Source organism: Drosophila grimshawi, unplaced genomic scaffold, assembly GCF_018153295.1.
Source record: "Drosophila grimshawi isolate 15287-2541.00 unplaced genomic scaffold, ASM1815329v1 contig_311, whole genome shotgun sequence".
Taxonomy (NCBI): domain Eukaryota; kingdom Metazoa; phylum Arthropoda; class Insecta; order Diptera; family Drosophilidae; genus Drosophila; species Drosophila grimshawi.
Window position 1 is genome coordinate 782742 of NW_025063098.1, and position 126586 is coordinate 909327.

General features: G+C 37.4%; 12 protein-coding genes and 7 non-coding genes across 19 annotated transcripts; 12 read left to right on the top strand and 7 right to left on the bottom strand.

Annotated features, from left to right (window-relative positions):
• Positions 1-43542: 43542 nt before the first annotated feature.
• LOC6563382 (5-hydroxytryptamine receptor 2B) lies at positions 43543-69097 on the top strand. Its single transcript, XM_032737188.2, has 8 exons — positions 43543-44184; positions 53844-55024; positions 59971-60195; positions 60270-60468; positions 61483-61941; positions 66321-66737; positions 66847-67143; positions 68114-69097. The coding sequence occupies exons 2-8, from the start codon at positions 53992-53994 to the stop codon at positions 68298-68300; spliced, it is 2817 nt and encodes a 938-aa protein (XP_032593079.1). The 5' UTR covers positions 43543-44184; positions 53844-53991; the 3' UTR covers positions 68301-69097.
• A 5769-nt stretch (positions 69098-74866) lies between these two features.
• Positions 74867-79044, bottom strand: LOC6563380 (serine/arginine repetitive matrix protein 2). Its single transcript, XM_032737223.2, has 6 exons — positions 78800-79044; positions 77891-78239; positions 77190-77326; positions 76368-77009; positions 75365-75669; positions 74867-75212 (listed from the first exon to the last, which is right to left on the bottom strand). The coding sequence occupies exons 2-6, from the start codon at positions 78113-78115 to the stop codon at positions 75112-75114; spliced, it is 1410 nt and encodes a 469-aa protein (XP_032593114.1). The 5' UTR covers positions 78116-78239; positions 78800-79044; the 3' UTR covers positions 74867-75111.
• Positions 79045-79403: 359 nt separating this feature from the next.
• LOC6563379 (adenosine 3'-phospho 5'-phosphosulfate transporter 1) lies at positions 79404-81938 on the top strand. The gene is made up of 4 exons (XM_001990698.3): positions 79404-79895; positions 79985-81047; positions 81251-81376; positions 81441-81938. The coding sequence occupies exons 1-4, from the start codon at positions 79849-79851 to the stop codon at positions 81609-81611; spliced, it is 1407 nt and encodes a 468-aa protein (XP_001990734.2). The 5' UTR covers positions 79404-79848; the 3' UTR covers positions 81612-81938.
• An 847-nt stretch (positions 81939-82785) lies between these two features.
• LOC6563378 lies at positions 82786-84105 on the top strand. The gene is made up of 2 exons (XM_001990697.2): positions 82786-83732; positions 83831-84105. The coding sequence occupies exons 1-2, from the start codon at positions 82950-82952 to the stop codon at positions 83969-83971; spliced, it is 924 nt and encodes a 307-aa protein (XP_001990733.1). The 5' UTR covers positions 82786-82949; the 3' UTR covers positions 83972-84105.
• Positions 84106-87924: 3819 nt separating this feature from the next.
• Positions 87925-88350, top strand: LOC6563617 (keratin-associated protein 6-2). The gene is made up of 2 exons (XM_001990695.1): positions 87925-87930; positions 87997-88350. Exons 1-2 carry the CDS (start codon positions 87925-87927, stop codon positions 88348-88350), a joined length of 360 nt encoding a protein of 119 aa, XP_001990731.1.
• Positions 88351-89564: 1214 nt separating this feature from the next.
• On the top strand, positions 89565-90499 carry LOC6563616 (keratin, type I cytoskeletal 9). Its single transcript, XM_001990694.2, has 2 exons — positions 89565-89776; positions 90007-90499. Exons 1-2 carry the CDS (start codon positions 89765-89767, stop codon positions 90400-90402), a joined length of 408 nt encoding a protein of 135 aa, XP_001990730.1. The 5' UTR covers positions 89565-89764; the 3' UTR covers positions 90403-90499.
• Positions 90500-90773: 274 nt separating this feature from the next.
• Positions 90774-90846, top strand: Trnav-cac. Its single transcript has one exon. It is a non-coding gene; the product is annotated as a tRNA-Val (tRNA).
• A 236-nt stretch (positions 90847-91082) lies between these two features.
• LOC6563614 (ctenidin-1) lies at positions 91083-91697 on the bottom strand. The gene is made up of 2 exons (XM_043215122.1): positions 91680-91697; positions 91083-91622 (listed from the first exon to the last, which is right to left on the bottom strand). Exons 1-2 carry the CDS (start codon positions 91695-91697, stop codon positions 91083-91085), a joined length of 558 nt encoding a protein of 185 aa, XP_043071057.1.
• Positions 91698-92101: 404 nt separating this feature from the next.
• Positions 92102-92591, top strand: LOC6563613 (glycine-rich protein 3). Its single transcript, XM_032737023.1, has 3 exons — positions 92102-92125; positions 92184-92343; positions 92464-92591. The coding sequence occupies exons 1-3, from the start codon at positions 92102-92104 to the stop codon at positions 92589-92591; spliced, it is 312 nt and encodes a 103-aa protein (XP_032592914.1).
• Positions 92592-92751: 160 nt separating this feature from the next.
• On the top strand, positions 92752-92824 carry Trnaa-agc. The gene has a single exon. It is a non-coding gene; the product is annotated as a tRNA-Ala (tRNA).
• A 145-nt stretch (positions 92825-92969) lies between these two features.
• Positions 92970-93041, bottom strand: Trnap-ugg. Its single transcript has one exon. It is a non-coding gene; the product is annotated as a tRNA-Pro (tRNA).
• Positions 93042-93411: 370 nt separating this feature from the next.
• Positions 93412-93484, bottom strand: Trnaa-agc. Its single transcript has one exon. It is a non-coding gene; the product is annotated as a tRNA-Ala (tRNA).
• A 1553-nt stretch (positions 93485-95037) lies between these two features.
• Positions 95038-95709, bottom strand: LOC122322521 (splicing factor, proline- and glutamine-rich). Its single transcript, XM_043215124.1, has 2 exons — positions 95698-95709; positions 95038-95643 (listed from the first exon to the last, which is right to left on the bottom strand). Exons 1-2 carry the CDS (start codon positions 95707-95709, stop codon positions 95038-95040), a joined length of 618 nt encoding a protein of 205 aa, XP_043071059.1.
• Positions 95710-100243: 4534 nt separating this feature from the next.
• Trnat-agu lies at positions 100244-100317 on the bottom strand. The gene has a single exon. It is a non-coding gene; the product is annotated as a tRNA-Thr (tRNA).
• Positions 100318-100511: 194 nt separating this feature from the next.
• Trnat-agu lies at positions 100512-100585 on the bottom strand. The gene has a single exon. It is a non-coding gene; the product is annotated as a tRNA-Thr (tRNA).
• A 767-nt stretch (positions 100586-101352) lies between these two features.
• Positions 101353-102066, top strand: LOC6563580 (attacin-A). The gene is made up of 2 exons (XM_001990690.3): positions 101353-101546; positions 101612-102066. Exons 1-2 carry the CDS (start codon positions 101386-101388, stop codon positions 101994-101996), a joined length of 546 nt encoding a protein of 181 aa, XP_001990726.1. The 5' UTR covers positions 101353-101385; the 3' UTR covers positions 101997-102066.
• Positions 102067-103991: 1925 nt separating this feature from the next.
• LOC116805441 lies at positions 103992-104996 on the top strand. The gene is made up of 3 exons (XM_032737365.2): positions 103992-104101; positions 104161-104609; positions 104699-104996. Exons 1-3 carry the CDS (start codon positions 104030-104032, stop codon positions 104973-104975), a joined length of 798 nt encoding a protein of 265 aa, XP_032593256.1. The 5' UTR covers positions 103992-104029; the 3' UTR covers positions 104976-104996.
• Positions 104997-105276: 280 nt separating this feature from the next.
• Positions 105277-107801, top strand: LOC6563579 (dynein regulatory complex subunit 5). Its single transcript, XM_001990689.2, has 6 exons — positions 105277-105511; positions 105573-105926; positions 106734-106911; positions 106973-107169; positions 107233-107483; positions 107535-107801. The coding sequence occupies exons 1-6, from the start codon at positions 105304-105306 to the stop codon at positions 107727-107729; spliced, it is 1383 nt and encodes a 460-aa protein (XP_001990725.1). The 5' UTR covers positions 105277-105303; the 3' UTR covers positions 107730-107801.
• Positions 107802-110566: 2765 nt separating this feature from the next.
• Positions 110567-110638, top strand: Trnap-ugg. The gene has a single exon. It is a non-coding gene; the product is annotated as a tRNA-Pro (tRNA).
• Positions 110639-126586: the final 15948 nt, after the last annotated feature.

Below are 126586 nucleotides of genomic sequence, written 5' to 3' on the forward strand. Positions count from 1 at the left end.
GGACCATTATCCATTTAAATTGCTCCAGAAATCTTTAAATTATTTCTTAGTTTTTAATTTATATATATAATCTTAAATTTTATTTAATTCATTTTTTACTTTTTGTGTCGGATGAGTTTAGTTGACATTAAATAAATAAATAAATAAATAAAATAAAAATAAATTTTTCAGAACTTATTCTAAGTGTATGGATGGACTTGCATTTCTACTTCGTAGAAGAATTTTTTATTATTAAAAAATAAACTTCCGAAAAATGGACAAAAGGCTTGAAAATTTTAAGAAAATTGTTTTATTAATTAATTAATTAAGAAATGATTTGTATAAACAAGAAATGCCTTCTTTAATTAATCTTGAGGCGATTTTCAAAAATTCAAAGTGATTTTTTTTCAGAGTGTAAGTATATATATTTAAGCCTGTTTATGAATTTCGCTTTGCTGCTTAATGTAGGATCCCACACATTTTAATGAAAAACACTTGCGGGCACAGAAACTTGCAGATGCTTAAAGCCCTCATACATAAAGATATATATGTATATGTGGATGTGTATGTATTTTGTACAGTTTCACCTGCCTTAAGCTCGGTGTCGGGCATAAATTTTATGTGAAGCAAAAATCAGAGCTAAAAGCAATTTGCATATTCGCGCATACGAAAACTTCGAGCGCTTCCCACTTAACATTTTTATTCGCAATTTATTTGATTTGCGTTAAGCTCAAAGCCTTCTCTGCCAGTGTTCTCAGCCCTGTATCCTACCTTCCGTCCCCCCGGTCCACCATTGTCATTGGCTACTTAGCGAAGTTTGGGGGCTCGCCAAGACACTCGTCACTTGAGTCGTATAAAGGTAATAAAAGAAAAAAGAGAAATCACAGAAAACTCGTTTGCCAAGTGCCACATTGGCTTTCTTCACAGAAGATCGATATGAGCTAATATAAATATATATATATATATATATATATATATACATATATATATATATGTATACCTTAGAGTGAGGTGATAAATGATTTATGACTATTTGTGCATAGTGTCAGCCAATTAAATTAATTGTGTTATGTCTTTCGGCTGCCAACGTTGAAGTGTAGGCTATAAATATTAATTAAATGTGGCCCGAAGTCAGGGATTCAGCTGCACGTGTCTAATTTCTGACAGAAGACGTTTAATTTGTGCGCTTGACAGATCAAATCTAGTAATTTAGTGACTTGCTGACTTGCTGACTTGGTGACATGAATATGATGCGGTCAAAGCCAAAACTTTTTTTGTACAAAATTCTAGGTACAATTTCGAAAATCTACTCGATTTTGTATTATTCTACTTATTTTTGCTCTTGTGCAGCATACAAGAAAGGAGACAATCAAAATTAATTATCTTGCGTAGTAGAATTTACAAGTCAAATTATTATAAAAGCTGAGTGCGAATCTATGTTTAATTTATGCCATTATTATTTAATTGACGGGATGGCAATAATATGCCAGACATGTTTTACCATGAATTTACAAGAAAATTATATATATCCCGTACTGATATTATTGTTGACAATTGTGGAACTCATTTCGGAAGCCAAAGCAACCTCTTTCATAATGTATAATTTATTGACTTGTGTCCTAGCAGAATTCCTAGAATGCTGTTGTGTTTTTCCTGATGTTGCCTTGGTAGAAGAAATCACTTTGCTGCTGATTGCAGTTGTAGGACATCTATCAACCATGTTTTGCATATTTGAAATTGAGTTCTGATTTTCTGCCTGGCATTTATTCTCCATTCTCTTTAAATGATTGCTCTATAAAAGAGTCAAAGCTCGAACAACAAAAAAAAGAGCTACTCCAGTTAATAGTTTGGCAAAACCCAGTTACCAAATTACTTAAGAATGCCTACAAAAATGTCGCAAGTAAAGATTTTCCATTTGTCCTCTTTGACATCTTAACTGACTCGAATGTGCTGACAACCCACAAACACAAACACACACGCACACACACACACTCATATATGTAAATGCACACACACTAAGTTGCCAGAAACTATACAGAATGAGCCCGGCTAACAAAATTTATGCAGACAAATTTGTAGAGCAAAGTCTGCGCATAAATTTGACCAGTCGTTGCTGCTGTGGTTGCCTTCTTATACACTTGCACTGAGTCTTCTAATTTTATCCTGAAGCTTGTAATACATTGAAGGAGTCGTCTGAAGTATATATATTTTTGATCAACAATATTAGATAAATTGGTAAAGGACTGCTCGTCTCTCTGTCTGCTACGAAGAAACCCAGTCGCTTAGTTTCAAAGCTATCTTAGTAAAATCTAAGTAAAATCTTCATCAGACAGTTTTCTGAGGAACCATTGGTTGGATTTTCTTTGATAGTGAAAGTAAGATTGTGGCAGGTTGACTGAGGTCGAAAAGGATATGAAATATTCGGTATGCCCAAGAAAATCGTTCTTTCTTGTTTTTCTTTTCCATTTTTTTTTTTTATTTTTGTTGGCCTGTGGCGACCATAAACATTTTCAATTACATTGCCATGGCTGCCAAACAGATCTACAAATAGTCTCGCATTTAAGTTGCCATTCTAGCGCATATTTCACACACTTACACACACACACACACACACACATACACACAAAAATTTAATTATGCACAGCAAGTTATTTTTGCCACTTTTTCGCCGTTTCTTTTTATGCTGCGATTTTTTATTGCATTTCAGGCATTTGTTATGCCCAGTTCTCGTGACTTTCAATGGGTCATGACAACCCTTTTCCTTTTTTTTTTTGTTGGGGTATTTAGGGTGTAGCCTATCTTAAGCCTTTTTAATGTTCTTTGACCTTGCGCTGTGTTGTCGCTTCCTTCACAGCGTTTTCATTATATTGAAGAGCATATTTTTGGGGGAACTGTTAAGGCCACCGAGTAGATTGGGCAGTTCGAGTTGTTGTTCGAGTCCGCCAATTGGGTTAATTGAATTTCCAGTTGAGCTACAGCTTCTGCTTCTTGCTTTAGCTTCAACTTCAGCTTCAGTTAAGGCACTTCACCAACTCTTGGCCTCTTGGCCCGATTGGGGACAATCTGGTTGTCAACTTATTTTATTTTGGACCTTAGTGCGCCCCATATTGTTGGCATGTGCCAATTTTTGGCACAAGTCGGATTATGTGATGAAGCATACGACCCGTGGGACGGTCTGATTATTTAGGGTTTTGTTTTGCAACTCAGCGAGTTGAAACGGTTACACAATATTCTTGCATAAAGCCCTCAAAGCGCATAAAATGAAATAAAAATTCTTTGAAATATGAAAGAAAATAAACAAATACTCAAAGCAAACAAACGTAAACAAGTATTTATTATATAAACGAAAATGTTTTATGCTTACAACTGATACGCTTTCATTTTAATGTTTGAGATTTGAAAACCATTTTAGCGTAATATGATGCTGATGTGTACTTTAAAAGAGATTGAAGACTTAGAGACTTCATGATTCATAATAATGTGAATAACACTGGGCTTATCTCATGTGATAAATAATCATATGCTTTTCATATATAACTATTCACTCTTGAACTCCAATAACTATTGTTCACTATTAATCATAGATTATATATTAAATTTATTTATTTATTTATTCGTATTTGCATACTGTCAAATATATTTTGATCACCATTGCCATACATGAACTATCCACAGTTATTCACATAATACGTAATTTTCCTTTGAGACTGCCTCAAATTCAAATTCAAATTCAAATTCAGTTGGCTCTGATGATAATTGAAATGCAATCCAACTGTGCGAAAAACTTGTTCAACAAGTTTTGTACTATAAAATAAAACAGACTTCGTTGCGTCAAATGCATGGCAAACTGTTTGCTAGGAGATAAACGCATCTGCACATATGCACACACTCACACACAGTCGCTCACACACACTCACACACAGTCACACACATACACACACACTTACACACACTTACACACACACATATATTTGAGGGGTAAATTGTGCAACCACATTTAATGCTGCCTGGAAAGTTTTTAAAGTCGTCGCCTCATCAGGTTTTATGTCTTACTGTTGAGTCTTTTGGCGGATTTAAAGTTCTCCATTTAATTATTACAAATTTATTACGTTAACAAACATTATTGTGTCCAAATAAATGGAAGTTAACAACAAGTAAAAAATATTAAAGTCAATCAAAAATAGTTTGTCATATTATGCAATTCAAAGATCATTTTTACTGTAACAAAAATTGTTCGTTTTTTCTCTCTAAACTATATTTCGATGTGCATTGTTAATGTTGTCGAAGTATGTTTTGGCCACACGATTTACGAGATTTACACCTGTCCGCATAGTTAGCTCATTTGCATTCAAATTAAAATGGATTATGCAGCGTGAATCCTTTCTGCCCCTTGGCCATTTGCCAGTCATCATGAGAACTTTGTGCGAAAAGTTTTAATTTGCGTGGCAAATGAACAGCAGGCCACATAACAGGACGCGGATGGCATCCTGGCCAGAAGGCAACCAGCTGCTTAGTTACTGCTAATGAGCAACATCCAATGAATGCCCTGTGAATTAATTCGAGTCGCGTGAGCATTGACGAATTGCACCAGGTGCTAGTTAGTGAGAATATAAAATTAAAAGTTGTCCAAGTACTGGAAACTGAATCCTTAAGTATAGCTAGGCCTGAATCCTTAAGTATTTGCGGCTGCCTTGCCCATCCAAGCAGAGTCAACCTTTTGCCAGAATCTTGGCAATTTCAAGCATTTGACTGCCCTAACGAAATATATATATATATATATATATATATATCTTCTTTTTCTTTTTGCAAAATTCCGCACGCAACGTGATGGCAGCTGACTAAAAGGAGAGTAGAGGCAGATTGGTGGGAACGTTTGCATAGCATTTGTAGATTACAAAGTGTGTGACAAGTTTATGACTTTTTGACGGCACTTTGGCCGAGTCCCTATGCGGAGAAGGCTTTCTCGCCGTCGTCTGTCATAAGCTGTCACCCATTAAAATTCAGCGCTCTGTGTAGTGTTCAAGTTGTGTGGCTTACCGAGCGTTATAATGAGTTCACTGAACTTGCATGATAACATTATCAATGAATAGCATGCTGGCTTAAGCTCTTTTCCGATTTAATGTTGGCAAACCAACGATCGAATAATCTTGGCTGAGGTGCGTTAATTAAAGCTGTAAGTGTTGCTGCATGAGACTCAAGATATTAGCAACATAGATGAGCAACAAGAAAATGAACTTGATCCGATGCCTTGAACAAATTTAAAGTCAAGTGATTGAATGTGAAGGCTGGAGTCACCTTAAGCGTTGACATTTTCGATTTGTGTATTTTCAATCCACTAATGGATTTGCGTTTCTTTCGTATTCGTATTCGAACAAGTTGATCGCTCTTCACACGCCCAATGCTTAACACTTCAGTTGGTAAACTCATTTAACTGCCAAATCCCTTAGTTGAACCAAATGTCACAGCAGTTCAGCATATTCATTCACAACCAAAAGAACAAAGAGAACAAAAAATCACCCACTTAACCCCTTTTGTTTTCTAAGGCACACTGTTTGTACTTTTCGGGCAATCTTTGAGCTTCCCCTTGTTATCCTGGCTGGCAGTACACAAATCTCCCAAGCTCAAGAAATTTCTTTTTACACAAAAATCAATTCATGGAAGTGAGTAGGAGTGCGATTAGGGTACTTGACTAGCAAATACCCTCTTTACAAATGTTGACTACTATTTAAATATTGATAATTTTTACATTTTACATTTTGTTTCTTTTCTTTTTTGGGTACTTTAAGATCAGAGAGTAATTAGAAACAAGTCACCTTGATGAAAGATACAGGTGAGTCTATTTTATTTTGTACATACATTTGCGCAGTTGTCTGATACCTTCGAATATTTTTTATTACATTTATTTCGACTACTGGGTATAGAAGGAGTGAAAGGCAACGCAGATTGCTCTGTCATATTTACCGACTTCCCCGAATCCTTCCGTTTCTTGGTTGCTCCGCCATTTACGTATTTCATTCATTGTGTATTCTGGGTGAAGGGTTTTTGGTGCTGTCCTGTTGTTTCCTTGCCGGTTTGTTTATTGCGTAATTGTTGGAAAATGGCGTCCCGACTTAGGCAGTCTTGATTTTAACTATTTTTGGTACCTTCTCTCTCTCTCTCTCCCTCTCTCTCTCTCTCTCCATCGCTTTGTCTATCTTTTGGTTTTGGCCTCAAGTTTGCCAGGGGCTTAGCTTTGCTTACAGTTACACGAAATTATATTGTCTTTACCATTCTAGCCAGAAATTTGTTGGTCTTGTTCTGTGCTCTGTTTGAGCAATTGCTTAACATTGCAGTTTCAATATGGCCAAGTTGGGCTCCGCTTTTATTATTTTTAATTAAAAGCACCTATTTGAGCAGCTTTAGCTTCCTGTTGTCTGAACGAAAATAAGCAGGTTACATTTCCTAACTTGGCCCAATTAGGAGCAGCTCTAATGAGATGCCCGTCGCGTCGGCCTTCGCGACCACAAAGGCAACCACAGCAGCAACACCATCCAGCGGCATTATGATGGCACTATTAAGGACTCACCAGCTGACGATGCCAGCTTTAATGCACGCTGGTCCAACACGTGACGCCCAACACCTGGTTGGTCCCCACCCACGCTTCAGACACCATAAATCACAGCAATGGCTTCACTGGCGCTGGCCAGCGACTTGGACACATTAATTTGTGCCTTGGTCGTGCTTAATTTCTCTGAATGCTTATAATTGCTGCGCCTCCCTGGTATTCCAGAGTTTTTCACTTCAGCAGATCGCTGATAGAAATAATTTTGCCAGTCGACAATTTGCGTTCATTATCCATACTCATTATATCAAATTGAGTTGTTCACTGAACTGTTATATTATTGCCCACAGGCAATCCAAAGTATTTAAAAAGTATACTTGATTTTTCATTTAATATTCACGTGCAACTTTTGGGTTCTTTTGTAATCTTGTCATTATATGAAGCTATATCATTCTGAGCTGTTAATTTGTTTTGTGGCAAACTCTTTCCACCGCTCCAAAACCCAAAATCAACTCTAATTTGAGTATACAACTTTTTCCATTTACAAATAAGCAATTAAATCGCAAATCTTTTTAATCTCCCTCATTTGCCAAACACAGTCAGCTTATTTGTCAGTGCCAATTGTCGAGTATGTTCCGGATATGCCACTGGCAGCTCAGCCTATTTTTGCCATTCATGCATCAAACTACCTGTTTCCGGCAAGCATTAAAATGTTGCTCTATATTTATTTGTATATATTTTCTGTTTTATTTGCATTTTTGATCGCTTTTAATTAGTTTGCCAGCTACGCTAATTCGGGTATACATTAATGAGAAACCACTTTTTGTATAATTTGTCACAAATAAACAAATTAATTATGGCAGTGGATATTAAGTGAAAATTGAGCATTATTTTGCAATCTGGATTTTGCCATAACAAAAATAATTTTCCAAAAAAACAAAAGCAAAAAATAGCTGCACCTTTTTATACATTCGATATTTAATAAACAATAAACAAGTAATCATATAAAAGTATTATAAGTCATATTTCCACTCCATAAAAAGATATGAGCAAAAGTAAAAGTTTCCGTATTTTATTTTTGATTGACGACAATTCATGACAAACACAAAGTAAATGCATAGTAATATTTGGAGAAAAAATAATCAAATTAGATCATAATCAAAATCAATTTACTGCATTTGTTGTATGCGAAAGGGAACCAGAAGTGTACATATATATAATTCAATATACAATTGGAAAGTGCTTTTCAAGTGAAACAAATTGCATCGTTTATCACTTAGCAGAACAAATTCGCTTTAAATTGCAAAATTTGCTGGGGTCCTGTCTCATTGGGGGCGGTATAAATAATGATGTTGTGGCTGCTGTTGCTTGTGTTGCAGTTTTCCTTCTGATAATTTGTTGCCATAAGGAAGTGCATCGAAAGTAGCTGCCGCTGTGACTCCATAAATATGCAGCCAGACAATCGGACAGTTTGTGGAGGAGAGTGCTGTGTGTGGGGGCAGCATGGCGGGGCAGAGCGGGGCAGAGTGAAAGAAGGAGGCATTGTGCAAACGGGTGTGGCATTTGTATTAAATCATACATGACAAGATAAATTAGCACACAGTAAGCAAATGCGGGCAAGCAGTAAAAGCCCGTAACTGGCAAATGCATAAAGACATAAATACCCCGCATAGAAATTCTCACACCACACACCATACACACATAGACACACGTAGATACACAGACACACACACACACACACACACACACACACACACACACACACACACACACACACACATTCTCCTCATTTTGCGCTCGCTCAAGCAGAGCGCTACTCAAAATACTTCGCAACAATTTTGTTTTATTTTGTTTTGTTTATAGCCTGAACCCATTGAAAATGGTTAAAAAGGGTATAATGAGTTGTGCAGATGTGCACCAGCAGACAGAAGGAGGCATGCTTGAGCTTATAAGGTATATTTATCAATATAAGAATAAAATACGCAGACATAGTTTAGTTACTTTTATCGATTCCTACACCGATAGAAATCGATTTCCGATAGCAATAAAAGACACAGCTGTTAAGATATTGCCTTCCAATCGAAATTGATTACTGGACTTTTCAAAGCTGTATACAGGGTATCTCCTAGTCGAGTTCGCTTGACGTAAGCTGGCTTGTTTTTATTTTGCTTTGTTCGCTGTCAGCTGCTGCTTTCGGCTCTGCCCTGACGTTTGTCTTGATGTTTTTCTTTTGTCTGTTTACAGCGCCATTTTATTTTTAAAATTTTGTTGTGCTTCCGTTCGGCAGACTCATTCCAACCCCTTGTCAATGTCCGCCGCTTACTCTTAACGCATTCGCTATAGCTGGTATTCATATAGGTTGTGTGCGTGTGCGTGTGTGGTTGTTGGTGTGGGTGGTGTGATTGTGTGTGCCTTTTTTCGTATTCGATTCCATTCAGTTGCCTTAAAATGGCATTAAAGCAGATTGCGAGCGATGAATTATATGTGTGTGTATGTGTGAGTGTGTGTGTATATATATGTGTGTATGACTATGTGTGACACTACAGTCCAATCCATTTAATTAGTATCATTTGAATTTTATACATTTAAGATAATCTTAATAAGCTTGGCAAATTTAAAATAAATTCTACTGCGACAATTGAATTGAAAATACATTTCAAGACTTGTTGAAATATAACTATTTGAAGAGACTTTAACCTACTCAACATAAAGTTGCCTATTCATTTGATTCTTTTAAATTATTTTATTGTTTAATTATTTCTGAGCCAATCTTGTATTTACAGAAGAATGCATTTTGATGGTGCTCTCGATATTTGTTAATTTTGAAGGTTATTGATTATTGTGGAAAACAGAAAACGCAGCGCGCTTAATTTAGAATATATTGTCAAAAACAAAAGGAATAAAGAGCACTTATAATTGAATTACATAAGAAATATATGATTCGAATTTTATTTTCAAAAATATATGAGTAATTCAGATATTTGGCTTGTGAATTGTTTCCTATATTTTCTGCTTTTATTGCATCTCAATTAAAACCAATAGATTGTGGAAAAGTCACTAATGAATTGATAAAAGCGTCCATAACAATTTTTTAATCTCTTTTGCGTACACTTTTTAGACAGGACGTGACCAAAAATTCATGCAATATAAAATCCCAAAAAAATCTGTATCTGCATATATGCTCTATTTAGTTGGTGCAATAGTAATAAATAAATGTTTTAAGCGCAAACTGTGAAACGTTAAAAAATGCAAACGGTGTTTATTTACAACCGAAAAAAATAAATAAATAAATGTAATGAACGCTCCACAATTGGAAAAAGGTTAAAGCTCAAAAGGATGAATGTAAAAATACATAATGAAGCTGAGCTGAACAGCAAGAGAAAGAAAAAAGTGAAAATATTTTGTAAAGCCGCTTATTCCAAATAAATATATAGGTATCAGGTATTTTTTTTGCCTTTTGTTTACATAACATAATAGGATTTATATCAGTACTTGTGTAACGGCTTTAAGATGACTAAAGTGGAATATAATTGAAAAACATAATTCAATAAAGTCGATGCCAATGCAGTTTAGAACAATGGTCGCTTGAATAACATATTGTTCCCTATTTGTATGGTTTTTCCTTTCTCGATGACTGATTTGATTAACATTTTAACACACTTGTGCACTGTTGTGCAAGAGTAAATGAGAAAGCAGAATACACTTCATCGGCAGACAAAAGAAATCCCATCGAAATTGTGCAGGGCACAATGGCATTGAGTTTGGCATTTGTCTGACATCTATATGTATATGGTATTCAAGTCTTCGAATGATTACTAACCATGACGCTGATCCAAAGCAGCAACTGCGACTACTGACAGTCACAACTAACTTCATTTGCCACAGACCAACTGAAATTAAAGCATATGTGAGAGAGAATGCGTCCCTCTGTGGTATATATTTTTATTGTGCGCCTGCCGGTTAAAGCTTGAAATTCTCGAAGTGTAGCATACTTTTGGGCTGAGCCTATGCAAAATGGCCGTTGAGGCCATTTAAAGCCAAGGCGGAAGTTGTAAACGGCAGCGAAAACAAATGTTTCACTTGAACCATTCGGAGCATCCCTCGTAAAAGGCACAGGGCCCCTTTCCCCTCTCCCCCTGCGGACTGCAAATAAAAATAAAATAGTACCAAAGTTTGTAGCTGCCGCATGCTGATAGCCGCTAGTAGCTAGCAGCTAGTGTGCGTTTGTGTGTGTGTGTGTGTGTGTGCATGATTTATGCTCTCTGTATGTGACAAGTTGAAAAGTCTGAACTAAGATATATATAAATATATATAAATATATATATATATATAGTATGCGAATACAGCAAAACTTCAGCAGAGAAGTTGAAACATAGTTGTGCTCTAAAAATAAAGAAACTTCGAGTGGAAAAATGGAGCGAAAACAATGTGTAGCGATTTATTCTGATAAACTTCATAGATAGCTCTTGGAAATAAAATGAATATGTGCATATATACTAAAACTAAATTATAGTAATTTTTAAATTCAGTTGAAGTCTTAGTTTATTATTAGTTATTAGTTGCAATACCTTTCTCGCTCTGATCATTTATTTTCTGATATTCACTTTCACATTTAATTTGAAACCAATACTGTGCCGCTTTATTTTCTGTGTCTGAATACATTATCCTTATTTATTCCTAAGCAATCTGCAAATGCGAGGTCAATCACTACTTTGTGTGCTGACACACCCCCTTTTTGGCCGGTTTTCTCATTAATTTCTTGCAAGTCTTCACACATGAGCTAATTAAAATTTTGCGCCACCTTCAAATGTCTGTCCGTCAGTCAGTTCTAATATAAAGTGCCAAATGGCATGCAAATCGCATACAGTCTTAAAGCTCTTTTAGTTTGGAGTATGTGTATTGTTTGTTTTATCTATTTGACTTTTGTTTTTGCTTTTTTTCGTGCAACTTAATCAGCACTTTACTTTATGGAAGAAACCTCTTCAGCATTTTGTCTTCGTGTCCAATCTTCTAGTTGGCGTAGCACATTTGTTATTTGTTCACAAATTTGTCAGCACGACTTTTGTGTGACTTTGTCGCGTCTTTTTCACTTTGTTCAGCTGTGAGTTTTATTTTGTTCGTCAAGTGGATTTGGTAGCTGCTTTTTGGCTAACAATCAGAGCAGCAGCATCAGCAGCATCAGCAGCGCCCAGGTTACGTCAGAGTTCTTGCAATTTATGTGTTTCGACACCCATGCCCGTATGAGTTATTTGAGTTGCGAATGTTTTGGGTGTTGCTCTCCATAATTTAAGCGCACTGCATTATTCAGACACTTTCAGTGTCTGGTGAAAGACAAACAAACTTTGATAAAGATGTACACATAAATAAATGAATACAAAGTGCGTACATATTAGTTTTAGCCGATGCTACACAATATTTTCTCCATATTGCATTACCTTGCACACTGACAATAACAGATGATCGTTATTGTCTGTATTGAATTACTTTCACCTAAAATAACAACAAAATTACGAAACCTTTGAAGAAAGGAAGGATGAGCTTCCCTTTTGTGAATTGTAATAAGCCAGTTTGTATGAGAGAAATTCATTTTCAAACTTCGACGCAAAAGATAAATCCAAGCCACTAGGAAAACTTAAATACTTATGCAGAGAACTATATAAAATATAATAATCCAGCTCAAGTCAGACATAAATATTGCAGGGCTATATTTATTATATTTCACTGTGTTGCAGAGAAGATAATAATTTGATTTAAAATGTATGTAAATCAAACTAGTTTTAAAGATATAAATCTTAGTTGCCAGACGAACGGAAAATAAACGTAAATGAAACAATTATGTAATTATGATTGAGTTAATGTTTTGAACAATGTTTAACTGCAAACCATTTGGCACTGATCGCTCCATGGCGTATACGTAATTTGGGCACACTTACCAACAGTATGTGGCCGACCAGGACGTACTTGATGCACTTGCCGAATGCGTCGAGGCCAGTTACCTATTAGGGTATGTTATGTGTGCTAGTGTGCCTTGTATTGTAAGCTGCTTTTGTGGTTAAATCGGTTAAATCGGTTGTTTAGTCTAGCCCTGATTCTGACAGTGAGCTTCGTCTGTGTGTGAGTGTTTGTGTCTGCGACACACGCACACCACACTTCAACGGCTTACATACACACACACGCACACACAGGCACTCAGCGGATACGCCGTAAATCCTTTTAGCCAGACGCAATTAAAACGTTGACTGTGGTCTTTTGACCGTTTGACTTCAACTCAACTGCCTTTTTGGAATCAGCTTTGATAGGCACTCACACACATACACACACACAAATACAGACACACGTGTTTGGCCTAAGAGGAGTTTGAACGCGTACACGGTTCTCTTGTTTTTTTTGTTATTTGGATCGGCTTTCAACCCCAAGTTGCGTGTCAGGGCGCAAGCAGTAAACTGTAAAAGAGGCCTGTAAAAAATTTAAGCGTCTTTCCGCCAACGCAAAAATTTCGGCAATTAAGATGCGCGCCTAACATCGGCACACGGCGCGTATACGCAATGTCGGAAACGAAATTCCTTAATGTAAGCAGGCGTCAGTTGGCTGGCGTGTGTCGTACTTAATGGCAGCAACTATGGCGACAACAGCGCTCTCAGCAAACCCCCAAAGCCTCAACAACACCAGTGCCAGAGTTATCTCGATGCCATTCGAGTTCCTGCGATTGAGTGCTGTTCACATGATCAAATAACATTCATCTAAGATGTCAGCCGGAGATTATGCTTGGCTGTGTGTTAGCCTGTCATAAGCTTTGACTTTGACCCTCCCCACCTGTCCCTGCCCTGCCTGTAATTTATACCACGTTTTTATTATCAAAAGCAAAATTTGGACAGCCCATTGTCGCGACAACAATCACTCAGTGCTGGAGTAATGAACGTGATACTCAATGAAGTCGTTGTTGCCTTTTGTAGAACTTTTTACAAGCTCAAAGTGTTTTTCATTTACCAGTTTGGTCACGTTTTCAGAGTTTAAATCTAGTCGGGTAGTCCAGTCTGAACTGTTTATTTCAAATTTAATATGCAATTTATTGGCACTTTTACTGCACTTAAATCTTTTGAATAATGGCGGCGAGTTAAGTTAATCTGCGTATAATTTGTTTGATATATATTATCAATAAATTGCATATTTCACAATATATTATGCATTCAAAATTGCTATTTATAACATTATCAGATTAACGCCTAATATATACGGTATTTATGCTTGCTCATTTGGCATAATTACATTACACAATGAGAGAAATTTGTACGACAAACGCACGAAATTCGACTATGAATTTAGTCAACCCATAAATTGCTGAGGCAGAGGTAATTGGATTATGTTCCTAAAATAGACTAGCAAAGCCACATTGCTTTAAGCAAGTAGATATAGTTGCATCTGCTGAGCGAATTATTAAAAATTGTATCAGAAAGCTTGTTCAAAAATTAAAAAAGTTAAAAGTTTATGTTCTTTCTGCAACCTATTCCAAATTTTGAATGTAAAAGAATTAAACTCAAGCGAGAGGATAATCGTGTAAATTAATTTAATAGCGTAAAGATAAAGTTCTGTTTTTTTGAATTCACATTAAATATTACAAAGCATTTTTAAAGTGACTTCTTAACTCCATTTGGATTGCACATAAAAAAAATTGCACAGTTAAGAATGCAAATCGAAAATTGACTACAAAGCCACACCGATAACTGTTAAATCGCCGACATTTGAAGAAGCAACATCTTAGCATGTAAGCCTTAACTTGAGAAGACCAGAGTAGGGTTGTTATAGGTTTTACCGACAAGCATGCCGTAAACATTGTTTGCATAACATAGTCGACAGTCTAAGGATTCTTTGGTCGCGCTGTTAGCTCATTAAGACAAACACCAGCTGATACCAATGCTGATGCTGATGATGGCAACGATGCCTATATATATATATCGAATCGGGCAATGGGAATGCTATTGATATGCCAGGCACGCGATGCCTTTGAGAGACCACATCCCACAATTGCCATAGGCGAGGCAACTCAGAGGCAGTTGCTGCCTTGAATTCATTCATAAAAATCTTACGCTCACTGGCTGCTGACTGCTAACTGGTTGGCTGGTTGGGCAATGTTAAAGTCCACACTAACAAGTACAGACACACACACACACAGACTTACACTCATACACAGACACAAACACGAATTTTAAGTTGCGGCTGTGAATACCACTTGACATCGAGCTGTTGACTTGGGGGCCGTTTCTTGCACAACTCACGTTGCCTGCTTATCTGGGCCGCATCAGAGAACAACACCAACTTCAAAACTGTTGGAAATCCGCACACGACTTGCGCGTCTTGTAGCCTAATTCCACGGAATGGCACACAGAACTGTTCGCTTTGAGTTTAGCACGGCAACTGAACTGGAAATTGAAACGGAATTGCCTTACCAGCAGAAGCAGAAGCAGCAGCAGCAGCCGCCAATCGTCGTCCTTGTCCCATTCCTCGTGCTCTTTGTCGGCAAAAGGCTCGCAACGAAAGTGAAAAGTAACGCATACGCAGCGTTGACCCGATTGCTTTGTGTATTGCGGCAGCTTTTGAAGTAGCATCGATGAGCTTTCGGAGAGCGAAAAACAGCTGATTTTTGTTATTAAGGAATTTGCCGGGCGGCTTTCAGCTGAGTCATTTTGTTGTTGTCATTGTCTTACTTTGAAATTTTTACTTCCGGATGATAACGTTGTTATTATTGCTATTATTGAAAATTGTGTTTCAAATACAATGGAATCAAACACTTCAAAATTTATTTCAGAATTGGGTCGAAGCATATAATATATTAAAATGTCCTTGAATTAGTTAAATAGCAACTAGATAGATTATCTAAATGTATGAGCTTCATTAAACAAACGTGAAAAAATTGACAAATTTTTGGAAATTTTTGAGAAATAAAATTATATTATAAATAAAATATTAAGTAAAATAAAGCTGTACAATTGTCTAAGACAACTCCGACCCTGTTCAGTATATAAATCCAGGGGCTAAAAAATGTGTTCGTTCAACCGACTTCAGCTTTATTTAAAAATGTGTACTTAAGTGTGCTTAGTCTATGGTAAGCTTTAAGAAAACAATTCGTCATCAGATTTATTATAGTATTGCACTAGGATATCCTTGACGCTTTTGTATTAAAGCTTAAAAGTCTCATTAAGCTTTTATCCATTACTCCTACCATTTGAATCTTTTCAGGGTGCTCTAAGTACTGTAATGTTTTTTTGTTTTTATTTAATTCCTGAACCATAATTTATAGCTGACCTTAAGCTTTTATATCTGAAATTTATAGCATCTTAATTAATAAAGAAAAATATTTACCCTAAAGGCGGTTACTTAATTCACAGAGCTAAGTCATAATGTTTATGAATGTACTTAATTTACTTAGCAAGAATTAGGATACACATAAATGTACCTGCAAATTCTACCTAATTGGAATTTAATGGTAATTTTTTCATCTAATATGGAAACTTTTTCTGTTAAAACTAACAGTTGTAAAATGTAAAGGATTTTCCATTAGCTTAAACAATTAATTTGCATTCCCCTGCCATAGGTCTCGTAAAAATATTCATTGGTCGAAAAGCTTTGTCCTCGTAAACCTTTATTTTGGTTTTTGTTTTTAGAATTTAGGTTTGAGTAGTGAAAATTTTATTGCTTAACTTTTTGACACGAATCCTTTTAGCAGCTGGCTGACCTTTTGGGCAGCCCAGGAATGCCGAAAAAAGTTTACACAGGTCAAAGAAAATATTTGGCCAAAACATATATGACAACTTCTTTAGTGGGGCGTGGCTAATGCCACCCACATTGTGTGCATGCCAAGCGAAAAACCAGAGAAACTGAATCTAAACAAAAAGCCACCCGACAAAACGACAAGTCCTTTGATAAATCGAGTGCTGTTGTTAAAGGGATTAAGGTTAACCACATGCCTCTGAGTTTGTAACTTACTCAGCTTCGATAAAAACGCATGAAAATCTACTTAATTTTGCAGCATTGATTGACCAAAGGTCTTAACCAAAGCGTTTCACACCAGATACTATCGAAATGTGTGTACTGAAAAATGCGCAACCATCTGCTTGATTAAATTTCATTTCCATTCAATTTATCTGGTGCTTTCGATTGGCTCTCGATTGCCACTCACTTCTTACTTCTGATGGTTTACAGGTGTGCCAAAGATTTCGCTTAAATAAATTGAAAAATTGCTTAACGCTTTTGTTTTGGCAGCTGCCAGAAATTCGAATCTAATTAAATTATCTGCGCTTTTAATTTGCTGGCGTTGGCCAAAAAAAAAAGAGCAAAGAAACTTGGACTCGCTAAGTTGGCTAAGTTTGCAAACACCTGTGAGTTTAACATGCTTATACTTCCTTGGCCAGAAGCTCTTACATCCGGTTCCTGTTGAAACTTTTGGTCAGCCAACTTTTAGCCATCTCAGCATTCGCATTTTTGCATGCCAGGCACATAACTCATTTCGAATATCCCAAGCTATGAGCTGAAAACGGAAAGCGCCAAATTTTACTTATATAAACAAAGTTTCAATGTTCCTCTTTTGTTCTGCCACAAATCTCTTCTAGAGTGTATTGTGCTTAATAACAAAAAATCAGGTCTTTCACGATTGTCTTGAGCAGCTGTTCACTGCTAAAACATTGTTTTTTTTTTTTTTAACTCCCGAACCAAACTTGACAAACCATTGCAATGAAACTCCTGAAAAATAATGTAAATGATTAATTTGTGGACTTAATTTGTATTGTACATGAAAATGCTTCTGGATAAAAATAAACATGTCAAGTTCAAATTAAATTAAATTTGCACCGACAATAGTAATTTAATCCATTTGCAAAAATTTATATAAAATGGCTTTATTAAATAAAGTTTATTTTCATTTGGCATTGGTCACGCAAAAATTTAATTACATTAATAAACTTGTTGGCTGTTAAGTGTATTAAATAAAAATAAAAAAAACCCTTTAGTTAGATTGGGTTATCAAAAGAATATCTTCAAACGGATTCCAATTCATCAGTGGATATAGTAAATATATATCTTAAGTCTGTACTAAGTACTAAGTTAGATATAGGTTTAAGTCTGCCTCTTGAGACATGTCTGACAGCATGTGTTTGAGGGTTTTGACAGGATTTTCTATTGTGTAACTTTTGCATAGTGCATTCATTTATTTTTATGACCACCATTAAGACCATATTAAAATCAACATTGTGGAATTTTTATGTGCACCCGAAAAAGTTGACGTTGGTCGCTTATTATTAGGCCGGAAAATGAATGTGAAGTGACCGTTGGCGATAACATGGTTCATATACCATTTACGCTCTTGACTAGACACTGGACACCACTATGTGCGCGCAAACATGTCGTATGCGTAATTGCACATACGCCATGCTGTCCATGGCCATTGAAAGGGGTGAGCGTGTAGAGAATGTTTGGCCGAATTCATGCACGGCTCACACGCCACAATAATTTACTACCTCTAACAAGCCATAAAAATGGCAAATTATGGCCATAAGCAAAGACTACAAATTTAAAAGCACAAAAAATATCTTTAAGGTTGCCTACTTCAATACAGCTGCTGAAAGTTTACAATAACTTCTGTTCCTGGCCCAATAACAATGTTAACCATACCCTTGCTGATATACGAACGTCTGCGTTGGCAGGAGGATTTTAATAAACATAAGTACATATGAAATTCAAAAGCGAAATCGCAAGCTGAGTTTGTTTTTGTATTTAGAAACTATACTATAGAGATTTCAGCTGTCGTATAATTTGGCCGCATTTTTATTTCGTCTCCGTCGAAAACTTGCTTGACAGGATATATTACATTGTCATTTGGGGATTTAATGAAAACGTGGAATGCCAGAAAGGTAATTTATTATTCGATATTCGCAAGTCAACTGTTCTTACTTGTTTTTATTACATACTAAAACAAAAATAAAGAAAAAAGGGTATAAGGAAGGGCAGAGTGAATGAGGTATCAAAACATGGCCATAACGTAAATATTATTGATCATATCTTTAAGCTGTGCTTACACAGAATTAATATATTTAATAATCAGATTCAGGGTATATCCTAGCCGAGCTCTCTCGACTAGAGTATTCTTGCTTGTTTATATAAACAGATGAAACTTTTTGGTTGTTCACGCCTGGCTGACACTGAAGTTAACATTTGTATTCGGCTGGTTTAGGTGGGGAGCTTATGCGAATCATTGCCTGAAATACTTGAAATTTTTGTTCTCTTGTTGACATTAAAAAACTGTCTAATAACAGCAGCCTTATTAGGAAGGCAGCCGGAAAACTCATCACTTGTTGCCTCACTAATTAAAGTTGGAAAATCACGTAGCAACAAAGTTGACATTTGCTATATTTGTTTTGTGTGGGTTTTTTTTGCACTGGCTTAAAAGAGAGATCTGGCTCTAATTGAAAAAAATGTCTGGTTTCTTTTAATAAAAAACATAAAGTTCCTCGAAAAAGAAAAGTTGCTTGCCTTCATTCATAAAACTGAACAGTACTTTAAGCCAACCGTCGCTGGAGGTTAAGATGAAATTTCCCTTTGAGAGACATTGAAACCAGTATTTAAGAGAGATGAGCTTTGGCAAGTTAGCTGAGCTAAGAGCAGAAATGTGCTCTTCGAAACATTGCAAATTTATTTACTGAGAGCGGGAAGGATTAGATTGCATTCGACCCATGAGCCGGACACTCGAACCATGACAATCAGATATTATTTTTATATGAAGTTAATAATGAAATTAAATAAATAAAATGACAGATTTTATTTAATAAAACTGGTCACTTCTATCAATAAATTTCACATTAAAAAGTGCTCTTGCCAATAATGCTTGACTATGAAATTTCTTGTTACATAAACAGGAGATTCCGAAATGCACAAACTTACTGAATAAATATATAATGACTATATCCACATCATATTCCAGCGTATGCCACTTGCATAATGATTCCATATTTGTTATTTTATCTTTCCTTACGCATATTAAAACCTTTTGAGTCTAATCAAATTAGAATTGAATATACTTATTGTTTAGTTTAATTTAGGCCATGCGAAAGACAAACCATAACCCCAAAAACTCCCACAAGTAATTATTTGGAATGTGTTCGTAACAAACAACAGTAAAAAAGCTGAGATCAGGCCATCCTCATATGAGTTGCGTCAGCATAAAAAAAGCTGGCTTTTTTTGGGTAATCATAACAATAACTACTCCCGATACACGCTATCCAATTAGCCGACAATCAGCACATTCTTCATAACAATCATTTGTGTCAATTGCGAAAATGAACGCAGCACAATCAACAAACTGAATCAGCCTGACGAAGGCAACACATATTATTTGATGGGTTATCCCTATTCTGGCGGCGCAGCTCACATCTATGGGGTCAATCAGTCGGGGGCTGTGCCCACGGTGAGAGTTCAATGGCCACAAGGGAACCTATGATACAGCAACAACAATGGCGGCAACAGTAAATAAATATTATATAGACCATAGACCATAGCTAAAGCGAAACTCAATTGATATACTTGTCAAAGTGGCAGACAGTTATAATTTGCCATGTGTATAGAGAATCAAGCTAAGAAATGTCTAACAACAAGGTCAAGCCAAAGTTTTCTATGCGACGCACAAGGCCTTCTTTTGTGCTTATCAGTTTGTCCATCATTCTATCGTTGATACTTCGTGCACTCTGTATTAATTTCGTGGATAAAATAGGGTATGCAATCTTGCATATTTGGAATGACCCTTTTTAACAAAGGCGATTCAAACATTCAATTCTCAAGCTAAGAGTGCATTTTCCTTGCCTGATTGTGTGCGCCTGTAAATAGATGTTCTTCACATTTATCAGATTCAAAACACAGACTTGATTCAAAAAGCGAATGCCAAACTATAGATCTTGATAGAGGGTATGTGGATTTCCAGCACTGTCAACCAAGACATTGTCACTTCTTGCTTTTGCAGTTCAGGCTATTGATAAGCTAAGCTCGTTGCCAAGACTTTGAGTGTATCTGTAATGACATCGTAACAGCTCAGCATAAGTGAAAATGCTTTTTGTCGGGAGTGTCGTGCAGCGTCCTTGACACTGATGGCATCTTGGACGCCAGTTGGACTGGCAAATATTTATAATTGCTTCCTGTGTGGAGGAGTCGCCTTTGATTTCATTTATTGCAGACCATTTTGAGTTGGATAAAACTCTTTCTTTGATATGTCAATGCTATATTCTTACGCTATTTATTCAATCTACTTAAACTTATCATGATACTTTGTATTTGCGGCATGGCCATTTTTAGATTTTGTGCACAATTTAACTTTAATTGTGTTACTACCATCTAATCAACGTCCGAATCGCTGACATGTTAGGAAACCCATCATTATGCTTAGAGACCTTAGCATTAAGTAACTCATGCATAAACAGTATTAATGATATTCTACGAAAACACGTGGATTAGGCACTTCCTAGTCAGTGGCAACTCTGAACCTATTTGAATTCCAATTTCAATAGGAGACCCTGTTGGTTGATAGACCAACTGTTTATCTTTTTGGTATTCAGGATCTAGGTTAATTTAAGATCTAAGTTTTGAAGTTCAGAGTAGTCGAGTTCATGCAAATATTAATAAATAGTGACATCAATAACTTTGCATTCATTCATATCGCTAGCCAAATAAACACACATTGTGTCAGTTGAACAGCCAAGGTCTCAACTGACATTTTACCTTCGTAAAAGTGGATATTGTCAAGGTTGCACAGCAGCGTGTATTTTGCTTCCGCCTGCCATGTAAATAAGAATGCAACAATTTTAACCGCAATATTCCCATTTGTGTAGTCATCGCATATTTTATGACTTTTTTTAAGCTGCTCAGCACTGAAGCGCTTGCTGCACAGTATTGATGCACATATTATTTCTACATATATATATATATATATATATATATATATATAGATATGCATATATGCATGTTCTGAATAACTTTTGCCATGGCAACTCCCATTTAGCAATGAACTTTTCACAGTCATTTCGCTGATTGCATTCGACACACTTATGTTTTTTTATTTTGCTATTAAAATACTTGGCTTATATCCAATTTCAGAAAGCATTTTATATTTTTACTTTTCGCTGGAGGCCACGCGGGATTTCATTATGCCAGTTTTCAGGACAAATCTTGTAAGAACTTTGTTGACAATTTTACATTTGTCTTCTGTTTGATGTGCACCAATAGAATTGCTTTTAGCGCAAGTAGGGGCTTGTCGAAGATAATACGAAGATGAAATCTTATCATAGATAATGAAGCGCTGTTGACCAACCAACAAAAGATAGTTAGTATTCATTACTTACTTTGGCAACGTCACAAAGCTTTGTTATGCCCGGAGCTGACCCGTGTCCCAATAATTCCAAGCATAATTATTGACATTCATTTATTTTTCCTGATTAGATTTGTCGCCATTTGTTTTATTGATTCATCCATGATGCATGCAGCTCCTGCCAGCTCACATATTTAGACACGACCGCTAACAAGCTCTTGGCCATCATTACATTCATCTACATTTATAGTTTGCACACCAGCTTGTCTGTTCAATATTTGTTAGTTGAGCAGATGATGGATTTTTATACAGAATTCCATTACCGCAATGTGTCAAACTTTGATGCGACTCAAATAACCTGCAAATTTTTCACTGCGCTCTTCTTTGTTCCCATAATGGCTATATTTTTTTTATATGACTCCAACACGGCGTATGCGCAACGTTTAATTAAGTTGTGCATAGACATTCTGTGGCGAAAGTGAGTCGCTTACATTGTGAACTTTTTAATTGCATTATATATATGTATGTATATGTATGTATGTAATTGCACTCAGCGCAAACTAACAAAAGTTAAAGCAGCACATTCAGGCAACTCTTTTCATAATTTGATTAAAAACCATTTCAGTTTGCTCGAAAAGCATTCTACGATATTACAAATATTAACTATTATTTACTATAACTAGAGACATTGAATTTTTAAGTTTGAAGCTGCTAGTCTTTGTTGGTGCGTAACCAGTTTCTCATTCAGTATTCTATATATTCTACATATATTATTATTGAAAACTGTTCGACAGAGCAATTCGAATCGGTTAAGAAAAATACTCCAATCACGAGCAGTGTGTTAAAATTCTCATTAACTGCATTGCTTAATAATTCCTGCATTTATAAGGTTCTAAGAAATGCACGAAATTCGCATAATGGAATATTGACAATTATTCAGCCACATTTGTGTTGCAGCACAGTAATAAATGCAACAGTTCAACTGGCACACAATGCCCCAGAAAGCCTTGATACGCACGCTGCTTTAATATGAAGCAGCCGAGGGGCAAAAGCAGTAATATCAATTGAGCGATGGGGTGGCAACTGACAAATGCCGCTTTGCCAACAATCTAATTGGCTGATACGTTATGTTTGTGTGTGTTATTTCGCTGATGCAACTGGATGGGCCTGTTCACATTCCGATAATGGCGTGTTAATTAAGTGTTCGCACGCACAGTTGAATAGAGTTGAATATAGTTGGAACTGTTGAGCCTGCGGGTCCACAAATGTGCTCCATAAATTTGCCCCAGACTTCACGCAAGCTGCTGCTGCTGTTCTATGTACAGATTTATGGTACAGCCAAACAGTAGCTAAAAGTGTTTTCTGCATGCGAGCCTGGAGGACACCGGCCAGAACAGCCACTTCTCACCTGTATACACACACACATAAGTGTGTGTGTGTGTGTGTGTGTGTGTGTGTGGATAGTGACAGGTAATTTGTGCATAGGAGCGAAAGGCTTTTATATGAGGTTTCGCGTGGCATCAGCGAATACATACATTATTCATTTCACAGCTAGCTTTTTTCTGACATATTGTCTCTCTTGGCTGACAGTTTCAACGTGCTGGGAAAATATTACGGTCAATGCGTTTTTTGGTTTTTGCACTTTTCAGCACATATTCTGATGACAGACAAAGCAGCTTGAAATGGCTTCACCCATTTGGCAGTTCGACTAGCAACCGAGCGAGTCAGTCAGGGCAGGCTTAATGGCTAATTGGCTGTCTAGCAAACGAACTGGATTTGACCAATTACGGACTTAATGTAAAATCGAAAACAGTTTTGACTCTAAGTTAGAAAAACTGTGCTATCTTGTGTCAATTTCAAGCTGATTTACTTCCAGTAGTTTCTTTTTAAATAAGTCTGCAAAATGGAATTTAAGATATTAAACTCATATTTATTTGACCCAGCACATTTAAATGACACAAGAGAGGCCCATTTTGAGTAATTAGTCAACATTGAGTTTCCCAAGGAGAAGCAACCTGAGTTCTGCACTTAATTAAATTCTGAATCAACATTGAATTTTGTGTGGACAAAAGTCAATCACAAGTTGACTGCAAATTTCATTAAGTCAGTCAATTTCGAATGCAGGCTGTCGTCTCTCATTTAAAGATTACATCTGCATTGCAAATGCACAATGTTCATATGCATTTAACCTATTTAATTACAACCTCAAATATTGCCAGAACGAAAGTGGATTCCCTATAAATTATAAAACACAATTGGTTGCCTCGAGTCCGTATATATGCAAATCCTATATATTTTTACACTCACTTAACCACACACACACACACACAATGTAGCAGAATGTGTTGTGCCTGCGGGCGTTTCTTTGGCTTCAGTAAGCCAACATCTATGCAAATGATTTGCAGTTTACTTGGCATGTGTACGCATCGGCTTATAGCAAAAATAACTCAAATTGTAAAAATAATTTTATGACTTAAATTCTGTTCAAGCACGTTGATTTTATCGAAAGCTATGTAGAAAGTCCGAAAAGAGAACATGGATTTTCTAATGTGATATCAATGTTTTTATTAAAATGTAGTTATATAATTTGGGTTCAATACTACTCTTATTATGAGCGGAACTGTAAATGGTTTGTCCCTCGATAATCAAATTGGATTTTCACATTTTCTCATGGACATTTTGCTAGTCTTGTATTATGAGTCGGGGAGATACTCTGTACCAGAGCAAATGCGATTCAGAATGGTTTATTTTTGGAAGGTGCAAGGCTAACTCTTAAAATGCTCATATTTTTAGGTGTATTTCAGCTTATAACTCGGCTTATTTTTGATGGTTGACAAGAGACAGATCCAAAGACATGTGTACAAATATGTACAGAGTTAATCCTAGTCGATCAGCCTCAACTAATAACTTGATGATGTTCATGGCTTCCGCCGGTTTCCGTTACATAAATTTAATCAAAATTAAAAATTGCGGATGCTTTTTGAATTGGCCGTATTTGCAGAGGGGTCAACTTTGAGCACAGCACAACATTTAAAAAGGGCATGCAACAAAAGGGAAAAGTTGAGGTATAACTTTCCATTCCACGGTTTAAAAATAAGTTTAATTACACTCAAGAGTTGCCCTTAACACCAGAGACCATTTACGTTATGCAAACCTTTGCAAACGCGACAATTTTCCGCTTTTCACTTAATGTTTTATGACTTAAAGCCCAACTTTTACATGCTGCTTAACAGACAACCAACATTCAGTTTGCGTGTGTTGTGTGTGTGTGTTGTGTGTGTGTGCGTGCATGTCTGTTGTGGCACGTGTATGCAGATGTGTGTTGAAGTAAACAAACTGCTTTTGACAGCCACTCGCAGGTGCGTGTCTCGTTTGCCAAATCCTTCTGGCCACAAATAAATGTGTATATGTATATGTTAACAGCCAAGGCTGTGGCTTTATAGGCAATAGCGCAAGTGGCAATCAGCAATGGGCAATCGACAGCTGTATTTTGTAATTTGTGGCTATTTGTGAGCCGCCACTAAATTGCATTTCCACATGCATAACATTAAATATATTGCAATTGGCAGTCGTAAACTGTTCACTGCATGTGATTTTCTGGTCACCTTCAGCGTTGGCATTTCATTGGGCAAATGCAGATTACCCGCATGACATAAAAAGAACACATTTTTGTTTTTCATTGCTCAATACGTGTTTAAGTGTATTGCCAACAATAAAGTTCCACAAATATACAAACTCATAATTAATCGTATTCATTTATATTTTTCTCTTTTACAAAGTTACTTAATTATATTGTTAAGTTTGATCTGGAGCCAGGAAAAACCAAGTTTCAACAAAGTTGACTAACTAAGAGACCATAGGATATATTAATGTGTTAACACTCGTATAACCTCCATGGGGAGAATTGTAAAATATATATACGTATTTCAAACCGAACTTGCCATGGAGTCGCATCTGAATATTAGAATATTATGTGTTATCTCTCTCTTCCAAATCGATCGATTTTACGCATTATTCTCAATCGCCCTTTCTCTGGTATTCGTGAGTGTGTTGTGAATAAACTAACTTTGACCGTATGGTGCCACTTTGTGTCGTGTTCTGAATACTTATATAGATGTAATGAACGACAGATAACTAATTTAATTAATGTTGGGCACAAGTATCTTTTAATTGGTTTTATTATTAGCAGCTAGCACCGAGTGAATTGTGAGTGATGTGCTGTAAATATCTGCATTAAATAAATAAATACATTATATTATTTGCTCTGCACTGCAATTGGTTCTCCAACAATAACTTATCAGCTGGCTAAGAGCTTAAAGTAGAAAATCTGTTTCCATCACATAAATTTGAACTCATATCCATTATCACCAAATAAGTTACAGCTTCTTATTGATTTACGCACGCAGTTGCCAAGAATCTGGGAAAATGCATACCAAGGTTTGTTGTGGTTAGTGCTTAAGCAGGACCAACTTAAGTGCGTCTGAACTTTAATAACTTCGGTTGGCCGTGCAGCAATTGTTGAACGAGCTCTTAGCAGTGGAGCTTAAGTGGCCTTAGTTAAAACTTTGAAAGTTGCTAAATTTACTGATAGCTTAAAGTAGCAAGAAAACAGTGCATTAATCTTGTGGAACATTGCGGATAAACTATTTGAGACCGATGAATAGACACAGAACTGAAAGTTGCATGATAATTCAAAGAAATAAAAATATAGTAAGTGTGCTTAAATATTTATCCTATGTTGTAGACGAGACGTTTACCTCTCTCCAAAAACAATTAATCTGTTGACCGATTCTCTCAACCGGCATTGAGTTAAATTTGAGGTGTAAGGAGGCGAAGCCTTCTCTACACTCTTGACCAAATCCGAATCAAAACAATTCTCTTGAGTACATAGTTTGAGTGTAAAATAGATCCCAGGTTATGCAAATGCAGTTAACATGTTCTGCTGTGAGTTGTGGTAACCCACATGGCTCACTTCAATAACAAATTGCAGACCGCACACAATGTAAGGAAATGTTGGCAATTGAATGTCGGGATGCACAATGTCCTTTGTGCTCACCATTGGCAGTGGTGAGCACAATTCGGGTATTTACCTGAGCCAAAACGTGTTTCGCAAAACAACAGATAACGGCGAACAATGGGATCCATGTAAAAGTCCATGTTCGAGTTTGGGCCAACTCTTTTGCAGTTGCTTGACTGCTGTGGGTGTGGCTTTTGTTGAAAGTTGCCAGTCGGTTGTTCATTGTTGTTTATCTTTGGTCAACAGTTGCTGGCTGCCGAGTTTCCCTTTTATTGTAATTTCAACTAAAATATAAACCGAAATTGTTGTCTGTTGTCCTTTTTAGCCAAGACAGCACTTTTGTGTCACACTCACATTTAGCACTTCTCATTTACTTTAAGTTGTTTTTCGGGTCTTATTTGCACTGGACACTAAATGTGGCTAGTGCTACGAGCCATTAGCTCTTGACATGTAAATTGTAGCTGAAAATTGTTGCAACTATCTGTGGGTGTGTGTGTGTGTATCACATATGCCAGCAATTAACGCAAATATAATTTTGTAACTACGTAATTTTACCATCCAGGCTTAATTAAATGTAAACGCAGTTCACACGCAAAAACTTTCGATGCCCAAAAGCAACAAGCACGTGCAAATTGCGCACACAACACAATAAATATTTACATACTCATTAAAGTTTTCACATTAAAATAATAGAGGCCAGGCACATAACTAAACAATCATCCACACCCAAATCAGAGCCAACTGCGAACAAAAAGCCAAGCTTAAAACTTTTTCGATCTCCGTCACAAAGTTGACCCAAAAAACAATAAGTATTCTCCAGTCGAACTTATTCGACAAAGCGATGCTCTGCAACCAGAATAACTAAAGGATTCTTCTAAATAACTTCAAAATCCACTGGCTAACAAATGTATATATACATCGATATATCTTTCCTGTCAAGGGCTTAATCTTGGTTGTCGAATCGAATATTAAAAATCGCTGCTTACAGTCTCTACTCAATAGTTTATCGTGGTAAATATAAATTTATGTTTATTTTATATGTGTATTTATTTTTCAATTAGACTTTTAATAACTTTACTCAGATCAATAATTTGATGTTATTTTGTTATTATTTTTTCTTCAAATGAGTCTTAAATTATACATTCTCAAATTCGTTTTTTGAATGCCCATAAAAATAGTTTTCAGTTTGTAACATATTTTTTATGTTATAGTTATTACTCTCATTTTTTTTTTTTGCACCAATAGACGTATGCAAACATATGTACACAATAACACACCCACACACAAACACCCCATCCAATTTATGATACCCCATCTAGTCTCTTCTTATAACGGATTTAGGGTATAAAAGCATCGTAAATGTGCTTTTTTGCTCGGATTATTTGCTTGAGGGCGAGACCCCTGACTGGGACGAGGCCCTTGCTCGGGTCACGTGCCACATCGACGGCTCACAAAGCGAATTATAAACGAGCTGAGCTGAAACTGCTGCACAGGACGAGTCGGTGGCAAAGGGTCGGGATTATGAGAGTGTGAAATATTTTGTGGTTGTCTGTGAAATAAATTGACAAACACCAAGAAGAACTCATTACTTTAATTGAGGCTGAAGTGGCTCTGCGAAAAACTATTATTCGTTTTTCTACACAGTCATGCAGTTGATAGATAGATCAGCCAAGTGCTGGCTTCTTGCCATTGGAAATGAGGCAAAGGATTTCGACTTGCACACTTATTAAGTGCAGTTGAGCTGCAGCTCAAATGGTCCAACCTCTGGCTTTCAAATGCAGTCTTTGTCGAAACTAGCTGCACTGGCATTTGCCAGATTATTGTGCTGGCATTGTCCATACTCATGCTTATGCCGACATTCTGTGGACACTCATTAATCATAATTTAGTTCGTGTCATGCTGTTGCGTGTTCGCTGTCAAAATGGCTGCCACAGCAACAGCAGCGAAACACGTAGCTACTTGCAGCAATACTTGCTTGCTGCTCGGTATGCGTACAGCTTGACGTATGAGTGATTTATGTAAATGAAATTTGTTCTCACCTACCTGCAACGCACTTGCTTCATTTGAGCGCATTAACCATTTTTTTTTTGTTTTTTGTTTCTTTTTAAGTTTACACTTGAATTCACGCTAAAAAAAAAAGAAAGAAGAAAATGGAAAGTGAGTTGGCAACAATTTTCCATCAATTTTAATGGAAATGTTTGTGACACTGCCGAGCGATTGGGCGAACAACTTCATTAATTGAAAATGACCTAGTCGAGCCAAAAATGTATTGCCCACTTGACCATGCCGCATACATATTTAAATGTTTAATTTGCAATTTTAACACGCCCCCAGTGGAAACGGTTGGCAGTGGGGTTTTAGGGGCAGAGTCAGTCGACGGTCGACGGTCGACGGTCGCCGGTTATCTTTGTGGGTGCTAAACAACGCAATGAAACATTTACTGGCCCTCGTGTGTGTCCTTGTGGGACTGGGTTTGTGTGCGTGTATGCGTGTGAGTGTGTGTGTGTGTGTGTGTGTGTCTGTTGTTGGTGGATGTGTAGGGATACACAGAGTAAGCCTTCATCAAGTGCCAGCCGCCAGCACGTTGATGGCCGGGCACAATTAAGTGTTTTTATGCACGCTGCATTGTTACCAGCAATTGTTCAAGTATGCTAATGACGACTGTCTCTCCGTCCAGCTGTCTCTCCGTCTATCTCTTTGTGTGAGCAGCTCTGCTTGAAGCTGTTTTTAAAGAGCTAAAGGCTACCATAAGCGGATACACACACACATACGATCTGACATCGCTGGCTACTTGACCTTAATCGTGTCGCATGAGCAAACCGAATGTGATAATAAAAGTTGTCCAACAGCAAAGAAACAGGCATCGAGACAGATGTTGTAAATGTTTTGCTCCACATTTGTACGCTTTAAACTTTTGACAAAATAATTTACACAAAACTGGATTTGCTCCTTCGTACACAATGCTGCTGGTTCGGTGACCCTGGGGCAACCCACGCATGTCACGCTCGATTCATGCCACAGATGCGTCTTGCTTCTGTCTCGCAACTTTCAATTGTGTTCTTCGATTGTTCGCTCGCCTCATTGGCAACTGGAATAGCTCCTTTCAATGTTACAGACACACACATAAATATGTATATACATATATATATATATATATAAATTCCATTCCTTTGGCATGGTGAATGAATAGAAAAAGCTTTTTACTTAATTGTTGGGCACAAATTTAAGGCATGCTTTTTATGTGGTCAATGTAAATAAACATTTTGATTGCTGTTCCGTCGCTTTGTAATAATTAACAAAAGCAATGTTCGCTCAAATGTATTTTGTAATTTGATTTCAAAGGACGGATAAACTATTAAAAAATACAATGAGGTATATATTTACCTTAAAGGACATAACTAATGAGTTTCTGTGTAGATATTTATATACTAACATGTAATCTGATGACATTATTCATTAATATTAAATAATGTAGCCAATGGCATTTTATACAACATAAATTGTATCAATTCGATTTTCACAAAATCATTAGATTCATATCAATAATGTTTAGTTTTATATATATTTCTGTAAATCACAGTTGAATCGAAAACAAATTATTTCCATAATTGTTAATTGTGAAATCAGATTGGTATTTTACTGTATTGCTTTATTATATCAAAAAGTAATTCAATTTCAGGTCATTAATTTTAAAAGACAGGTTATGCGAACATATTTGTGGGAAGAGTTGTATTTATTGGAATTTGCCTCATTAAATATTAATTATATAAACTTGTCACAGATTTGATAAATACCTTTTGATTGCTTCTCAAAAACATTTGAGCAGCAAAACTTAATTGATATAATTGTTACATTTGTCCTTACAGACGAAGAAGAATAACTTCATTATAAATTAAGATTATCGATTTTATTTAAAGTAACAATAATGATATACAGCTACAAAGCTGTTCCTTTTATATACGTAAGTATGTTTTATACTTCATACAAGCCAACATTTTGAGTCAAAGTATTTGCCAACGACTCTCAAGGGCCAATCGAATCCCAGAGCTATTATAATTCTGGTGCACTTAAGCTAAATTCTGCTCAAATATGAAACACACATCATTTTCATAAAATAACACACAGATATCGTATATATGTATATGTGTAGCACATTTTACAATCTGCTAGCAAACAACTTCCAATCAATAATCTTTACCGAGCAGCAGCAGTATTCCATCTCTTTCTCTCTGTCGTTCTCTATCTCTTTCTCTGTCTCCCAATTGCTGGTCCCTCCGGTGCATCCTTTACTGTAACCATCTGTTTTTTTTTCCAATTTAAATTACATTTTTCTCTTCGGTCAGGCAGAGACAAGTTATCGCTGCAGGCCGGGGCACATTCATATTCAATGCCTGCCTCGAAGGCGTTCTTGATGCTTAAAGATACTTGTGGTTTGTCATCGCCGTAGTCGTCGTTGGTATATTTGCATAAATGGAAGAATTTGTGATTTGATTTGGCCATGTGTCTCGCAAACTGCACTGCCACATGTGGCAGCCTTCGCCGGCATGCAAAATTATGAAAATGACAACGTAAACAAAAATAACATACAAACACACTCAGAGAAAATAAATAACCTTAAATGGATTTAAAGTGAAATTCAAAATATATTCTCAGATTCTCTTAAATCCAACTTGTTTCCTTCTTACTTAAATTTTCCAAAATTCATTCCTGATTTTTTATTGCAGATCTTAAATAGAGTTTGAAATTAAAAATTTCAGTTTTTAATTCCAGAATGAATACTTTTTCTAGAATGCATCCATTTTTTAATATAACATACAAATGCTTAATAGCGACTTGCTTATAGCTTTTGACAAGAACGCGTGTCTTGATTTTGTTAGTGCAATAAAATATGCCAGACAATAGCCGACTGCAGAACAATGCTGCCAGCTTGTCAATCATGCAACAAAGCGCCAAGTTGAGGCATCCCTTCAACTTTGGCTGTGTGGCATCTCCTGAAGGTCACCTTAAAGCCGGCATCAAATTTAATTACTCCCTTGTAAAGGCGACGGCGTCATATGATACACAGCGCATTAGGCATTAGGACTTAGGCAGCTGCTGCTTTTCCAAGAATTTACTCACTAGAATTTTCTAAGCATTTAAAACAATAACAGCCCAAGGTAATCATCCAGTGTCGCGCTAGATGCAACTTGAGATACCCAGCAGCAAAACGGTTGATTTTCAGAATAAACAACAAAATGAATTAACCATTAAATTTTAGTCGGCCAAGTGAGTGTTCAATTTTTGTTTCAATTAAAAGACAAGATACAAGCTCTTATACTCTTTGAATATATTTTGCCAATATTAGTGGCTCTTTAAATCTCGTAATAAAACATTCAATTCGTATTTAGAGTATTTTTTTTAATATTTTTTAATTGCTATCCTTTTATATATGTCTTAGTCATTTTTATAGCTTATATGTAAATGTATTTGTTTGATTTTAAAACTCAAGTTCCACTTGAAGACAATAAGCCAAAGGTGAATTTATTAAATGATAGTTTGTCATTTAATGTAAGTGTTGCAAGCTGTATATATATTTATATTAATTATTCAAAAAACGTATAATTTCATTTTATCCGGCGAAGATTCGTATATAGAGTTTATTTTATTTATTTTTTTTTTAAATTATATTTATTAAACAAACATATATTTATTATCATCTCCAAATATATTAATATTAAATATTTGTTTGATTAAGAAATATAATTAAAAAATTAATAAATAAAATATGTAGAGTTTTTTTTATTTATTTATTTTTTTAATTCTATTTATTAAATAAACATATATTTAGTTTGTGAATTGATGAATTTCTGTTGAAGGTATTTTAACCATACCTGCAGTTCTTGCATTTCATTTCGCAACTTCCACTTCGAGATATCCCCTGGCTGCGTTGGATATAGAGTATATAGTATAGAGAAGAGAAAGAGGGAATAGAAAGCAGCAAGCCACGAGCAACGTGCCTCAGGCTATTAGCGTTCGCTTCAACTCACGCCTGGCAATAAATCTCAGACTGTCAGCTGGGTGGCTTCAACAGTGCCGACAGCAACAAAATTGAAGAGGCTGTCTTCGTTGGCTTTGGTTGGTTTGGGCTGAAAATTACCTGCCGCTGTACGGAAGACACGTTAATTGGGCGTTGCGGGGTAGAGTTTAGGCGGATGCTAAGTAATCAGAATAATTTATTCATGGCTTGCAAGCTTGGGCATTGAACTTATTGGATTTGCCAAAGCAAACACAAAGTGTTAAGAGAATTCACGAATCCAGAATAAATCACGCAAATCACGCAAAATGAAATTCAGAAGCGATGCCCCAAGACATAATGAGAGCTAAAAAGTATGCTATTATTCTATACAAACTAGTTTCACATTTTTCACAATTATTCACAAAACTTATTTCTAGTGATAACTTAAAGCTGTGTTGATGCATTCTGATTTATCAGTTTGCCCACATGAAATCAATAACTTATTTATAAACAACATTGTTTGAGGTTGATTCTTGTATCTGACCTTTATTTCCCCAACCAGCCGCAAGTAGCCACAATCATGTTAGATGTGCCTCGTACTCATGTTTATTTATAAGGCCATGCAACCAGTGCTCAATAAACATCAGCATAAATGTAACCGATAGGAAAATAACCTCATACCTGTACAGGTACAGGTACAGGTACAGGTATACTTGTGTTGGTATATGCCACATGCAAATATTTGAGATGTGTCTCAGCATTTATCGACATGCAAGTGCCACTTTGAACTTGAGCCCCTATGGGTTATACAGCAAGTAATGGGCGAGAGCCCGTGGGAATGTAAACACACAGACACTAGGCCAACTAGGACAATGCAAAGCGGCTGTGTTGGCATATCAAGTGGCAGGCGGCAATCAAAAGCAGGATCGGGTCTCCTTTGGCTCCTTCCACAGCCGCTTCAGCTTCACTTCCTGCTAACCCAGGCATGCCACACATTGTTATGATACAATAATGTTGTCGCTATATGTATGTTGCGACTGTGTGAGTAGGTGTCTCGCTGCTCGTCCTTTGGAGTGCCAAAGGAAACCTCTGCAGGAGGTTGCTACGTTGGCGCATTTTCTGCCGCATATTGGCTTTTAATTTAAGGAGCAGTGTCAGCAGCTATAGCAACAAGAAACAACAACAACAAAGAACCACAACAACAGCAACAATAAGAAGAAATATAACCAGAGGGAGGGTTACTGCTGCTATCAGCTGAATTATTGTGGGAATCATGCATGCAAGAAAGACATTATGCATGCATTCAAAGCGTTTCTCTCTTTTTGCCTTGGTCCTTTAGTAAATGGGGATAAATAAATTTTTATGTTTTCTTATTAATGTTCTGTTGGCAGTCGCAATCGCGTTTTTTAACATTTGCATAAGGATAGCGGTGACAGCACGAGTTAACTGTAAATCTTTGTGCTGCCTGAACATGAAATGAGATCAGCAAAATCTCTAAAAATGTGAATTTGCATTAGCGTCCTGGCAACAAACAGGGATAATACAATACAATGGATGGTGCCCAAACTGTCGCTGCTTATTTAATGTGAGCAAACACCCACACTCCCCCCACACACACACACACCCACACACCCACACACACGCAGCCACATTCGTTAAGGTATTACAACTGAGAATAATGCCACGAATTTAATTTAATAATGCGACTTTTGCGCTGGGCAGCTTAAAAATTAACAATGATCATTTTTATGTGCGTCATATAAACTTATTAAAATCAGTTTCTCACTGCGTGTGCACACACGTGGGAGAAAGTAAGGGGGAGAGTATTATAGCTTTTAAGCACACTTCCGTTAATGAAAAACGGATGCAATGCTTGTGGCAGCCGCCGCACGATAAAAACCCTGCTTTTGTTTTGATTGCCATGCTCACTTTTAATTATGAAATTTAAATTGCTGCGACAATAACAGTAATAAACGAAGAAATCACATTAACATTAATTAGCTTAATATTATGTGCATATCATTAATTTTTTGCTCATATTAATAAATAAGCATGCAGTATATTAAAAAGCATTAATAACGCATCTATATCTGGCGAGAGTCAATTGAATTAAAGTGGTAGACATGAGAATTTAAAAGTATATACTATATACAATAAACTGTTTTTTTCCTGGCTGACTTTCGTGATATATTGACAGCAACAAAATTTGCATCAAAGCAGACCAATTTGTTGAACACAAATATGGCCAATAATCTTTTTGGAAGTGTCGAACTTGTTCAATTGAGCGGCATATATATATATAGATTTATTGCTATTAAAGAAAATGTTTTACTCAGACACCCAAGCTTTAATCCATGCAAAACGCATTAATATTTAATTTTTTAAATTTAATTATTTGAAAATTTTAGTTGCGAATACAATTTGAGTTGAGGAATACGTTTAAACATCTTGAAGATGGAGGGATGTGGCTCATTGAGAACCACTCTGCTCGAACCGGAAAATTCACGGATATGATTGGACGATTTGAGTGTTTAGAAGATCTGAATAGAAGCTGATCCACGAGAAATAAATTCTGCCTTTTGATACATTAATGGCCTCAAAAACCTTTAAGTGATGGCGTTAAACTTGGCTTCCTTAGACTTAATACAGCAATGACCAAAATAAAATTAGTATGCCAATTACTTGAAAGACAAATCAGCGCAGGAAAATACAAGCATACCTTTTGAATGACAACAGCACTTTTAAATTCTGCTTTTAAGTTATTTTGTTATTTCCATCAAATTTCCGTTGTCCCTAAGAGCAATATTATTATAATTAAGTCAGCATAGCCATTAAGCCTTGCCACCAAGTAGCCACTTGTAATGTGTACTCGACAAGGCAATTTGCCATGAAGCGAATGAGCTATTATTATTTATTGTCGTTGGGTCGGTTGACCAAAGGATTCTTCATACCCAACGGAAAATGCTTAAAGTGTTTTGCATGCTTTAGTAGCTTTGCTTCAATTATTGAACTTTTTTTTTTACTGAATTTAGAGCGCTTGTTACTATCATTGTCATTGTCAATATTTAGAAATGCTTTGGTTGTCTTTATTTTTTGGGGAGTATATCATCCCCTCAGCTGTTGCCCTGTTCTGGATATCTGTCAATCACAATTCGTCACAGCTGATTAATTGTCATTTATCTAAATTAAAATTAAAAAAGGACTGCTACGCAATGTGTTTTAAATTTTAATGTCAGCTATTTTATCACAATGGTTGTACGCATACAAAATAATCATGAATGAACGAAATTTGGAATCTAGCTTGGATTGCTTAACGAAATATTCGAATTTAAAATTTATAGCTCAGTTACATATATAGGCAGTATAGTTTAGTATCTCTCACATGACAAAAAAAAGCAGAAGCAGTAGACCGAATTACATATACTCGCATCAGCGAGCATCACAAATTGTCTAACAGAAACTGTGCAGTTTTTGGCCGGCAGGCACATATTGGCCTGAATATGTATTTAAGTTTTGGCTGTCTTTGGGCTCCCTTCAGCATTTTTTTGGCAGCTTGTAATTTGTGCTAAAGCCAGCTTGAAATATACTAACAGTTTAAGCTGTGCACAACCAAAATCCCATCTCGCCATTTATCACAGCTCAAGTTAGCTAGCACTCGTAAGGAACTTAGAATCGCCCTTAAATTACCGAGTTTATCCCATTAAAAGCTGACATTCATTAAACTTTTCACATTTTTCACCGCACACAAATCATAGCAAGTTTGTAACTTACTTTGAATGTGACTGGGGCTTATCTTGCAGCACACAAAGCATCCAACCTGCTAATTGGTGCCCGCAGCAACGTTCGCTTCTACATATTACAAATGTATAATGTAACCTTGGTGTTCATACTTTATATGTACATATATTTCATATTTGTGCCGCTTACTGCAAAAACTCCAACATGCATAGATACAACTGTTCTTATACTCACAAGGAATTCGTGTCAACCTTCATTTAATCAAACCACGAAAAAATTTACTTACAATATTTTTATTCTGCACATAAAAGACACACTAAAAGGACAAATAAAGCAGTATAGGGATTTTTTGTATATGTCTTGCTTGGCTTAGTATAACGCGAAGTTCATGTTGCGAGTTGCTTGTTTTGGGAAGCTGTTTCTTTATAGGCCCTTGCGAAATAACATTTCCCATTCAACAGTGCAAATTGCCAGCTGAAATACGTGTGGGGCGCTGCTGTTATGGCAACTACTCAATTTCAAGTGAATCCCTTTTAATTTAGAGGCAAAAAAGCCCTTTGGCAGGAACATATAAAAAAAACATTGGAGTTGACACAATTTATTTACACAATTGCTGTTAATATTGAATTTTTTCACTTTTCGTAAAAAAAAAGGTAAACATATGAATAAATGCGTGCTGAAAAAAAAAGTTATGGTAAAAATGGACTGTGAACTATTTTATTGATGAAATTTTCATTGAAAAATATAAAATGTTGTTTATATTTGAGAGATTAATTTGTGAGATTAATTGTTTAAATAATAATGGCAGCTGTCAGTAAATTTGAGCAAGTCCATTTAATAAATACAATTTTGTTACTTAATTATGAAACGCATTGCAATCGAATGAAAAATATATTTAAAGCATTTTTGAGATTATTGACTTAAATTTAATAATAACCGGCAGTAAATTTGAATTTGCATTAATATTTCATAGTACTCAATTATTGGTTTACATTTTTTTAAACTCAATTTAAGTCGATTCTGTCAACTGTCGCATGAATATTTTGTAATATTCGATTAGTCCCAAATGTAATCAACATTTTTGTTCCTATACGTTTGTCGCATCTGAATGCATTTTAGTTATCTGTTGCCGCATGAGCAATTTATGAATAGAAGAAACGTATTATTCAAATTCAACTATTCAATTTCTATCTATTAAATTTCGTTCTATAGTCATCGTTTTGTTGAAAGTCAGCACAGTGCACCTTCTTAAATTACAAATTCAATTCAATTGAATTCACTCGACGTTGTGAAACAAATTTCCTTGACTTAACAGCTTTTGTTTCGCTTTTGGTTACTTTACCCGTGGTTCGTCTGCTAAGAAAGCTGTATAAAACAATTTAATTTTAAACATATTCCATTAAGTCTCATTTTCAAAGGTCGCCCTGCCTCACTTTCTCTTTTACTTTCTCTTAACTGGGCCTGTTGCGCTCCTGGGGATTTGCCTGCTGCGCTTGGCTTACACTGCTCCTGACACATGAAACAATGTGCGTACTGAATGTGTGTGTGTTTGTGTGCTTGTCTGTGTGTGTGTGTGTGTGTGTGTGTGTGTCTGCCTCATGCAAATAAGGCAGGCACTGACAATATCGGCTGTCTATTGTTTCGGTAAGGTCTCTTGTTTTATTGTCTGGCTTTTATTGAAATTGAAAACATTTTGAAATCAATTTCCTCAGGCTTTGCTTTCGTTTTGTCTTATGCCAATGAAAACAATTATGAGCTTACATACATGTATTGTTTTTCTTTGACTCATAAGGCATCTTAACGAGTAAGCGATACTATTTTCTTGTTGCATTTCATCGTATTTAACAACAACTTTAACAGCATATTCAATCACAACACTTTTAAACATTTTGTCTTTTGAGTTTACCTCTTTATAAGTCGGGAAAGATGACAAAGGAAAACGCTGATAATTACCTTCAAACTAACATAATTTTGGCAATAATTAAGTTTCTATATAATTCACTGAACCTTATGTAGCCTTTTGGGTTTTTAAGCTGTATGCTTTGAATTTTCATTTAAACAAAGATCTTAAGTATAAAAAAATGCGTCTTACATGTATCTTGAACTCTCTCAATTAAATCTTATTTACCTGTTTCCATTTTCTTTTAATTGCTTTACTAATGTGATTTTGTGGAAGCAATCTGTTTATTTGCATTTCATTTCTTCTTTTTCATTAGCGTTACATTTTTTATTTACTCACAGCACTCACCACTCATTGGGAAGTAGGATTTGTTTCCCTAAGTCAACTTTACTCACACTTTAGCCTTAAATATGTAGTCAGAAGCTGCAACATAAATTTCCGCTCTATGACAAAAAATATGTATTGAATTACCAAAGTCAAAGTGAATAAATCATATGAATTGGGTAGACAGCCTTATGACCCAAAACAAATTGATTTATTATTGACTTATTTATTCTTATATCCTGAGGACCTGATGATAAATTTGTTTCAAAATGTGTAACGCATTGATTATGAATACCCATAATATGCCTTAGCGATTGCTCAAAATACAAGATATTATTAAAATGAATAAAACATATAATAGATAATTGAAAATGAGTACTGATTTCACATTGGAATAATGGTGAGTGATTTATTGAAAGGGTATTTAATCATGAGGGCCCCAAAAGTACTGAATACTTCTTATATAGTATCTAAATACCCAGAATAGTGAGTCAAGTTAGGAATTGTTGTGTGAAATGTTTAAGGAACATTTTTCTTTTAATCGTTGCCTGCTCATAAAATAATCATTAAGCTCTTAAGTGCTTGCATACATTATGCTAATGCGAAAATATTGTTTTAGTGATAATTTAGTTTGTCATTATAAAAAATCGTAACATATATGCAAATATTTATCTTTGCGCTAAATGCGAGCCTATTTCTGCAGGTTGGTCACACATTGAAGGCAATCTCGGAACGAGAAAAAGAAATTGCCGCCAGCGTTTTGGCAACAAACAACGCTGTAAATTTTGGTGAACAATGCGAGCAACTACAACAGCAACAACAAAAACAACAACAAAAAAGGAAGAACATGTTTGGCAGACAAACAATTGCTTTTAATGTCGATGATTAAACGCTTAAACTGAGCCACTTAAACACAGCTTGTGCGTTGCTTTGTTGTCTACTTTTAGGCCATTTAACCGACAAGCAGCTGAGCCAAGTTTTCTCGGTTCGAGCGTTGAAAAGAGTTTACGCAAAACACACAGATTGTTAAATGGGGCGTATGAGCAACGTGCGGCGCTTAGAATTGCCAAATTAATGCTCAAGTGGCCATTTCTTTTCCCTTCCCCCCAAGCTCTATTCGTCATTGGCTGGGCTCCAGAAACAACAACAACAGCAACAGCGAAACAAGAGAAAAAGTTTCACCAAGAAAAGTTGTGCTGCCGAAGCCACGAGGTATTTTATTCAGTATTTTAACTTTTTTTTATTATTAAATTTGCACAGCAAGTTGGCCAACTTTTGTTGCTACTTAATGCTGCTTTGTTTATTAAATAAATATTTGACACAACTTTTGGGTTTGCCGCCTTGATTGCCCACGCAAAATGGTAAAGGTCACAGCATGAGAAGTCCTAAGCGTAAATTTTTAAAAATTATATAATTTAATGACCGACATAAAAATGAAGTCATTATAAGATTTGTTAATGGAATGGCGGCCAAGTTTTATTTGCACTTCTCTCTTTTATTCAGTTAGCCCAATAATTTGTAAAGTTTTCTCATATCATATTCTGCTTGATCCACTTTAAAGCGATTGGAGAGTATGCTGGAAGCGAAGTTGCTTTAATGGCTAATAAACTATATATTATCAGCTTATTTATCTACAGCTATAATGGCAATCGTATCCCTTTTTAATTACATAATTCTACAAAATTCTTAACTCAGTAATAAATAATAAAGTTTTTGCATAGCCCCATTTATTTATAGACCAATTGGGAACAGCAGCTCTGACTGCCAGTAAAACACCGCACAGAAGTCTTTAGCATTATATGTTTTTTTTTGGCACAGCCAAAACAATTTGCCTGCCAGACTCGGCCCTCAAATGGGCTCAATTGTTTGGGTCAACAAGGGGCAAGATGATTTGAATTGGATGCCTCTCGAATTTCACTGTGATATTTTTTTAGCAGTAAACAGAACAAATATGCAACGCTCTGATGAAGCCTACAGCAACTAACTGAAGCGGACAACAACAATAAAATATAAGCTAGTTTGTGTATCTGCTTACAGTTGTTGAGTGTGAATGCTTTGTGCTTCTGTGTGAGCGATTCAAGCAAGACAAAACCCCATTAAACATACAACTGGCGCTCAACCTCAACATCAGATTGCTATTGTGGCTATTGTGCTGCTGGCACTGAGCTGTATCTTCGAGTGGCTTAAATAACCGACACCCCGTTCGGAATATATCTCATATAACGTATACGCCACGCCAAAGATCTCCGCCTTTGTTTAATGACCACTCAGGCGCCAGGCAACGAGCATCCTGAACAAATATGCAACAAAATGCATGTTGAAATAGCAATCCGCAGTTGGAAAGCAACAGTTTTACAAGCAAATACATATATATTTGGGGCACGTATGCCGAACGCACATGATGCAATAAGTTTCGTGAACTCATCTCTGCACTGAATTCAATTCGGGCCGTAATAAAACCTTGGCTCGAGTAAATACAACTTATGGACTATTTTTATATTGCAATGAAAGTAAATCCCTCACTCGCTGCCTGCCGATGTTTTTGGGCCAACTAAATACAGGAAACTTAACAAACAAAAAAACTCTGCCTATGAAATTCGAAGCACGTTCATAAAGCACACAGCACATATGTATATAAGTAAATATATGTATGTTTATATAATGTTCGTTGACACGCAAAAGTTTTTCAATATGAAGCATAACCAATGCACGTTTCATTCAATTATATCGAACCAGCAGGGTTTGTAAAATTCCCATAAAAGCGATTTCATACGGCACAATAGTGGTTGGAAACCCAACATTTTCAAATTACCAACAAAAAAAAAAAAAATATATAAAAGACGTGACGTATATTTTCGTGACATAAATATGTAAACACTTTTTAAATTCAAACAAAATGATAGCAATGCCATAAATAAAAAGAAAAACCGCTTATAATTCTTTTAAAACTGGCATAATAGTGCTTTTTTTGCATGGGCTGCATTACTTAGAATTTCGAATCATTTCAAAGTTTTGATTAAAGAAGCCTTCAGCCACACAATACCCCACAATAGCTCATGAACTGGCCGACTAATAACCAATGATTATTTCTCACATTCCGTGTATTATTCATTCATAAAATACGCAAGACGCGAGGGAGCAGCACTGGCACGTACAATGTTGACAGCGAAGTGGCGCGCACGTGGCGTCTACGGGCCGTAAGCTGACCACCCACTAACCAAGCAACCACCTCAAACCACCCCCAAACCACCACAGGCGCCAGGCAACTGCAGCCGAGTGTGTGTCAGCATCTGGAAAATTTCCCAAACAAAGCCAAACGAAATTTCCCACTGTTTGTCGGTGCGAAGAGAGCGCGTTGAGAGAACGGCAAGTAAGTGAAGAGCGAGGCTGGCGCTGGCGTCGACTGTGACTGCGGCAGCGACTGATTTTCACTGGCTTTTCAGACCCAATGGACCTGTTTGGAAAATTCGCACAGTCAGTTTGTTTTAAAATTTTGCCGCGTTGCGTTCGCCTGCGAAGCGTTCAAAGTTCGCACAAAATCGAATGAATAATAATTTTTCAAAATATTGCGCGCGTAAAAATTGTATAAAGTTAATTTTTAAAAAATAAGGAAGCTAGAACGAATAATTGCCAAAGTAATTTCACCAACTGCTCGTGCTCAGAATAATATAGAAATCCCTTGGAGAAGTTAAAACTTGCTGTTGAATAACTTATGCAATTTGCAACGCTTCATTTTGTGAGAATAAATTAATATAACTAAATAAATAATAATAATAAATAAATAAAAAAACACATAAAATTGTGCGCTATTTAGCGACACCAGATTTCGGTCACAGTTGTAAGTTAACAAAAAAAATATATACAATGGAAAAATAAATGGAAACAATAAAAAAATAATGAATGCAAATAATAATCAAGGCACACAACAATTAGAAAATTCTCGTGTATGCAAATTTGTCAAATAAAATCTATAAATAGTTTAACTGATGTTTCTTTAGAATTGGAAAATTATGGCTCGAATTTATTTGAGCAATTATGAATGAATAAGAATGTGAAATTCAAGCCAAATTTTTAATATTAATATATTATGTCTTATAATATCATGAAAATCTTAATTTCGGAAACTTTAAGCCCGCATTATATGTTTTTTCTTGTTTTTATTTTTGCATAATGTTGTGGCGGGACTCATAGTTTTCATCTGTTATATAATACAAGTTAAATCGAATTTTCGTATAGGGTACATATAGCTAAATTAGAGATCAGTTAATCATTTATCGAGCTTGGAGTAATGCTCCAAAGTTCATGTATTTAATTTGCCGAGATGTTAGTAAAGTTCAGTTTGATATTTATATATTTTACGCAAGAGTATGTAATATTCTGCATGCCAATAACATTGATATCTCACCAAGATATATAACCAACACAGTATAACACAAATGAAGCCAAAACAAATAGAGTTCATTAATCAGCCACTTTTCTAAGTTCATCGACTTTCAGCTTAAACAAAAGTTTAATTAATGCAAAAGATAAATGTAATGCGTATTTAGTACTTACATTTTATCTAATCTGCACTAAAGCATTTTCTCTTCATAACTTCTTTAAACATAGTTTTTTTGCTTAATAAATTTAATTTACTTCATGCCTCGGAGTCTTATTGGTATATTTTCATTTAATAGATAAAAACATTGGACTTAAGTATACGATGCAAGTACTAAGTAAACAGTGAAAACTTAATAAGTGGGAAGCTGATTACAGTTTACCACTTCAATAGATCCTCATTACAGAGAGCCGTTTTCATATTCAAATATTAATTAACAGTTGAAAAGTGTTCAGAACAAGCTGAAGCGAAACAATAAACAAACCAAACAACAGTCTAGAAAACTGGCAACAATTCCAAATGTAAATTAATTAAAATCTAAACTGAGCGTGTGTGCCCGTGTGTGTGTGTGTGTGTGTGTGTGTATGTGTAAACTGCCATAAAAAGCGAATGGTGAATAAAAAAACGAATCATGGTGATGTAAATAAGGTGTTCCGGAAGGAAGCCGGCGGAAATCAAAGCAACGCCTGCATAAAGTAAACTTTGTGGCATCCTTCCCACGACTCCTCTCCGACCCCGATCGTTGCTGATTACGTAATTACATGAATGTAAATTTTTTTGTGCTGGCTTTGTTTTGTTGTCAGTGTGTGTGAATAAGTTGTGAGCACACAGTTTTGCCGAGTCACGACCAATTAAGGAAAGGCAAATAGCGCACGCATTAAATGATGAAGGAAGTCATGTTTCAAATGCGACAGGAAATGAAATGAAAGCCCATCCAGCACCAGCAGAGTATAGCACTAAACGGTTGTGTGGCAGGTGCGTATTAAAGAAAAGTATGTGCAAATATGATATTCTACCACTGTCAAGATAGCATGTCTTAATTGTTTTCGAACCCAGAAATAAATTCCAAAATAAGTCAACTGTCCGGCCCGAACTCAACTTAACTCACACTGAAAAGACGAACATGTCACACAGAGATTTATTACCAAAAGGGCCAAAACCAAAATGCAAAGGCTTCCTTCCTTTTTAATGGTCTCTCACCTTATCCTTGGGCTTGAGGTTTTTCGTATTCCCATGCTGTTGCCCTTGGTATCTCGTAGGTTCTTTAAAGCTCTGTCAGGAAATTAAACTATTAAGCTTGCTTGATGTGCATAAACTTTTAATAGCACCTGAATGGTGTTGGGGAAATTATATTATGTGTGTCTGTGTGTCTGTGTGTGTGTGTGTCTGTTTTACCTTTACTGGTCCATCATTAAGGAAAAAGCAGATCAACTTGGCCACAGAGCAATTCCTGCGATAAGTGATGCCAGTAAAAGTTTAATGGCAAATCAACATAAAATTCTGTTGATTACTTCAAGTTTTTTTAGACCAACTGCTAAGCTGTTTAAGTGCTGTCAGCAACAGGCATCGAATTTAACACCGTTTGGGCCACAACTGTTGACAGCCGCAGCTGAAATCGATGGGTCGTTCGAGTTCCGTAAATAACCAACAGAACAATTTAGCTCCGTGTGCTCCCAATGACATTTTCCCGTGTGAAATTAGCCACAGCAATGAGTTGATAATTGTGGGTTGTTTAATTTATGGTTTAAAGAATATTTTCGTAATAAGTGTTAGAATCGAATTTGTTGTCTGACTTTGAACTATGAGCTGTGTTCTTAAAACACAATATTTTACATATGATTTTTAGATTTTCGTGTGCAGTTCATTCATACATTCAATATTTTACTTAAAAATTCAAACACTCTTAAAGCAATACATTTATTTTGGTTTATAGACGACCAGCCAATCATCGTTGTGCTAAGTGTAGCATAAAACAAGATAAAATTAATAGGCGCAAACATTTATCATGGGCATTATTCAATTATATTTGTTTATGGGCTACATGTGTGGATTTATGTATTCAGAGCTAGGCTACTGCTGCTGCTGCTGCTGTAGTAAATACTTACTACACTTTTGCACAGACTATACTTAAAAATAAAAAGCCAAAAAACAATTGAGTATTCGCCATTGCATTAAATTCAATTCATTCGTGGCGTCTACTCCCAAAAATAACGTCTGCCAGCGGGACGCATAATCGTTATCTGGTCAATGATAAAATTTAACGGCTTTGTATAAATTGAATGCTGACGACTATCAAGATTGAAGTCGAGCCAATCAAAAGTGACGCGCAAACAGCACTAACCGAAAATAAATACAAGCTGCCAACAGCAAATGAAAAAAATAAACCAAAGATAAACACACACAAAAGCAACTAAAAACAACAAACACACAAAAATGCTGAAATTGTTGAAAATGTTGAAAATGCTAAAATGTTAAAGTCCACAGACAGCAACAACTTGTTGGGCCTTTCAATACGCTTTCTGATTGTTGTAATAAATCATCGTGGCAATTGACTTTGAGCAATTGTGCGAATATTGTTGGCAGTTTCGTGTTGAGATCTCCGGCGATCTTCAACTTTGAAGCTATTTTGACTAATCTATGTCCTCTCATTTAATTGGCCATAAATATTATTTATTTACTTTGTAATTGTAATTAATGGTTTTATCACTTAATTGGCTGCCATGTAAATTGCTCATGAATATTGCAAATCCATAAATAATATTTACTATTTATGATTATAAACAGTGCTCAGCTAATTGAAGTCGCCTGTCGCTTGTCGCTTGTCGCTTGTTGTTTGTCGTGACTTCCGATGAGGAATTCCCATGACAATTTGACCACTCGACGCACAAATAAAAAATAATATTTTGGCTTGTCCACTTCTCGGCCAGTCGCTATATGCACATATCACTATAGAGTATATATATATATATATATATATATCAATATATGTTTATTTAAATTTATATTTCATTGCTCAATTACCATTGTTGCTTTTGTGTTTAGTTTAGTATGCGTAAGTTGGCCATCGCAACGGCCATCAAACATTTTGTTTTAATTTGTAGCCAGTGCAAATATGCAAAATGATTGACAGCACAATTTAGATACCTGAACACACAGGTAATGCAATATTTACACTAGATCGGGCAGACGAAGTACGATGAAGAGAGAGAGAGAGGCCACGTGTCAGCTATAACCTTATATGGCTGCAAATTTCTATAGCTGTGCAGATCATGTATCCCAACCGACTACTGGCTTATGTATATTAAAGCAATTTTGAATGCTCCACTCGAGATAGCTCGACTAGCAGACACCCTGGTAATAGTTTGTTTAATTTGAAATTACTTTATGTCTTGTCTTTCCTCCATTCTTTATGAACTTTCTACACGTGACCAATAAGATGTCTGAGTATTAATAATAATTGGAATGCTACAGTTTTGTCCTTTATTTAAATAGTTAAACGATTTGTGTCGATATTCGCGAAGCGGGGACAGTTATCGATATTATGATATAAGTGTGGATTATATGAGAACTCGGCTGTTGATGCTGATCAAGAATATATATATGTTATGGGTTCGTGCCTATTAAATACTTTGCTCAACTACTAAATATACATACTATATATATATATATATAGTATAGTATATATTTACATATATTAGGATGCAACAAGAAGAAAACATTTAGCATATGCAGTGGAGTGTATAAGCACAATAAAATACCTAAAGCTGTTTTTACATTACTAACAATGTCAACTGATATTTATTGTAATTCTCAAGTGTCGTTCGCTTTTTGCTCAAAGGATTTCATAGAATAAATAACAAAAGTTGCCAAAAAAGCAATTTGCATTATTACGAGAAATATCAATTTCGTGCATATCTTTTTCTGCTGAGAATTTGTAATCTATATTGAAACTTTTATTCATGTTGCATGAACGAAATAAATTGAATAGTTGCTGTGATTAATGGCCATCAAGAAGTTCAGTATTAGTCAGTTACAGCTTTTATCAATTTGTCATACGTTAAATCACAACTAAGTCATTCATTTAAAGTGTGTCATAACAAATGATTACACTATTTTCCTAATTGTGTTTTGATTGTTCCTAAACCTCTATAATATATACCAACAAACTTACGCTTAGTCATACATCAATTCAGCTTGCTTAATTTATTAGTTTAATTTGCTGTATACTTGTTAGTTTCAATACTAAAAATGAAAGGGCTGAATCTAGGCTATATGTTTTTCTGCCTGCTTGTTTTGCTGCCTTCCTTTGGTTCTGTTTGGCTGATTGCCAGCAAACAATATGAAAACAAATAAACAAGAAAAATAGCGTGAATGACAACACAGAAAAAACACGTGCCGCTTTGAGTTCTTTTTTGAGTTATACATGACGTATGAGTAATGTTACTGACTTACCAAAAACGCTAGTGGGAATATTAAAAATGTATTCCAATTTCTTTATTCAAATAAAATTTAAATATTAATTCAAAAATATAACTGAGATAAATTTTGAACACTGGAATGTTATATTAAAAAATGCACTTGAAAAAAGTGATTTGAATTACGATTGGTATAAATCTTAAAAATAGTTAAATTAAAAAAAAAAAAATAATAAATCGGAAATCAATGAGAATATTAAAGAACAGAATTCCATTTGTGGAAAGTGCAGTTTTAACCTTCATAATTCGCCAGGATATTTGTAAAAGTCGACACAGCACCAGCAGTTGCAGCACCACAAATGCGTACAAGTGGCAGTTGGTAGTAAATCAAGCCGTCACTTCTTGAGAGTATTCTGGTAGTACGTGCATTTTGCCAAGCATTTTCAGCCATAAATCTGTACAGAGCATGCACCACTGACAAATATGCTAAGATCTGGGCAAGCTACTGCGTTTGGCAGCTGTTAGACATTCATTTGTACATTGAACTCCAATTGACTCCAATTTGATTTGTGGCTATGAATAACGTAAGAAAAACTTGTTAGTAATTATGCAAAATCAAATGCATCAACTGCGCAAGTCAAATTATACTTGTCAGCCTTTAACAGTCAATTTAAAATTGTCAAAACCAGCTCCCCACGCCCCGCTAAACTGGTGTGGCTGAGTGCATTTGGCCATATGTATATACATATATATATATATATACGTGCATATATACATATACTTTCCGCCAATAACAAAATCAAGAAAATAAATGCAATTAAAAGCTTTGATTGAACCGTTTAATTGAAATATTTCTGTGTTTTGGTTTGACACCAATTATAAACAATTTGCCAAAATGATGATAATCGAAAAAGAGTATTCGCTTTGAATTTGTTTTTCTTACTCAATTGCATAAATTCCGAATATATATATGACCTGCATATGTCATAGAAATGGCAGTTTTTAGAAATATTTCAAATGTTAAATAAGCATAAACAAGAAAAAGGATGACACTTAGAAATTAAGTACTTTATGCCCGGGTCAAATGAATATTTGATATATTTAAAGTAAATAAATTGGAAATTGTTAAGCATTTTCCTGCGACAATATGCCTCTCATTGCTCCTTTATTGGTGCAGGGTATAAGAAGGATAACATATTTTTATGCTCCTCTCAGGCATCAGTTCAATGCACGTTGCACTCTTGAATAATTTGGTATCTGTGTGAAAATAAATGTTTTATATCATTGACAGTTGTTTGTGTTGTATTATATTTGTACTATGTTTTGTGTTTATTGTCATTTATTCTACACTTTTTTTGGCTGTTACTCGACAACGTGCCTGGAATATTTATTGTGCAAAAAGTTATCAAACGGACTGCAGTTTTGGCTGACAGTTGCGATTGGATCTGACTTGGGGTCAAAGTGGGCCCGTATACAAATAACCTCCAGTCAGATTAATAGCTGCGCATATTTCACTAAATATACACATCTACCCACATATATATATATATATATGTGTGTGTATAAATATATATCTTTCGCTTGGCATCGCTATTAAAGCATACGAATTATTAGGAAAATTCGTGCAAGGCAACCACCAACAATGGCAGCAACAATAGCAACAACAACAGCATGGAAGTACTGAATAAAAAACGAAAATTTATCGATGCTCACTTCCGCAAACAACCGCAAAGCAACAACACCAACCACAGGAAGTAATGGGCTTAAGTCATAGACAAGAACAACATTAAAAAAATGTGAAATTTACACTCGGCACCGAAGCGAAAATACCCTATAGGCCAACTCAGAGATGAGTTAAATGCTTAAACGAAGGATATGTTAGTATATATGTATATATATTTAGAATAGTAGAGATGGTAGAAACAAGCGTACTCAAACCCATCATGCCCAGTGTGTTTGGTTAACTCAAATCGTTGCTTAACTTATAACATAGTCAACATAGCAACCAGCAAGAACAACTTAAAGAGCAAACATTTATAAAACACTTTTGGCCATTTCTCTTCATTAACTGCATGCCTGATGGCCAGAAAGAGAGCAGGCCAAACAGCAAGGCAAAGTGTTTGCCAGTTCGCCGCCATATCACACTTTCCCACCATATACTCCCTCAGGCTCCTCACCAACCACTCCTGGATCTACTGCACCTTCCCCCTTCTTACTGTCTTACTGTGTGACTGTCTTACTGGCTGGCATCTTGTCGCTTTTCGGGGCGGTGCTTAATGAAGTTTTCACACAAATTTCTCGGCAATTTTACTTTCGGACATTGCATAATTGATGAGGCCTGGCGAAACGGCGACAGTTTTGACAAATCACAAACGCCTGAACAAGTTCCAATTAAGTCTTATAGCCATTGGGGGTGTCTGTCTGTCTGTTTTCGTTGCTCTTGTTGTTGTTGTTATATTGTCATATTTACTATGTCGCCGGCCGGAGACGTGTCTCTTATTAATAATTCGCAATAATTTGTTGGGGCAAGCAAAGTGTTAATGTTGATGAGTTAAGGTTTAACGTTACGTCCGCCAAATGAGCAGCAATTTATTTGTGTAATTGAAGCCGCCTGCCATTGCCAAGGCTGTTCCTTTGCGATGCTGAGTTGTCGTGGCAGTGATCGTGGGCGTGGTCGTCGTCGTGGTCGTGGTCGCGGGCGTGTTGGCAACATCTTGTAAGTTTGTGTAGCAAAGCTGGCAAAACATGACCATAAAATGTTTACAGCGCGCACTTAAAGCCGCTGTAATTCAAGCCAACCGCAAAAACTCAGATGCAGCGCACCGTTAATAATTAATTACATAATTAACCACAAATTAAGGCACACACGACTGCCCCCCAACTGCCGCAAACAGCACAATGTCAACACAGTTGCACAGTTGCACAGCTGGCCAGCAGTTCCTGTTGTCACCAGCAGCGCAATCAACAATTAATCTGCTTAGTCTCAGCTATAGCTATAAGTATATATATATATACACAGAACTTGTCATATCGGCAGCGTATCCAATTGATTAACAACAGCAATATATACATATATGTATATATATATCTATATTTAGCAGAGTCAAATAAAAAAAATGTATTTATATTTAACAGAAAGTACTGTCAACAAATCAACAAATGTATTGTGTTTCAAACAAATATTATTTTTCCTGCTTTCCACTGCTGTTATTATTGTCACGGGCTGCTGTTTGCTATATGGCATTTTACCCCATTCCCTCTTGGCCGCTTGCCACTCAGCCATGCAGCAAGTTTTGCAATTTGCATTTTTTTGTTGTGTGAAACCCTTACACATTCTAAGCACATGCCTTGCGGATATTAAGTATACGCATAGATAGAGCGCAAAATATGCTTTTCAAACTTTTCCCCTTATAATGTCTATTCTATTCTATTCTATTTCTAGGTGAATACTCATTTAAAAACGCTTAGAATATACTTTCCATCGCCTAGCTGCAATACACTCGATTAAAATATGATGTTTGCAGTCTACTAATGGTTGTTCAGCTGAACAAATTTCAACACCATTTTTTTTTTATAACTATTAGTTAATTAGTTGAGGGCTTCTATTTAAGCCAATGCACATGCAAAATAAGTGCTTGGTAATGCCACAACAAAGGCGCTAGCTTACATGGCTCACATGACATATGACATGCGAGGCACTCTGACGCTTCCAAAAATATAAATGCGTTTCTTTGGCTCTTTGTCCTCGAGCGCTTTGCGGCCTTTTTGCAACAATCAAACAAAGGCCAGCCTTTGCTGCCAGCTGGCGGTTAAAAAGCATACCTTGACAACTCATTAAAGCCCACATGCACCTGCCCTACGACCCACGTAATTATATAAAACAGCATAACCAGAGATATAGAGCAAAAAAAAAAACAGGACGGAGGCCATGACACGGCAAGTGGATGCTGAGTTGGTCTTTAAGTTGCAGTGACATCGTCAGGTGCATATTTATATATGTGTATATGTATGTAGTGCAAGTGCATGGTTGTAGCTGAATCTGAATAGGAATGTGGATGCCTCTCAAATTAAGCTCGGAGAGTGCTGACGAAACAGACACATTATGTATGCATATGAGGTGGATGCCAGCGACCCCGACATCTACTACTTGATGGTGTCAGTGGTTGAGTGGCTGTTTCAATTGGTAAGCGGACAGTTAATTGTCGTTCGATATGGGCGATTTCAACTAACCAAAAATCGCAATTAATTGTAAGGATGCGGTTTACAAAAATAACTGGGGATGGGAAGCACTGTCACACCGAAGCTTTTATACACTTGCCAACCTCTTCAATTGATTGCCACTAAAATGCGGAAACTAATAAGTTTGTATAATAATTCTTCAACATTTCTCCAAGCCTTAAAAGTGATGTGAATCGTTTTCAAAATTAAATTGTTATAATATATTTCACTATATTATTATGTATTTGGCATTATTATTTCACTTGATATTAATAGTAATAAGAATTATAATAAAAATAAGTATTTGAAAAGTAGAATATGAATTTTTGTTATACCTTTCAATGCATTTTAAAGTTGTTACAAGCGATTTGGCTTCCAGCTCGTTCTCTCATTGTTTACAAGGATTGAGAAAAAATGCAACTCATTTATTTTCATTTTTGGCAGCACAACAATTTTTCATTTCGCCCAACACAAAATTGCAAATGGCGGTTGGCTTGAATGTGTGCTTGTTGCCATTGTTGTGCCATGTAGCAATGGTTGTGCCCTGCCACACACCCATCACCCCCGGCACCCGAACGCCGTCTTTGTTGCGGTTGATTGGCCAAATCACTTGCATGCAGAATGCGCTTTTTGGCTGCAGTCCTGAGGGTGTTGATGCCACCCACACATCCACACATTTGAGCGTTTGTTGCAAGAGTTTACGCGCATATACATTTCATGATCATAAAAATTGGCAACAATATTTTTGCAAGTGTTGCGACAAAATTTCGTAGCAAACTTTAAGCATAAATTCAAATTATAAAAGCGCTGAGTAGAAAAAAGTTGCAAGGCTGCATGCAGCAGTAACTCGTGATGCATTTATAATTAACACTTTATGCGGCACGTCGCAACAGCGAGGTGTGAGCTCATTACTAACAAATGCAATGGGTAATGCAGCCCACAAAATTCCATACCCTCAACGCAGACAATAAACAAGCTTGCGTCGCGTGTGTGTTGCACATGCCAGTTGCATGCTGACGACCGTCTGCGACAGACAACTGGTGACAGTCGCAGCAAGCGGTACACAAAAGCTGCAGCAATGATGTTGCTGTCTACTGAATGTAGCAGTCAAACAGTTCTAATTAAAATTTAATAAATGCTGAAAGAGCTGTCAACGCTTTTATTGTAATTTTAAGTCTATGGCTTGTCTACCTTCCGAGCTGGATGGCTCTATCCCTGAACTAGTTGAAATTATGTATAAATAGTAATTAATTTAAATAGTAAAAATAAATTTTAACATTTAGAATATAGTTTATATATATAGATCATGATCATGATAATAAGTTTTTATTAACAAAATCAGTGCATCTTATCCGATCTTATCAAAATTCGTACAGCTCTTCAATAATATGGTTGGTTACATTATATATTTGCAAAAGGCAGTTATCGATAAATGGAAATCAACTTTATCTGTATACGAGAACTATAAATTTCAAACTTCTCTAGCTATTAAAGTCTCTGAGATAGACATGTTCACATAGACGGACAGTCAAACATGGGTGAACAGATTAGGCTTTTGCCGCAGATCAAGAATCTATATACCTTATGGGGTGTATGCTTCCTTCTGCTTGTTAGATACATATGCACAACTTCATTATATCACGCAAATCCTAAATCTACTTCTACAAATAATTAAATATATTTTAATAAGACAAAAATGTAGTCTTTGGCATACTTTCTATTTGGAGCAGTTTAAATAAGGTTTGGCAAAGAGTATAAGTTAGTTTAATTTAGCTAAGTTGACTATTAAACTTGAATTTTGATTTATATAAATATATATATGTATATATTTAAAATAAAGTAAATAAATATACTCATTTCATTATAAAACTTTACTTTAACAATAATCCTAATCTTGAAGTTCTATTGAAATAACTATTAAAAACAACTCCTCGGCTAATGATGGGATCTGTTCTGCTCAGCTTACTGAAGTGACTTACGTATATATTTTTATCTTTGCAGCGCTCCAGACAATTGGTGAGAACAATAGTTGACAGTAACAATAAGTGAGTTAAGAATATAAATAACAAACATAACAACAACAACAACAACGGCTGTACTATAACAAGTTGTTGTTGTTATCAAGCGAGCCACACAGCTTTAGAATGAAATGGAGATGCAAAGTGAGGCTGGTCATGGACCAACAACAGAAGCAGCAACTGCAACAACAGAAGCAACATCACACAGCACATATAGGCGGCTCGACTTCAATTGTCGGGTTGCACAAGTGGCACAACACGAACTCTGGCAGCCTTTCATTAGCTGCGAGGCGGCACAGAGACATGGAAGCAACAACAACGACAGCAACAAAATTAGCAGCAGCAACAGCAACAGCACAACAACATTCCAATGCACTTTGCAGGCATTCGATAGACGCGAGGAGAGAGCATTTTATGCGTGCAATTCAACAGTTGAGCAGGAGCAGGAGCAGGAGCAGGTTGCATCGGCGACCTATGCGCCCTGTGCCTTAGACACGCAATTATTGGGGTCGCCAGACGAGGCATTTACGCAATTCGAGCTGGCAATGAATGGGGGGCTTAGTGATAATGTGAGTGATACGCATAGTTTTAGTGACAGCTGCAATCGACAAAGGCTCCTATGCGAGCCCCAGGACGTGGAGGAATACCACCAAAAGCTAACATGCCAGCTGCAACAACTGCAGCAGCAGCAGCAGGAGCAGGCAACGACAGCCTGGCTCGACTATAACATCGAGCTGGGCACAGATGACCTGTGGTCGTGGCTAAACTTAAGCGAACTGGTAGACAGTGTCGCTGCCAGTGGCAATGGCAGCTTCAGCAACATAACCACCACCACCACCCACAGCCTGGACATGATAATGTCCAACTACACACTGTCCAACACAGCGCTGACCACGACGACGACGGTGACATCAGATCTGGGCAGTGACATTGTTATATCGCGTAGTTTTCTCGACTATACGCCGCATGGCTACGACTGGCTGTTTCTGTTCGTGGTCTTCTTCATATTCGCCGGGGGACTGGGCAATATACTCGTCTGCTTGGCTGTCGCCCTGGATCGCAAGCTGCAGAATGTGACCAACTATTTTCTGTTCTCGCTGGCCATTGCCGATCTGCTTGTCAGCCTGTTTGTCATGCCAATGGGCGCGATTCCAGCGTTTCTGGGTAAGTTTTTCAATTCAGTGCATAGATTATTATTTCAATCAAGTCCGGCCCCTTCACAAATACATATGTAGATAGTTATCCAGACATGAGTAAATACCTCGTAACATTTTTAATAGCTCCTCAAATAAATTTACGACCCATATATATTCTAAAAGTGTTTTTCATTATTTTTATGGCATTTTCTTCTTCTTTTTTTTTTGTTTTAATTTTGAGTGATTGGAATTTTTGTATAAAAATGCATTTAATTTTTGTTTTGAAACTTTTCATTCTTCGCTTAAGCGCTGTGAATCAGCAAAACTTTGAAAATGATTTAGAATCTATTTATATAAAACACACATTGATTGGTATTCGCTTTATGACCAGAATATATTTAGAGAGCAAAGAAGAGAGACCAGAGATAAATTCATGAGAAATAAACAAAATGTAAATATTGTTATATAAATTCTAAGTTTTAAACTACATATGACAACTGACTTTTATTTTCGAAATTCGATAAGAAGCCGACACATTGTCAGTTAAGTATGCAAATCATATTGGTATGAACACGCTCGAGTTTGTGCCTGCCTAATTTGCATTCGCCACTGATAAGGTCTGTCTGCTGTGCAGCTGAGCCCAATGTAGCATGAACAGATCAAACACATAATGGGCGCACATGTTGCCAAAAGCTCTACACAAAAAGGCCGCATCTCCACCGGAGGCCCATCACAGCATTTTGAATATTTAGGGGTCGAGGCGGCCAACCACATTTACAAATTTAGTGTTTTTCATTTAATTATGAGCACATTAGTTGCTCACTCAGCGGATGGCATTTTATTTGGCAGACAGTCTACCAGTTGTTAGGCAAAGCAGAGCTGCATAAATTAGCACAAAACTAAACACATTTCAAATGCAGTCTACACATTTGAGGCCATCGAATCTTTAAGGTAAGTGAATCGCTTGTTTAAAAGCAAACATTTTCTTAACGAAGCCTTAAATTGACCAAGACCAAGAGTAGAATGCACATGTACAGGCTTGCAAGCAAAAATTGCTTAGTTGCTGCCCTTAATGGACTTTATCTACGTTTCTGTGGCTTTCAGCACTCACTTTGCCGAGTCCTTGAGACAAACAAGTTAATCCTTGGCAGATTTTCCGTACTTTTAGTAATTTGGCTTGACTTGCATGTATGCTGCTTTAATTTCTGGCATCTTTTGGCAACGTGCTGTTTGGCTTGCACTTTTTACGAGGCACTCCGCGATTTATGCAACAATTTTCTGTAGAATGCTGCACCAGCGAATTTCTCACTGTGGCAATTTTCACTTGAGCTGCTTCCTCTGCTGCTTGGTTTTCACGCTTGTAGACGGCAACAGCAAAAGTAAATGCAGCTAAAAGGTAAAACATTGTTTTCAGCCGGAATAACTACGATAAATACAAGAGAAAACTTGGCCAGCAACTATGTTAATGGTACCAACAAATGTTTCTAGTCAAAAATTACTTCCTTGTTCACTTTCATGTTGACTTCTGAACAAAGCTTCCTTGGTAGTGAAATCTGCGGATTTTGTGACACATCAAAACAGATTGTGTCGCCTTTGTCAGGAAAAGCTGTGATAGCCTAGGGAAACACTTGTTAAACTCGGAAGACTCAGCAACCCTTGAAGCGAGCCCAATTTATCTAACAGGTCGCAGTGCAAGAAGTTACCCAATAATTATAATAAAATTGCTGACTTCGACATAAAATGCATGCCATTGAAATAATAAATTCAATTTAATTGAGTTAAATTAACAAATTACTGTCCCACACTTACGATTAGTACAAAAATGCTTACCACTTTGTAAAATAGAAACTAAAATGAAATTGTTCTTAAACGTGTTAATTATTATAGTCAGCATTAAACTTGCACTACCAAGAATTTCAATTGCAAAAGATATGCCAGCAGGTATCTCGTTAAGTATACTTTTTGCTTATCTCAAAAAATAGTGGCTTATTTTACTAGTCTTATAAGAAAGTATTTTGCCTAGGAGGAAACAGTTTGAAGAACGTAAATTTATTTAGAAAAGTTTAGTGTGCATTGCAAAATCAAAATTTTATTTGTTTTACTTTTTGTAGTATTATATATTATATATTATTATGGTCAATGTACTTTCTTATGCGATTTCCTTAACATGCTGGGCATATATATAAGAGTCTGACTAATTTAAGAAAATTATCACTTACATGGTATACAAATGGCACACATATTTAAAAATATGCCTTTTGCTCACCGACATTTTTAAGGCACTTGAGACCGAATTCCGGCCAACATGTCGCATACGTAATAAATACATATTCAGCACTAGATGTATTTTATGTGTGTGTGTCTGTGTGTGTATCTGTGTGTGTGTCTGTGTGGGTGTCTGTGTGTGTGTCTGTGTGTGTGTCTGTGTGGGTGTCTGTGTGTGTATGTAAGTGACAAGCGTATAAAGCTTAATAAAATATGAGTGTACATCCGGATGTGTTCGCCCTTGCTAAAGTGGCTGTTGAGTGGACGCTTCTCTGTTTGTCTCCTTAATTGTGTGTGTGAGTGTGTGGAGCCCAAAAGTATGTGGGTACAGAGCAGTAACAACAAACAGCACATTTAAGCGCATTCCGTACTAATTAAGCCTGAATTTGCCCAGAGGCATTGATGCTAAATACCAACTGAAAGCTGAATACCCGCCATCAGGTGGCAGTAATTTTTATTTCGCGTTACGCATTTTGTTTGTCCCCAAAAATTATAATCGTTGATTGGATTTTGTTTTGTTTTACATATTTTGTGATGCAAGAGAGTTTACGCTTGGGGATATTTATAGTTTAGCTTTAGATGCCCGTGTCAACATCAAATTTACAGCCATTGACATATACAGCTTGTAAACTGTTGTTGATGCTGTTGTTGTTCTTTGGAATTTCTGGCACGTGGATGAACGTGGCTTAAATGTACACCATTTCTTAGAACTTTGAAAGTCAAAGGACGCCAAGCAGCTTCACTAGCATCTTTGTTGTGTCGAACGCGGATTTGAACTGTCATAGTTAAGTGAATAGTATGACAGTACTTTCACAGAGTTGGGGAGAGATTGACTTGAAAGATTGTTGGGCAAAGTAACTTCCTGAGCGATAGTCACATCAAAACGTAACAAAAAAGTAGAATATAATAATGTCCTTTACTTACTTCTAAGTCTGTTTCCCAGACGGCGAGTGACACACTTTTTTAAGTGCCTCGCATTCCCAAAAAGCTGGTCATAAGTAAGCTCTTTTCTTGCTATGAAAGATATGAGAAAAAAATATGCTCAATAAAGTGCAGTCAGCTTCTGAGTTCAGTTTCTCCCTTTGTTCAGCTGGTGGCTCCTTATAAGCTTTCAGCCAAGAAAATGCTTTGGATGTTTTGCTTCGTTCTCATATGTTGACTTTCACTCGTATCTAAAATATCACATGTCTTGCATCACATCCAGTGAATGTAAAAAGTCGATGCGGTTTCCCATTTTCTACCTAAATCTAATGCTATCATTTAAATCGAGCTTCTTAAATATGAAGAAAAACTAACTACAAATGTTCCGAGATGCAAGTCGTTAATTCTATAGAATTACATAAGTGGGAATTCGTATAGGAGATAAGCAAGCTGTCAAAGCTAGTCCCGATACTATTGAGAGCAGGTAATCGAGTCAGTAAAGTATCGATATCTGATCGGCATCGAGACATTCGGTTGCAGCCAGCAGTGGCAGAAAGATACCTGTACATGCAGCGCAATTGAGCACCAGTTCAACCTCATTATCAGTAAGCACAAACATAGCAATGCCATCTATTATAATATAATATATAAAATATAGTTTCAAAATATGAATTCAAATATCCATCCATATTGCTACAGTTAATTCCAATTGAACTCTGTCGGAACCAAACTTGATTAGGTTGGGTTAGGTTTGACGGATGCCGACCAAGGTCGACACATTTAGGCCATTTTTGGCCCGTTGTGATACGGTGTGGATCTCACTTCATTTCTTTGGCAGCCATTGCACAATTCTGGTTTGTCCCATATTCTCTAACTGGGTTAGACTTGGTAGCAAGTGACTTTCTAGTAAGGCGCATCTTTTCCTCGCCAGATCAGAGCAGATACAGAGGAAGTGTTCCAGACATTTTACCCCCTCTTCGTCTCTGCAGCTTCTGCAGAAATCATTGTAATCTGATTGTAACCTATTGTGCGACTTAGACTACACATCTCCTTACTGCGCTTACTATTTAAACTGGGCCAGGCTTGGCCTGCTATTCGACAACAGTTGACACTTAGCCATTTGACTTGGGTCTATTCTCTTCTCTGAGTTTCAGCTTACAGTTTGCCAGAGACATGCATGTACCTTCCTTATCCGAGAGGAGGGCAAATAGTATGCCTTTTCTAGCTAGCTTATCAGCTTTGCAGTTGCCTTCTATATTCTGATGCCAAAGCACCCAGATTAGGCTATAACATGCTGATTTGCCCTAGAGATTTTCGACAACTTGTTACGGATAGTTTGACGGCATCGCGCTGATAGATTCGATCGCTGCCTGGCTATCAGTGTATATATTTATATTACATGAACTAATTTTAACCTCTTTAGGCAATTAAGTATTCCTTTTATGGCTAGACTGAATGACAGCTGAATGTTAAGCTGTGCGGGATAAACGCCTCCGCAAAAGCGATATTTCAGCCTTGAGCCGTCTGTGTAGAATGCTAAGGTTGCCGGTGGAAACAGAACTTGGTTAACAGTACTCAATTTTATTTTCATTTAAAGGTACTTTGACTTTCGCTTTTCTCCTTACTTTGGGATTAATTAATTATTTTTTGATTTTCTTTTCATTACTGCCCCTTCTTACGTCTACTGTTTTACTTCTCATTGCGATTAAAATTACTTTTGATTCTCATGCACCTTCATCTGCACACATATTTTCCCCGTTCTGACCGTTTGCACTTTTACTTCATTAGGCTATTGGCCACTTGGGTTCACGTGGTGCAACGTCTATGTGACCTGCGATGTGCTCGCCTGCTCCTCGAGCATTTTGCACATGTGCTTCATCAGCCTGGGCCGCTATCTGGGCATACGGAATCCGCTGGGCTCGCGACACCGTTCCACGAAGCGTCTGGCCGGCATAAAGATAGCGATTGTTTGGGCCATGGCTATGCTGGTTTCGAGTTCAATAACAGTTCTGGGTAAGCTCAAAGTCAGCAGTTCCCAGACTTATTGGTTATCACATTTTCTTCTTTGTTTTCTTTTTATGCTTCAGGTCTGGTCAATGAGAAGAACATTATGCCGCAGCCGAATGTGTGTGTGATAAACAATCGAGCGTTCTTTGTATTTGGCTCTCTGGTGGCATTCTACATACCAATGCTGATGATGGTGACCACATATGCCCTCACCATACCCCTGTTGCGCAAGAAGGCCCGCTTCGCAGCCGAGCATCCAGAGAGTGAACTCTTCCGCCGGTAATTGAATTGAACAATTTCACATTTGCATTCGCACTCGCCATCCAGTTAGACACACACACACACAATGTAATTAGTTGCAACATGGTGCTCCCAGATTTGTGCCACCTTTGATCAGACACCAATTGGATAAAGGCAATAGTCAATGGCCAGCAGCAGCTGCAATTGAATTTGTCTAAAAATCAATACCAATAAATTATGCGCAAATGAAAATGTCATCAAACGAAGCTTGCAGCCAAACAACTGTGCCAACTAGTTCCCAAATGCGGGCCAACAATGCACTTGGAGAAAAATATGTACTACAATATGGAAAATAACCTAGCTTTATAGCCAAAGGCAGCACGCTTGATTGATTGATTGTTAATTGCAGTTGTACTTTTGTTTCAATTCAAAATCCAATTTAAAATTTTCAGCATTTTATGTTTCCCTACATTTTACAAAGAAAGTTATTAAAAAAGGGATTGGCCTTTCTAAGATAAGTAAAAATAAATACGATATTTATATTTTTAACGTTTTTATTTTCAAAAAATAAATTACGTAAATTTAAGAATTATTCCTCACAAAGCAAAACCATTTCGACCCATTTTTTGTGAGTGTGGAAGCCCGCAGGGCGTATGCGTAATTAAATCTTGCACTTTGTGTTACGGCTCTGTGCATTGGAGTTGGTTTTTGGCACAGCAGAAATCCAAAGAGATGCTGATTGCCACTGCCAGGCAAAATGCGATTTATTTCGAATATCCATTTGCGCGAGTACAAAAGGGCATTAAACATGGTTGGGTGTGGCAAGTTTGTAGAAATGCATTGAAAATTAAAGTGATTAACAAACAAGAGTGCAGTTTTCTGCTTGCAAGAGTTCAATAAAATTATTATGTACAGCAAACTGATTTACGAACTCAATGCGAAATCGTGTCCTGCAAATAAGCTGTAACTCAATAAGTAACTCCATTTGAAGTAAGCCAAGCACATCGATCTTTCATCAGTTCTCCGTCTATTTGCTTCTATTCCAATGTCTAGGTTGGGCGGACGGTTCACAATACGGCCACAGCACAGCCAGCAACAGTTGCAGATGCACAGCAGCTTCATTAGCAATAATTACAGCAATAACAAAGGCCAGACAATGGGTGACAGCAATCGCAATTTCAGCAATACAACAACTAGGACGAGATTGTCGAGCGCCAGTTCGGCTAATGACCACTCGGAGCGACCATTGATGCAGCAGCGGACGACGAGCAATCGGAGCATTGCCAGCGTCAGTTTTCGCAATGTGGGCAATGGAGGGGGCTCAAGTGGCGGCAGCGGAAATGCGACCAATATTGGACGAAGTAACTTCCGATTTGCTGGCGGTGGCATCTTGCGACAATCTTCGACGCCGACAACCACCTCAACCACATCATCCTCATTCGCGGCACGCGGCAAACCCCGGACGAGCAGCTTCTGGCGCAAGCACGGCGGCAATCCCAATCTGATGGACAGGTAAGTTAGTTGATGGTCCATCCACTTGAAAACGTTAATTAACCGCAATTTTTGCGATGCACTCGCCATCCAATCTGCATGCAAATGACGCAAACCGCCGCAAATTGTATCCGGTGCCATTAAATTTCCCGATGTTAAAAGCGAATTAATTTAAACGAACAAATCATTCAAATCTCTTCCAAACTTCGACATAATCAAAATCTATAAATTAATATTATTCCATATACTTTAAAGCTTAAAGTTTAAAATTCTTTTGACAGAAATTGTTGTCAATTGCAATAGTTTGAACAATGCGATATATTAAAAATTTTCAAGAGCAGATCCGTTGCTTAAATCATATTTGATTAAATTATATTTGGATTTCTTAATTAGCAAAAATCTGGTATTATTGAGCAGAAATTACTTTTACATAATATGTTCAGCTTTTGTATTTAATGAATATATTTGAGATTCTTAATACTATATGAAATATAAAATATTTATCTGAAATTATTTTTAAATTGATTTGCTCAGCTTTTTATTTAATTGATTTATTTGAGATTCTTTAAGCAAAATGATCTATAAAATATTTATCTGAAATCACTCTATATTAAAATTATTAGCTTTTATTTAATTGATTTATTTAAGTTACTTGATATTTAAAATAATATGCTCAGCTTTTTTATTTGAGATTCTTGATACTATTTGAAATACAAAATATCTGAAATCACTTTTATATTAATATGATATGATATATTTACATATCAAACGACTCCCATGAAAGAGTATACTCTTGTCAGCCACTTCTACATTAACAAAAGTAACTCTGGACTCACCGAGGTGCACACAGAAACCCGCAGAGCAGTCTTCAGCGTTGCAAGCAGTCCATGAAATTGTAGTCACAATGTTTTTGGGTAATCTCATTAACAATGATGGCAATCAGTTGGCTTATTCGGGTAATGACAAATCACAACCACAAAATGGTCGTAACACCATGCAACAGTATCCTGCCCGATGACATTTGTGTTGACCTCACACCTTTGGTTACGTGTTGCCAATTTGGGAGTGTTAGTCATGGTGTTTTGGCATGAGACGAGATGAGATGAGTCGAGACCTACAGACATTTATTATCAGTTGAGCATACAAGCTCTTAAATTTATTACATTTGTCTTACATGGCCCCCCACAAAGGCAGCAAATAACTTTTCCGACTACTTCCCTAAGAAATTTGCATAATTTAGATTGTAAGTGCAAAGCGTTTTGGCATCGTTTTTGCCCCAGGTTGAAAGTTGACTTCAGAGGCAAAACAACAAAACAACAAAAACAAATTGAGTTTTATTTGGACTTTGCCATCCTGTCGACTACTTTCTTCTGACAAGTTACCTTTTTTTATTTATTTCTCCCTCTGTTTTTTGTCTGTGTTTTTGTAACAAGTTTGGGTCCAAGTGCTTGCCAAAGGATTTTTATTTGTTTGTGTTTGGTTTGCAAGAAGTAAACGTAGACTTAGCCTGTCTAAAAAGAGACCTCGATTATTGTGCAAAGTAGCATCTAACGATTGGCTTCTATTCGAATTCGTTGAATGAATTTAAAATACAGTTCAGGTTACATAAAGAAAATTTATGTTTCTCTCAGTTGAACAGTTTATGCAATTGCCTATATCATTAAAATTTGTAAATTAATCTCAATTTGTATGCGAAGAGTATGGGATAGATGTAGTCATAATCAGGTGTAAGGTAATTAATATCACTTTTACGGCTATATTGATTTATTTTGTAATTGAAGTTACTATTCGATATACGCCTCTTGTCGTCAAAGATAACCCTCCTTATCTTTCATATAGTATATTTCTTTTCTTTAATTACATGGTAATTTTTTTATAAATTTAGTAAAGTCTAGAAAGTTTGTGTTCCAGGGATGTATGTGGATCTTATTAAAAAACGAATTGCTTAAAATTATGATTTTACGGTGATTCGACACTTTTCTAGTTTTCAGGACGATAATCATTTTAGGGCGTTTTTGAATCTTTTTTGTAAGTGTACATACGGTCGATATGGGCAAACATTGAGGGGAATAATGAAGCCACAGCAACAGACTGCTAAAACATTACTCCAAAGTTGCAAACAACTTTTGAAAGGCAATTATGCAAGTTATGTGTTAAGTTACTGCACATGTGGTAAACGGTAATCAACCATGACTCGTTGCCCCACCGCCTAAGAAAACAATCAATTACGTATCCTTGTGCAATTAAATGCACATTCAAGTGTCACACGACATAGAATATAAATAATTTTAGGGCAAGCACTTGCAACGCGCCGTAAACATAAATCACTCATGCATCATGTGGTGCAGCGCCAACAACAGAAAACACAAATCTGTTATTTGGGGTGCCGGCTATTTGAGACATTGTTGTGTTTAAAATACAGCTACTGCTGTTGCTGTGGTGACAATAAATAGCGGATAAGAGTGACAGCCAAAGCATAAGACTAGGGTGTGAATCAGAGCTGGGGTGTCGGGGAGATAGTGTTGCAGGCTCTCAAACTCCAGGGGCGTCATTGCTGCCAGCGGAAAACGACAAAAGGTTCTTGCCACAGCAACCACTGAAATATCATTATTATGGTTGTAGCAGCATTTTGTTGCCATTATTGTTACTGCTGCTGCTGCTGCTGCTGCTCCTGCTGCTGCTTTCTGCATAAATGCAACTGCGCAAAATTTTAGCATAAGCAGCTGGGAATAACGTCAGCCAAAAAGATGTAGCTGCTGCAAGTCAAAACACTTTATGGCTTAGGCACGTCCCAAAAAAAATATATATATATATATAATAAAATAAATACATAATAAAAATGCGCGCTCAGGCAAATGTCACGTCTATGCGCTTTGTCGCGGATTTGTGTCGCACAAGCTGGCGCATAAATATATGAATTTCTAATGAGACAGGCCCATAAGGATGCCCCACCTAACAGGTACTCGCAACACACACAATTGGGGAAGAACAAAAAAAGTTTTCCTTTTACTTGTAAATTATTAGTTGAACATTCGACGACATTCGGTCGCCTCTTTGACTCCTATTGGTAGTAATAAATGTAAAAACTTTTTGTTTCATTTGAGTGGCAAAGTGCTCCGGTGAATTTGTTGACAACTGGCCAACTGCCAGCTGTCGAGGGATATAGTTACGATAGTTACAGCAACAATTGCCACCCAAGTTGGAAATGCATTTATTAACGACCTGCACTGCTCGCCTTGGCCAACAGTTTATAGTTTACACAACTTCTTGTCAGCTGTCTTAGGCACTCGTCCTGTGCAAACTTTCAAAGACTGGAGACCCATAAAATATGCATCAATTTATTTAAGTGAGTTGTATTCTCGACCCTCTCCCAACCCTCTGCGAGAATGTTGTTATGTTAAGGTGACACTGACTTACTGGCTTACTTATGACAATTTTATAAATATTTGAGAACAAAGATGATGGGGAGAATATTGCTTTGTGCTCCCAAAACCATCTGAGTTAAACAAAGTACACTTTTTTATAATGTACATTGCTAGTAAAGTTTCCAAAGTTATTTAAAAATTGTAATAAATATTCAAAACTGATGCACATATTAATAATTATAATTAATGCATAGTCGATTGTAATCGGATCTGATATTAACCATTTTCAACATTCAATTTGATTTATATACATAGTCCAGCTCTAATTGTAATTGAACTTGGTGTAATCAATCTTGGTGATATATATTGATTTATAGACTATTTGATAAGAGCTTATTCAAGTTTAGATTATAAAGATATGTATAGTAAATGGTTAATATTTATATTATGCTTAGACTGGAATAAACATTTATTTTTTTTGCTTAAACTAAATCTAAAAATCATACCAAACTAACTTAGTATATAAGAGATAAATTGATAAGTTGAGTGAATAATTATTTATTCCAAAAATTCTTGAATTCATGTTAGAATCAAGATTATAGGATCTGTGGAGAGAATAAGAATAATAATCGCCTTTTTAAGTTGAGCTAAGTTTGTTGTATAAATTATTTTCCATTCGCCATATGCCAAAATTGAAGCAAGTTGAAGCCATTTGGATTGGCTTATCTTAGGGGGGGTCTTTAACCTTTGTGTTGCAAGAGAGTCTCATTCTTACCGCAAATGGCGGCATTTTTCATTAGGTCTCTGACAGATTGAAGTGGGCCTCGTAGCTTCTGGTAACATCATATTAAAAGGCAATTTTATAAACTGTTGCGCACCGCGCGCAGAAGGCGCTTCAGAGTACGCAATCAAAAGATTTAAATCTAATATCAAGCACTGTCTGCTGGCTGCCAAGTGGCAGGAAAATACAATCTAAAATACGCAAACTTACCCCACTAACTGCACCCCTCACCCCTCTCGTTCATTTGTCAACAGCCATCCAAATCGGCGTGCCTCGGTGCGCGGCAGCGTCTCACAACCGCAATTGGGTTACACAACAAATGGAAATGGAGGCGGCGGTTATGGAAGTGGAGTGGGAGGCGGAGGCGGAGGCGGTGGCGGTAGCGACGGAGCAACAGCTGCGACAACGAGCTGCATAACCGCTGGAGGCGGTGGTGAAGGTGGCACAAACCGAATGAGCATTGCCACCATACAGACATCAGGCAGCGGAAGCGGCAGCCTCAATGGCAATCATCCACTGGAGCAGGTGGCGACAATGGCGTCGATGACGATGACGACGACGAAAGCGACAGCGATGGCGACGACCCAAACGGTGACAGAGGAGCGACGCCACAAGCTGCGCCCCTTCAAAATTGCTTTGAATCGTGTTGGCACGCCTACGCTTAATTTGCCGTAAGTACTACCAGCCACCAGCCACCAGCCAAGTGGGCAACTGGCCACGTGGCCCAACGGGGGGCTGTCGGTTCAGGTTACTCAATTTCTAAAGTGCTTTCACCAACAGCTTTCTCAACAGTCGCGCCAAGCGCAACAGTCTCTCGGCGAATGCGGTGGCCACCGAACAGAAGGCCACCAAGGTATTGGGTCTGGTCTTCTTCACCTTTGTGCTGTGCTGGTCACCATTCTTCATACTGAACATCATCTTTGCCGTCTGCCCGGAGTGCCAGGTGCCGGAGCATGTGGTCAACACATGCCTCTGGCTGGGCTATGTCTCCTCGACGATCAATCCGATCATCTACACTATTTTTAATCGCACCTTTCGAGCGGCCTTCATACGTCTCCTAAAATGCAACTGTGAGCGGTAAGTGGAATGGGGGTGGCAGGGGTTGGTTGCAGTGGTTGCAGTGGTTCAATGGCTTGTGTAATTTATTGCGTTTAGTTGTGCTCTGTGCAACGTGATGTATGATTGGGCTTACAGCGCTTTGTGTTTGGAAATAAAATCAATGTGAGATTTACTACAGCCACTGGCAATGTGTGAACAATACACAAGATAAATAATTGTACATATGTGCAACAAGACGTTGAACAATTCATGTGTTCAGATAAAGTGTCCAAATATTTCATATGTGATACATGATAAATGGGGGCAAAATACTCGACTTAGTCTACGTTACAACTGCTTATTGATTCTGTTCTATATTTAATCTTAGAAATTCTCTTGATATTGCATTTTAGTAAAGCATTCTATTAGAATAAGCTAAACTGTTTTGCTTCAATGAAAACGTAAATGGATTGAATACCATTAATTATTAATTTAACCAAAAACAATTCAAGCTGGGACTCGTACTGCCTTAAAATTTATTTCGATATTATTTGTAGTCATATGATGATAATATAAATCTTTGTTATGTAAGCCCAATTTGCGTCTGAAAACGTAAATCATTAAAATAATTGAAACTAGTCTATTTTATTCCTTATCATTTATTTCACGAATACCAATTAGAAATTTCCACATTTAATTAATAAATAGAGAACATATAAATTAAAGTTGTTCAAAAAAAGAAAGTCAAACAGCTTCGCATTGAAATCATTGATTGATTGTCTGACTTTAAAAGTATTCAACTAGAAGCGCATTGCGCATTGATTGTTCTTTAAGGGAAACTTCCAACTTTTTGCGAGCAAACATAAAAAAATAAGGTTTGATAGGTTCGAAGCGAAAAAAGTTGACACAAGCCATTCAAAGCTTCGACTGATGACTTGGTAAATAATAAAAAAAAAAAAAGAAGAATAATAAACCCTCTCCAATGTCCCTTATTGGCCTTTCATTGCAGTTCGGGTCGTCCGTTACGCTATCGGTCCGTGACGGAGGGGCGCAGTGCACTGAGCCTATGTGCCCCCTCCGCCCTGCCACTGGCAATCTCGTTCCAGGGCGCCCCCCTAATGACGCCATCGACAACGAATGCGACGCCGCTGAGCGAGTTCCGGGGCAGCTATACAATCACCGATGACGAGTGCTGAGCGGAGCAACTCAAGCAAATACGAATTTATGGGCCGTGATTGGTAAGAAGTGCAAGTAATCAAAGCAAAGATAGCAACGAAGACAGCAGACAGACCTAGTTCAACCTGAAATCAAATGTAAACTACAGGGTCATTTAAAATCCGAATCAAATCCAAATGGCAAACACATACCAATATTCAATACTTGATGACTATTTAATTATGTAGCAAGTGTTATTACGTAAGGAAAGGCAAACTATTTAGTAAACTTCATCATATCATGAGCAAGCGAAATAATGTTTATATTAGTCAGGCGTGACTGTACCTGTACTTTCATTCTTCATGCCACCCCATTGTCACTGTACTTAAGACCTAAACATTTCCCAAACAGAAACTATAATTTATATGTACGTATGTATGTAAATGTGTACTAAATACAATTAGTATTAAAATGCGACGTTGTGTGTAACTCTAAGTGTTCGTTATTAACTGTAGTTGCTGTGTTTGTTATTCATTTGAATTAATTGCAACTCGAATGTTGTAGTGAAATTTCTGTCTGGCATCCCATGATGACTACTATTCCAAGTCACGTCAATATAAGCGCCCCTCTGTTATTGTCTAGCAGATAGCTCTTAAGAATAACTATTTTGTCATGCATCAAATGTAGAATAAGATATGATAGACATACTTAATAATAATGTATATACATATACATGCCTGCTAACAAGAGAGCATCCTCGTTGCTATATTCTACAATAAACATGTATTTCTATTTCAATTGTTTACGTCTTCTAAGCAACTGAGTGGAAAAACTTGTACTTGCTGTTTTTTATTTCATTTTCATGACATAAATGTCACTTTTGTAGAGATATCGAATTTATAAGAAGGTAAGAATGCTTTTGACTTGAGTGTTTGACTGGAATCGGTGCTTACTTGTTCTATTGCTGAGATGGCTAAATTAAATTGAAGTATTTTTTATTTACTTTCTTTTTTAATACATATAACTGCGTTTGTTCTTAAATTTTTAAGTATTTTGTTTTGCAGCTAAATTTCGTTTATTCGAATTTTCAACGGAAAAGTTTGATTTGATTTGAAAACGTGTTGATAAAGTTAAAGACCTAAGTTAAATCGTATTTTTATAAATGGATATATTTTGCATATTTCAAAAGTTCCCAATTGTTTCCAGATCTGAACTTCCCCAAGGAACACTCTTCCTTAATATTGTTACTGCTGTTATGCAATCTCAGAGCAGCTTAAATTCAATTGAAGTATTTTTGATTTACCATTTCTTTTTTTTTTTTTAATGTGACCTCGCTTGTACTTCAATTTTGAAAAATGCTAAACTTCTTTAATTGGAATTTTCAACGGAAAACTTTGATTGTGTGTAAACAAATCAACTGAGTTGCGTTAGTGAATAAGTTTTGAAAAACAAAACAGTTTTAAGTTAGAAAACAAGTAAAGTTGGAGACATAAGTTAACTGATTACTTCTGGTATTTGTGAGAATTACAATCAGTTGAATATTTCAAAAGTTTCAAGTAGTTGCGTACCACGCACATCTCTTTGAACCATCTTTGTCTGCTTACGTTTGAGTTTGAGCCTGACACTGACATTGAATGCTGCGTTGACAGAAGTGCAGCATGTGTCACGCCTGAGGGACATCTAATCAAGATCTTTGAGTGTTGGGCGGACCCAAGTGTTCTATGACACACACACACACACACACACACAGACAAGCAAATTTAGCATGGCCGTCCATGCCGTTTACTGTGCAGCTCGACAGCAAACAGTTTCCGGCAGCTGATGGCAGTTGATGGCGTTGCCAGCCCACTCGAAACTTTCGTCACACTTTGGTGAAGCATCTGTAGTCGAATGTGGACCGAGGTGGGAGGTATGGGAAGATTGGTAAATGGATGCAGGGTTGCTTATGTTCTGATGCGTTTGGTACTTTCCATGAAAATTGCATTATTGTCATACATTTTTAATGCAATTCAAATGCTTTTAAGACCAAAGAAGTAAAAATGCATTGAAATTGGAAAGAGATGGACGCACTTACGAGGTGTCTAGAGTTGCAGTAATAACAAAATGTGTGTGTGTGTGTGTGTTGCACATATAGCGTGGGGCATGCTGAAGCCGATGTGGTGTTAAGCGCTAAGACGACGCCAACAACAAAGTGCACGACAAAACGGCGACAAGAACAACAAAGTGCACGACAAAATGGCGACGAAAACAACAATAAACTAGAGAAAGGCAATTATAATGTGCGGCAAACGGCATACAAAATAAAAAGGAAAATGTGGTAAAGAATGAGAGAACGTGTCAAAGTAAGTGTAAGCGAAGGAATTGTGTGTGGAAGCGTGAAATTGATTGTCGCGTTGGCATTCGCTCACATCTCAGAACCAGTACTCAGCCTTAGCCTCAGCCTTAGCCTCAGCCTCAGCCGGCATGCGGCATGCAATTCTGCGAATAGAATTTTCAATTTTCCAACACACCTCTTCAAGCCGACTTGAAAGGAAATTTGCGATTTCAATAGCAAAGCCCAAGCAGGCGAACATTTGCATTTGCCAAAAAAGAAAAAGAAACAAAAACACAGACACAAGAAAAAAAACACAAAAGCAAATCACGGAGGAAACAAGCGCTGATCGCTCAATTGTTCACATATGCACATTTCCATAAGAAATACTCATTACCTGGCGGATTTGGCTTATTTATTATGCGACACACACGCACACACACACACACACATAAACACACAGTTACAGTTGGGATTAGCATTCAACACTTTGACGCTTCATTAGCTTTGTGCTTGATGGGGAGTGACGACTCTCAATCTAAATAAAATACAATTGCCATTTATGAGATGACTTTTTGCCTGTTTGTGTTTCAGCATTCGTTTTCAGCTCAATTTCACCAATTTTTATTCGGAATTATAATGTTTTAATTTACGAATATAAATCTATCTTTTTTTACAATTTTAAGTAAACTGGTGAGACAAACTTCATAAATCTTATCTCGAGTTCCAGACTTCTTAGTGAAAAAAATAATAATAAGCTTCAAGTGAAAGGTTTTGGAGTAAGAAACATATTCTAAAAAATACAACTAAAACTATCTAGTTTAGTTAAAGTTTGAGCTATATAATTGTGAAACTCGATAAGTCAGTATAAATAGCAATAATACAAATAAAGCTCATATTAATTAGGCTGGTCACGATAACAAGCAAAGCGCCATTGAAAATAAAAACATATATATACTCGTACGCACATTAATTTATACAATCTTAAAGAGAAGAAAGAAGAAAACACCTGCTGCTGGCTTAACCAACCTGCCGAGTGCTTTAAAAAAAGCTATTATTATGGCACATTTGTGTGTACGAAATTTGATTCAACTTCGGCATAAGGTGCGTATGTGTGATATGAGGTTGTGCAACTTGACTGCTAGTTGGACGATAGTCGGTAGCCGGCAATCGGTGTTGACTTTGTCAGTGGTGCTGTGTTGTTTTAGCACTTGTTGTTTTTGTTTGCGGACACCAAACGTGTCCTTCTCAGACAGCAGCTGAAGCTAAAGGATAAGTGGAAGCAGTCGTGCGTGTAATTGATAAAAGCATCTGTCGGAACTGCTGTGTTAACACTCGACCCTTATTTTAGTAATTAGACCACGGGTTGCCACGAATATTTAACAATTTATGCATGAGCCTAACGCAATACGGATATCTTTTCTGGAGCAAGAATAAGAATAAGATTAAGCTCACAAGTCCTTGATTACCGCTCAGCCCGTCCGTCAATGCAAAATGGACACGAAATTCAACCAAAAAGGTTTTCACCTTCAGACTATGTGGCTGGGCTGGACCCTTGGGCATCCTTGCTCCCATTCGAATTCTGCTGAGAAGATTAGTAAAATTGGTTGCTCGACTGTTTTTTCAGCCGCTCCGATTTGCACGTGGCCCCTTTTGGCCAAGTTACTTGCTGTAAGCCATTCGCTCTCAACGAACACCAAGGCCAGCAGCGCTGATAAATTGAACGTTTGACAGGATGGCAGCCACCTGTCACACTTATCTTAAAGATGGCATTATGGAAATCAAATCAAAGCGGCATCTGTAATAAAAATGTTCGAATTGTGAATGCTATCTGTAGATTATATAGATTATACAAAAGTAATTCAATACTTGAATTTTTGCTCATACCTTTTTCTTGCTCATTGTATTTAAAGAAAGGTCTTTAATATATAGGATTATGAATATTTGTGAATATGCTTAAAGCTACCTGAAAGAAATATATTTTTCAAATTAATATGTGTTTGGTTTACTGTGATTATTGGCGCTTTTATTTAAAGGTCCTTAAAACAGCTTACATGTGAGTATGGGCATTATTGCCTTTGTTAGCTCAGATATTAACATAACATTTGGAATTAAGAAAATTTTGTATTTTTTGTTGGCAATATGATTAGCAACATGTTGTGTTGTGAATGCAATGAGGGGTAACCCTTTTGGGAAAAAGGTAAGCACATAAATTAAATTCTCTAATTATGCAACAGCGTGTTTCTGGCCGGCAACATTTGCTAATTGCTTATAAATTGTTGAATTGCTTAATGTTTTCAACAGCTGACTGGCAAAAAGGGGTTAATGAGGAGCGTGCCCAGGGGTACGATAATTTGAACTAGGACACATTGCGGGAGAAATTCTCGCCATGCCGGAGCCAATTAGCAGGCGCAACAAATGGCCATTTTGTGTTAATTAGCCGCGTTAGTGGGAGACTGCTGTTGTTATCCTAGGTGATTAGTTACAGCCATGGCATATTGATGCCAGCTAATCGCATTGAGCCAGCAGCATCTGAGCCGGTTGCCAAGACATGTTTCGCTACTTAGTGCCCTGCAGGCTGATTTAGCGAATTGGTGCAGCTAAATGAAGTGGCAGATAACAGTCACAATGTTGCCACAACTATTCGAGTCAGGTCCTTAGGTCCTCAAGTCCTTGCGGCAGCGCAAACCGTTCGAATTGAATTAAAATGACAAAACCCAATTTTCTCTCGGTTCGCCCAAAACGAATGTATGTGCACATCGCTTGACTGCCACACAGACCTTTGCTAAACCTGATGGGAAACTTGTCGAAGCAGGGCAATCAATCACAGAAATTAAAAAAATTCACTAAGAGCGAAAAACTAGAATGCTGAAATAAAAGAAATTGGAAAAGGAAAATCAAGATTGTGTGTAAGCATGCTCAATTGTTCAGTTCAACGATATACCCTGTAATTATGATTAAAATTAAGAATGCATGCAGAGAGTAAGGTATTGTTTTTTAAAATAATATTTTCTTCTTATATGTTTACATTTTATAAGTACGTATGTATTTAAAAAAAAATAGTTCACTTTCTTTTTAGACTCAAATCATAATAATAATAATAATAAAATTATTATGATAATAATAAAAATATAATTTAATATACACAGAATTACTTAAATGGATTAAAATTAAATAACAGTTGAAAACACATATTTTAATAAGTGAAAGGAATTATATTTTATTATACGGGTCAAATTTGCACTTACTTTGAGGTTTCAATTGAAATAAATTAAAGCATACTTTCGGGCTACAATGTAATTAACTAGATAAGCACTAAATTCAAACATCTTACGGCATACGAGTACTTTGAGGGGTACATTGGTGACCAGACAATAGCTGCAATTCTGTCAAATGCTTGCCAAAAGAATCACAAGAACCTCCTTTATCGGGGTGCACTCAAGGAATATTGGCTTATCGAATAATCCAATCACGTGTTAAAATTCGAGTTGGATTCACAAAATCTGGTTTCTGTAAATACAAAAAGGATCCACAAGTGTATAACCGAGATAAAGGCAATTTTCTGTCTTGAAAGCGTTCCTTTTATTTTAACCGCTTGAAGCACTTTCATCCTTCCTAGGACTATCTGTGGTCGAAATAATATCGTGATATGATTATACCGGACTCCGTGATTTATTTGAGCTTGTGAAATTTGTACCCAAACTTTTTTATCGAAAAGTTAAAATCCTTAAATGCACATCGATAGTCCTTTGTGCTGAGCTCAAAAATATGTTTCCTTTCAATATTCGTATGGATATTGTTTAATAACGCATATTTTTTTTACAAAACTAGCTCTAACTTTGACAAATCCTTGCAGAATTTCAAAGGAGTTGCATTGGAATCGACAGATCTATTGCTATCAATCTGCATATAAATGACTTTATTTTCCGTTCTAAAAATAATATTCCCTTTAGTATTGGTTGACAGGGTAGAAGCAACAAACAGGTAAGCCAAAAAATCGACAAGAAATACATTTATCTTCATCCGCCACAAGGGATGGTTAGAAAAACTCAATGCGGTTTTTATCTAATGCAATTCGTACTCTTTATTTGCTTTCTCTATATATATTTTTGTCTCTATCTCTCCCTTTCTGAGGTTTGCCAGATATACGTAAACAAAAGCCAGACAAAATCAATTTCCGGTCAGTTTGGCAATAAAGGCATGTATTGCCTGGGGATGAGAAATAACACAGACCAACAGAGAGCCTTTTAGTTTTGAACAAGGAGTCAATTGTATTTCAGTTGCATAGGCAACAAATAATGCAATTGCAATTATGCGAACAGATCCAATTACTTATAGCTAATTAATATGCTATTTACAGAATGCATTTAAACACCACTTGGACTTCAATTCGTTAGATGGGTGTGTGACGCTTAAAGCTAATTAGTATTATATATTTATATATATATATATATATATATATATATTTATATGAGACAACTTAAGTATTAGTAAGAACTGCCTAGCGGTGGTCATCATCTCATTGGTTAGGGGGATCTGCTCTACTTCAACAGAAAGTCCATCTCTGATTTCGTGGTTGACATATACTGATCCAGCTCCTTGTCCAGATCCTCACGCTTCACCTCCCCGCGCCGCTGATTTCCTAGGTGATGGAGAGCAAGAAAAAGAAAACGAGTATTAATCGGAGCACCTAGGCATAAGATTCCATATTCCATCATATTGAGTCGTTATACGCTCCCATCCAGCAGGCAGCCTGGTGTGTCCAGTGAGCCGCCAATCTTGCAACGCTTTTACCTGGAACCGTCCGACCACCACGAACACGACTACGTCCGCGACGACCCTGCTGCTGTTGTTGTTTCTGCTTTCCCTTGCCAGCTCCAGCGGTGCTATTCTTCTTGGCGACTTTGCCAGCGTTGCGCTGCAGACTGCGTCCTCGACGACCACCCCTTTGTCGGCCATTCGATGAAACTGCCGCACCAGCAGTAGCACCCCCAGCAGCAGCAGCAGCATTACGTGCTCGGGAACGGGAACGGGAGCGAGAACGATGAGTGACGGCGCCACCTGCAGCAGCAGCAGCAGCAGCAGCTCGTACAGCAGATCTGCAAGGAGGCAAATATTTAATTATGGTAATTACTAATTCACAAACTAAATCTTGCGGGATACCTTATTGCTGGATCTTAATATACTTAACTCTTAGGATAAAGGAAGTTTATTTTAGAGGCGCTATATCTAAGTCTGTTCAAGTTACTACTGGAGTACCACAAGGAAGTCACCTTGCCCCCTTGTTCCTCACGTTATTCATAAATGAACTTTCGTCAGTTAAGAGTCTTTTCCTGAGTCGACTAAATTTATTAAATCTTATTTGTGATAAATACAAATCAATGCCTTTTTATAGGCGAGTGCCCATTTTAAATAATTCTTAATGGAAAACTCGCTGGATCGCATTGAACGTGTTGATGACTTGGGTATCCTTTTAGAACCCAAGCTTAAGTTTGACATGCATATTTCTTCCTCTGCAAATCAAGTCTTGTATATTACTAAAACACTATAAATTTAACTTGTGCATCCTACTTTCGAATACGCGTCTTGCATATGGTACGCCAATTACAAGGTTCATCAGAACAGGATAGAGTCCGCACAAAAACTTTAGACTTTTATTGATAAATATTCCTTATTTTTCTGATTGTAGATCGTAATTCCGATCAGAAATACAAATAATTTTCGAACTCTTTCTTTCTTTCCATAACACATTTTGGATCTAATGGGAATGGGGCATATTTGAAAATGCTGCTCTTACCTGCCACGTGCACGTCCGTTGCGTCCTCGTGCACCACCGGCGGCGGCAGTTGCTACTGCCTTCTGTGCCGTGTTCGAGTTGCGACGCTTCTCGATTCGTCCGGCGACTACGCCGCGCTGTCTGCTGTTACCGCGACGATTGCCACGTCGCTTATTGGCAGCTCCAGCTCCAGCTGCTGTTGCTGCTGCCACGCCCGGACGAACGCCCAGGCGCTGCTTGACCGACACACGACGCGGTGCACGCGGTGCACGCGGCGCACCCCTTGCACCGTTTATCGCCGGCTGGCGACGTCCACGGCTCTGCGAGCGTCCCGAACGGCTCGGATCCCGGCTGCGACTGCGGGCCCGATCGCGTCCACCACCAGCACCACCACCACCACCACTTAGGGAACGGGCGCGTCCACGACTGCGTGAACGGCCGCGTTGCTGCTGCTGCTGCAGCTGATCAGCCCTTTGCTGCTGCTGGCGCGTTAAGCCGCGTCGACGTTGAGCCACACGCTCGGCGGCACCACCCACTGTGGGTCGACGCTGGCCCAGACGCTGGCGCAGTCCGGCCACAGCCGAATTGGAACGTCGATTGCTGCTGCTGCCGCTGCGACGGGGGGCGCTGCGTCCACTATTGGCAATCAGATCGGCGCGCATGCTAGTTATGTGTGGGTTTCAAGTTGTAGATAGGCGGAATAAGCAGAAGAGGTAGATGTGTTTTTATGTTGTAGTTGCATTTTTGGAGCAGAGCGAGCAGTCTTCGTCCATTGACTCTGATGCAGGCAGTCAATCAACAACAGCTACAAAGTTTGTTTTTATTTTTTTGTTAGATGCTTACGTTGCCAGTCGGTTGACGTTGTTGGAGCGCATCGGTCTTCCATTGGGTCCGAGGCGGAGCGTTTTGGTGGCGCCAAGGCGTGCGGTGGAGCCGCCACCACCACCGCCACCGCCGCCAGCAGTTGTCCGCAAGCTTCTCTGTAAGATGCATAAGGTTTGTGATGGATTTTTCGTACTTTGTTTGTTTGTTTTGTTTGTTGGTTGGTTGGGTATGTTTTTGTTTTGCGTTTACAGACTGAATTCAGACGCTGCTCAAGCGGTAGCTGTTCAGTGTGTTCTCTGTGTGTCAACAAACAACAACAACAACAACAATTACAACGACAACAATAGAAGAAGTCTACTACAAGTGGGTTTAGTTTTTGGGCTAAGCTTCTCCACGAGATCTGGGCTGAACTTGGCTAGCTATGAAAACAGACGGTGTCTGCCTGTGTCTCTCTGTCTGCATCGGCTGGCTGTTGGATGTATTTAGTTATATTGTTATATATTAATTCCATTTCCAGTTGCAGCGCGGCTGCTCTTTGCGCCAAGTCAACGCCTTGCCTTGCCCAGCCAGGCTCAGAGAATAAAGAACACCATGCAGATGTCGTCGTGGCTCAGTTCATACTCGATCCACAATCCCAGAGTAATTTATTACTCTGATTGCTCTTTTCTACCTTTGTTTTGCTTGTTTGTTTTTTTTTTTTGGAAGGGGGAGACACATACGCGCTTCAGTTTGAGGGCCGTTTGCACGGTGTGCTTCCGTTTGAATTCCTGCAGCAGGCGCGTATTTTCCACCGATGCTGCTGCATTCACAATGCGGCGACTGCGACTCCTCGACCGACTCCGACGGCGAGCAGAGATTCCTTCTCCGCCGCCTCCACTAGCCGATGGCTGTTGCTTTTGCATTTGAGTGAAACGATCGTTCAGCGATATTGCAGTCTGCACCATTTTAGATACTTATTTTTGTAGATGCTTCTTTATTTTCTCTTTTAAAGTTCACTTTTATTAATTGCTGCAGTGTTGAATTTTGTGCTCTTATCAGCGTGTGTCCGACTTGAAACTTGGTTTGCAACTGTAAGCAAAATCAAAGCAGAGGGTTAGTTTTATACACCCAATAATTAGCTACCTGCAGGCAGCTCTCAAATCAAATATATACACAGGTAGTTGGATAAATCTGCAAGTTTGCAGCTGGCGCTAAATGTGAAAAAGCCATAAAAATGGGATTAGAAACACAAGAAAGAATTTTAATCGACAGCTGTTCTGGCAATAAAATTACTCTAAAATATAATATAATATAACACCATAAAAAATATATATGTAGATCAATATATATATACGTTTGTTTAGTTTAGTATAATTTTAAATATGAAATGCATAATTGCTCCAATAACTAAACACTTTATATGTATATTTTATATATATTTGGAAATGAGTTCATAAAGCATAATGCTCAGCATAATGCTCAGATGTATTCTATAATTATACACACATTGTTGCCACAACAACAACAACAACGGCAGCAGCAGTAGCAGCACCTTTGACTCATTAATGGATACACACAAATGTTTCTGTGTATATATCATGCAATATACGTTTTTAAAATTACATAAATGATATTAAACTTTTACTTACATTAGAATTGCTCCTTTTTAATTCTTTTATTGGATTTCCAACGACGAATTTCACAATTTTTTCTTAAGCGGTTTACACGCTTTTGCGATTATGCTAATTGAATGTTCCACTTTCAAGTTGTTATTTACACCGTTTAGATGGCGTATCAGCGTTGTATAGTTGATTTTTATTACTATTTGTTAGCACAATTTATGATTTTTCTTACAGTTTTCACAAAGAATGAAAAACGCAAAAGGTATAGCTTGGTAGTGTTGGATTGCGTTGAATTTTCTCATCAGTGTGACCAAATTGGAATTGCTCTCAAAAATTGGAGTGAACTAGTTCATTGGTGCCATTTTAGTATTGGTGAACTGTCGTTAAATATTATACATTCTTGAATATTATTTTTAGTTCCTACTATATTTTTTGCTTTAACAACCACTAATTATATTATTAATATGGAGCTATCTGACAGCGATATGTAAATTTCAAATATTATAAATTCTTGTGTATAATTTTAGTGCCTATTATATTTATTGCTTTATTAACCACAGATTCCATTACTAAAATGGATCTATCTGGCAACGCTGTCTTAAGCATTTCTTGACTAGTCAAATACGGTCACACTCGCAATTCAATATTAGTTATTTTTGGTTTTAACATTTGATAGTTTTTCGATTAACAACATGCTGCACACATAGTATTTGCACAGCCGGCACGAGTAACGGCTGTGCCACCAAGCAGCATTATCACCAAACATCAGACATCTTGCCACACAACTCATTAAAATGTAAACAAACACACACACAGAATAGCTCACCTACAAGCCATAAACAAAAAAAGTTGTTTGTTTTAATTGCTGTTGTTGTTGCCTTAAAATTATGCAAAAACTAGTTTTGCGCGGTTATTGAACTTATGACACTTGACTCGAGCTGCCCAAAAAAAAAAAAAAACGCTTGAGGCGTGATTAGAAATAGCTGGCCATCAGAACTCAAATTCAGTTCGATCTTCAAACCGAGCCAAACCGTGCAGAAAGAAAGAATTCGAAGACGGAACAGAAAAGTCGCCACATGCACGTCTACAAAATGTCAAATCGTGCTCCCGAGCTGATTATATGGTAAGACAATTAAATCGTTGTTATCTTAACTACCTAATAGTATTATTTATTCGATCGTATTATTTAAATGTATATCTGTTATTCGTTAGCTCCTTCATTATCGTCAGCTTGCTGGTGATACACTTCTTCTCGGACCTGTTGCGCATCTCCTTGGCTGGCAGTTATGCGCTGGACGTGACACTGTCGCAGCTGATCGAGGCCCAGTCCAAGGAGTATGCGTGGTTGCTCAAGCTGCTGGTCAACTGCTTCGGCTACAGCTGTGTCTTTCTGCCCGGCTATCTCATCTACAAATATGTGCAGCGCAGCAGCTACTTGGAGCGTGGCAATCGCACGTTTCTGCACACGGCCATCAATATGTGCATCACGGGCAACTCCAGTTACGAGTCTGTCGATGTCATACACGCTGCCAGCAGCAGCGGCAGCAGCAACGGCCTATCTACGGAACGTTCCCACAAGCGGACAAGTTCACAGGAGGCGGTGCAGATGCTTTGGTGTTTTGGCGGCCTGATGGTCTCCTATCTGACATGGGGTGTGCTCCAGGAGAAGATTATGACGCAGCATTATCTGAATTACGCCGGTGAGAGTTCAAAGTTCAAGGACTCACAATTCCTGGTCTTTGCCAATCGCCTGCTGGCCTTCGTCGTCGCCCTCACCTATATGCAGTGGCAGCCATCGACTTCGCGACATCGTGCCCCACTGTACAAGTACGCGTATGCCTCTTTCTCGAATATAATGAGTGCCTGGTTCCAGTACGAGGCGCTTAAGTTCGTCAGCTTCCCCACGCAGGTGCTGGCCAAGTCCTGCAAAATCATACCCGTCATGCTGATGGGCAAAATCATGTCCAAGGCCAAATATGAAACGCATGAATATCTAACGGCTCTGCTCATATCCCTGGGCATGATCTTCTTCATGAGCGGCTCCTCGGAGAGTAGTAGGGCCAGTGGCGTCACAACGCTAACGGGCATCTTTCTGCTGTCCATGTACATGCTGTTCGACAGCTTCACGGCCAACTGGCAGGGATCGCTCTTCAAGAGCTACGGCATGACCTCGCTGCAAATGATGTGCGGCGTCAATTTGTTCTCATCGATTTTCACGGGCGCGTCGCTTTCCATGCAGGGCGGCTTCATGGACTCGCTAGCCTTTGCCACGGAGGTGAGTTACCCAAGTCTTGAATGTGTTTATTTCATTATTTGCTGATCTACGTATAGATTAAAATCGTATATTAAACTCTATTCTTCATGCTTAGTCGATATTTGTACACTATATTTGTTTATTCTACACGAGAACACATTTTCAAATTCCATACGGAAACAGCTAACAATGGTTAACCCAATTGTTTTGTTTAATTTATGTAGCATCCCAAGTTTGTGTTTGATATGGTTGTGCTCTCCATTTGCTCAGCGGTCGGCCAATTGTTTATCTATCACACAATTGATGTATTCGGGCCAGTTGTGTTTACCATCATAATGACAGTGCGTCAGGTAAGTTTCTCACCCCATTTTCTAAGAACGTTTATTTTTATTTCGAATACGCTCTTTGCTGCAGGCCGTTGCCATCATGCTCTCCTGCTTGATCTATCAGCACAGCATTACGCTGCTAGGCATCTTTGGGGTGCTCATCGTGTTCGTGGCCATCTTTTTGCGTGTCTACTGCAATCAGCGTCTGAGGGCGAAACGCAAGCGTGCTGAAGCCAACAAGCCGAGAGTAGCTGTTTAGTTGGGCAACATGCCTCTCAAACTATGACGCACAGTTTGCTGCAAATCTTTGCTCAGTTAAGATAAAAAAAAGAAAAAAAAAACTATTTTAATGTCAGTCAGCGATTGTTTATTTACCATTTATCAGGTCATAGACTATTATCAATTGTACAGTTACGTTTTTTTTTAGTTTTAAGGCAAAAAGAAAAAAGTCCAGAGGCTTTAGCTACTATTGTATTTGTAATAATGCAGCTATCAGCCTAAAATTATGAATAGGCTCAATACTTTAACTGTCTAATGCAGCTCCCGTTTAACCTGATGTGCTTAGCTTATGGAATATATAAATATATATATATATGTATGTGTGTACTTCCGTAATTGCTTGATGTTTGTATATCGATTTAAACATAAACTGTCAGATGTAAATTAATGAATGAGTTCAATGGTTTCCGATTAGCATTGGCTATTAGGGAATTGTGCATATAAATTGAATTCCATATTCAAAAACCAATAAAAGTTTAAATAAAATACATAAAAATGATTTCTGAATGAATGTTCTCTTTTGCAAGCAAATCATATATTTGTATCCACAAACTGAGCTTAATAGTTTTCAACATTAAATTGCGTTGTGTCAGCTCAAATTATCTAGAAGAATGTTGTAATCGAAACTAGCTGAGCTTATATATATATATACATATACAATATATTACAGCTGATCTTTCTCTGCAGCTGTCTGTGCACGCTTCCCATCACATCACAGCGAAACATAAAGCACAATAAATGAAGGGGGCTCCCAGCATAGTCATCGCGACATTGACCCACTTGTGTGCCATTATTTTTGGCAACATATATGGAGTGTCTGCTGTTTTGGCCAAATCTTCAACAAGTTAGAGCTCCCTATGGCTGGCTGGTTGGTTTTTGCTTTTTACATTTGACACAGGTCAATGCACAAGAGTCGTCAGCTTGTAACTCGTTTTCAGAGCCATGTGGGCGAAACGCTGCTTGGCTGTTTATCATCATCATGATGATGATGATGGTTGGGTTAGGCGGGGGCGATCCAAATTAGCATTTGTATAAAAAAAAAAACAATGCGAATGCGAATGCGAATGCGCTGGAAAAATTCGAGCTAATAAAAAAAGGGCATTATGCAATCGCATGCCTTCTAAGGGAAAACATCAAATTTGCCATGTTGTTAGCAATTTTCGTTAGTTTTTTGTGTTTTTTTTTTGGTTTTTGCACAGCCGTGCATAGGTGATAAATTGGGGCGTAGTCCAAGCTGGCAGCATAGTCCGTTGCCAACGCGTCGTTGAGATAGAAGTGTTCGCTGAATCGAATTGAGTGTAAATTAAATCCTTGAGAAATGCAGTTGATCAGTCTGCTGCTGCTGCTGCTTGGTGCCCTAGGATATTGTGTGGCTGCACCACGTGGCTACTACTACGGCAGCTATTACCCGCAACGGCGAGCCCCTCCATCGATCTACAACTACAACAATGCGCAACAACAGAGCAGCCGGTTCAGTCGGAGCCAGAGCAGTTCGAGCAGCAGGCAGGCGGACAAGGAGAATGCCAAGTTCGCTGGTGCTGCCAATCAGGAGCTGGACGAACTGAGCTCCGATGTCGGCGACGACAGATCTCTGCTGCTCAAGAAGAAGCTGAAGAGACTGTATCGACCTTTATATTCCGGCTATGGAGGACCTTGCTCTCCCTTTGGTCGAGACGCCGCCGGTGGCCGGAAAGATGAGGTCGAGCAGGGACGGTTTCTGTTCGACGTGAATGTGTACAATGTGTATGGCGGATCTAACGGCTGTCGTGGCTACAGTGGCCTGGGTGGTTTGGGTGGTTTTGGTGGCTTGGGTGGCTTGGGTGGCCTGGGCGGCGGTTTGCTGTCGGACCCCATTGCTCCCGTGGCGCCAATTCGACCCCTTGCACCTTTAGCCACCTGGCTATCGCTTTTTGCGCCCGGCATCTTGCAAAACAGCCTGGCGGCCACTGTACCCGCCAGACCCTACGCTGATCCACTCCCAGCACGTCCAGCACCGGCAGCTGGCGACTTGCAAAGTGATCCAGCCGTCGATCCCAACTACAACCCAGTTCCAGTGCGTCGTCCTGTTCCGAATCGCGTCTACTACGATTCTGCAGGCGCGGTAAGTCGAGACAACTCTTTCAAATTGAACTCAACAATAATTATGCAATATTAATAACAATATTACAATAATAATCAATTCCCAATTCCCATTTGTAGCCACCATTGACACCGGGAGCACTTACGGCCGGTGTCTCTACGACAATAAATGGAATAATTCAGCAGCTGACGGGTCAGGTGCAGCCGGTCTACCAGACGGGCACCTATCGCTCCACAAATCAACGCAGCAGCTATGGATAAACTCAAAAACGAGACTCGAGAAAAACAAAAACAAATCGATTAGTATTTAAATGTGATTATCTACAACTAGATGGTATCGAATACACATAAGACATAATATTAAAATGTAAAATATTATAAACCTTTAAAATTTATTACAATCGACCAAAAAGGAGCCCAAAAGTATTCTTACAGATGGAAAATATTACTTTTGAAAGTGTGGGGGAGAAATGGAAGCACAGATGAGCATGGCTATAGCGACTCGGGAATTGCACACTGCAAGACATACTTAATATATTCCTATATAAGGTCATAAAAATGTAAAATATTTTTAAATTCAGTTTTGATCCTTATTGCTATAAAGTATATACGAATTGTCTTTATTAATTAGGACATCAAATCCTTTCAATTTGAAGCTACCTTGCCATTAATATATTTGTTTGTCTTTGCTTAATATTATAATTTTGTTTTGGAACTTGTAACGCGCTTAAGAAGTCGTCTCCGACTGCATATTCATGATCAACTTCACTAGCTTAGTCGATATACCCATGTACGTCAGTACTTTATTTTTTCCATGCACACGGGTCCCTCAGTTCGATGTCTACCTCTTATTGCCGGAGACTGCTGGATCGGGTCACTATATCAATCGAGTGTTGAATTTATGTATGAAAAAAACTAAACCAAACTTGCCCACCTAACCCAAAAACCATTGAGATAAGACTACTGCATCATATAGCTTCCAAAAGGAACATTCGGTTGAAAGCTGAGTTTTGTATAAATAAAAACCTTTCTTTACCAAGCTAACACAACCAAATTCAATAGCCATTATTAACATCGGACTACGCTATGACATAGCTTTCATAGGAAAAATATGTCTCGTTTTTTTATTTATAGTAAATGTTAGATGACGGCACAAATAATTACTTTTGCTCTAAATAAAAAATACAATTTGCGCAAAGCCAGTTTGAGTTGTTTTGATTAAATGGCATCATAAATTGTGTTTATGTTGTCGCATAATGAATAATTTCCGAGTCTGTTCCTTCTTGCCCCTGATCGAGTTCTTAGTCATGCACGTACTATTATACAAATCTCACATCTGTGGCCCATACAATTTATGCACGTCGCGTTTAGCTCATTAAAATCAAGAAGTCATCAGAAGCAGCAGCAACAACAACAACAACAACAATTACGATGACAAGGACAACGTATCCACAGCAAGAAGAGAAACCGGATTTTACAGGGGATTTTCAGGCATTGTATTTTTTATACATATGAATATGCATATATGTATTTTTTAAATCGATTTTCAGTACAAAAGGTAAAAGCTAACTAGACTTAAGAATCACATTCAGCAGGGATTATCAGCCAAAGAAACCGCCGCCACCGCCATAGCCGCCATTATAATAATTGTTGGAGTACTGCGACTGGGACTGGCTGTAGTGACCTCCATAGGAACCACCATAGTTGTTGTAGCCACCACCTCCGGGATAATAACCGCCGCCGCCAAAGCCGCCATAGTGGGGTCTGTGTCCATATCCACCGCCGTAGCCGCCATATCCACCGCCGAAACCACCACCGTAGCCGTGACCGCCGCCATGATAGCCACCGCCGGGATAATAGCCACCGCCGCCGCCATGATACCCACCGCCGGGATAGTAACCGCCACCACTACCACCGAATCCACTGTAGAGCCCAGCGTTAAGTCCAATGCCAGCGCTCAGTCCAACGCTGCTGCCAAATCCTCCACCCAGCAGTCCAAAGGAGCGACCCTGTGCCTTGACAGGTGCTGGTGCTGCAACTCCATATCCAACAAGCGCCAATACAATCAAAAGCTGTAACAAAAAGAAACGATGAGCAGGTGCATCAGGAGTGGGAGACCCACCAAGACGTACACAACAAAAGCGCGCCATTTCAGGTGTGAGATAAATCCAAGATGTTGATATTTTGGGTAATGTGTCGCCCACCGATGCGGTAACGAGACTAAATTGCAATTGTGAAGTGCTTGGCTTTTATACATAAAGAGCAGCCTGTTTGCTGTATAAACCGAATGTGGCCGGCCATAAGAAGCGGACTACGCGCTACGCATTGCCAAGTAATTCTACGCAAATTGCAGAACAAATAGCGAGCCCATAACGAAACCGAAATGGAAACTGAAGCCCAACCAGAACCAGTTAGTGACGAAATCACGGAATACCCCCTTCGGTTAAGTGTGTGTGTGTGTGTGTGTGCTGCCTCCTCAGCGAACCTCAGAATGCGTTAATTTTTCTCGATTGTCAAAATCTACACATGAACAATTTCTTGAGGGTTAAGGCAATTGCCGAACCGTCGCTGGTATAGATCAAGATCACAAAAAACCCAATAAAAATAATCATGCATCAGAATTTACAACGGCACCGATGTATGTATACCCCTATAAAAACAAATAGCTACGATAAATTTAGTTATATTATTATTTGTTATGAGTCTAGACGTTCCCAATAAATCAAGTACGATTAATACTATGTTAAATACATATTTAGAAGTATATATATCAAAAAAATATAAATATAATAAAATAATAAATATATATATATATGGAAAAAAAAAGTTTATATAAATTTGTAATATTATACTTAAATCTGGAATATTATACAGAACTGTCTGGCAGTTCTTAATAAATCAAGTGCAAAAAAAAGATGTAAGCAATTCTTAAAATAAATTAAATCGTCTTTTACTAAAGCAAAACATGTTACATTTTCTTTACAAAGTACGAAACAAAAAAAATATTTAAAAATTTGTAATATTTACTACAAAATATTTATGCATTCATTTAACAAAAGCCTTAATAAAGTCAAAGGTCTCTTAAAATGAGTGTATTAGCAGTAAAACTAATAATCTGCTTAGACAAAAGACTTAGGCAACAAACTTTACACAGAACGTGCAACGAAGCATGGGCGGAGATGTCGGAAACATCGTCTACGTCTGCGACCAGCATTCACTTGGCTCATTAGCACTGACACTCGATGACTGTTTGTTTTTTTGGTTATTGTATTTTTTTGGTGCAGATCTAACAATGCGATGTTTCAGATTTGTGTACCTGCTTAGGCAAATATATATACTAGTTACGCCTTCACTTTCGTTGGCAGTTTATTCAACTCTTGCTGATTACTCAGCTGACGTCAGCGATGTTAGCCAAACCACCCACATTGTCATGAGGAAGTTTTATTTGAGTGTTATGGCATAATCCCATTAAGTGTCGGCTATTCAGACACATCTTTGTCAGTGGATTAAAGATAATGTTGAATTCGAACAAAACACATTTTCTTAATTACTAAATTAGTTTTTTTTTAATTTATAAATGCAATTGACTTGGGAGACGACCAGAGTTGTTGAGGTAGCAAAAATATCGTAGCAACTAACAAATTATTTTTGTTTTGCTCAGAATAATGGTTTTATTCTATTGTTTGCCTTATTCAGATTGATTCATACATAAATTCAGATAACGTCTGACATATTAACAACTTTTAGAACTTATAACAAATTATATACATTTAAAACAAATAAATTAATTTAAGTGAGCAATAGAATTCGCGGCAATCCCTTTCTCTACCCAACCTAATTTTATATTTACACTTTTAATTGCTACAAATTAAAAAAGAAATATTTATAAAATAAAATTGTTATGTTTGTTTTTTTCTTTAGTTAAGTGCTAAAATAAAGGTCAAAGTAGTTGTAAGAAAAAGCTTAAAAAATTGAAATATTGTTAGTAAAATACTTAACTGGCTTTTAACACAGTTTTTTTTTTATATCGATAGAATTGTTGCTTCTCTTAAGTGATTTTCACGACTATGTTATTATTTTAGTTCATTTAATTATATGTCTGATCATAGGCCATTCATGGGTAATTACATAATTCCTGCTTCCGTTGTAGTTTCACATAATAAAAAGGCCATTTCCGAAGCAATTGTCATTAAATACTAATTTATACACCAGCTATGAAGGTGCGTGGAGTGAGTTCTTCTAACATTTAACTCCTAACTAATCCTGCTTACTATATTTCTATAAAGGTTACATTATTTTCCTGTATACTGTGCTGTCTGGGAGGCTGTGCCTTGAGTGCACCACAGTGGCCAGGAAGTGGGTCTGCAGGCTATGGCTTCGCACCCTGGGCAGGATATGGAAACTACGCGTCATCATCGAGTGCCAGTGCAGCAGCCAGCAGCAGCAGCAGCAACAGTTTTCACGGCTATGGTGCGCCAGGATATGGCTATGGCTATGGCTATGGCTGGCCAGGATATGGTCAAGGATATGGAGGCCACAGAGGTGGCTACCAGCAGCAGTTCAATCAGTATCACTACAACGGGCACAACAGCTATGGATCTGGTCATGGATACGGCTACCCATTTGGCTATGGCAAATAAGACAGCTGACAAACTCATTTGCATTTATGTACGTGTGTAGATTTGTTTGCATGAATGCTGTGCTCTTTAACTACTGGAAATTTCTGTTTTGATTTTGTTTGATTTCTATTTGTTGGACTTTGTTTTGTTTTGGAGGTCAATAAAACGTAAATACCCAAATATGTACGAGCATTTGATGAATCATTTGATTGGTTTAGTGAAATTTATGTCGCTTGAAGCGGAGCTAAAGTAACCAAGGGAAGCTAAATACATATGCACGACTCAATATAAATTAATTAATTTTACTTTTGGATCTAATAGTCAATTATATTTATTGTGGGTTATTTTTAATACGAGTAATTAAGCGCATTTGGAGTAATGTCGTTAGGGGAATCGGCGCAGCATTTGTGCAACGCAAAATATATAAAAACTCTCAAATACTATTCCATTAATCCATTCTATAACTCTACCATATAAACTCATCTATATAAAAATTATTCCTCTAAAATTTAGCTTTGAAAAGAAATGCAGAAGTTTTTATATAATTATGTATTGATGGAGTTATTCATCAATCAATTTAATATTATTTAAACAAATTCATATATTGCAACGTATCTTTTAATTAACAATTTAAGCCTATCAGAATTAAATTTGTTTAGTAGTTAGTCTCTCTTTGAACTAACAATAACTTTTATTCAGTAAAAGTCACAAAAAGATGATACATGAGAAAATTTAAATTCCCAATTCTCCCTTTTTGAGAGGGTATAAAAACTTAAATTAAAAACGCCCTTTTGGTATTGCATATAACCTGAATCGGACTGACTGTTGGACCCATTCATAATGTTCAACCGTTATTAACACTTGCCAACAGATTCGCTTGCTTCCACCATCAGTGGGCTTTACATCTCTCTATATACATCTATAGATATATATTTTCATATGTATATAAAATGTTGTTCCATTTCAGACATTTATTGAATTTCTGCTCCTATTCATGTCGAAAACCAGAAATTTTCAGGGTCAATGTGTGTGCATGAGGCTGAGCTTGGCAACACACACATAAAATAAAAGCTGAAGTTCACAGCAGCAGCAGCAGCAACAACAGCAACAACAACAATGAAGACAAACAAGATATCGCCGAGAGGCGATTGCATAAGGGCGAGTAAAATCGCGCAGAAAACGCGTCTGTGACATAAAAACTGATCGCTAACAGCGCAGTCGGTTCAATTGCAGACGCGACTTGGTCCATGCATGCAAGCCAGTAGCAAGCACCATCAATCAGCGAAGAGAGATTTGAACTTGAAGACTGACCAGCAATATACAAACAATAAGACTACGACAATTATTGTAACGAGGCCATAAATCGTTGCTAACACATTTAATCCATTAAAAGTGCGTAAAAAACGCTTACCAAAAAAGTGCAACTTTGTGTAAAATGCAAATCATTGTGAGTAAAAACATTTTTTCATTGTGTTTTGAAAATAAATACATCAAACTGTAAACCTGTTGGTTGGTCGTGCAATCGAGTCGAGCATCTGAACCAAATCCAATATCAACTATCTAAAAAAATGTGCAACATTAAAAAGGAGAAATTTATTGTTAATAAAGTTCAGTTTTAACATCAATACTACTTTTGAAATTTACAAAAAGACTTACAATGCTTATTTTTCATTGCAGCGTCATCCACAACATTTGGTGCTATTGCTGGGCATTTGCTTGGTGCTGCTGCTCCAATCTGCCACAGCTGGAAAAATAAAGCTATTTGCCTTTAAGGGACCACATGCCGGCTTTGTTAAGCTGAAAGTGCGAACACCAAAGTTTCTGGGTCTTAAGCATGCTCTGGGCGGACTCGGTGGAGGCATTGGTGGTAGTGTGGGCATCCATGGTGATTTCGGCGCCGGGTTCGGCGGCGGTTACGGTGGCGGCTACGGCGGTGGCTACGGCGGTGGCCACGGCGGTGGCCACAGCGGAGGCTATCATCACGATGAATATCATCATGAGGAATATCATCACAGCAGCGGGGGAAGCTTTGGAAGCAGCGGCGGCTTCGGCGGCGGTCTATGGGGAAAATAGACTAAACTAAGCTTAAATTTAATGTTAAACACATCCTCTCCATGAGAATCATTATGTTTGTTATTCAGTTGTAAGTTCATTCATTTAAAAATAAAAGTATAGGTTCGAATTTATCTTATTGAACAAAGCATTTTTATTATATTTTAACTAATTGGTCACCTTTATAGTAAACAAAATAAAAAAAAAGATAAATGTTAAATACGAATTATCTTTTGACTCATCAATAATTGCGATAGTAAATAATTGCATAGTTGTAACTTATACCCTAGGTGGCGTATATACCGACATATACTGGTATTAACTCAAATGAGCTATAGATGGCGCTTTGACTCATTGTCTCTTGTATGAATATTAACACACTGTGTTTATGGGTTTCCGTAGTGTAGTGGTTATCACGTGTGCTTCACACGCACAAGGTCCCCGGTTCGAACCCGGGCGGGAACAAGTCTTTTGCTTTATTTTATTATCAATTACAAATGTTGTAAGAGAATTTTAAACAGCAAATCAGTCTCTTAAAAATCGAATACTTCAAAATTAATTAATTTCTTGCATTTATTTTTATGTTATCTTAAACTAAAAAGTTTATATTTAGGTATGTGCTTGGTTCTTCATGTTATGAGGTAAAGATTAAAATTATATTTACTGCATGCTTAATTCCGCATTGCATTCTGGCGACGCTTTCAGAAATCACCAAAGCCGCCACCTAAGCCGCCTCCATAGCCGCCACCTAAGCCGCCTCCATAGCCGCCACCTAAGCCGCCTCCATAGCCGCCTCCTAAGCCGCCTCCATAGCCACCACCAAAGCTTCCGCCATAGGCTGAAGATCCACTAAACGATTGGACACTTTGATATCCGCCGTAGCCGCCATATCCACCACCATAGCCACCTCCAAGTCCACCTCCATAGCCACCTCCAAACCCACCTCCATAACCACCTCCAAATCCACCGCCACCGAAACCACCTTTCCAGCCGTGCTTGTGGAACCCAAAGGGCTTAGCGACTGGAACGGGAACCGGCACCGGTTGAGGCACTACAACTGGCACGGGCACGGGCTGGGGCACTGGTATTGGTTGTGGCACAGGCACCGGCTGGGCAACCGGATAGGCCACTGGATAGCCAAAGCCACCACCTCCACCTCCAAACTTGCGGCCACCGAAGCCATGAGCTTCGCTGAATCCCAGTGCCAGGCAGAGCACTAACAAAAATCTCACAACGATTCGCTAGAATTCTCCATTTGTAATTGAGCTCGGAATCGGAACATTGATTTTGGGACTCACCCTCGTGTTTGGTTGCATGCTGTGAACAACTTCTAAGCTGCTCAAGATGCGAACTGTCACTTTTATATAGCGCCAGCACTTCCTGAACTTCCTTATAGCAACAGGTTCAACGAACTGTAAAAACCAACATTAGAACACGCCTAACCAGTTTTATTGTTTTTTGTGTGTTTTTATTTTTTGACAAGCCTTAATCATTAATATGAATGCGACTTATTTAGTAAGAGCAACTAATGCCAAAATTTAACAAATCGTGTGAAAAACATTGATAGCGTTCACGTCGTGGGTTTAAGGTCGTCCTCAGTTCCGGGCCCAGATATATAGAGTGATATGTGGGCGTTTATTCTTAGAGATCTTGTTATAAAAAGCAGAGTGTTTGCTTAATGGATAATCAGTTCACAGTTAAAGACAAATCAAATACAAACATGTTCAAGATTGTTGGCTGCTCCGTAAGTAGTTTCATTTCTTTGACCAACTTCAACAACTAATCTTTGACATATTCAACAGTTGCTAATGTTGGCGCTCCTTGGCCAAAGCTATGCGCAGTATCAACAGCCAGGTGCAGGTGGTGCGGTTGGTGGAGCTGGAGGAGCCGGCTCACCTGGCGCCGTCGATAATCGCATTATCGGTGGCTTGGGTGGTGGCTTATTGGGCGGCGGCGGCGGCGGTGGCTTATTGGGCGGCGGCGGCGGCGGTGGCTTGTTGAGCAATCTCTTCGGCGGCCTGCTGGGCGGTGGTCGTCGTCCATTCGGACAGCAATATCAGGCTCCTCTGCCGTCCTATGGAGGCTACCCCGGTGGCTATGGCGGTGGTTATGGTGGCTATCCTGGCGGCTATCCTGGTGGCTATCCTGGCGGCTATCCCGGCTATGGCGGCGGCTTTGCTCCTGGCTACGGCGGCGGCTACTACGGCTAAATTGTGCACCTATTATTATTGCCTGAGGCGTTGGAAGTATTATTCAAGTTATTAACCCTGTTTTCAATTTGTAGATTTAAGTTTGTTGACCATTAAAATAAAAACAATAAAAACAAAATTCGTTTTGCTTGTTGACACTTTGGTAACACATCTCGTATATGGGGATGTAGCTCAGATGGTAGAGCGCTCGCTTAGCATGTGAGAGGTACGGGGATCGATGCCCCGCATCTCCAAAAGTACATTTTTTGTAGTTTTCAAATAAAAATTATAAAAGCTGCCTACTTTGCATTGCCCGTTTTTTAAAATTTAAAACGCAAAGTGCTCAAGGTACATTAAATAACCATTAAGCGAATATATAAATAAACAAAAAATTCGAATGGGCTCAACCGGGATTTGAACCCGGGACCTCTCGCACCCAAAGCGAGAATCATACCCCTAGACCATTGAGCCGCTTGGTGGTTGGGGCGCCGTAAATAGTTTTGTGTTCATTCAAAGATAGTGGTGCTCAAAACTCAACTAAGCCAAAATAGTGGGAACTATTTATAGAAGCAAGCTACAAGAAACGATGTTAAATAAAGCAGCAATTGGGGCAAAGACACAGAGTGTAAACAACAGCATAAAAAAACACAAGAAAAGCAAGTCTATATTAAGAAACTGTCATACATCTAGTATTTTAAAAATTACACACATATATTTAAATACCCAATATAACTGTATTTTTTTGGCATGGGCTTCTGAGTTAATTAGATAAGAGCAACAACTTGATCTTATTGCACAATTTAGAAAATTAGCAAAAGCCAAAAATATAATTTCGAACAACTGGAGATGCGGGGCATTGATCCCCGTACCTCTCACATGCTAAGCGAGCGCTCTACCATCTGAGCTACATCCCCATTGAAACTGTTGTTATCCATTGAGCGTTTTATCAGTCGGCTTGCGATTTGTTGACATTGAAGAAAAACCCGAGGCGACTGGAAGAGTCAATATCTATGTGAGTAAATGAAATACCAAATTTTAATTAATTTCAAGTTTCGATTCAACTGATCCCACATCAAATGCATCCACATCACATTAGTTGCCAATGTGGCTTCTGTTGGCTGCTTCAAACTTGATAAGAAGTGAACGACAACTTGAATAAACTTATGCATTTAATTTCCGTTTCCGGTCAGTGAAAGTTGTCCAAAAGAAAGCAAGAACAACACCTGCCAGCTACCAGATGGAATCCAGACCTGAACCTGGACATGGACATGGACATGGACCTGGACCTGGACAAACAGCTCAGCTCGTTCCAGTTTCTCGTGCACCATTGTTGCCATAGCACAAACACAAATAAACGCTCGGACAATTGCATTTATGGGGAAGGAGAGAGCTGGAGCTGGAGACTGCGCTGCTGGATAGATGTGTGTGCTGCCCCGTTACTATCTGCACTTTCACACTTGTGTTTATACAACTGTCGCTCGTTGGCGTATTTATTTGCCAGCACCCCGCCCAGCAGAGCCTCGTCGAGCTCTATTATTATTTTCGCAAGTTATATAAAAATAATAACAGAACCGGACTGGGCAACGAGAGATGACCGAAGCCGAAGCCGGGCCAGAGAGAGAGAGAGAGAGAGCCATCCACGGCCATCCATTATGCTGCCGGGCATTTATTTGCCAAACAATTCAGCAGCGCGTTGGGTCTACGTCTGCTCCTTGGGCAACATCAACCACTTCATCAGCAGCCAGCAGCCAGCATCCAGCATCGGAGCATCGGCAAAGTCTGCAGCTACTATCTTATGGTTTATGATGGAATCAAAACAAATGCCAGCGTTTCGGTTGCTTCTGATGAGTTTGCTTATGCAGATTGCTTGTGGAGTTTTTCGGCGTTAATGGATAAATGTCCATGTGTGTTTGAGGATGAGTATGTGCTCTGTGTGCTCCTTCCAGCCATTCTGCCCCCAATTTGGCTCACATTTTTACATGTAACCCTTTTTAATGACTTGCAAACTGAGGTTACAACAGTTTGGTCACTTTAATTGTAACATTTAATTTTATAGAATCTTAAAATCATGAATATAAACTAGAAAAAAATTCTGCATTTGTATTAAAAGTATAAAAGAACTGGAAAATTATGTAGATTATATTTTTCTATTCAATTTTTTTAAAAGAGAATTATTCATTTTGTATAAAAATAAATATGTTCACGAATATATATGAAAATTTAATTTAATTTAATATTTCTAGTAACAGATATAAAATGTCTTAAGCCAGATTATGTTTCATATAATTTGCGGGAATAATATTCTTGTCATATTTGAAAAAACTATTAGAGTATGCAAAATTCTGCAGCATGAAGTGAATCTGTTTTTCTTGTGATTTTTTGTGCTGCTTTTTTGTTGCAGGCTTTTCAATTAAAATTGTATTGTTTTCTTTTACTTTGTCTGCGCTGTTTACTTAGGCGCTGCTGCTTAGCCGAGAGCACAGGCCATCGGGTTGGTGCCACAGCCGGGAAGGGGAATTGGTCCAGATCCAAATCCAAATCCAAAACTGCTGGCGCCCGCTTGTGGCGACGCCGGAAGCGACGGTGGCAGCAGAGTTGGTGGCGGCAATGGCAGTGGCAGCGGCGGCGGCGGAGACAGAGGTGGAGGCTGCCGTGTTGGGCCAGGGAAGCCAGGACCATAGGGAGGAATACCATGCTGATCACTCGGATAGATGTAAACATTGCTGTTGCCTTGAGCATGTTGTTGCTGCTGCTGTTGCTGCTGTTGTGGTTGTGGCTGAAGAGGTGCGGCATAGTAGGCAGGATAATAGCCGCCTGGTTGAGGTCCAATGGCAGCAGGATTACAGCCATAAGACGGACAGTTGAAGTAACCATTGATGGGAAAAGCAGCGCCAGCATAGAGCGGTGCTGCATTATGAAAGGCCATCCAACGATCGCGCCAGCGTCGAAACAAGGTGCCCAGAAAGAAGAAGGAGCGTCCATCGAAGTTTTCCGCCTGCGGCTCGTAATCTTCGTCCGCATCCTGCGCCACATCCGAGCAACTTGCCGCAGTGAGGCAAAGCATCAGCAGCAGCTGGCAAAGGACTATTCAATCAAATGATCTTTTAAATGAATTAGGATTACTTACTGCCATAAGCATTTTTATTATTTTTATTTTGGGAACTGTGCGCTTTGAAGTCTGCTGGCAAACTGCGCCCAAACTTCCAGATAGGCCTCCATGTAATGAGGCAGTCATTGAAGCTAGTTTTCCGGCCCATGAGATGCCGCCTAATGAGGCCTGTAATTAAATCTCTGAGTAGCCGTTGCTCTTGTAAACAGCAACGATGCGTGCAATTTCACGTTTAAAGATCACAATGAGTTGCAATATATATATATATATGTATATACATAACTGATAAGCGTGCTTAGCCACTGTCTTAGAGTCGCACCTCTTCCTAATTACATAACCGAAATTCTCCAAGCTTATCCAACGATTACAAAATCCAATAAATAATGCTTTGACTTCAAAACAAAGGCAGCTTCCATCGAGGCGTGGTCAAAGGCATTGCAGTTAAATATAAAGACGCAACTTGTAATGGAATCAATATCCATCATTTTCCAAATATGACTTGTTAGTTGGAATAATCAGAGGTTAAAGTTGTGTAATTTAACTTAATCTGTGTAAGATAAAATTCGACTTTAAATGTAGAAAGTGAACGTGTTAAAAACGAAATATATTCTTATTTAATTATTATTAATGAAAAATTCAAGCTCTATTCAAAAATTGAAATAAAAACGAATAAAAGATTTCAAACCATCTCTAAAGGGACGAAACTGAATTCATCCTAATAAAATACGAAAAAAAAAAACACAAAAGAAACACTTTATTTTTCAGAAAATAATTATATACATTTTCATTAATTAAATTTACTCTTCAAACAAATTTCGGATTTCCAAAAACATTTGCATGAATAACAAGTTTTTTTTCTAACAACCTTTATAGGGTTTTCCAGTGGTGTATCCATTAATATTCTTCCATTTTATATGATCAAAAAGTATTCAAGAAGCATGCTGCTAATGTTCCATTAGATCAAACCCTCACCAGGGGAAGTTGAAGTTAAAAATGTTAATGGGATTTAGTCTGAAATGTAAGTCAGGTAACCAAGTTTATCTTCAAATATATTTGGCCTCTGCTAGGCACTCAAATATGGGTTTAAAGTTTGATTTTTCTTTGCTGGCACGTGCCAGTCGTTATTTATTGTTGAGCGACAAAAAACTTGCCGGGTTTTGGACTTTTTTGCTTGATTCTGTTGTTTGCCACATTACGTTGCATGCCCGCTTAAAAGCAGGCAGCAACAAAATTTTGAGTTATGAGCACTGCGTGCCAGGTGTACAAAAACACCTCAGATATTTGTAAATAACGACTTCGAAGTACCCTGTACACTCAAATTGTAAAATAAAATTTGTTATATTCTTTTTCATTTGTTGTCAAATTTAAAATTTTTTATTTTTTTTGCAGAATATAAAGTAATCTTATCCGATTGGGTATTTCCAAAGCCAACAAATGTTACTGTTTGTATTTTGCTGTATATATATATAGTAGCGATATCTGCAGGTTTTGTGAAAGAGAGGAGGAATCCTCGATGCACATCCCAGCAGAATGTGTCGCCTTAACTAGAAGAAGACGCAGCATCCTAGGGGCGCATGTTTTGAATTGCAAAGACATAGAAGACCTCAATCCAACAAAGATCCTCACGTTCGTAAGGGAGTTGGGGCTGATGGAAGAGCTATAGGCTCAGAAGGGGGCACAATAGATCAAATAGGTCGCGGTGCAGCTTCCCCCCAATAATAATAATAATTTTGCTGTATTGACTGATATTAGCCTGATATTATCACATATTAAATAAATGACTTCAGTTTAAATTTGTTGTTAAATTAGGTATATATACATAATATTTTTTGTTTTTCTATTTTATTTTTCCAATCAGCTGTGCTTTTATATTGTATTTGTTTTTAATTATTTTATATTATTATTTTAATGTATTTAGTATTATTATTTTTTATTTTATTTGTTTAAAATATACATCTGCCTGAATATATATAATTTGATATATTTGTGATACAGGGAAGACATAAGCATTCCAACTCGACCTCTATCTTCTGTTTATATAGATTGAGAACTTCTTGTGTGGTCTGTTACCTATCGCCTCTCAATGTCAGCATGCCCACAGTGAGCGTTGTGCGAGGAGTATATTAAAAAGGTGACAACAATCAGTTGGATGCTGAATATATGGGTGTTTGGGCACCGTGTCTGCCAAAACAAAAACAAAAGGCAAAGGCTGTGAAAATTCACGCGACCGTGAAAATTTCGCACGTTTTTATGAGCAGGCGGGGAACACACAGAGAAATAGAGAGAAAGTGAGAGTGGGAGAGAAAGGGAGAGAGAGAGGGAGAGCTGGCGCCGTGTGCAAGTTGAGAAATGATTTCATAGACTAAGCTGCTCCCGAACATGAAACAACTTTGATTTCTGCGTTTAATTAAAAAAATATATATGCAAAGTCAACAGAAAAACTAAAACGAAATTACATAGAGCTTATCAGGGAGCAGGGAGCTGGGAGACAGGCAGAGTCGGCAGGGAAACTTTTCATAAACTTTGTTGCCATAAAAACAATAAAAACCGCAATTCTCCCCCAGCGTTGCCTTTGTTATCGAAATAAGCACCAGAAACTCAAGCGGACAATGGCCAAGTGTTGTCCTTTTTTACGACAAAGCTAAATCCGGCGGAACCACATAAATTATGTTAATGCTTATGTTGTGTACACGCCCACCATGTGTGTGTGTGTGTGTGTTCTGCTTGCTGGCTGTGCATCCAAGTTAGACCAGTCCAGTCCAGTCCAGTCCCGGATAATCACAAGAATACACAGCACAACACCAAAACGACATTGTGTGCCGAAATGACATTTGTTTAGTTCCGTGTAGAGTGGGTCGCCAGTCTTCTGTCCGATAGTTTTTGTCGTCTATTGAGGAAAATTGCTGACAATTGCTAAAAACTGTTTGCTGTGTGAGTTTTGGGTTTTTTGTCACTGGTCAGCTGCTGAGGTTAGCAGGGTGCAGGAGAAGACATTGGACAACATTTGCCGCAGGCGTGGCAATTACCTACATATGTATGTAGATACAACGTCAGTCAGAGCTGTGTAAATGATATATGTGCAGATTGAATGCACAACAATTGAGCTTATACAATTTGGTAAGGACATGTAAGAAGCCAAAAAAACAGACATGTCACAAGAGTCGCAGCGAAAAGAGTCAAATAGCCAGATAAAAATAATCTTGCACCTTCAAACTGCAAACTCAAACTAAATAAAAGGAACATATCAATCCAATAAAATATTGTTATTATTAATATTACACTTTTTTCTATATTGTAGAAATAAGCCCTTTTTATGCATAACATTATAATATAAGTTACCTTTAAGCTTTTTACTATAGATTAGCTTTATATAAATTAAATAAATTATATAAATATAAATATATATATAAGTAAAAATAAATAATACAAATATAATCAGTAAGCTAAAGAGTTTTATTATCAAGATTTTTATTATCTGGTCAATCAGATTGAAATAGAAGTACCAAAATAAATTATTTCTTTCACACTTAGCATACTTTAATTTTAATTTTAATATTTTTGAAACAATATTGTAGTCTTAAATAAAAAATAATACAAATATTGTGTGTGTAATTTTAATGGAACAATTTTTGTCATTTTCTAATAAATATGAGAAGTGATTAACTATTAATCTGTAATTCAAAATACCCCATTTAGGTATTTTGAATGACCACAGGGTATAATAAATAAAACTTTCAATTAATTTCTGACGTCCAGTTAGCATAAGCAGTCAGCAAGAGTCGCATAATAATGCTCATGAGGAAATTAGAAAAGGACATTGCTGTATCCGACGAACAAACGAAGTGCCAAGCAACCACATAAAAGGAAGGACATTGGAAATTATATCCATAAAAATGATTATGTATGATATGAACATATATATGAGAGACGGCTATTGTCCGAAGTATTTATTATTTTATCCATTGTGGTAGAAACCCCCTCAACTGAAATTATCTGCCTTGTGCGTTTGAGTATAAAAAGTATAGATAAGCCAACGGCTGCAAATAAATCGCAACAAATAAAGTTGCTGCTGGCTAATTGCAGCCAAGCTGCCCCCACAGAGAAAATAATTGAAAGCATCGTCGGGGACGACATGAGATACATTTGCAAAACCAACCACCGACGACCCACTGTAACCGACATCGGTGGACAGTGGACAGTGGACAATCATGCAACATGCTGTCGAACATATCCGTCGTTGGCTTCCGTTGTGCAACGTCGCCTGCAAGGACAACAGGTGGCAGCTGGCAGTTGGCTTATGTAAGGCTGTGCAGCAGTCTGAGTTGACAGGCATGTTGAAGGCGAATGCGATGCCACTGTTTACGGCCTCCTGCAAACTTTCTGTCAGCTGTCATCAGTGCAGACGCACAAAAGCAACATGAAAACGTTGCAAATTTTTGTCTCTTGTGACAGCAGGCAATATGTATGCTACGCACCGCTCTCGCGTATTAGATTTATGAAATAAATATGTTTTCCTTTAAGATAAAATAAAAATTACAATCGCATCAGTTATTATTGATGTGAAAGGCCCCGGCGAGATTCGAACTCACGATCTCCTGTTTACTAGACAGGCGCTTTAACCAACTAAGCCACGGCGCCAGTCGCGTCCGACGCGAAAACTACGAAATATTTTTTTCTGCATTTAAAGGACAGCTGCACTTTAGAATTTCCTTTAAAACAAGTTTTGCAGATTAACAATCAATCTTTAAAAATATGTACAGATAAAAAAAACAAGTCCAAGTGATGCTTGCAGCTAATAAAATAAAAAAACGATGAACACACTTCACATATGTAGGCCCCGGCGAGATTCGAACTCACGATCTCCTGTTTACTAGACAGGCGCTTTAACCAACTAAGCCACGGCGCCATTTGCGCACGTTGTAGACAAACAACTAGAAATTATGAAAATAATGTTCACTTGATGAATCAGAAAACATTGAGATAAATATAACAATTTCACAATATGTGTACCAAAACATAAAAATAAAAATATACTTTTATAGAATGTATTTAATTTTACTTTAATTATCTGATTCCCAAATATTCGGATAAATATAACAATTTCAGAATATGTGTTTATTTTAGATGTTTAGAAGAATATACAAAAATAAGCAGATTTATATTTACAATGTATTTAAATAAAAACTTGAATGATTCCCAAATGTTCAGATAAATATATAATTTCACAATATGTGATTATTTTGGGTGTTTATGAAAATAAACTAAATTAAAACAATACATATGCATAGAGTTTATTTAAATACATTGCATTATTTATGTTTCCTTTTATTATGTGAATTGTGTTTATTATTATATGTCAACCACAAGCAAATAGAAAATATAATTAAAAATTATCTTTATTTAACATACTAAAGGGGATTTTGCCTGCACACTTAATCAAAAAGAAACGGAATAAATATGATGAGAATGATTCGTAGTCGTGGGAAGTACATGTATATATAATTTTGTATATTCAGTGCATTAGTCAAACATTGTAAAGACTGTGCAGGGGAATGTACCGAGTTTGGCGACGGGGCTTTATATCTGCACATATATACCACTATCGTGGCATGAGTATAAAAAGCGGTTCGCTGCGCTGCAGATCATCAGAATATTAATCGCTGGCTTAGCATCAACATCAACATTTAATTCAGTTGCAAGTTTGAAATGGAGTGTCAGGCAAACGGTGATCCAAAGACGGGAGCAGCATCCATGAAATGTGGTGTTGTGGCTGGAGATGAGCAATTCAATGCACGTGCCGGAGTTTTTGCGACGAAGGACAGCGTTGCCGGACCCGTCACCAAAGGCGTCTATGGAGCAGTGAACTCGTAAGTGCAGAAGGCCTTCCATTCCATTCCACTTTCCATCTTAATGACGATCTTTCAATTGATAGCAATGGACATAGCCTATCACTGCAACATGGGCACACGGAACACTTTGGCAGCAGCACTACGGCTGCCGCACAAGCGAATCTCTTCCAGAATAAGCAGGCTGCTGTAAATGCCACCGCTTTCCACACTCACAATCGCACTCACGATCAATTTGGCGGCGGACTGAATATGCAAACGGCTGCTGGCCACTCAGCGGCTCTGGGTGTCACTCATGTGCCCCAGTTCAATATGACGACAGCGAATGTCGGTGGCAGAGCCAATCTGTACACCTCGCCTAGTGGCAATCTCAATGTGAATGCCACAGCCAATGCGACACGCCATCTCAGCGGACCCTTCAACGGCCAGAAAGATTTTGGAGCTGGTCTCGGCTTGCAATATAAATTTTAGACATGACACTATAAATTAACTTATCCAACAATATCTTACTTATATACCAATAATAAGAAAATATATTCATTAAAAAACATATTTGTTTGAAATAAAATACTTCACTTTATTTTTGAATAACAATGTTTAATGTAGTTTTATAATCGGTTTGGGAAGATGGAAAAGAAAAAGTACAATTTAAATTAATTCTATTTTGTAGCAAGTTTATTTTTATTGCAACTAAAGTTTGCCTTCAATGTGTTAATAGAAAAGATATGAACTTATTTATCAATATTTTACTTATATACCAATCTCGAAGATATATTACTTTAAAAAACATATTTGTTAGAAATAAAATACTTTAAATAGCAAACTTTATTTTTTATATCTCTATTATTATATAAATTATTTATATTTTGCAGCAACTTTTTTATGTTTGCAACAAAAGTTTGCCTTGAATGTGTTAATTGAAAAGACCATGGCTTACTTGATAAAAGTAAATTCATCTTGCAATTAACTCAATTAAACTGGAAATCAAAATAATAATCTGTTTGCCTGTTTTGTTGTGTATGAGAATATTCACAAATGACAACTTTCTCATGTCTATTTTATGAATCATATTTAGCAGATAGAAATGAGTGTCGCTTTGAGTGTAAAAAGATGTTTGTAATCATAATTGAATGATATTTTATAAATCAGTACAAAAGAATACATATTTAATTCTTGTAATTTACTATCAATCAACTGTTACCCAACTATTTTAAAGTTTCTCAGCATCTTTGATGTCCTTATTAAATTCTGTCCCATTCCAATTTATGTATTTAAATTTGTAAATGGTCGAAATGTGTCTAATTTGGTGGCTCATCTAATATGTAAAACCTGTTTTATCTCGAAGCTGCGAGCATTTGCATATCAAAACCGCTTTAGGGCGCGCCGATAATGTCCCAAGTGGCAAGCCGATTATGGCCATAATTACATGTCATTACAAGGCGTTTATAACGCGGACTCATTGGGGCTACTTGGGGCTACCCCCAACCGCCCAACTCGTCTGGTCTTGCCAATAATATTGACTTGCGCACTCTTTCATTGTGTGCAGAAGTCTACCTGCGACTTAGCCCAGAAATCGCAGCTGACATGACTGGGCTTCTTGACTTTGCCGCCTTGCCGGCTTGCCGCCTTAGATTCTTGTCATTTTTTATGGCTTAGTTGTGCGGCGCCTGTAAATATGCAAAGTATTTCGTATAAAACGCGTTATTTATGTCTTGCGACGGCGGCGAACCAGCGAAATTAATAACCCAGCCTGTCTATGGCTACATATATATATGTATATATATATATATATGTATATATGTATATATGTATGTATGTATGTTTGTGTGTGTTGTGGAGTTTTCATGATGCGCATTATTATGACCAAATTATAGCTAATACCTACCTACCTTATGAAACAGTTGCGCTTTTTTCCATCACCCAAAATGCTAACCAATTTTTATGTAAAGCAATTTATTTTGAATTATTTTTATGGCACTTAACGTTGCGCTTGGCCACATTGCGAATATGTGGCCCAGACATTGGTAGTAGCACGGCCTGACTAGGCAAAAATTATGGGACTTGTATTGTTGTATTGCATCAATTATTTTGGCCTCCTTTTTCTTTGATAAATGATGATCATCTAATGTAAATATATTGACAGGAAATGTATTTTTTTGGTAATCAAATATAATATTATTTATTATGTATTATTTTTACTTTATTTTTCGCATATTTCTATAGATATTTTTATTAGCTATACACTGAAGTTCAACGTTAGTCAAATGCTTGTCAAAATACAAGATACAAATATATATTTTATGAATACCTCGAGTAAAATTGGGAGATATATGATAAGACAGATATCGAGGAGAAACTAAGAAAATAACAATTAGGTTTAAAATTCAATTACTAAAAATCAATTCAGATTTTCTTGTGTTTGCTGTGCATAACACTTCAGTTACTAAATATACATAAATATTACTCTCTTCATTTATTTTAAGCAAGGACATAGGTACACATCGATGTTTAGAAATCAACATATGAATATGGAGCTAAATTATATTTTACATCTTGGATTCGTTTGCTTATACAACGTAAGTCGCTCAAGTAATAAAATATTATATACTCTACTGTTTCATCTGTTTCAAAGTAGTTAATGCAACTGATTAGTATTGATGGCAAGCCATTGATCAAACCAGAATTAGATCGAGGTGACGCGAAGGGTGGTCAGAAAATTGCCTTGCCTCAAGATAGATTCGCTGACAAAATGCAAAGCGAAAAATTTACACAACAAATTTTTGCAGACCTCAAAAAGTCGGCAACTGTCTCCAATTCGAAGGTACAATTGGCAATCAGCAAAGATAATTCACCCCACAGGCTACAGCCAAGAGCAGCCGAAGATAGAAAAAATGATGATCGGGTCATAGAATTGACTATTCCGGTATCGCAATTTAAAAGGGACCAAAACGGCCAAATGGGCGACAATCAATGGGGTGTTATATTTGGCAAAGTTGGGCAGAATAGGCGATTAAATAAACAACGCGTCAATTCTGAAAATATTCCGGAGGAATCAGTTACGGTCAGAGATTACTACCCATATACGTAGGTATATAATATATGTATTTATATTTATATAATTTGATGTTTATATTTATGCACCTATATGCATCTATATTTATTTTGGCAAACAGCGGCACTCTGGAAACGGTGTGCATGAGTAGATCTACAGTCTACAATATTCCTCAGATAAAGAAATGGCTGCATCACCAAATGTATAGCAAGGCACACCGCAACATTGTCCTTTTGAAGGATCTCCGGAGGAGCTTGTATAAGAATGGCAACTCCGAGGAATGCCATACGGTATTCTATTCAAAATTTGGGAAATATCAGGAGTGCGCAATGAGGCGAAATCAACGCCTGGAATCACTAATTCCCAAATATGCGAGACACCAAATACCATCTGAATAAATATATAATATATCCATTCAACCCAAATGTCGCTTTCTTTAAGGAATAAATAGACTTATATAGATCACATTAATTCTTCCAATAGAAAATGAATGAATTCGGGCTTTAACCAATCATCAGCTTACAAATGACCTTTAAAGTAAGGATAAATATAATAAATATATTAATGTTAGTTAACAATACTTTTCACACGAGTTCTCTTCGCATTTACCAACACTGTATCGACAACAAACGAAAGACTGTCTTGGCAACCATTTTCTAACAATCACAACTTCAATTTAATTACTTTAACTTTATTAATCGAGTGCGTAGCGAAACAACTATTTGGATGGATTTCACTTATTGCGAGTTCCCCAGCACCGTCTCCGTAGACACCTTCAAGGCCTATTTCAATGCCAGCGATGTCAAGCTGCCCAAAGTCAACAGTAAATCATTGGAACAATTGCAGCCGGAGACCGGCGGCGAATGCCAACCAGCAAATCAAGCGAAAAGTCTGCGACATCTTGTCCTCGATGCCATCGTGAGCAATTGGAGCGGTAAGTTCCACCCGACCCAGCATGACAACTTGTCTATTATTGTCGATTATTGGGGATGCAGAGCTGCCGCTCTACCGTCAGTTGAGACGACGCCAGGACCGTAACTACATACTCAGCCAGCTGGATACGCAGCTGCCGCTGCAGTTGCTCAGCGTCCACATTCGCGACGATTACTTCTGGCGTCGCTGCTACGAGCTGCGCTGGCGCCTTGCCCCATTTCAGGCACGCGGCATGGAACGGCGCTGGATTAACATTTACATGGAGCGACATGTGCAGGAGTTTATTGAAAATATGCAAACCGGCGACTACGAGCAGGATGGCAACGTGCAGGCCGCCTTGGACATCTGTGCGGCGTACATAAATCAATTGGAGATAAATCTGCTGCAGCCCGCACCGCCCGACAGCGAGAGCAATGGTGAGTCCATCTTCACACACTGGTCCTTGTATACCCTGACTATATAAAATATAAATATATAAAATATATATTTTAAAAAAATAATAATAATAGCTGGATTCTGTTAGATGAGTTTTTTAACTGGCCAAATCATGAAGAGATATACCAAATGTACAAGCTAATTATTTATAAATAAATAATTTACTTGCTTTAAATTGTTTACAAATAGCTTCAACACTTTCCTAGCCAGAGACAGTATTTATTATAAATAATTAGTTTTAAATGTTCCTTCAGCTAGCTTAATGAATTTATATTATAAAATTATATTTGAATTAATATTACAAATGTTACTGGAAACAAGTTTAGAATCAATGCTCAATATTTACCTTATTATTATTACTTAACAAATAATTATGAAAATACTGAAGTATAAAAAAAACTAATAGAAAATGCAGTATATTTACATGGAATTCTTGGTTATGGTAATTTGTGATTGATTGTTTTTCAATACGAAAACTTATGAATTTCGATTTTTAGAACCGTTCGTCTTCGAGCAAAATTTATATTTAAAATACTAATACTCATTTATAACTACATAGTATTAATGTTTTTTATTTATTAAGTGTCTGAATTACAAAACTGAATTAAAAATCTTTTCTGCTCACTTTACATTATTCACAAAGATTGAGCTCTTCTGCTTTAAATCCATTTCGATATTATGTTTTAAGTATATAAGGGTCTGCTACGAAAGGGACATCACAAACAATGCCATTTAGTCAAAAGCACCCTCAATTAAAAGGGTATAATGAGTCGACTCACCCACAACAGATCACATTCCACTTGATTACCTGCTGAGCAATCTGCCGGACTTACGCCGACTGCGGCTGAGCTACAGCACCAAGACAGCGGGCATCAATTACCAAATAGGCTGTAATCAACTAACGCCCCGCGACATTATCCTCCTGGCCAAGGGACTCAGTCAGTGCCACGAGCTGCGCAAGTTTTGGTAAGGCTTGCCACTGTCCCAGATCTTCATCTATCCATCGAAATATCTATCTAACTTTTAGTCTGCACAATACGAAGCTTGTGGCATATCAGTTGCGATTTTTGGCACACAGTCTGGACAAGGGTTGTCATCATTTGAAGGAGTTATCCTTTCTGCACTGTGCTGTTGGGGATGCGGGCATACGCTGCTTTCTCGGAACCTGCGGCAAGGAGTCCTTTGCAACCCTTACCGTGCTCGACCTAACCAACAATAAAATCAGTATGTTCAAATTGAGATTTATTCAAGCATCATTGTTTTACACTTATCCTTCTCTCAAACCAGCGGAGGAGGGTGCCTACACCCTGAGTAGAATTTTAACAAATGTGCCCCTCAGGCGACTCGTTCTACGCCTGAATCCCATTCAAAGCGATGGGGCTGCTGCCATTTTCCACACACTGCAAATGATGCCGATCAGGGATTTGAATTTGGGCAGCTGTTCCATCAGTGAGAGCATCACCAAGTTGTTCATGATGCTCATCTGCCAGCACAAGACTTTGCTCCACATCGACATATCAAACAATTGCCTGGGCGAGGTATGTCAAAGACTGCAACTAACTGAATGCTAACTATTTGTTCTTGTTTAGGACTTTGGCAAGCACCTGCTGAAGATAATTAGCTGTAACAAGATGCTGGAGGAGTTGGACCTACGCAATACGGGTCTCTCCTTGGACATGCGCCACAAGTTCCAAGAGATTCTCCTGAAGAATGCCGAACGTAAAAAGCACGAATCCCTCAAACAACAACAACGCGATAAATTCAATGCTATGCTCAAACTATAAACATTCTTTGAGTCATTAAGACTTCCTTTTTAAATTCTCTGATTTGATCTCTTGATTTTTGACAATTTCTAAACCAATAAAAGTCATCATTATGACGTATTTTTATAAAGGAACATTTTTATGGATGCCTTTAAATCCAATATTAGCTTTAAGTTTTATTTCTCGGCTTAAGATATTAAAATAAAAAATGATATTTGAATAATTTTTTTTTTTAGTAGCAAGTAAATCATCAGACAATTATTGAAAATAGTTATTAGAATGTAATATTATAATACTACTTTAAAATGCATCCGTTCTGTATAATCATATATAATAGTTATTAAACTACCAACTTTTGACATACGATTTAAGAAATTAGATATAACTCTATTCTGTTGCTGTAATTCAATGAATATTTTTATTAACAATTTTAATATTGTTCTCACAACATATAAGTATTTATTAGCCAATATACGTAATGTTTATAGAGAAAGGATGCTCTTCTGCAAAAACTAAGAACAGCACCTATCTATTTTTATCTAGGGTACAAAAGAGCTGTGGCAAACTTGAGCGATCAAGCAACTTTCATTAACCCTCGACCTTGTTGACTTAGTCCAACAAAAACAATGGTAACTTTCCCTACCAGGGAAAAAAACCCAAGACCCAAACACATTTAACACTCAAGCAGCCTTTTTCTAATGGCTTTGCCCAACAGCAACAACAACAAGAACAGAAACAACAACAACAATAGAAACACCAAAAACAACAACAAACTAAGTGGCGCTCAGCGAAACACTTGAAAATGAGTTGGAAAAAAGGTAAAAAGTTGTTGAAAAAATAAATAAAGAAAACTCTATTTACTCTGGTTGTTGTTACTTTGGTTGCCATTTTTCGGTTAGTTTGTTGTTGTAGTTGGCTTTTGTTGCCTTTGGCACGCAAAGTGTAAAAATGCTTTTTATTCCATGTTAATGGTTAATGGCCTTTAAGTGGAGCCCCTCAAACTTGCCGGAGTCAAATTTTGTGGGCATTAATTGGAATCATTTTCATAAACTTTGACTGCAGGTGAAAAGCATTCAGTAATTTTAGATTAGTGGAAAATGCCAAAGTTTCAAAATCGACCAATTTATTTGCAATGCATTTCTGTTTTGCTATTTTTCAATTAAAAACAATTTGTTTTCTTGTCTGCAGCAGGTTTTTATTACTTTTTTCCCTTTGTTTTGACCGTTTTGTGTTTTGTGTTTATTTAGGACCTGGCTTTGTTTTATCTGCGCAAGTGGAAACCAACAGCGACAAAGATACACATCCATATCGAAAAGAGACTCGTGTACTCAATGTACACACATAAACATATATTCATATATATATATACCACATATGATAATTGCGTTTTAAATTCTGATATGTGTACAAAGTTATGCGGAACATTCCCAGCAGAAGTTTGCAAGCAACTAGCTAAAGTCCTCCTTCATTCTTTGGGTAGCAACATTTAGCAGCTCATAAATCTTCAATGGATACAGTTTTGTGATTTATAACGACACTAAACTTGAGCGGGCAACAATAAAGAATAAATATATATAATGGCATAAGCAACACAAGCTCAAAATCTTTAAAAAAAAAAACCAATATAGAGTTGAAGTGTTTCTTAAAGAAGAAGCTTGAAACGCAGAGGAGCAACAATGATTCTTAATAATTAATATAAAAATTACACTTAAATACATCAACATTTTTTCAAAGCTCTTCAAGTACGAACATGTGAAGCTCTCAGAAGCTAGAAGATAGTGGACACTTGAGGCTACTTTTAGAGATAGCAGAGGAGACACATTGCAGTGGCCTTACAAGCGGTTGCATTAGATAAGTAACAAATGTAATTACTAACAAATGTCGAAGAACATTCAATTAAATAAAGGCCAGCTCGTCAGAGCAGAGAGTTCGATTATAAACTTCATATCATCGTGTTTACTACACACTACAAGTATTTTTTTACACAAATGAAATGAAATCCAACTCTCTGCTCATAATAATAAATAAATAAATAATAACAAAAACCTGAACTATTCAAGGAATCTTTAAGTGCACGCTTATATTTTTCAGGCACATTTTAAGCTCTTATTTTAAAACTCCGCTCTGATGAATAACATATCTAACATCTGAGCTGCATAAATATATTGATTCCTCCTCTAAGATTTAAAGATTTAAAATTCCAAAAGATTTTTTAGTCGCTCAACTTGACAGAGCAGCCTTAAGTAATTTAGCAGCTTAATTGTCTCATTTTTTCATCCGATTTCTTCGCAAAGCCCATTTAGAATCATTGTCATTGGAGAGTAGGTGAATCTGATGGGCGTGGCAATTTGTAGCGTGCCACGAAAGCTGCGAGAAATTCTGACAGTTATCATAATTATTTATGAGTTGTCTTTTGCCTTATTTTTTTTTTATAAATTTGTTCTGCCCAGCTGGCTGCTTGGGCGGAGGTCAAAGGGTTTAATGCGCCAAATGGGCAGGCAAAACTTTTCAAATTAAATTAAAAGCATTGCCAAAAGGGAAAAGACAAAACAAATTTGATGAGTCAGCTGCGTGCTGAGAAAGTGCAGCGTTTAAAAGTCAATAAATCAGCGGCTAAATGATAAGGGTAAAATATATTAAAAAAAATATAAACCTATAATTAATAAAAGATAAAAAACAAAAATGCCGACAGTAAAAAATAGCTGAAGTTTGGCAGAGGGAGACGAAAGCAAATAAGATAAAGAAAACCGGTTGGAGTCGTATCTATCTATCTTAGGTAAATAATGCATGACAAAAGCATCTGCAAGATGCAGAAATTATGTATAAAAATTTGTCGAAATATCTATTTTTGCATGAGCGGCTCAATGGTCTAGGGGTATGATTCTCGCTTTGGGTGCGAGAGGTCCCGGGTTCAAATCCCGGTTGAGCCCGTATCTCCAATTTTTTTTGTGCTCTCTCAATGTAAATAATAATAATTTTATACAGGCGTTGACAATGTGACTTTATTGCCTATACAATAGATAAAAATTCAATTCAGGATTTGCTACCATGCCCTCCTCTGCACGTTGTCTGACATGACATTTTTATGATTATTTCACTCCTTTCCTTTATTATTTTTTTTTTGTTTGTTTGTTTGTTTGCTCAGTGACAAATTTACATATCCCTAGCGTTCATGTGTCTGTCTGTCTGTTTGTCCTTGCATATGACAGCCTTGGGAATTTCCAATACCAAGACGCAATCTCAATGCCAATCGTATGATGTGAGAATTGCTACAAGCGGCTGTTTCTTGTTATTCTCGTTACAGTTCTTGTTGTTGTTGGCGTTGTTGCTTTTGCCATCGTTGTCTAAACAATAAAGAATAATCGCTTTGGCTTGTGGGCGTCTTTGTTTGCCTGAGTGCCAGTGGCAGTGCCAGTGCCAGTGCCTCGCCTCTGTAAGTTTTTCTCAAGCATCGCAGTGCCTGGTTTTATTGCTTGTAATTTGCATGCAACTTACGAATTGGCCAACTTTTTTATAGCCGACTTTAAGCCGATTAAATGGTGCATATACCCCATGCATGACTTGTCATATAAATTTGTTAGCAGCTAAGTGCAAAGTTTGCTCATTCAAATACTTTGAATACATTCAAATACAAATACTTTTAATAAAATAATTTCAATTCTTATAATCAGATCGATAATAACAATTATAATTTGTAGTGAGTGTGAGATTTATTTTAATTATTGTTTTTATATTTTATTTATTTTGAAATCCCCCTCTTCTAATGCTGCCTTGATAAAATTCCAAGAAATACTTTCGTGACTTGCTGTCACTGCGTATTAATCAGTAAACCTTTCGCATTGCCCATTTGGCCGGACAATATTTGCCAATCAATTGCCACAAAAACACAAATTGTCCATTTTCCTGTCGCCTGCTGTCGCCGGTGCGGAAGGAATTTTAAAATTCAAATATAAAATAAAATGCCCAATTGAAATCGGTTGCACAATGAACATCGACTCGACTGTCCACAATGAACCCAAGACAGCTCTCTGCGACAGGTTCAGCTTCAGGTTCAGCTGCCGTATTGGGGGTGTCTGGGTGAGAGAGCGGGAGACGGGGGAAGGGGGGGACAAAAGCGAATGCTTTGGAGACCGCAGCAAATAATATTGAAAATCCGTAGACAATTGTGTATACACATTTGAGCACTTGGCGGACCCGTACACTTCAGTTAAGTCCGCTGCTGGTAATGAAAATCAACTGAATTGGAATGGAGTGAAAATGTCCTGAATTTGCGGGTTTTCATTTGCATGCATACGAAATGGAAATTCCTTATTTCTTTTTTAATAAAAAAGTTGACGCCGTCTCAGCCGAAATGCCAATTAAATGAGCGCCCGCAACTGTTGTTTGTCTACAAATTGAATGCACAATGGAACAAGCAATGGAAATGTGAAACTCTCTCATTAGCACAAATCATTGTCAAACATACACACCTACATACATCATATAAAGTAGCCACAAAAAATACTTATATATATGCAGGCATTACAAATTATTAACATTATCATCATGTGAGCGAGGAGCAGCAGGATAGGCCAGGCCAGGCCAGGGCAGGCCTATCTGCATAATCCACTGTGAGAATATACAAATGATTTGCCACAAACAGCCAAGCCAAGCAAATTGCAAGAGCATCAAAAAGCAAGTTCTGGCAGTGGTCAGGCTGCTAAGTGGACAAATCTACCACAAATACGAAAATCACCCTCATTATGGCCAAAAGCGTAAATTCCTCGTCGCTCCTCGCACTGACTGTGTGTGTGTGTGTTTTTTATCGCAATGTCGACAAGACCACTGGGCATGTTAACAGACAACATGCTACGACTGCCACAGCCAACTCCCGTTAAATGGTCAGCCCACACAGCAACAGCAACACCAGCAACAACAACCACAGCATTCTGAATGATGGCGACTGCAACAAAAAAAAAAAAAAAAAAAAAGGCGACAATGTTCACAGTTAGTCCGCTGCCGGACCGACCGCTGTCATCATGGCTGACACTAAAGTGGTTTAAGGCGATAAGATGCCCGAGGTTTGTGTGTTCGCCTCGACAGTGGTCAGCTATGGAGAATGCCCTCCACTCCTCGGCATGGGCTAACCACGCGGTTTCCTATGACACATTGGAGAGGGTGGCCAAAAAAAAAAAAACTAAAAGAAGTTGATTTATTGTGCAACTCATATGAGAAACAAACAATAGTTAAAGTTAACACATCTCTGACTCAATAAATTATATATATTCTTAATTTGCATCAAAAATCAAGTCACTTTTTAAGCTCATTAATGGCTTGTCTAAGAACTCCTTGAAATTTGTTTCTCTACTTATCTTCTGACTAGACAATAGATGATACGTAGCAGGCTAAGTTGATGTTTTGTGTACCAGTTTTCTTTAAGATCTTCCAACTAGGAACTAACGGCTTCTCAAATTCGGTGAGAGTGTTTCTTAGAAATGGGGCAATCTCTAGGTCAGCTCCACTAATTCTTACAGAAGTTTCAATTAAATTATTGACAAATCTTCGGAATATACCTAATATCGAGTTAATCTCTCCTTATTTTTTATTATAAAAAAATGTATAATTTTTCTCAATTAATGAAAGGATTATTTAAGAGCCATTTAAGATCCGTTGGATCCATTATAAGAATAATATTTGTACTATTCATATCGATTATTATCATTATTATTCGATTATGTATAAATAAATAATGTTAAGAAAGACCCATTAGATAGACTGATCCATACTATAGAGTACAGCCATAATTTTAATTGTTTCACTTGATTTTAGCTGCTTTCTACCCATACCCCAAGCAAGCGAACAAAAACTCATTTCACAGTGACACACCCCAAGTTCTCATTCCAATCCAATTACAAAAGAGAGTAAATTACTTGCTGCTCTTATCCGGCATCTATCGCAAAACTGCTTAAGTAAGCAGAAATCAATCGATTTGGCCATCCCTTACATTATCGTATCTGTTCGCTTCTATATCTATCTCTATCTGCATCTGTGTTTTAGTTGCTGCGGCTAAGAATCCAATTGCTAGTCCAAAAATTATATGCACTGTGGTGTTGGTGGGGCAGTTGTTGTTGGACTCGACGTTTTCCATTTATTACAGCTAAGTAGACACAGGCAACAACAACCACAACAAGTGGTAAGAGGTAAGAGGGCTACTTTTGAGGTCTTAGCCGGTTTCTTTTTTATGCTCTTCGAGTAGTTGCGACGACTAAATGGTTTGAGCGATAAATAATGTCCGTTTGTACTTTTAAACGACTTCCTTTCATTTGTTTTGCCAACTGTTTTGCTGGGAACGCTGGGAACGTTGGGCTGTTCAAATTGTTTCAACGCCAATACATAATGGCTGCCCCGCCCACGGCAGGAGGCTTGTGGGGAGGCAGGAAAACAAGCCGTCAAAGATAGCAATCTTCGATTTTGCTTTCTTCTTCTTTTTTCCTGGGGTTTCATTTACTGTGGCAGTTGTTGTTGCTGTTGTTGTTGTTGTTGCTGCGACTGTTCAATTGATGTGTCCTGGGATAAGGCAGAAACCCCGAAAAACGAAATGCGCTGAAATGTTCTCTTGTTGTTGTTGTTGCTGTTGCGTGGTATTGCGGCATATAAATCGTTTTATTTTCAGTACGGCATTATTGGCGTCTGCCTGGATTGGATGACGCGTGTAGGAAATGTCAGTGTTGCTGTTGCTGTTGTTATTGTTGCTGCTGTTTTACCCTGAAACGGGTATAATGGTTTTGTGCAAATGTATGTAACAGGCAGAAGGACGCATCACCACATAAAGTATATATATTCGTGATCAGAGTCAACAGCCGAGTCGATATAGCCATGTCCGTCTGTCCGTCCGTCCGTTCGTCTGTATGAACACGCGGATCTCAGAGACTATATGAGCCGGAAAATTTAGAATATGGGTTCTCGTATACCCGGCGCAGATCAAGGTTGCTTTATTTTATCGAAAACTGCCTCCGTTTCTCGAATACCAATAGGCTTCGATTTCCGATAGCAATAAATGCTACAATTTTAAAGGCAGAATCTTGAAATTAATACATTATATGCGTATGTATTTTGTTAATCAACTGCCTAAGTTGCATCAAGATCGGGTGAGAAACTGCCAAGTAATGGCCGAAAATATATTATCTTATTGATCTCATTTCTATCAGCAGCCACAAGCATTTTCTGAATGCATTAATGAATATGCAAGCGCATGTGTGAGAAAGAGATGGCATGATTATCGACGCTAGCGATTGTTTTGTGTGTATTCTGCAGAGCCCCGTTATCTACGAATGCCTGGGCGTATTTATGTATGTATGTATTGCATTGTATATGCAATATGTTTGTGTGTACTCTGCAGAGCCCCGTTACCTACTGTTGCGTGTACGTATGTATGTATGTATGTGTGAATATTCACGTGTTTGTCGGCAGCCAGTTCGGGTCAGTTCGGGCTTGTGAATAAATGTTTTTACATGCGCTGCATTCGTTTTTTTACTCTGCATTCCCTTTGCCTGCCATAAGAAAAGAATGCCAATAAAACTAGAATATTTGTAACAGCTGGAATGCAGAGTATATCGTAGTCGAGCTCACACGACGGCAGCACTCTTACTTGTTTTGACTGTGGTTGTTGTTGTGTCGCGCTTGAGGTTCCTGCGAAGATAAATGGCTCACTTAGCAAGCGTCCCGGATCTGTAACTGTATGTAGGCTAACTTTGGGTGGTTGGGTGGCTGGCTGGCTGGCTGGGTGGATGTTAGAGGTGACGGAAACAAAATCAACAACAACAACAACATCAACATCATGATAGGTGTGTGCGGTTTAACGCTTCGGCTTTTTTTGAGTTGGACATTGACAGTGGGCGTGGGGGCGTGGATTGTACGTGCGCCTCATCGAGAACTGACAGCCGTTGGTGCTAAGACTGACAAATAAAGGTGACTTTATCAGTAGCAACTGATGGCAGGGCTTAGCTTACACAACAGTGCCTCTGACAGAGTGAGAGAGAGAGAGAGAAAGGGAGAGGGAGCAACAGAAAAAGTGAAAATAACACCTTAAGCTAGAATAAAGTAGAGTTGACTTAAATTAAGCAGTGTGCTGCAACTGAAGCAGTGATTGTAAAAACATAATTTCTATACTTTAGGTATCCTATAATATCACTATAATTATACAAATTATTCTATATAGCTTAGATATGCAATAATATATATAATAAAATATTTGAGTAATTAGAGACTTGAAAGCTTAAAGTATTCAATAGTCTGCTTTGTTCAGTGCGTGTATATTTATTTTAAGCTAGAGTGTTTTAAATATTCAATTCAGTGTCAAACTAGTCAAATATAAACTAAGCAACATTTATGGCAAATCATGCGAAATGAAATAAATAATACATCTGAAGTCAGCCTAAGCTGAAATTAAAAAAATATGTTGTTTTTAGTCATGTTACAAGATAGATTTTAGTAACATATACAATAATCTTTAGCAATCGCAGCTTTAAACTATTTGCAGTCTCAAAAGCAAACAGAGTTAATTAATAGTAGAGATATTCGTAATATCAGAAAGAAATCACTTATTCCATTTGTTAAGCTCCTCCAGAATTACTCAAGATTGAGGCTTTTGCCTACTGAACATTAATTCCACGCCGAATAGGAAGCATTTGCTCATGCTACGCTTATGTTGTGCACACACAGACACATAAATCAAACAATAAGTACTCTTTATTATTATTATTTGCACTTTTTGCATATTCGTACAAGGCACACGGTATTTGCTTAAGCATCCGCAGCAGCAGCAGCAGCAGCAGCAACAACAACAACAACAGCTACCAGCCATGGGGCATACTTCAACTTGGCTTATTGAATAAGTCAGCAGTGAGCAGTGAGCAGTCAGCAGTCGGCAGTCGGCAGTTGGCAGAGACGCCCAAAAACTTCAATAACAACACCCAGACCCACTTCAACAACAACAACAGCAGCAAAAAAAAGTTTACAGCGACGCCCCGTTGCTATATGGTTGCAGCCACGCCCCCTAGCTTTTCTTTTGGCCACCCACACAGAAATCTACAGCAGCCGCAGTCAACATAACATAATTTGCATAAAATTGACGTTAAAGGTTGAAGCAACATTATGAAATGCCAAACATTTACTTAGGCAGCGCCAGCCTGGAATTTGCCGAGTGCTCGCATTAATAACCTTAAATCAATTTCATTATACGAGGACCGACCCGCCGCACGAGAAACATGCGTTAAATTAATTTTTTATTTGCCCCCCAAAAAGTATTTGCACCCCACAAAAAAAGGGCTGCAAATTTCCAACAAATTACATGCGTGTAAAAAACGCGCGCGTTTTTCGACGCGTGTTTTATCGCTCTGTAGTCGCGTGTGCTTCTTACTCATAAACACATTAATTACGACCCGCTGTGTCGGCATTTTGGCTGTATATGGTATTGTTACTGATTTTGACTGTGATTTAAACGAATTTACGAAATGTACGTGTTATTAAATTAGCAAAATTACCTTAGTTTGTTTTCCCTTGCAGACATATCCATTTTTACCGCACTGCACACATTTAAACTAATTAATTAGCAAATTTGCAGGCGTTAAAATGTTCAGCGCCAGAAAAAGAAAACACACATAAATCTTGTCGCACACCAGGACACCAAAACACACAGCAACACACCACACACACACACAAACAGACCCCAGACACATCTCAAGCAAACACTTGCCCCTGGGGCGTATGAGTAACTTATAAATATGCATGTGAAGGGAGACAGATTGTGCACTTGCCAAAACAGGGCGGATATTTCCGCTTATGCTGAATAAATGCGAGCAGCAGACATCGAGCCTGTAAAAGTGTGAGAGCTTATGAAAGGGTTGTGGGATTGAAATCTATAATGTCCTAAATAAGCTAACTATTATGTTCTATTTGCGGCAGTCAAAACTAAATTATCTTTCTTTTTAAAACGCGTTTATTTACCTTACTTTATTCACCACGACTCTTCTCTTCTGCTTCTTCAAGGTGATGATCACACAATCAATATTTATCAATCGATATCGATACCAATGTTAAGTACATCGTTTCATGTTAGTTTGCAGATGTTATATTACAGTCTTACTACATCACTAGATACTGCCACGTATTATGTTATATAACATTACCTTATAAAAAAGGAAAAGAGTACAATGAAATAGTAACAGACAAAAGGAAGCATTAGGCATATATGTTCTAGTTTAGCACCAAGAGACGAGTCGATTTGGCCATGCCCATCTGTATGATCAAGTCGATCTCAGAGACTATAACAAGTGCAGATTTTAAATTTGGAGCACAAGTTCTCGTATACCACGCGCAGATCAAGTTTATTTAATTTTATCGATAACGGTACGCTATTCGCGAATGTCGATATAAATAGATTTCCAATAGTAAGAAAATATAAAATATATATGTATGTAATCTTCCCGGATCCAAATTGGGATAAGAAAAATTGTTTGATTTAGCCAAAACTTATTATCATTTAGAAAAATTAATTTCCACAAGCCTTTAATATGTTTCATAATATTTAAGAGCAGTCTAGCTTGTTCAATTTTCTTTTTAAAATTAATTTAAAAATATATTCCATCCGTCTTTCGTTATTAAAAATCCTAATAAAGATATGCTTTATATGAATATATATAGTATTCACTAGTAAGTTCCCGCATGCCAGTGAAATAGTGGTAATATTGTATAGCCTGAACTTATTGAAATTAAATTAAAGGCAATGTCAACAAACAATTCTATCACATTCAGCACAAAATCAAATACCATTTAAGCCAATTTAACTTATACTTGTGTAAATATATGTATTTGTGTACACTTTATTTATTTGCATGACCCGCAACAACAACAACAATAAGCGAAATAGTATCTAAAAACCAGCAGCTAATACGGTTTGCAGTCAAGCGTGTAAAAGCGATTACGAAGACGATTTGAGGCGAGCGTGGCAAGAACAGCTTTTTGCAACAGCAACAATAAGAACAAGAACAACATCAACAAACAATAATAACATTAACAAAACAGATAAGCCAGCATAAAATAAAAGGCAGCCAAATAATAAACTCGCTGACCGCAAGTGAATTTTAGCAGCCAGAAGCAGCCAAATCCGCTCAAGAGTAAAAAGAATGCGATGATAACGCGCTGATAATGTGAAAGGGATACTGGTCTCGGCATTTGGGATTTGGGATTTGGGATGCCATAAGCATGCCCTGTTGGTCAGCTCGAGCTCCCTCGGGTGCCATTGCAGCCAATTAGGTGCGTCTGTTGCTGCTATGCAAATGTGTTTTTTTGGCGGGGGCAACTTGTTTAACCCTTGTGCGTGTGCAGATTATCAAATTAGCGTAAATGTTATTGGCCCTGGGGTTCGCTCGAACTGGAATCGCTGACATGCCACACATGCCGCACATGCCCACGCACTCACTTGTGGAAATTTTCAATTTCCTGTGCCCCAAAAATACCGGAGACGCGACACAAACTGTTGGCTGGCTTGTGATAAACGCAAATCCTTAGATGATTTAGTCAACTGTCGTTGAACCTTGCTAGTTGCCTGCCATAAAAATAAAAAGGTTGTGCCAAATTCTTTTTTCATTTGTGTCTATGAATATATATATATATATATATATATATATATATTTATATGAAATTCATTTGCGTACTTGACCAATTCTCTGAGGCTATCAAATGGCGAACACAACTTGCGCAAAGCTGCTTAAATGTTATAGTTACTTGGGGGATACACTCTGAAAACTGGGATTGTGTAAGCTTTAGACTCTGACAAAGGTGCATTTGTGGTGTGTGTGTGTGTGTGTTGGTGTGTGTGTGGGGATGTCCTTAAGCTGGGCAAACTGGACAGCGTGTGACGGCGTTGATAGCAAAATTATTTAACTGTACACATTCATTTTGATTGTTTCCTCAAGCCACAACTAAAACAGAAATTTAAAAACAAAGTTTATTTAAATATTTTGATTCGCGTTTCTAGTGAAAAATTCAAATCGCTTAACTAGCAAAAATTTAATAATAATTAAGACAATAATTTAATTCAAAATAAATGTCTTATTATTTGCGTGGACTTGTTTCTAATGTTAATCTTTTGAAGAATTAATATTTTTAATTAATTATATTTTCTTATTATGGAAGTAACTAAAGCAAATTGTATATAATTTAATTTTATCAATTAAATTTGTCTGGGTTTTCCCAATTTCACACAATAATTGTTGGCTCATTTTGCATTAAAATATCCCCAGAAATATTATAAATATTTCTTATTTTTTAATTTATACATATAATTTTAAATATTATTATACATTTAATTTAATTTACATTTTTCTGACTGTTTGTATTTTTTGTGTCGATGGACTTTAGGTGAAATAAATAAATAAATAAAATAAATAAAGAGGTCACCAAGTAATTAAAAATTTCTTACTATGTACAATTTTTTGTTTATTTTGTATTTGGTTAATTTGTATGGCTATCATTGAAGTTGAGAGTCAATCTGATTAAATTTTACTTGATTAGAAGTGCACCCAAAGATTTTTAAATGTGAAGCTTAAGCATAATCCTTAAGAATTTCATATTTGATAATAAACAGAAACATTTCTTCGATTTAGCAAAAATCCTTTTCGCGTTTGCTTTCGTAAGCAACTTTCCAAATGGCTTTAAAGTGCTTCCAATGGTTTGTTGCCTGTTGTGGCCGCAATTAGGAAGCCGCGGCGACCGCAGAATTTAACCAAAACTGCGGCTATTAAAAAACAAACTTTAAGTGTTGCGACCCACACTGCTGACACGCCCAGAACAAAAACCATTAAAACAAATTTAATCGCACTCGAAAGTGGCGAACAAGAAATCTGCGCAAATATCAAAAGTCGAAATAAAATGCAAAAGTTTTTATTTTGAGCTCTGGCGCTTCGCTTGATTGTAAATCGTTAGTCGCGAGTCCCCGGAGACGCCTCCTGGTCACGGTAGGTGTTTGTGTTGCTGCCCTGCCAATCCTCAATGGGTGGGCTGTAAGCGTTTACAAGTTAATTTTCACATTGGGACATGACTGACACTCCTCCCTCGCTGCCGAGGCTGAGACTGAGGCAATTTCCTTGGCACTTTTGTTTAGTTTTTGATTTGAGTTTTACTTTTTTGCTTTTTCGGCTAATTATCATCATTTTTGCGAAATGCCTAAAGCGATTTCAGCCAGTCAGAAGTCAGTTTTTCTGCTATTTAGACGCCAAAAGTTTCAAGGGGAAACTTGCTTCTGGCCAGAAGCATGATTCTGGCTATTATGTAGCCATCAACATAATTTGTTGTTTGTTTTTGCTGTTGTTGTTGTTGTTGCTGTTGCTCGTCGCGACTTGGGCACAGTTAAAACTTTTGCTGTGATTTTTATGGCCAAGAAACAATCAAAATTTAATGAGCGGCGCCAGTTTCGTTTATTTCGTGTTGTTCTTATTTGTTGTTGTTGTTGTTGTTGGTGTTTATTGAAAAATAAAATACTCGACGCAATCAAATAAATGCACAAAAATGTGAAAAATAAACTGCTCATCGCTGCCACATGCCACGTGAAGCATTCCAATCCCAATCCCAATTCCGATTCCGATTCCACCCGCATTTGCACGATTCGTTAAACAAAGCACACGTTAACAGGCGAACAGGCGAACAAAACAGAGGGAAAGAGGGGCAGAGGACGCAACAACCCAGGCGGTCAGTTTCAGAGTTGCCCTGCGGACAAGCTCAACCAAATGAGACAGGAAATGTGGCACCACCATTCCCCCCCTCCACTTAACAAAAGCAGGCAACACATTTACTTACCAAACTGTGCAAAATTTCATTCATAAGTGAAAGGGTATATTAGCTTTGTGTGCAGGTTTGCCATCACTCATCAATATGGATAGTTAAATGCACCAAGTCTATATTTGTAATAAGATATACACAATCATAAATATATATCTCAGTGATTATTATTATAATTAAGATATCTGCACTGCGACCTGCTTGATCTATTGTGTCCACTTCTGAGCCTATAGCTCCTCCATCAACCCCAGAATCTTTTGCTGGGTTGAGCGCTTCTATGTCTTTGCAGCACATAGCATGCATCCCTAGGATGCTGCATCCTTTCGTATTACTCTCTGCTAGGATGTGCCTTAAGCATTCAATCGATGATTCACCTCTCACTGATATATGATCTCTTAGATCTCTCATTTCTCTAGTATTTAAGGTGTATGTCTCCAGCTCAGAGTGTCTCAGTGTCTGCTTACCGCTGGGCAATCTTCCAGATTGTGTTCTGGTGTCTCTTCAGTTTCAAAGCATCCGAGTTTTTACTAATTTTCAAACAGTCATTTGTGTGTTTCAGTCTAGTAATGTCCATTAATTTTGTACTATTTTGTTTGCGAGTACTTCTAGCTCCCCTCTAATCTATCTAATCTTCACTTGGTGCACAACTTTGCTCATTGCTACTTAGAAAGAGTAAACAAAATTCATTTTATATACGCTGCATGGATTGTTTCTTTTATCTGCCATCTGTGTGGTGCATCAAATGCTTTTAACTTTTATTTGCTTTACACATTTTTGCCATTGTTGTTGTTGTTGTTGTTGTTGTTGTCCTGTTTGCTTGTTACAACTGCCGTTTCGGACATGCCCAAAAAAAAAAGTGCAAAAAAGTGCACAAAAAAACTGTTGCCAAAAAAGGAAATAAAACAAGAAATGCTGCAAAATTGTTGGCAAATATTGAATTTGCAACATATTCGACTCATACGTCACAACGGTACAACAATAGATGTGGGAACTCAGCCCGGGGGAGGGGAGGGGTTCCGGGGTAACTCAAAACTGTCGCGAGTGAGTTACAAAAGGTTTGTGTTTACCAACATTCGCATTGCTGATGTTTTCCCATGTTGTGGGCCAAAAGAAGCTACAAAAAATGATGGCCGAATTGTTTTTTTTTTTTTTGCTTTTTTTGAGTTGCCAAATTTGGTAGCAGAATAACCAAATGTTGTGCAGCTGTTGTGCAAATAGTAAGCCATTAATTTTAAGTGTTGTGTGAGAAAATGTAACCCTATTTAAATTGGATAAAGTTTCAGCAAAAAGTTCTCATTATTATTATTAAATGATAATTCTTGAAATCTTAATTGATTTTCTCATATTAAATTGTGATTAATATTAATTGATTTTCTCATACTAGATTGTAATTAATCTTAATTGATTTTCTCATATTAAATTGTGATTAATCTTAATTGATTTTCTCATATTAAATTGTGATTAATCTTAATTGATTTTCTCATATTAAATTGTGATTAAGATCACGACCAATTATATACAAAACATAAACAAATAAAATCTAAAGTAATTGGAAGTGATATTATTATACATATATCAATTAATATGTAACACATATAATTAATTTAAGTATTGTGTGAGAAGTTGTAACCCTATTTAAATTGGATAAAGTTTCAGCAAAAAGTTCTCATACGAGTTCTCTCTCGTATATGCAATGATTTAATAATTCTTGAAATCTTAATTTATATTGTCATATTAAATTGTGATTAATCTTAATTGATTTTCTCATATTAAATTTTGACTAATATTACCATCAAACTATGTAAAAAAAAAAACATTTAAAAACAAAAGCTTAAATAATTCGAAGTATTATTATTATAATTGAATGAATATGTAACTAATTTATAATTTTTGTTAGAGTTATTTGAAGGCGAGATAAAAGTTCTCTGAACATGAAACTAAACATGCCTATGTACAATATATATATGTATATATATATATATAAAAATATTTCGTTCAGGGTATAAAAAAAGGAATTTTATTTGAGCTTAAACAGACAACTAAAACATAATGATATCTTTGTGATATTATTACTAATCCCGTTTGGTCTTTCACTTCATTGTTATGCTGCTGACCAGCACAGAAACTCCTTTGCCATTTTTGCACCCTTATGTTGAATGCCAAATAGCGTCGTAGCCAGCAAATGAACTTGTCTCTTAATTAAAGTTAAGCCCAGAGCGCAGCGGGCAAGGAAAAACCAAGTCAAAAGTTGCCACAACAAAATTAACAATTATGAATTTAACAAGAAATTATATGTAAGTGACGGGAGAGAATGCGAGACAGGCAAATTAGATTTTTATTGTTTAAAGAAAATTATGCAAATGTTGCGGTACAAAAGGCAATTAACATTAGCAGCATTCCTCTTCTTATTGAGCTGTCAGACTTTGCAGCTAAATAATGAATGCTTTGCCGGCAACCGTGCGTATGAGTAATCTGCGTTTAAGAACTCCACAATGATTATGACTTGAATGAAATCCGTGCCGCAGCTTCTTCAACTTGTGGTCTTGTGGTTACTCTCAACCTTTAGCCAGCTGGTCAAAGTTTTTGCCCATTGACTCTGAATTATTCATAACGGCAAGGGGGCGGCGGGGGATGGTTTGTTGGGGATGAAGCATCAGGCACGCCTCGAGCGTGTAGTAAACTAATTACCCCCGCTCCAGCAGCATGTGTGTCTGTGTGTGTGTGTGTGTGTGTGTGTGTGTGTGTGTGTGGACAATCTTGTTGTTTGTTTGCCAGTTGGTTGTTCATGTCGCTGTAAGGGACACTAGACAAGGACATGTGGCATTCTTGTCTGTGCCTTTTAATAGTTTCATAAGCTCCACTTAAGATTCGCTGACACATGTTCCAGGGGCAGTCAAGTGGTTGCGCATATATTAAACGACAATGCAGACCCACAGTCTCACAATCAGTCCCATTTACGTTGACATAAATTGATATCACGGCGTTTATGTCTTCATTGAGATAAGAAAGAGACCAGCAGCAGCAGCCGCAGCAGTCTCTGCCTGGGCGTGCCATTAATTGACATATTTATGAGGGTATCTCCAGCCATTTAGCAGCTCTGATTTGATTAAGACGTTTTCTGTGTGTTTGGGTTTTTGAGCAGTGCTTTCGCCATGAAGCTATTTAGTTTTGTTGAGCAAAACATGTTAGTGAACCTTTATTTTTGAAGTAAGTGGCTGGAAATGGAGGTAATAACAACAGAAGTACTTTAATCAAAGCTTATAATTACTGCAATAATATACTGAATATATGTTTATTTTAGATTATTCTGGGAACAAAGTTACTTTACTTAGTAGATGATCATTCACACATATAACAAATCTAAATTCTTTTGATAAGTGTTTTGAGCTTGGTATTAATTTTTTGGTAGTATAAAAACTCTTTCTAAATACATTTCTGAAAAAAATAAGTAAATTATTACACGACTGATATATATATATTTTAATTAGGATATAGTTAAAAATAAATGTTATACAAATATTTTGCAATGAATTTACGCTCTCCAAAGTTTGCCAATAATAAAATTAATTTAAAATACTAGAAAAATATGTGTAGCTATTCCAAAGAAAGAATGGAACAAATTAGCTTATGTTATTTTTGCTGTATTTATATATAGATTTATACTATGATTAAGGTACTCCAATATCATTAAAATCTCAGAAAAATTAATTTACGTTCTCCAAAGTTAACCATTGAGGAAATCCATTTAAAATACTTTAAAAATATGTGTAGTTATTCCAAAAATAAAACAGATTTAAGTGCTTATTAAGAAAAAGAGGAACAAATTTGCTTTAGGCAGTAGAAATGTATAATCTTATTAAAAAAAATCCAATATATTTAAAATCTCAGAAAATATAAGTAAATTTTTATACGACTATAATATAACTTTTTTAGTTAGGATATAGTTAAAAATACATTAGATCCTAATAGTATTATGAATGTCTTGCTGTGAATTTACGCTTTCCGAAGTGTGCCATAAAAAAAATTAATTTAAAATACTATTAAAATATGTTTACTAAAAAAGAAACGAGAAAACTATCTGGTGTTACTTTTGCTAGAGGAATAATCTTATTAAAACACTCCAATATCTTTCAAATCAAATAAAAATATCAAGCAATAAAATTACGATCTACAAAGTTTGGCAAAACTTTATTTAAAACTAATATAAAACAGATTTAAGTGCTTACCAAGGAAGAAATGATCAAATTCCCCGGGGTTAATTTTATGCCCGTATTAAAGTACTTCAATATCTTTAAAGTCTTCTCTTTTTTCCCAACGAAATTTGGCGAACAAATTCGATTGTCACCAAAAAACACAAGCTGAGCATACGGAAAGGAAACCCCAAAGTTCTATTTGCTTAAAGACTTTTGAAGCCAGTTGGGCGCGCGTTCATAACAGATGACCTCATAAGTTTGATTTCTAAGAGTTGTATTCCATTTTTTGTGCTTTCTTTATGGCAGGCACAAAGCCAAAAGGCAAACACACTCGACTCATAAAAAGATGCCTGCAGACAAACAAAGCGACACACAGTCAACACACGAGTGCTCACATTGGGCGCGGGGGGAGGAGAGGGGATAGAGGGGATAGCCACCCATAAAGATCAAATGTCAATACGGATGTGGGGGCCACGCTAAATGTGGCCAAAACGCAGCCAAAGGAACTGGCAAACAGTGCCAGCCAAAATATATATATACAAAAATGTCTAAACGTTGTCATAAAAATGAAATGAAAACAAGCAGAAGGCAGAAAAGATGTAAAAAACTTAAGACATTCAATAAGTTTACTTACAGGGCATAGAGCACAACGGTCATTTGCCGCGGAGCAGGTTGAGGGGTGTGGGGTACGGGGTGCTGACCTTTTTATCGCTCCAAATATGTTTATGACTAGATTTTTTATGTGGGGTGAGGAGGGACTTGGAAGTTTTCCTTTGACTGCCAGCAGCTTATAAATCTCTGAGGTTTTAGTGTGTGCCATGCACACGAAATTGTTTTTAACGACAATGTGTGTGTCCATGTAAATTATTA

What these genes read in the sequence shown, in the direction of transcription:
- LOC6563382 (XM_032737188.2), top strand. Translation starts at nt 53,992, where the DNA reads ATGGAGATGCAAAGTGAGGCTGGTCATGGACCAACAACAGAAGCAGCA. An exon ending in CGCGATTCCAGCGTTTCTGG is followed by an intron (nt 55,025 to 59,970) that starts GTAAGTTTTTCA and finishes TTACTTCATTAG; the next exon opens with GCTATTGGCCACTTGGGTTC. An exon ending in ACGCCTACGCTTAATTTGCC is followed by an intron (nt 66,738 to 66,846) that starts GTAAGTACTACC and finishes TTTCACCAACAG; the next exon opens with CTTTCTCAACAGTCGCGCCA.
- LOC6563380 (XM_032737223.2), bottom strand. Translation starts at nt 78,115, where the DNA reads ATGGTGCAGACTGCAATATCGCTGAACGATCGTTTCACTCAAATGCAA. An exon ending in AACGTCAACCGACTGGCAAC is followed by an intron (nt 77,010 to 77,189) that starts GTAAGCATCTAA and finishes ACACATAACTAG; the next exon opens with CATGCGCGCCGATCTGATTG. An exon ending in AACGGACGTGCACGTGGCAG is followed by an intron (nt 75,670 to 76,367) that starts GTAAGAGCAGCA and finishes GCCTCCTTGCAG; the next exon opens with ATCTGCTGTACGAGCTGCTG.
- LOC6563379 (XM_001990698.3), top strand. Translation starts at nt 79,849, where the DNA reads ATGCACGTCTACAAAATGTCAAATCGTGCTCCCGAGCTGATTATATG. An exon ending in GCTCCCGAGCTGATTATATG is followed by an intron (nt 79,896 to 79,984) that starts GTAAGACAATTA and finishes GTTATTCGTTAG; the next exon opens with CTCCTTCATTATCGTCAGCT. An exon ending in TCATAATGACAGTGCGTCAG is followed by an intron (nt 81,377 to 81,440) that starts GTAAGTTTCTCA and finishes TCTTTGCTGCAG; the next exon opens with GCCGTTGCCATCATGCTCTC.
- LOC6563378 (XM_001990697.2), top strand. Translation starts at nt 82,950, where the DNA reads ATGCAGTTGATCAGTCTGCTGCTGCTGCTGCTTGGTGCCCTAGGATAT. An exon ending in ACTACGATTCTGCAGGCGCG is followed by an intron (nt 83,733 to 83,830) that starts GTAAGTCGAGAC and finishes TCCCATTTGTAG; the next exon opens with CCACCATTGACACCGGGAGC.
- LOC6563613 (XM_032737023.1), top strand. Translation starts at nt 92,102, where the DNA reads ATGTTCAAGATTGTTGGCTGCTCC. An exon ending in TCAAGATTGTTGGCTGCTCC is followed by an intron (nt 92,126 to 92,183) that starts GTAAGTAGTTTC and finishes CATATTCAACAG; the next exon opens with TTGCTAATGTTGGCGCTCCT. An exon ending in ATTGGGCGGCGGCGGCGGCG is followed by an intron (nt 92,344 to 92,463) that starts GTGGCTTATTGG and finishes CGTCCTATGGAG; the next exon opens with GCTACCCCGGTGGCTATGGC.
- LOC6563580 (XM_001990690.3), top strand. Translation starts at nt 101,386, where the DNA reads ATGGAGTGTCAGGCAAACGGTGATCCAAAGACGGGAGCAGCATCCATG. An exon ending in GTCTATGGAGCAGTGAACTC is followed by an intron (nt 101,547 to 101,611) that starts GTAAGTGCAGAA and finishes TTCAATTGATAG; the next exon opens with CAATGGACATAGCCTATCAC.
- LOC116805441 (XM_032737365.2), top strand. Translation starts at nt 104,030, where the DNA reads ATGTTTAGAAATCAACATATGAATATGGAGCTAAATTATATTTTACAT. An exon ending in GATTCGTTTGCTTATACAAC is followed by an intron (nt 104,102 to 104,160) that starts GTAAGTCGCTCA and finishes GTTTCAAAGTAG; the next exon opens with TTAATGCAACTGATTAGTAT. An exon ending in AGAGATTACTACCCATATAC is followed by an intron (nt 104,610 to 104,698) that starts GTAGGTATATAA and finishes TTTGGCAAACAG; the next exon opens with CGGCACTCTGGAAACGGTGT.
- LOC6563579 (XM_001990689.2), top strand. Translation starts at nt 105,304, where the DNA reads ATGGATTTCACTTATTGCGAGTTCCCCAGCACCGTCTCCGTAGACACC. An exon ending in CCTAACCAACAATAAAATCA is followed by an intron (nt 107,170 to 107,232) that starts GTATGTTCAAAT and finishes CTCTCAAACCAG; the next exon opens with CGGAGGAGGGTGCCTACACC. An exon ending in CAAACAATTGCCTGGGCGAG is followed by an intron (nt 107,484 to 107,534) that starts GTATGTCAAAGA and finishes GTTCTTGTTTAG; the next exon opens with GACTTTGGCAAGCACCTGCT.